At 40.3% G+C, this 101,622-nt stretch overlaps 2 protein-coding genes across 2 annotated transcripts; one reads left to right on the top strand and one right to left on the bottom strand.

Moving 5' to 3' along the window:
• Nucleotides 1-11,790: 11,790 nt before the first annotated feature.
• RDX (radixin) lies at nt 11,791-56,632 on the bottom strand. The gene is made up of 15 exons (XM_054651083.2): nt 56,354-56,632; nt 48,152-48,222; nt 39,360-39,443; nt 34,353-34,448; nt 32,763-33,037; nt 31,445-31,528; nt 30,845-30,991; nt 29,289-29,385; nt 28,519-28,682; nt 27,773-27,903; nt 25,513-25,673; nt 24,461-24,553; nt 23,375-23,617; nt 22,237-22,397; nt 11,791-12,487 (listed from the first exon to the last, which is right to left on the bottom strand). Exons 2-15 carry the CDS (start codon nt 48,161-48,163, stop codon nt 12,451-12,453), a joined length of 1,785 nt encoding a protein of 594 aa, XP_054507058.2. The 5' UTR covers nt 48,164-48,222; nt 56,354-56,632; the 3' UTR covers nt 11,791-12,450.
• Nucleotides 56,633-76,787: 20,155 nt separating this feature from the next.
• On the top strand, nt 76,788-92,941 carry FDX1 (ferredoxin 1). The gene is made up of 4 exons (XM_054655115.2): nt 76,788-77,090; nt 83,112-83,236; nt 86,020-86,149; nt 89,718-92,941. The coding sequence occupies exons 1-4, from the start codon at nt 76,921-76,923 to the stop codon at nt 89,830-89,832; spliced, it is 540 nt and encodes a 179-aa protein (XP_054511090.2). The 5' UTR covers nt 76,788-76,920; the 3' UTR covers nt 89,833-92,941.
• Nucleotides 92,942-101,622: the final 8,681 nt, after the last annotated feature.

Below are 101,622 nucleotides of genomic sequence, written 5' to 3'. Positions count from 1 at the left end.
GAGATTTCAGACATAGAATAGATTTAGGCAAGTAAAAGTAGGTATTTATTTAGGTGTCTGTCTCAATTTCACATACTAAAACAAAAAATAGACTATTGGCATCTTCTTCCTTCTAAAATCTTTGTAGTGGGAACTCACTAAAATAAAGGTAAAATGCTGCCTGAAAATGATGTCCAAGCACCTTTGAATACGAAGACATTTTCACTACTTGTGTGACACCATGTGTTGCAGCAAGTAGGGTTTGGGTATACAGTAAATGCTTCTAAAGAGCATTGTGCTATAGACATATCCAATAATCTGAACCATGTTCAGCAAACCAATTCAGGACGTGGTGCTCCTGCAGCTTCCACTGCTGGAGTGCTGCAGGTTCTGCCATTGCCTGTCCCCATGGCATGGCCAGAGGGGCTCTACACCATCTGTCCTGCGTTGTCTGTTCAGGGAGAAGACCTCTTCACCTGTGGCAACAGTTTTTCCCTGGATTTGGTTGGTCACCATCTGTAGAGCATGTTTTAATGTAGAGATTGATGCAGCGCTGACGCTGAGGTTTGGACTGGGAAATGGGTCTCATCTTAGTTGTATGCTAAGATTTGGTTAAACTGAATTACACTGAAGTACTACACCATAGTGTAGATGCAGCTGTTTTAATAATGCAGTTATTGTGTTTGTGGTTTTAATGGATTTCTACGTTTATTTTTTATGTAGGTATTTACTTCTGCCAAAAGTTCAATTCCTTTAAGCATGAACTGAAAGGTGCATATGTAATAGAAGTGTTTTGTGGCTTTTCCTGTGGTGTGGGCACAGACTGCTCCTGCCATGCACATGTCACAGTCTGGCCTAGAGCAGGGGCTCAGCAGGCTTAGCCACTGGGATATCCATGTGAGGAGCTGCCCAGGCCTGCGTTACCAGTGTCCATTGCCTCTGCACACAGCCAGGGCACACACCACCCAAAGGGTGGTGATCCCTAGGGAATTCTTGTGATATGTTCTGTGCTTTGCACCCAAGCACTGAAAATGCTTTAAAAATACAAGAGCAGGAGTAATTTGGTGGATTTTAATGTTGTGCAATGATGTGCTAGTTCCCCTTAGACTCGCTTATGTTGGGTAAAGAAAATTTACTGTGGACAAAATGTTTGCCTTGATACTTCCTTTTGTTTTGCTGTGGTAACAGATGGAGGAATTGTGTGTGAACATCTCCTTAATGAGATCAGTCTGTATATGTAACAACTTCTGAAAAGTACACCAGTAACAAACATGGATGCAGTGATTGATACTGGTCAAATACTACCTTTGTCTATGTAATTGCATTGATGCAAATAACTGAGCTGTAACCTCCCATGATCCTTAAATAGCAGAGGTAATTCAGTGATGCTGTCTTGGCCCCAGCTGAGTGCCAGAGATGCAATGAAGGATTTAGTACCTTCAAGTTAGAGCTGTCCCTCAGCTAAGAAGAGGGCAAAAGTTCCCTTTGTCTTCAGTACTTGAGAGTTGTTTTGATACTTAGCAGAAACTCTGTATTTTTAGATAAAATCCCAAGCTGTTACAACTGCATCAGTAATAGTATGTTGATATACAGTATTTTTAATGCACATACATTAGGCATCTCCTCACAACTGTTTTCAATACAACAACATGTTGCAAATACTTAAGAGTTTTTAAGTATGTCCTGTAGGTAACTAACTTGGAGCTAAATATACCCAGGCTATGACAGTATTAATCACTTTGTTGTTTTTTATTTTTTCAAATATGTGTAATATATATATATATTTGTATATATACACACATATATTTGGCAGGTGGGTTTAAGATACTGCTAATGGTCTGAGGTAAGATCATACCTTTCCAGGTGTCCCATTTTCTTTGGTATGTCTGAATTGTAGCTTGGTCCTGCATTGCGGAGTAGCTCTGGGGAGAGCCAAAAGCCTGATGTGTCCATGTGACACCGAAAAGAGACGGCGAGGGGGGCTGGGGAAGCCCTCGAAGGAGACTCCTGCAGCCTCGGCAGGTGCGGATGTAGCTGAGATGTTGATGAACTTCTGCTGTGAAAGTTGTAGCTAATGGGGAACACCTTCCCAAAAATATCCAAGCTGCCAGTGTAAACCAGAGTACCTCACTTGGAAGGGGGCCCGGGGGGCGTTTGCCCCAGCAGGGAGAGCACGGAGGACTGAGTGCCTTGGGGGAGAGATACTGCAGCATCTTGCCACAGTAAGAGACTACCAAAACATTTACCAGCTTTATCAGTTGATGGTTTGACCAAGGTATTTTCAATGTGTAGAGCTTGAAAAATGAGACACAATGCTTTCCTACTCTCTGGGGCATTTAGAAAAATACCCAACTGACTTTTCATCGCTACTGAAAATTTAAAATACTGTGCAATTAAAAAGACCGTTAAAAAAAAAAAAACCTTAGAAATTATTTATTTTTATTTACAGTGTGACTCGCTAATTTATTCCTTGCATTATAAGGCCATGGCGGAATGCTGTTTGTTGAAGTTTTTTTATCATAGGAACTAAAACTGCTGAGAAGAAAAACCAATAGATTTAAACTTAAAATTCTATGGCCTTGTTTTGTTTTCTGTAAAAGGGCTGAGGTTTTATAAATGTCAAATCACATGTTTTGTATACTTTGTAAATTTTAGAGAGGCATAGTTTAAGAATATTGTTCAAATTAAATATGTTTGGGCACATTGTTTAGGCTAATCATGTAACTGAACCTAGAATCACTTGTATTAAATGGTTTTTCCAGCTAACCTTTTGCTCGGTAACACGAGAGATGTTCAAATTTCATCTTCAGATTTTCTAGAATACATTTCTTAAGGCTTCATCAGAAGCTGCTGACCTAGGCACCCAATCACCTAGGAAATGCACACTTGCATGGGAAGCATCCTGCAGAGTGCTGGGTTTTCCTTGCTGTGCAGTACAGGGAGATGTGCTGGTGCATATCAAGTCTCACAGATGTTTATAGAGGCACTACCAAATACCATGTGTGGTTCATAGTTATCAGTGTGCTTGAAATAATTTTCCACCTTCCATTTTCAGGTCTTAAAGGGTTGTCATAACTTGTGCTTGGAGTGTTCATCGCTCTGTCTACCCTTTAAGCTAAATGATTGCAATAGTTCTCATTGCCTCACACACATGGGAGGGCCCAGTCTCCCAAACACCAACACCTACACCTGACTTCAGCAGAAGCAGAGGTGTGGGCTGGTTCAGTGGTGTGAGAGAACCTGAGTCAGACCCGTGTGTGTAAGTGCATCTGGGCTGGACCTTGAGCTGGAGAGCCGCCTCCTCCCAAGCACAGGGGAGACCTCACTGGTGCTGACAGGTCATTCAGCCAGGATTGCCCTTTGCAGGCTTTGGGAACACCTACAAACCACATTTACTTAGATGTTTAAGCACATCCATCCTCTCTTTTTCGAAGTATAACAATCTACTCTTTGCCTTATAAAACAAAACCTCTCTGCTTTTTTTTGTAGAACAACCCATTTTCTTTTGGGTTTTTCTAAGAAAATTAAATTAACCATGTGAGATTTTCTCTCAGATAAATTAACCATGTGAGATTGGCTGGTTCATTACTTTTTATTTATCTAAATGACATTCTTAATGAAACTGAAATTTAAGAACTGCTTTCCCAGCATACAGTAGAGTATCCTGTGAGGAAGCAATGCAGGTACAGCAGCAATAATTGTATTTTGTAGCTCTTTTCCAGGTCGTTATCTCTGTATTTGTGTTGAGTAGGTGAGATTTTAATATTGTCCTGAAGTCCACTGTGGCAAAACCATTAGCTAAAAATAATGTTTGGGCTACTTGATAAAGCAATTGTCAAACTGGCTCTTCATTCCCTCACTGGTTGTTCTGTATTGTTTCTGTGATGTGACTGTTCACATCTTAAAACCACCTCTAAACCATACAAATAACCATGTACATGGATTCTGCTTTTAGAGAAAAAAATAAAGATTCATTTTCCTCATTGATGGGCTGGTTTTGTTTCATAAGAAATCTCTAGAGCAGTTAGCAGTGAGTTATAGACAGCTTTGTGTTCCTACGTGCACAAAACCTGCAACAAAACTGCTCACTTTGAGTAAACTGGAACAGTTTCAGAAATGGAATCATAGAAAGGTTTGGTTTAGAAGGGACCTCAGAGATCATCCAGTCCCAACCCCTTTGCCATGGGCAGAGACACCTTTCACTGGACTTGGTCAGCCTGGCCTTGGACATCACCAGGGATGGGGCATCCACAGCTTCCCTGGGCAACCTGTTCTAGTGCCTCACCACTGTCACAGTGAAGAATTCCTTCCTAACATCTAATCTAAACCTATTTTATTTTAGTTCAAAACTGTTGCCCTTTGTCCTGTCTGCCCATACAAAGAGACCAACTCCCTCCTTTCTGTAATACTTAAGATCCTAGAAGGTGCTGTAAGGCCTCCTGGGAGCCTCTCTTCTCCAGGCTGAACAAACCCAACTCTCTGGGCTGTCTTCACAGGGGAGGTGCTCCAGCCCTCTGATCATCTCTGTGCCCCTCTGCACCTGCTCATACAGGTGAGCAGAGGACCCAGAGCTGGATGCAGCAGCACTGCAGGTGGGCTCTCACAAGGGCAGGATCCTCTCCCTTGCCCTGCTGCCCACAGGCAGGATACAAGTGGCTTTCTGGCCTATGAGGCCATGTTGTTGACTTGTGTCCAGCTTTTCATCCACAAGCAACCCCAGATCTCCACAGGGCTTCTTTCAATAAGTTCTCCTGGTCTGTACTCGTGTCTAAGGTTGCTCTGACTTACCTTGCACCTGGACTTGTTGAACTTCCCTCTGGATGGCCTCCTATCTTCCAGGTATATCAGCTGTACCAGCCGGTGTGGTGCCACATGCAAACTTGCTGAGGGTGCTGTCAAGATCTTAAAGAGCCATGAGGGACACCACCCATCACCAGCCTCCACCTGGACATTGACCACAAACCTCCGGCTGCACCAATCCAGCCAATTCCTTATCCTCTGAACAGACCAGCCATCAAATACACATCTCTCTAATTGAGAGAGAAGGGTGTCACATGGGACCATACATAAACATGTATGATTATAGATTATCAGTTCACTTTTAATGTAGTAATTTGTACTTACTAGGCTCTTTCCCTTCATTCTGCTTACCAAGAAAAAAGGCTCTGGCGTTAAGAAGACACATCACTCATTTATAGTGGCAAATTTTGGACTTAGACATTGTGCCAGTGTGTAGAGAGTTTTTTGGATAATTGGTTAGCTGAGAAAGGACATTTCGATGTGATACCAATGGATAAGGATAGGGGAAACAAGCTGGGAACTGAGCAACCAGTGTCCAATCACTGACAAAGGTCACAGTGACCTTCCCTGAAACGGGAAGACGGGGGAGAAAATCGCTTGCCAGAAAATGTGGATATCTTAGGTAGAGAAGTTAGAAGAATGCAAACATAGAAGCAAAATAATTGTTAGAAGATAGAAGTAGGTGTGGTTGATCTAAGTGTGCTTTAACCAATAATGAGCTCAGCTTTTGCAATATGTATAAGCTTCATTAACACCAATATAAATATGTGTGAGGTTTTAATAAACTTCGGGATTTGCTATTCACGCATATGGTGTGTCGCATCTCTCCCGCCGTTCACGACACCAGTGGACCTACTCTTGTCTTAGGTACTCCTCCATATTTATTTGTCTTCCATTGCATAATTGTTAGTGTGGCCTAACTCTGGATAGTGCAGGGGTAAATAGAGCAGAATAGAATTTAGAATAGAATGGTTAAGATCCATTCTAGTGAGTGCAAAGATTGCATTTTTCTGATCTGCTGCTGGACACTGAGTACCTCTGTTGCCTTCTTGTCAGAACTCAGGCTGGGGCAGTGCTGGGCCTGGTGCTCTCATTGCCTCCAGCTCAGCTGAGCCCTTATAGTCTCCACATGGAAACACATAATTTTTTCTGAATTACACAGTTTGAATTGTCACAGCTACTTTTCATTAAATCAGTGCTTGGAGCTTCAGCAGATAGGAATCTGAGTGGATGATCACACCTCTGGTGGAAAGAGATGGATTGATGGTCTGAGGTAGGTTTCCTTGGCTGCTGATCTGCACAGCCCAGAGCTGCTGGTTCCTTTGGCCAGGTGCTTAAAGTCTCTAAAGTATTTTTGTTGTGCCTCCACATGATGGATCCAGAAACCTTCTATTTGCAGTAGATGATAAAATCAAATAACGTCTCCTTTAATTCCTTATTACTTTTAAAAGTCATATTATTCACCTGGCAAGAAAATGCAATTTCAGAGGGCAAAAATTCCTCAAAGCACAAGTAAAGGATGGGTTCACTTTATGGGATTAGAGCTATGAATTGCTTCTTCTGCATTTCCAGGCTAAGCAGAGCTGTCCCAAGGCCCTGTCTCCCAATGTCTCATGATGCTCTGTCCTGCTTCACTTGCTCTGCAGCCTCCACTCCAGCAAGTTAAGAAGATGTGTTACTTTCCCTGCAAGTCCCTATTCTCTCGAAGGCATTGCTTAGGGCAAAAGAAAAGGAAAAGCCACATCATCAGTTTCAGATGCAGAAGAAACTGACAGTGCTGCTGACACTGTGCTGTTGCAAAGCTCAGAGCTGTAACTCCTGAGAGCTGAGGAGCAGATGGTGGGGTTGGGTGGATAACCAAAAACAGCCATCAGCTCATGGTTCCTGCAAAGAGTGAGGGGTAGCGGGGCCTGGGGCATGTCCAGAGTTTGGACTGTAAGACCAGTATAAAATGGAATGGACAGATTATCACCTGATATATTCTCTGTTACTAAGTTTTTTGGCACACTGAAGCTATTTTCTAAAAAATAGCTGCTCACTTTCCTGACTCTCAGCTGTAGGAGGCTCCAGTTCTTGAGCTGTGGGATGCTGGCTGACCATCATGCTTCTCTCTCCTGCAAGGGGGCCAAGCATCCCCAGAGCCCAGCTTCCAGCCACAAGTGGTTGTAAAGATCACCCACTCTGTTCCACACAGGGTGTTCAGCAGCAGCAGCAGTGTTAAACCCTGAGGGAAGGGCAGTAGAAGTGCTGTGGCTGATCTTGACCAATGAACTGCTTTAAACATCCGTATTCCAGCTGTAACTCTTGTCTTCAGTGAGACCTCACAGCCACTACCACGCTTACACTCATTCCTCATTTGGGAAGAAACTGGTGTGCTGGATAATTAGGAGTTACAAAGCCACAATTGTGATTTGCCATGTCCCTAAACTTGCTGGTGTCTTCATAGGTGATTTGCTGGCACAGGATGGATTTCAGTTTTTCAGATTGTTTGAAGAATACCAGCTAAACTAGTCTTTTTTTTTTTCCCTCAAAACATCAAGCTGCTGGTGTTTGTATAATCTGGTATGGTCTCTTTGGATGGTGCTTCTACCACCACCTGAGGCTTCTCATCTGTAGCTCTGCTTTCTCCCTTGGGCTGATCAAGGACCGTGAGTTTCCCCAATTCAGTCAATTCTCTAAATCCCATGAGATCTGCCCACATCACCTGCAGGGCAGGCCTAGAGACTCTGTCACCAGTTTACAAATTTCTCTTGCAAAAGCTGTAACAAAATGCCCCGTGAGCCTGGCAGGCATCACAGCAGCCCCTGATGCAGGTTGAAGTGTTGTGACACTGGAGATGAAAGGGCTCTGTCACTCATCCTGGAGCTGAAACCTGAACTTGGCAACCTGCATGACCTTGCCTGGAGAAGCTAGGGAGAGGCTGCTGCACAAACACACAGGGATGCTCCCTGAAAGACCATTTCCAAGCAGGACAAAATGTCACTGAGCTGCTCTGGGCAGCATCCTCCAGCCTCACAGGACCTTTGAGCTCATTCTGTGCTGAAGAAATGGAAAGAAATGGAAAGGACATTTAGAGATTTGGTGTCCCGCTGCATAAAGTGCCCCCTTTGCTGTAACTGTGAAGAAAAAGCTGGCACAGAACTGGGCCCATTCCGAGCACGTGCATTAAACACCAGCATCACCCTGCTCCTCAGTGTCACAGCAGAGGACCTGTGCTCAGTAACCTCAGCACCCACTCCTGGGACACCTGGCCTGGCAGAGCCAGCAGCACAAGTGTTGGAAAGGCTTGAAGCTGCCTCCACCAACCAGCTTTGTCACACACCCTGTCTCACTCAGCCTTCCCAGCAGGCTCCCACAGTCCTACAATCAGCACCAGGAAGGAGCTGCTGCTGTGCATTTCCCTGCACATCCCTGGGGACATGTCCAACCCAAAAGCCTGTTCAAGGAGAGCTTGGGAGAAGCTTCATGCTGAGGAAGACCTGCATAAATCCAGCTTGTAGGAGACCCAGAGATCAGTCCTCCCTGGGGTTCTGCAGGGCAGGACAGGGGTGGCTTGAGGAGCAGGGGTGTCCCACTCCCAGCATGGTCACCAGCCGGGTGCTGGGACACAGGTGAGCACTCGGTGGCAGTGGTGCAGAAGATGTTCTGGTGCCACTCCATCTGATGGTCTCTATAGCAACAGTCAGGCTTTTTCTTTCCCAGCTGATCTGCCAGGAGCAGCAGGTAGATATGACAGAAATTCAACGCTGCTATTAATTTACATGAGATGGGTGAAGCGTAAGCAAGAGGAGTGTGGGGGATAAGGAGCTGGCAATGTTCTCCAGGCAGGTTCCTTACACCAGCCAGGCTCACCTTACAGAGATCCCCAACTGCACCCTGGAACAAGAACTGCAGCAGTGCTTTGGGTGACCCAACATTCCAGCCCTTGGGAAGTGGCCTGAAAGGGGGAAAATTGCTTTGGGGTCTGGCCAGGGTGCCTGGGAGAAGGAATTTTTGGGTTTCATGTAGCTCTACAAAACTTTCAGGCATGCACAAACCTGGATTTTAACTTATGTTTTACCAGTTTCAGGAATAGAAAGTCTATTTTCCCTGGTGGGGGAAAAAGAAAGTGAACTGAATTCAGTGACAGAACTGCCTGTCTCAGGCAGTGTTTTGCTAGCTGCTCTCCCACTGCAGTCACCTCCAGCAGTTGTTGGGGACTCTGGCATCAGTCACATGTTTGCAGAGTGCCTGTAAGCACAGAGCTGCTGGGACTCAAACCCAGTTAAACATTTTGGGCTTTTTGGGAGGTGCAGACCATGGTAATCCTAAGTACTGAGCTGCCCCCAATGTTCTGCCCTGGTCTCATCATGGTCATGATGGCAAGGAGCACTCCAGGAACTGCAGAGAGGGATGATGTTATGTTTGTTTGTTCATTTATTTAATACCTGATTAAATGAGCTCCCCTTGGTTCCTCTGCGACAAAGCGATTTAATTAATGCTGAAACTGCGCACACGGGATGCGGCAAAGCTGCTCACGGTTGGCACGGGCTACATCTATAGAATGATTTGGGAAAAAGGAAAACGTCAGCATGATAAAAATGGAAAGTGTTAGTGTGCTGTGTGCTGCCTGGAAATGGGGCTGCTACCCTATTCTAAACCTGGATCAGACTTCTAATGAAAGTTAACTTGTTCACCCCAGCTTTTAACATTTAAAACGAATTGAATGGAACACCCGCCCCCAGCTGCGGGCCAGCAAGTGCTGCCATAGGAGGCAGGCAGGCTACCACTCTCCTCAGTGCACGTCAACCACGGAAAGCCAGGCGGCAGCAGAACTTCAGTCAGACCACGACAAAAACTGGGAAGAAACCCTCAAATGGTTGCAGGTTTACAACGTTGCCCTCTGCAGTCAGGGGAGTGAGGTGGCTCAGCTGTGAGACTCAGGGTGCCTGCACTCCATCGACTGCTTGCCCACCTGGCCAGGGCCACCTGCAGCCCGGCTGCTTCCAAATCCACACCCTGCTGCAGGCACAGATGCAAAGATCACTGGTGAATTTAGAGGAAAGACCCAGGATGAACTACAAGGAGAAGCAAAGCTGCTGGCCAGCCATCAAGTGTGGAAATAGCATGGAGGAGAGAGGGACAAAGAAGGACACCACCGTTTCAAATGGCAATCAAGTTGCTTCCTGCCTTACAGACCAGGCACCGCTCTTTGATGCAAGACATTCACAGGCACGATTGAATTCACTCTCTCCTGCTCTGCTGGATAGCATTTTTCATCGTACAACTCTGCTACAACATTTCAGACAGACCTTTACCTACAGGTAAATACCAATCTGCAATTCCAACAACATCCTCACCAGGGCAAAATCCCGACTGCCGCGGAGGTGACTGAGAAAGCTCCTGCCCAGAGGCAGGACCGCGCCCCGGTCCCCAGCCCTCGCAGGGCAGACTGCGGCCATTCCCGGCCATTCAGGCTCATCCGAAGCGGCTGCTGCAGCAGGGCAGGCACTGTTCCCGGGCTGGCTCCTCCTGCAGCTGCTGGGGGGAGCTGCCATCCCTTCCCAGATCAGCTCCTGCTGGCTGCTAGCAGCAGATGTGAACATGTACGCTCCAGCTAATGAGCTGCCAATCCCACCTGTCAGAGCCAGACCAGGCCAGCTTGAGCAACGCTACAATCAACAGTGAGAGGAGCCCAGAGCTTTCCTTGTATCAGAAACTCTATTTTCATGCCTCTGGTTTTAAACCTGCTGCTGCTAAGGTACACTTCATCTTGCCCAATTCCCCCTCTGCAGGGCATCCACCAGAGAACTTCAGCACTGACCAGAGAAGCTAAAAAGCATCCTAGGCAGCCAGGGCAGCACTAGACAAAATCCTCAGGAACATTTTGTGATGGTACTAAAGAAATATTTGCACAAAAGGGTTTTACTGCTTTAACTCTTGGTACCTGAAGCAAGCACAGTCCTAACAAAGGCTCCTCTAAGCAGTGGTGTTGCAGAAACAATTGCTAGACATGAAACTCATGGAGGCCACTGTGCCTTGGTCCCCTGAGCAGCAGGAACATCTCTAAGCGCCTACATGGGTCATGCAGGGAGAGGGAGGCTGCAGAAACAATTTTAAATAATCACTCATATGCTGAGCAAGCCAGTCCCAAGACCCCAGTGCTGGCCTATGTGTGTAAATCAGATCCTGAAAACGCCACAGCTTTGGATTTTATGTTCCTCTTGGCATCTTAAACCTGAACTTTGTCTTCCAAGGGCTGAGCCAGGGCCTTGTTTCAGCTGGTGGTGTGCTGGTGTCCCAGTGAGAGGCAGGGGAGGCTTCCTTCTCGACAGCCCCTGTCTCTGCAAGGGTTTCAGCAGGAGCCTGGCCACAACCCACTGCCCCCCCTACCCACCTGCAGCCCTGAGGTGTGGGGGATGTGGCTCCCAACCCTGGCAGGATGGAGGGCCCAGGACACACAGCCCCTCCTCCCTCAGCCAAGCTGGAGGTCTCTGCCAGAGGTGCTGCCTACAGGAGGCACAGCAGCAGCTCCAAGGCAGGTCCCAGCTCCATGGGATGCTTGCAGAGCCCCGGGGCAGCTTCCTCCTTGGGCAGTTATCATCCAATGATTTTGGGCACATGCCAGAGGCTTTGGCAGCTGCTGCTTCTGATCTACGTCCTCCGAGGGATCTACTGGCACTGTTCCCAATACAGGAGGCCACTGTGCAAGAGGGCACTGCAAGGAACACGAAGTTCACTCTGAGGAATACACCAAGGTTTGGTATATTCCCGGTGCTGCTAGCTGGATTTGAGAATAATTTGGGTGTCCATCTACTCATTTAACAGCTCCTTAATTACCAGCTGTCTTTTCCTTCATCAAGAGTAATCTTTGTAAATAAAGCCTCTCATTGGCTTACCTGGTCATAGCACCAGATATTTACCTGGAAACTCCACTTTGGATTGGTGCTACAAAATGAATTAAACCTTCTCCAAGAAGTAAAGAAAATCCACTAGCACCACTGATCATCAAATGAATAGTGATTCTTTGGATGAATGTTAAAACCCATTTATTCAGGCTCTTGTGCAGGGTGCACAGTCCAGCAGATATGTATACACAGTATGCACATCCTGACAGCATACAAAAAGGCAAGGAGCAACGGGGTGCTTACACTGGGAATGTATATACAGACATATTAAACTGGGATTTTTACATTAGAAAATTATCTGACACTGTTCAGGTATCATCAAGGCTATTAGAAACTGTGTAGAAAACCAATAAAACTTGGAAAGTATCTACTGTCATTTCACTTTACCCAGGCTGGATATAAGTCAGGCTTCCCACACTACATCACTTGTGGACAAAGCCTACAGGATGCCCCAAGCACTCTGGAGGGTCACATTACTCTAGCACATCCCATTACAAGGTAAAGATTAACACATTAGTCTTATTTCCTGTTTTCCTGGAAATAACAACAGCTTAAATATTTCAAATAGCTAATTTTCTCCTGGGAAAAGACAACAAAGGAAAGATTTAGAGACCATGAGAGAATCAAACACTAATGAAATGTTGTAACAGCATTTCCTGGTCCTTCCAAAAACTCTTCACAGACCAGGTACCTAAGTTAAAGCACTGTACACTGTCCAGATTTACAGAAGTGCAATAGCAGGCCTTGGCAGACCCCAGGTCCTCTGCAGATCTTTACCTTGCTCCTATCCTAAGGGTTGCAAGAGATCGCACTTTTGTAACCTGCACAGAAAGACACAGAGAGATCAAATAGATTTAGCAAAAGGATACTAAACAATAGACAGAAATATGCAGCAACATCATATGAGCCATACTTCACTTCCTGCAGCTATTCCATATATAACTTCTGACTGAAGCTTTTTCCTAAGGTGTCAGCACAACAAGGGAGCATCAGAAACACAGTGATTTCAGAAACACACAATTCTTATGGCCAAGGCACCCAGGGACACCCAGAACCCAACTTCACAGGCTTTCAGCTTGAAGAGCAGGTCCAACTCTCCACGTACTCTTCTACGCCAAATTTTTGCACATGGCAGTTCAGTTTTGCTATCAAATTTTAGCATTACAAAGAACCTAACTGAAAATCCACCCAGGGGGTAGTTTTTAAGGACCAATCCGCTCTTGCAGGTAACACAAACCCCACGTGAGTGCAACACAGATTCTGTTAAAACTGCTCCCAAAGATGGCTGAAATGAAATGCCTTGTGCACAAATACACCAAATATAGGACATATTTGTAGAACATTCAATCACAGCCAGTATGATTTCAGACATATTTTTGTTTTAGCACAGCACACGTGCTGTTTTGCTGTGTAAGCTCTGGCATTTAGTTTATTCGGTTTGCTCCTTTGCATGAGCCTTTTGGAGAAAAAGGTAAGGAGGACAGCATAAAGAATCTCTCTCAAATTTATTTCTCTCCTAAAGTTTAAAGTTTTCTGCTGGAAATCTTCACAATGAGTCAAAACTTACTTGAGTGGAGACACATTTCAAAAATTTATATTTTCCATGTAGAGAAAAACATTGTTAAAGTGGCTTGAAAATTGTTTTCCTTTCAGAGAATGATTCCCTTAAATATATTATGACTAGGCAAAGAATAACCAGTATTTTATATTCAACCTTCCTATGTGAACCTTCGTTGTGAACATCTCATTCTGATTGTTTTAGAGCAAGAAACACTTCAGCTGTAAGTAGCAATATATCATAATACTTTTCAAAATTAATCAGGAAAAACAGAAAATAACCAAATTTTCTTTGATATTAGTAAGCATGGGGAATAAGCATCTATTCAAAACAAAGAAGCCTTCAATAGGATTTTTTTTTTCATTTATAAGTGCAGGTACAGCATGTAACATGTAGGAACATCAAAATTCTATACCACAGCCTGTTTCCCTCACAAATCCTTTTCTGGCACAGAAAGTCAGCAAGAACTTCCAGGGCTTGACCATAAGCAAATAAGGCATGTGGTTAAGAGTGGTGCTTTAAAAGTCTGAGAGCAATTCCTGGACATGGGTGGGGAGAAGAAACAGGTTTCTGTCAGTGAGTGAAACCGTAAGCTGGGAAGGCACCACTGAAACCAGTGAAATGTTTCCTGGTACCAAGAGATCCCCAGGAACAGCTGGCCTTCACAGGTGGCTAAAATCAAACATGCAGATAAGTAGATTTGATTCTGAGATCAAGAACAAAACTGAACCATATTCACTCTGTCTGCTGTGATATTTTTTAAATTGTACTTTAAACACAGTTTTAAAAAGTTTCATTTTTAAAGCTATTGAAGACCAAACTATTCAAGACCAAACTTCCTATAAGTAGCAACTTGTACATTTCACTTTAATACAGCCATTACAAGGCCTGATGCCACATGCTCTATTAGAAATCTCCAGTTTAACCATGCTATCTATACATTTTTAATATATATGTGCATATATATACATACATATAAATTATCAAGCTCAGTTAAACACAAAACAAATCATGATACCTCTCCCTCAGAAAATAGTTTCTACCATTAAGCTCCAGATTGCAAAGATAATTTCAGTGTCATAGGTGAAAGATAATTTTACAAAATTGCTGGAGAGGAAAAAAAAGCATTTTTACTCTTAAATTGGTAGAATAAGACACAACAGAAGTAATTAAGGAAAATATGACTGAAGAATGATTCAATATTTTCTTCTCCAGTGCTCTCAAAATAATCCAGCAAGTGCAAATAAATAAAAAGCCACATGAGTTTTACCAAAGTACTTTTCTATTGTGAATTTAGTTTGAGAATTCTACCTTGTCATACCTAGCTGTCTGCCTCCATTTTTCACCTTAGGTCTAATTAGTTAGCTAAGTGCACCCTATTTTTTTGCTGGGACTGCAAGCTTAAACTTACCCTCACAATGTTTTTGAACTAATAATTATGCAACATCTTCCTTCCCTATCTTAATTTGCATTCTCATATTGAAACAAAGTTATTTAATTGCATTGAAACTGTCAGTGCTGTAAACTGAAATCTGTTCTTCAGATGAAATAAAAGACATGACACGTTAGCAAGAAGAAAAAGAAAACAACATAACAAAGACAAGCCCAAACCAAAACCAAAACCAAGCAGTAAAGCAGCAAAGAGAAGTAAGATGCAAGAACCAGTTCAAAGAAGACAGGGAGAAGCACATATGAAAGGACCATCCCAAAGCATACAGAAGCCACTGCTAGAAAGAAGTAGAATTCCAGAATTTCTTTTTTCATGGCCCTCTATTACAAGGAATAGAGACAGGTATTTTTCCCCCACTCCTGTCACTGTTTTTTACAGAGAGGTGTCCTGGGGTGACTTTATGATGCTCGTATTCCCACTTGTCTGTTTAGCCCAGGAATAAGTTGTGCACCTTCAAGACTGTTCTGAGAATGAAGCGGGGGGAGAGAAGAAGTGTGCAGTTTGTTTGCAGAAGCTGCACTCACTCCACATTCCTGCTCCTGGACTGGGTTGTCTGCAGACAGATGGACAGACAGCAAGACAGAGCTCTCCTTCTGCTTTTTAGTTAGTTTTAGCTAGTTAGTGAGCTACAGCCCACAAAGGGGACTTTCTGAGTTTGTCATCTCTTTGGAGTGGCAAGAGGTTTTATTGTTTAATACTGTTTTGGTTTTTTGGGTTTTTTTTTGTGCTGGTCAGTGCTTTGCCTGTTAAATAAACAGTTTTTTCCACTTTTTTCCAAGGAAATATTTCCCCAAACAAGCTGGGGGAGGGGCCACTTGAATTTGCTTTCTAGAGGAACCCCTTTGGAGGTTTTCTCCCAAATTTGCCCTAAATCAGGACAACAGGGCAGGCTGAAGAACCATGGGATCCCTGACTCCTGCTCTCAGGTATCTGTGCTTATGCTATAGAGGAGTTCAGCTTTTACAAGAGTGACCTGCAGAGAAGGTTCAAGCCAGACAGGAATATAATACTAAATAAGCCTTATTTAGGACTCCACAGGAAAAGCCAACTATTTCATGGCCACTTCTTTTTTTTTTTTTTTTAATTTTTACATCCAGGACAACTGCTGTGCAGAAAAGCAAAGCTGCAGCACCATGCAGTTGTGCCTGACAGCTCTGCTGTTTGAGCAGGAATAACCATCCTGCTCCAATGCCTTCTCCTGCCTAGTCCAGACAGCGAGATGAGCTACACAGTGAAAGCACAGAACTTCTCTCTCCCACACACTCCCTTGTGCATGTGAGCAGAGCTAGGCTCAAAGCTGAACCTCATGGGTATAAACACATGATTCAGATTCTACATTAACATATTTGTTTTCTGACATTTTCTCCAGAAAGCTACCAGCAATTATTAACTAGTCAATACAATTATTTATGCTATAAGGTGGCATATGCCATGCATGTCTGGTAAGAGAACATGCACACAAAATTAATCAAAATACTATTTTGAGAAGCAGCAGTAATAGTTCTAAATTTGAAGATGATGAGTTCACTGGCTTTGCTGAAAACAACACTAAGATCCCAAATGCAAAAGAAGAAAGAGCTGCATTTCCAAATGGTATGGAAAAGTACAACTGGCACTGAGCAGTGAGACAGATGTCCAAAACACTGTTCTCAAGAGAAGAGATCCAAGAATTCAAAAGGTGAATTAAACTGAAGAAACACTATCAAGGACATGAAACAAAACAGTGGAGTGCTGATTAATGGTGTGAAGATTTCTTAAATTTTTTAGAGTTTTTTCTGATGTGTGAACAAGGTTACCTGAATCTCAAACACTGAATCACTTGGATATAAATGAATTTGTTCCCAGCAATAAAGGTAGTCGGGATCAGGATCCACTCATCTGTGTATTCTGGATGCTATTTCTCAACTTTGCTGAAGACTGAAACGCACTCAGCAGAAGAGTTCTGTGCCTCGGTCTCAATGCAAATGAATCTCTTTCTGGCAACACAACTGCAATTACCATATTCACAGAGATTATTAATTAATCAGAAGCACTATTTGAATAAAAGTGCGGCTCATTGATATATTTTAAGAAAGTATTTGACACAGTATTCAACCATTCACCATAAGCTTAGTTCAGCAGAACGTTACTGAAGCCACAGATGAAGAAGTTAAATACTGTATCAAGTTTAAAGAAGAAATGGAGGGTGAATAAGAGGTGTGAAAGCTGAGGCTGTAGGGAGCTGTGGATATAAGATCCCACTGAGCTGAGTGTAGGCAGCCGCAGGGCTGTGGAGCGATTACTGTTTCACAGGGGCACACATGGGTTTCGTGTTGCTGCAACAAGCAGTGGGGCAGCAGAACCCTGCATGTGCACAGCTCCTGGCCCTGCAGAAACGTGCTGGGGCAAAATTACCACACTGCAGAGGGAGTTACAACTATAACACAGAGGCCAGGCTGGGAGCACATGGCCTTAAGAACTCCAAGACCTTTTAGTGCTGAGCAGCAGGCTTTATAAAAGCCTTCAAATAATGGCAACTCCTCCTCTGTAAATAAGGTACCTTAAAAGCAAACCAAGAAACAAAAAAAAAAACCACAAAAGAAAAACAAATAAGCACAAAAAGCAGTGCAATTATCCTACCTCTGAGCTTGATCTCTTTTCACCTGATCCACTTATCCAGAGCACAGGAAACATTAACTCTTATGCACACGTGCATTAGGAACCTTTGAACCAAGCAGGCCGCCTCCTTTGATGTGCATTTCCATCTCCCCTCGTTTCTTCTGCTGCCTAAAGCCTACTGCTGTGAACAGAAACACTCTTGACATATTATTTACAAAAGCCAATATAAACACCTCATGGAATACCAACAATTCAAAATGCTCTGTTTCCTCCTGCTAACTTTGTCATTCCCTAAACTGTGAGCTATGTGGGCATAATCTGTCCCTTCCTGAGGCACTGCTGCAAGTGTTGTGGTCTCTTCTGAAGAAATTTGATAGCTTGGTGAGAAAGTCTTTTGGGCTTGGTGAGTCCACTTCATTCACATTGAACAAAACATATACATTTGATATGGCAGCAATCTCTTGGGTGGGAAAAAAAAAAAAAAAGCAAAGCAAAGCTTATTTAATAGCACTCCAAGTGGCAGATCATCAACTCAGACAGTAAAGCGAACACAAGTGACAAACTCCATGAATCAAAATAAAATCAGGCAACTGGCCTATGCCTATGGATCAAGACTCAGCTCAGTGAAATGAAAACTACAACTTGCTCCAGGAAATTGGCTACTAAAATTGTTAAACAGATTACTGGTCACACACCTGCCATCAGACTACACTGAAAAGGAGTCCTCACACAAGTAAATAAACGAGCCAGTAAGGGCATGTAGTGCACATTTGCTTATGGGGTTTTCTCCCCTCACTGAGCCCTCTATCATCACACCAGCCCTTCAGCTTTAAGTTGCCCCTTGCTGCTGACTGGGTCCCCAAAGTAGGAAAAGGAGCAGCCAGGCAGAACTCCCCTGCCTGCAGACCAATTTGTGGGGAGGAAAGGCACTGGACTGTGCTGCTTGGGAATGGAACAGTGGGACACAGTGCTTGGCAGGTGCCCATGGCCACCAGCCAGAAGCATTTCCTCAGCCAGCCAGGCAGCAGAGCATTCCCACTGGGAAGCAGGTACTCTCCACCTACAAGCACAAACAGCAGAACGTGCCCCAGGGGGGTCAAAGAAATAACCAGTTTGTATGCTGATACATTGACACGTATTAAGATTCTCTTTAAAAATGTATCTCCCAGCCAAGAGAAATTGAATTATGTGTATGAGACAACTCCTATTAATAAGTGAACTTTGTTTTTTCATAAGGAAGCTTTCAATTTCATGTTGCCACTTTTAGTATATTTACAAACACCAGGATCAAATACTTCAGCCCACTTGGATACATCATCGTTGTTAAAACCCCTGATGTCTTGGGCAGAACAACTTTTTAGATTATCCATAAATAAACAGACATGGAAAATGCTTGCATAAAAGTTCCTCTTCAAAAGCAAAAGGTTTTAATTAATTATTTTAATCTCTATATTAATCTTTATATTTTAAAAATTTAGAGAAAATATTTGTGGTACTTTTTATTCAGAAGTTTGAAATACCTCATTTAGAACAAACCTCCTTTTTCCTCAGAGGTGCTCAAATTGGCAATTTGAAAATAGGTAATTTGAAAAACCCTAAAGAACATGTCTTAAGAAAAATGCAAAAGTACTATAATGCTTTCCAAACTGGTACAAGTCACAGAAAATGTAGGTTTGGATTTGTAGAACACACTACCTCAAGAAGACAGAACATCTTCTTGCACAATGAGGCATTCTGTTTGATTGTAATAGTCTGCAAATAGTGGCTCTATTTTGCATCTTTTTTTCTCCAATTCAAGAGCATATTTTTGAAAAAATAATCTTTCAAAGCACTTGCCTCCCCTTTCAACCACACTACTGGGAAGCTACATACCTACGCAGAAGCTCTCTAACCTCGCTAACAAGTGAGAAACCTCAGAGCTAAGGCTTCAGCAGAGGGAAATATCAAACTAGAAATGTGCATGTTTACAAGCACCAAGTTTTAATTCCTCATGGCAATTCTGCCCTATGGAGCACTAGATAGGGTCAACGTGCTTGTACTGAGTGCAAGGCCAAACAAATTCGAGAGAATGGAACGGCACCTGAGACAAGGTCTAATTCATGTGAGAACATTTTAGCAGATTATTTGTACACCTATTTAGATGGGACTATTCCTGTCTTTATCAAGTGTATTAGAGAAATGAAAAAGCCCATTAACTTGCCATTGTTTAAAGCACATGGCCATGCATGTGTTTGACAGCACTGTATACTATAAGGTACAGTATCAAAAGGAAAAAAAAAACAACAAAAAACAAAGAGATCAAGGTTTAACAATAATTAAGATATTGACACATTAAAATAAATTTCACTTAACCTGGGGCTAAGCAATATGTAGGCAGTGATTGAAAGTTCTTACATTACCCACAGAGCTCTTCTATGGCCAAATTACCCTCTGTTCTCAAGAGAGCAAATTTGCTGTGATGATTCACATCCTGTTTTGAACTGCAAACACCAGTGCTTCCTCCTAACTGTATGTGGTAATTTCTTAAGCAAAATACAATTCTCTAGGGGTACAATTTGATTTTTTTAAATTTCATTCTGACCAGAGTGTGAAACAAAAAGATCAAGATTTCGACACTGCTCTGGAAAGAGAGGCTATTGGACTGTGCTCAGTAAAGCGGTCAGAAAAAAAAGGGCATTAAATAACAACAATGGACCTCAGAGAAATTAACTGTATCTCTTTATTGTTAACCAATGAATGTTATCCAAAATAGTAGATGTAATTGTAGCTTAATTGTACAACACAAAACATGATGCTAAAGGAAAAAGCATGTGGAAAATTACTTCACTGAGTAATCATTAGATGTATTCTTAGTATTCCTGCACCAGTAAGTGTTCCCAACTGCTGGTGACAGCAGCTATTACCACTTTGTTCATTGTGAAAACCTGTATTACAAATGGTTGTTCCTGGTTGTTTGAATTTAAAAAAAAAAAAAAATCACACAGCTTTATAAATGGATCGAATCCATTCAGTCCTACTCTACATGTTGTAGATTTATGAACAACAATCTTTACTGGTGTTTTTCCAAACACTGAAACTGATGGATCAGTCTTAGTGCACACTTTTCAGGGAAAAATGAAAACTCACTGGAAGCACAGTATTTCACCTGCCATGCCAAACTGTTTAAATACTTCAGAAATTTGCTTAAGCTTCGGTGTATGAAGCCTGTGAAACAAAAACTGTTCTTACAATGCACTGCAAGTTGAAACACCAACTTCCACCAAGCAGCATTTTAAAGCATGTGCACAGCATCTGCACATCAGTCTTCAAGGTCAAGCAGATATGTTTAGCCCCACAAACCAAAAATATATTAATGTATCTTTATTTAATTTTCATGATGTCACCCCACATAGCCAAACTTTTACCGCAAAATAAAAAAACAAACTTAGTCAGACTGTTCATGAGAAATTTAGACCTATTGTGCATGAAAAAAAAAAGTTTAATAAAATGGCAAATTTTAATAGATGAGTGTAAATTTATGAGTGCATAATACCAAACAGAAAAAAAGCTGAACCATCCTCAGAGAAACCTAGGTTCTTCCACGTCAATATTTACTAGGGTACTCTAACATAGGGAGCAACTGAAGTCCACATTAACTGTAAAGTTATTACTAAAGTTCAATTTCTAAGCAAATTTCTTAAAAGAGCAGGTTTCCTTTTCAAGAGGGAAAGGACTTAATAATCTGACATCAGATATGACAATTACAATACTAGCTTCACTGAAAACTGAAGCTACAAACACTTTTACTCCAATTCTGGGAAGTTTCATTTTGTATTTGAAACCCAAACTGACTGACACACACATTCTACACCCCTCCCAGAATATAGTATACCAGTGACAGGTTACAGCTTTAAAATACACCAGATGCTTTTACAATTTCAACTCAACAGAAGGCAGTTAGACAGTACTCAGCATTATAAATCCATAATAAAGTAAAATAAAATTATAGGAGTAAGGTCTCCTAGCAATCTTTGATGTTACTGTGTAGTGACAATCAATTTAAACAGTTATTTTCATGGTGTTTGAAGGACCAGTCATCATGTACATAGTAGTGAGGTAGGATACTGTCCCCTCCCTGGGACTGATGTTTTCATATGCTCCCTTGCCAGAAAGGTCCAGGTCTCCCTACTGCAAATAAAATAATTACAAGCAAATAGCAAATTAAGCTTTGTTTATTTTTTTCCCTCTTTGCTGCATTGGAACATTTTGCACATCTAAAAGAATCAGCTAGGAAAAGCAATACTTACTCAAGCCTATCAGCAGCCATGCGCTGCCCACAGGTAGTGTTCCATTTAAAAACATTTCCTGGAACTACCACCTGCCATCCAGACCTTTGTGAACAGGTAGGCAAAGAAAACCATCAATGATGACAGGACATGAAACACCAAAGAATTTCACTTGGGGAAAAAAAAAAACCAAAAAACCAAACACAAAAACCCCCAAAACAAAACAAGAAAAAAACAACCAAAACTGAAAGTGGGCAGTATTAAACTCTTAATGGAGTAGCTACATTGAAAACCAATTTCAAACTTCATACTGAAACAGTACCTATCCAGTTTAGGTACAGTTCCATTCTTCTTTTTTTTAATGTTTAAGCAATATATACACTTGTAAGTCATTAAATACTTCACACCTATTTCCAAAGGGGGGTAAAAAACCCAAACAAACAATGAAACTGAAAACACAATGGGGAAAACCCTGCTCTTAACCTCCACACCCTCCCCCCACCCAAAACCTAGAGTTAACAGACTGCCTTACTGTTGAATAGCTTCCCCTAAATTTGTCTTCTAGTCACTGTAGTCAACCTGGTATTAAGTGCTTTGGCAAAGTGGGGTGCAATCCATCAAATCTGCAAAGGCCTGCTTTTTTTCTCTGTTGGTGGTTCAGCTTTACGAGGAACATATATGCAAAATACCAGCTCTCACATTGCTTCAAACTCATCAATACGCTGCTTTGTATTGCCTTGTCGGATTTGCCGGAGAGTCTTGTACTTATCGCGGCCTGCTTTAACATTCTCAGCATGAAGGACATCATTTTGTGTTTTCTTGGTTTCATCTCTGGCTTGAGCCAACTCTGAACTTAAAGCCTGTTGAATAAAATATTTGAATTTAAGTGCTTTGACTAATCCTTTAACAGTTCTGGAGTTTCTGATAATAACTATTCTGCAATCTGGATAAGAATTTCTTGAATGCCAACCTATGGAATGCTTGTTGTGCTCCTCAGTAACTCAAGTTGTGAGGTCTATCAGAAGGAATGCAGAAGGACAGATAAGGAGAGCATAGGATTCTTTCCTTACATGAGTGTAAACATCAAACTGTATTAAAAAAAGCCTCATACACTATAAAATCCAAGCAGAAAGGGACCAGCAGGATAAAGCAGGAAAACCACCTTATTTTTCAATGTTTCTGTAACTAAAGACTTATCTCCCTCATCTGGTCAGTGACTGACCAAGCAAGAATACTACACATGCATGCTACTAAGACAATGCTGCCAGACAAAGTAGCAGCTTTCCTTTTCTTCTGTTTTCTTCCCAAATAAACATCTTGTAACCAGGAAAAGGGCTACCAGTACTAGAGATTATTATGCTTCGAGGGATAAGACTTAGCCTGGGAGGAATTGCTCAGTTTTAGGGAAATAAGAATAACCCAAAATGGGTGTAATTTGAGTTTTTGCATCTACAACACCTATGAGTGACTACAAACAAACATAAATACTACCAAGCAAGTTCATACCACTTAATTAGTTTTGGTATTGAAAAAGGAAAGCATTATGCTTTAACATGCAGACTTCTGGAAATGATATAATTATTAGAAACATTTACTGGCTAATGCAACAGCATACTTACACTTTAAAGCTATAAAGCACAATCTTACATCCAATCTTGCTATATACTCCATTTCTAGAACACTGTGAATGATATTGGTTGGTAAACTGGTAATAAACCTATTAAATGATAAAGAAGCTGTTTCCTTGGCAGACCATAACATCAGTGAAATTTCTCACAAAAGAAGGATGAAACCCCAAAGCCTGAACTGTGCTGATACAACTATGAATCTTCATTACCTGGAGCTGTTTCTTAACACGTTCATTTTTCTGTGTTTCTGTTACCCGTTCTTCCTCACTCCTGTGATTCATGACACCATCAGAAGACAGTTCTGCACTGGCTTCAGCATTGTTCTCATCATGTTCATCGTGTTCATTCTCTGTTGGAGGAATAACTGGTGGGGGTGGAGGTGGAGGAGGAGCGGACATCACAGATTTCAGTTCTTCTTTGGTCTTTTCCAAGTCCTCTTGGGCTGCAAAAGCCTGAATACAGTAAACAGTACTTAGCATCTTTTTAAATGATTTATCAAGAGTCAGAAAAATAAAAATTTGAGATGTTCTCAGACACATGGAACTGTTCTTTATAACTGACATGACTAGCTTACACACTGAAAACTTTCAAATAGAGACACAGAGAAAAAACCAGACATGGCTCAAAATAAGCTGTACTAGGGGGTCCAGCTATTTCCAGCAGTAGACAAGAGAAGAGCAAAGGAATAGAGCAATCATACCAATTGTTTTCCAACTTTCCTAGCCTCCTGAAATTTAAGACTTAGGAATTTCCTAGATCAAAGGTGATGACTTCAAATTTCATACTTAACCAGGACTTATGAAAATTTGTTCAAACCCTCTTGGAACCCACGCACAGCAACTACTCACATTCCATAGCTAATTATAGATTTTATGAAGAGATACTATTTTGCTTTAAATTTTTGCCCAGCTGCATTTCACGTGCCTTTGTTAACTGATTTTGTTCAGCCTTCCATCAAATCTCATGATTTTATACACCTTACTCCTGAGGTTTTCCTCTCTAACACAAAGCTCCAACCTATTTCACCATCACACAAAAGGAAGCAATTTCTAATCTTTGACCATACCTTTGTGACGAGTCTGCCCCCCCTTCTTGATTACGTAATATCAAGAAATGAGTTAAACAGAAACATGGGCAGGCTTCAGTAGACTGGAGGACAAAAACCTTTAAGAAAGACTCTTCTGAAGCCTAACAGAAAGGGAGAGATTTGACCCCATGGACTTCTAGTGAGATTTCCGCACTCATTTCCCTTAGCCCTTTTGAAGTTCTGACTTCACACAGCATGGGTTCATTACTTTGTGCTGCCATTCTGATGCTTCCTCTTCTTTCTTTTTCTTGGCCTCCTCTAGAAGTGCAATCTTGGCTGTGAATTCAGCAATTTCTGCTGCCTGAAACAAACAAAAGAACAAAGAAGAAGTTTTAATTTGGTATCAGTCTGGCTTTGCAGTAGAAGAAAGTAGAGCCTTTGCTATGATCCAGCTTGAAAAGTTAAGTTATCATCCACCACTTCTCTGTGAAAAATAGAAATTTTAAGCGTACATGACAGAGGGAATGAATCAGAGTACTCTTGCCTAACAGAGATACGTCCAGGAAAAAAAATATTTCTCTTCTGCACTTCCAAAGCTTGCTGGGAAACAGCAAGCTGTCATTACAAACTAGCATTTCAGGCTGTTTCAGTCTAATACAACTTTAATGGTCCCACCATTAAGACTATGAATCTGAATCATAATCTCAGTACTATTAAGCTAAATCTCACCATCAGAATTATGTGCCAAGTTTACAGAAGATCAAGAGCTCATTTATAGTTGAGAAATAATTTCTTCTATTTTCATGCCTTTCTTGATTATTATGCACAAATCTTGAATTAGAAGTAGTCTAACACAGTGTGAGAAGACACTGCAAACACTGGCAAGAGGAGAGGAAAAGCAACAAAAATACCCCAACAAATCCCAGTGTCACCAACTCTCCACCATCACCATCAAGCTTCAGAACAAACCTGCCTCAGAGAACAAGCTTCCCAAAGGGCTGCAGAAGGAAGCTACTCTGGTTCTCAGCTGGATAAGCCTGAGACTATTAGAAAGAGAGTGTAATAAGTGTTGTCAGTCTGAAAGGTGGTGGTCATCTTTTAATCTCCTAGAGATCCAGAGTTTTATTTTTGCCTTGCAAAGTAGTGGCAAGTCTAATGCAGTTTTCTAAAACAGTTCCCACAACACTCTGTAACAGTATCTCAAGTACTTTTGTGTTTCAATGTACTTCTTCATTTGACATAATCAAAGGTAAAGGCAAAATTTTCAACTGTCTTTTCCAATTTTAATCCTATTTTGAAGAAAAAAATAAAGTTTCTTACTAGCTGCTCCTGGTTCTTCATTTGATCAGCTGCCTGCTTGGCTAGAGCAGCTTTGGCTACTTCAGCTGCTCGACGCTCTTTTTCCAGGCGTTCTGCTTCCTCTTTTGCACGCTTCCGTTCTTGATCCAGTTCTAGAGCTCTTCGAGTCTGCTCCTCTAGCTCTGCCAAGAGGAAGGTTTGCAGACAAGGTATCACTACCCAGCTCTTCCTCAAATGTATCACAGATACCAGCTGTAACATGCCCAAAATAAAGTAACCTAGAACACTAACCAAGATTTACAAGACCACCTCAAGCTAAGAAAAGCTGTTGAGCACGTCACTCAGAGCTCCGTTCCATGTCTGGTTTCTCCCCCACTTTAAGATATTCTTTGGATATACTTCATCTCACCTGACATTTCTGACAGCCTAGTGTTTCAGAAAAGTGTCACTCCACTGATAAAAGTAAAAACCCAAATACAGGTACATATACATGCACATGCTCCTACCGTGAGGATACTTCATGTACATTTAATCATTCTCTTAAAGAAAGCAAAAAACCAAAAAAACTCTTCATATTGAAATGCCTGACAGATTCCTTAATCGCAGCTGAAAATTTAACCACATGCCTCCAGCAAAATGACTTAAGACCCACTGGAAGGGTCAAAAAAATTCTTTGTATATCAGAGGAGGAAAATTTTAAATCAAGGGAGAGATAATAGCTGTCCAGCTGCCTGTGTAGCAAAATATTGAAATCTAAAGGACAGAACCCTTAAGTGAAATAGGAAGAAGTAATAATCTAGAAGTACTGCAAGGTTAGGTTTACACAGACAAAATTATACTCCTCCCCAATGAGAAAAACTAGATGACTATGAAAAAAAGTCTTTCTAAAGTTCTTTGCTGGTTCTAGTGATAAGATTTCTGCTATGATCTTGGCTAGGCAGAGCTTTCATAGACTCCTCCAACAGAAAACCTAAACAACTATTCTTTTTTTCCAACAATCCATTTGCCTTCACCACAAGCTTTAATACTATAAAAGCACCTCCCCAGATATGCTGACACATGCTTCATCTTTGTACTTCTAGTGTTATGTAGTAATGTGACCATTATTCTTCAGTTGGTTTCCCAGGCCTACTACTACAGTTATAAAATTAAAATTAACAGCATCACAAGTATGTGGCGTTCTACAAATCCAGTACCTAGAAATTAAAAATAAAATTATTTAAAAACACTACTCAAACAAATCTTCATATGAAGATGGAGAACACAAAACTAACACAGACCATTTATATAAAGACTTTTCCATGTGCGCAAAGAAAGCTAAAAAGACCAGCAACACATTAACATTTTGTATTGCATCAGAAATTATGCTATATTGCTCACAATGTTATGAGAAAATGCATATTGTCAAACCTTCAGAATTACTCTGACACTGTTCTGTCCTGGGCAAAATAGCTCTTCCTAAACAATTCCACAGCACAATTAGAGTGTTACTTGTCTGGATGTGTCCAACCTGTTCTGCATTGAAAGACTGAAAAACGCAGGGGTAGAGCTGGAGAGCAGTGCCAGGCATATGCAATTTATTTGCATAGAGTTAATCAGAGATTGTCTCTATGATGCTTGAAGCCAAGGGTTAAGAAAAGAAAGGAGCAACAAAACTTTTATGAATGTGAACCACACCTGAAGTAGGGAAAAAAAAAAAAAAGAACATGGAGAGGAGGGACTGGGAAATCATGGAGGCAGGGACTCTACAGGGTGAATAAACACAAAGAACTGTGATTGGTGAAACCTACATGTTTTGTCACTCATGTCTGACAATTTCTCAAATCTTACAAGGGAATAGGAAAGGAGGAAGGAACAAGGAATTTCCAAATTAAAAGCTAAATTCAACAAAATCCTAGAGAAAGTACTTTGAATCTTCCCCTCTAATTTCCCTGCTCCCTTCAACTCCAGGTGTTCAGCACTTTGAGCATTTCATAATTCCGAGTTGAAGTGTGTATGCATTAATTTTCTTTTTACTAAATCAAAACTTTTGCTACACTAGAAATTGGTTTTATATTAGAAAGATACAGACAAAAGCACACACACTGTCATTTAAACACTGAAAAAGAATATCTCTCATATCAAATAGAACACCACTAAATTCTTGCCACTATTAGTAAAATAAACTTAGCCCCCCCCCAAAGTACCAAAACACACTTTTGACATAGAAAAAGAATTGTGGAATTGAAGAACCCAGCTAAACTAAACACTGTCACTAGATTTAAGAAATCTATGACCTCACCTTTCTGAGCTTTCATTGTTTGCTCCTCAATTTGTCTTAAGCGCTCCATTAATTCCTCCTTTTCACGCTCTATTCTTTCCTTTTCCTTTTCTGCTATCTCCCTTTTTTTCTTCTCATTTTCTAATTGTGCTCTGAAAAAAAATAGTGAAAAGGTTTTTTCTTTACTCTCCAACATATTAAATTATACTCTTTGGGTGCAGGTAGCCAGTTTATAAGTTTACTCAGCTAGCAGGAAGGACAATTTTAAATAGTTCTAATCCTTTTCTGCTTCAAAATACTGTAGAGAAGAACAATTTATGAAGAGGACTGATAATCAACCTTGGTTATGGCTCACCATGTAAATCTAGAATTATATCTGCATTTTAGGCATTATGTTTCATCTGGGCTAGAAATAGCAACAGTATTTTTTAAATACATTCAAGGTAAGCCAGGACATTCTTCACTGAACTTGCTTAAAGGGTTCACTCATAGAGTATAAAATTCCCTACGAATCAAGCAACAGAGAGGTAAGAATTGCACAAAATACATAACAGGAACAACAGTACAACTACTATTACTGTGCTGGAAGCTTAAGAAAGATACGCTTTTATATTAAGACAGGGGAGCCATGCCAATTCACAAACCTGCTTACATAGTGCAGAAAGAAAAGCAGTTCTCTTTTCTAGAATTCTAAGATATACTATATTCTATGACTTCTTAATAAAGGTAGAATTTTTTTTTTTGTTTCATGGAAGTTTTTTAATTACCTTTCCAATTGTTTCTGATGTTTCTCTTCTCTAGCTTGGGCCTTCATCTGTTGCACTTCAATTGTATCAGGTTTCCTCCTCCTCATGTACAATTCATGATTTCCCATACACAGTGCCAAAATTCGCTTGTTAATTCTCAGACGGGGTGCATAAAAAACAAAATCCTAGGAAAAAAGTTATTCCAGTGTATCCATTAGCCTAAAAAAACACACTTAGACAGGATTCAAAGCATTACTGCATTCTTGCATTGGTTAAATGAAAACTTACAAGTATTTTGATATTTTGAGCAAGTGAACACCATAATCTATAAACCTAGTTACTGTCAGAGACTTAAATTCAAAATTGTGCCTTGAATACTCCAGGAATTAGCTGGTTTATATAAAATATTAATTTCTTTTTTTAATGATACTATTTTCTACTCTATTCTGAAGTCATTTGACCTAGAAAGTCTCATGAAATTTGCTGTTGTAATTTAAAAAAAGCAAAAAGAAAAGGTAGAGAATTTACCATCTTATGCTGTCTTTTCAATGCATCACAGAGTATTAGTTGACATAAAACCCCATAACAATTTAGGAGTATCAATGAGAAGGAAAAGAGAGAAAATAAACATACCATATTTCAAAATGAACATTTTCTTTTGATTACTGACTATTCTATCAGTGGAAGTAGTAAATGTCACCAATATTTACTCATGCCTTAATGCCAGAGCAAGTGCCTGCAGACTTAAATCTCTTCATACAGCAAGTGATGCTATTGTACACACTACTTACAGGGGCCTTTTTGTCAATTGGCTTTATGACAAATTTTTTGTCGTTAAATGAGATGTTTCTTATTTCGCTCCAAGGAAAACCAATCTTGGGTGTTAGCCTTCAGAGAGAAGAAGTTCTCATTAGAAGCAGCAAGGATGTGCACTCTATATACACAGGAATTCAATAAGGCTTCTGTCTGTACCATTCTCACTACTACACGTAGCTACATTTAGAATATTACATTTACAACACTATGTTTTAATGTGAACATTAACAACAGTTCAAGCATATTTTGGTAGATTTTTCTTTTTACAAATATTCCATCAAATTAATTACATTTTAATAAATTACATGGCATCGTAACAATAGAAATTTTGATTTGACTTATTCTACTACTGTTACCTAGATGCTAAACATCATGATCATGTACTCATTCCTTATATGGCATTGGTAACTGTATTTTCACTTGAAATCGAGTAACTACTGAAATGTGAGAAATTGCCATTCCAAATACTGAAATTAAAGTAACTTTCAGCCATGCTGTACTTCCGTTTAGCTCAGATTTGTGATCTTTCATTTTCAGAATTCAAGTTAAATTTATTTCCCTTGCATCTTAAGTAAAACGCATTAAATTCAGAAATTGTTACAATGTTATGCATCAACTGCATAACAGTAAATATTTTTCTGTCAGCACAGACTTTTTTTTCATATTATCTTAATTATAAATATCAGAAAATATTTTTAAGTATTTGATTGCTAACATCAGGAGACAGGAAATACCAAAAAATTGCCTCATAGCTCAATCTGATCAGAACATTTTGAATATTTCCTGCTTTCAGGAGTTATATTGCCATCTAATGGCAATTAAGGCTTACAGAATTTTGTTACAGAGTATATACATCTAAAGTTGACTGCTCCCATCTGGAATTTGACCTATCATGTGTAACTTCAAATCACTGTGAACGGTCTGTTGACATGAGATACTACTAACAAGTGCTTGTAAAGAAAGAAAAGAGCAAGTCTGTTGTTCTATTTCCAAATTCTTCATATTTCCCACATTTCAGCTCTTCCCTCTTCAAGTAGAAGAGATGATTTGATCTCTTTATCAGGACACATGATGACCTATTTTCTTTGGTGTCTAAAAGGTTTCACTTTTAAATATCTAAGTTTTTCATGCTCCAACATCTATACTCCCTGTTATGGCTCTTACAAATGTTTCTCATTAAATACATTGCTTAGCTTTAAAATGTCCTTTTCATCCTGACCCAAGGGAATGTTTTGAGTGAAAAGTACAGGAAGAAACCATATACAGATGGTCTAGCGTAGTAATTCACATAAAGCAATGTAAATTTAAACTTCCATAGAACTGCTCTTCCTTTCCCTCCTTTTACTTCCCTAATCTTTAAAATTCAAACATTCTGGCAGTTAACTTCTCTCTCTCTTTTTCTATCTCTTACATAGATTAGAAGGAGAACCTGTTTTGCCAGATCTTACTGAACACACAGTAAGGTGGGGGTTGTACAATCTCAGATAGCAACTCCCAGTACAGAACTGCAAAATGAGTATTTCCCACTTACTTATCATCGTGCTCATAAATATTCAGACCCAAAGCATCAACTCCTAGCCACAATTCAGTTCCTTTTTTATTCTTTATTTCAAAATAGTTGACTCCATACATTTCCAAGTCTTGTGCTATCTTAAGGTATTCCATCATAGAATCTTCCCTGATGAAGAAGAAAAATCGGGATAGTTTAGACAACAAATCATAAGTACAATGTAAGAATAAGGCAACTACAGAAAAAACAGCTGGGGTAAAATTAGTTATGAATTAAATCTCTCTCTAAAATAGTTTGACTCATCTACCTTTAAGAGCTCTACATTCCAATATCAAAGTAGAGTCCAATCATTGCACTTTGTCTTTCTGCCCCATGAGTTAAGCAAATACTAAATGTATTTTAGAGGCAGGCAACTGTGGATAAAGGCAGCCTTACCAGTTGACAGCCTTACCAGAAATCATGTAGGTAAACCAACAACCTAGCTGGAAACTCAACTCTCATGGAAGTCCTTCATAACTACCTACCTTGGTCAGTATAAAAGAAACATTTGCCAAACAAATACCTCCCAAAATACACCCTAATAATAATGAAAGGTGTCGTGAACATTTTTTACATCATTACCTTAACATTCCCCTGTGCTCTTCATGCCAGTTCTGTATTCTTTCTTCCCACTGTTCTTTTGTCAGTTTGTGCTGTTCTAACACACTGTGAATAGAAATTGTTGCTCTTAAACGACACTGACAACAAGCTTAACCTCTTTTGTTGCATCGCACAATATATGCTTTAACTGAAAAAACTTAAAAGATGACTTCCTATATACGGCTCATATTTTCAGCACAGAAACAGAGACTTTGTATTTCAACAAATTCCCTTTAATTTCTATTTCCAAATTAGAAGGGAATTTGTATTTCCAAATTCCCACACTAAAATACTGAGAAAGTCACCTCTTTTTTCTTGGTATTCTATATTCTTTGTAATATAAAAGTCACACCATTGCATACCTCAGCTAAGTCATAAAATGCAATGTTTACAACAGCTGAAAATGCACACCTATAGAATCTTCTGGCAACAATGCTGCAAATTAATCTCTAGGTGTACAAAGATACAACCAAGCTTTCATTCTGCTGTCATTTGAAAGAAAAGGTAAGACATTACAACAAATCAGCAGACAACCTTGTTGAGAGTTTCTTTTTTGTGGTTTTGGGTCCTTTTTATTTTTCCTTTATGAATAAAATCAATAGGGAAGCAGCTTCAAAAAGCTATGTAATGTTAAATCTACAAGAGCCTGCAATGATGGAATTATATTTTGGCCTACTGGAACTTTCTGCATAGTAGTGCAGTAAGAAATCAAATGCATATGATAACTTTATTATGCTTTCCAAATTCCATGCACCCAGCATTTCAGGTGTTTGTGGAGAAGCTGTTTTAAAGGACAATTAAAAGATCATCTGAGCATTTGTCTACTGAAAAGGAGCACCTTAAGTATACAAATTTGTGTTGTACTCAAGCACTGCAATATATTTTATTTGCAGTACACTTACTTTCAGGAAATTATTGTCATTTAAGTGTGTAGAAACATGAAAACTGAAGAAAAGGAGAGAGTATCAAATTAATTTCAGTTACTTCTGAATTGGAGTATTTTGATTTTAATTTGGCAGAAGCAGGCCTCCACTAACATTAAATTATTTTGGAATACTTTGGAAATGTGTAAAATTAAATCTGTGCAGATGTTTGTGGACAGGACAGGAAATACATGTCAAGAAACATGCGGCTGTGATGCTTCTTCATTGAAGTCTAAATCAGGATCTCTAAATTTTACTAGCAAAAAGAGGAACTCTAAGAAAGCCACTATTAAATGCATGTTATCACTTAATATTTTATTTATAAAAAATGTGCTTTAGTTATGTGCACCATTTGGTGCAAAACCCATCTCACTCACCGCTGGGGGAGAAGCCGGTCATTGGCTAGGTAGCCCAGCTTATGGATCTCCTTACTGTAATCTCCATACTTGGACTGGACAGCATAGGAAGCCAGAAGAACTGCAGTTTCTGGTGGGCAATATATTTCATCATTTAAGATTGACTCTTTGACTTGCAGGAAGAAAAGTCTCTGAGTTATTTCCTGAATTAATTCTTCAGATACATCCTCTGGAAAAAACTTGGCCCTGAACTTAAACTGCAAAGGATTTTCTTTCCGTACATCTTGCTGTGTTACCTGAGGGAAGAGGAATAAAGAGAAAAATAAACAGAGCACTAAATGGTAAATTAAATGTGATTTAATAGTACTTAAGTCTTTAGCTTCTCTACACTGAACCCCACAGTTTCCATGCAAGCCCACTGCAAAACTCACTGAAAGGTTCACATGGCGCAAACAAGTTTGTCAATTTGAATAAACCAGACTATTCTGAAATACTGCTTACAGGCTGATTAAGTTGTTTTTTGGGTGGTTTTTTTTTTTGGTTTTTTTTTTGTAGGCTTGTGTGAATTTTTATTTATCACAATAAAGATCTGGAAACTAAGAAGCTGCAAGAAATTAAAAAGATCAAAACTATATCCAAGGATGATTTGCAGGAAGGAATAAATTAGGGTCTAACAATAGTTCTTCAGCAAGAACTACAGCACATTTCTTCAACGTGAGTATGGAGTTGGATTCTTTTAAAAGTGTTTCAACTATTGATATAAATATATCTGCTTTGTTCCTGTCTCTGTGTATCTGTAGCACTACAATGTTTATTGTGCATGAAACAAGACACATATGAAATTCTAGGAGACAGATTTGGTGGTTGGCAGGCTTAACTGACTGGATTTTCCACAGAGGAGAAGCAAAGATTACATAAGTGCAGACAGTGGGACTTGCTCCTAAAAACCACCCAATTTGCCTCTTAATACTGAAGATAAAAAAGGTATTCTTGATTAGTTTGAAATAAAAAACAAGTATCTCCATTCTAAACAGTGGCATTAACAAATAATCTGACAGCCAATATTAAAATAAGAAGTGACTATTCAAATTCACAAATACAATTTAAAGTAAAATGAACCAGTTCCCAGTAACTGGGAGATACAAGGTACTCAATGCCACTTGGGAAAAAAAATATTATCCTACAGTCTACCTATCAGATACCTAAATTTTAGAAGCAGATTATTTTGCCTTATTTAATGATTCATAGCTGTATGCATACAAATTCCTGAAGCTCAAATACTTTCATACACACGCCCAAACTGTACAACAATAATTCTATTATGTTCTGCTACATGAAAATGGGACAATCATATGAATTCAACTTTTCTTAATGCATGCATGCATGCATTCCACAGTACTGGAAACTATCTCCTCAAATTAAATAATGATGCAGCTTTGCATATTCTTTATAACTAATCTAACTTAACACTATTTTGTCATTTAAAGCACACAAAAAGCAATTTTTCAACTAAATTTGAAGCCAGCCATACCTCACTTAAGATATTAAATCAGCAAAGCTTACACAGTATATTCAAACTGTACACTTGGCTAAATATGAGGGAATTGTTACCTTTTTATTTAGCTTCAGCCAAGTTGAGTAGCCTTTGCTGTCCACGTACTGCAGCCCAAAAAACCAGACTTCACGAAGACCAACAGTTTTCACCACCTAAAGATAAATGAGCCATAATCATCAGTCATCACTACAATACATTTTTTTAACTGGCATTGTGTAGCTTAATAAAGCTACGTGAACAAACTGAAATGTAATCAAGTCTTACAAGAACAAAAAAAGATGGAATAGTAGCAAAACATCAAGTTCAGAGAACCCCAGAGTTCTAAATAAACTCAAACGCTCCAAGCTATCAGCTGGAGCGTGCAGCCCATGTGTAGATCAGCACCTGAGGAACAGAAGGTAGTAACAGGACCCTGAGGTTATAAAGCACATCTGGGAAGTGACCTGCAGCCCTACGGGGAAGTGAGTAAACTTCAGCAGAAGACAACTGGTAAAATGATAATAAAGAGTAACATTTGTGAACAAGTATGATGTAATGAGGATGAACTGCTTCCTTCAAATAGTTCTGCCATCTTCTAAGAGTTAATGATAAAAGGGGTAAGGATGATCTCCTAATTTAACATACATGACTTTCATGTAAGATTTCAGATCAGGTCTACCACCAAAAACTACTAAAAAACAAAATTGTCCTTGACTAGAGGAAAGGCTGTTTTAGGGATGCACCACTTAAAAAGATGGACAAAAATCACAAGCTGTTTTCAATTTCACAAGAATTGTAGTGCAACCACAAGGGAAGTCTCCCAGGACTTCAAAAAAGGATGAAAATGATGTGACAAAAATCTGCTGTAAAAAACCTTACAGAAAGATCTGTGAATAACAGTAAAAGGATGAACCTCAATAAAAGATCATATTCAATAAAAGCAAAACACTGTACATAAAAGATAACAATTTAAATTATGTGAACAAAGTTCTAGTTGTAGAGCAAAAAGGCAAGAAAGCTATTACATTACTATACACATGTATGGTATTCACAAATCTCTAATTCTACATAAGGACTGATCACATCAACTTATAAAAAAGGATGCTGCAGCAATGGAAATGTGTCAGACATGTTGAAAAGAATGACCAGTGACTTGGAACATTTTTGGCATAGCTAAGACGAACTAGGGCTACTGACAGAGAAATAAGGAAGGCTATGATAAAGGTCTATAAAATTTGCATGGCATGTAGAAGGAAAATAGGGAATGATTGTTCATAATTTCTTATAACGTAAGAATCAAGAGAATCAACAGAAATCATGACATAGCAGGCTCAAAGCAAACAAAAAGAAGTACTTTTACTACAGAGTATAATGAAACTGTGGAACTGTTTACAAGTCTTTTGCACAGCAAAAGCATATGTGGATTTAATAAGCAATTAATCAGAAGGGTCCAGCAAAGATTATTAAATGACTGTAAACTCTGGCTCCAAAGATCACGTATGGTAGTACTTACATATGTCCTCAGGTTGGACCATGGTGCCAAGCTGCTTTACTGAAGGCTGTTTTATGGAAGCATTCAGATGCATGTGAAGTAAATAGAATTTTACACATAGATCCTCCTCCATTTTAAAGTAGTACTATCGGGTTGCAAAATTAAGATTTTGAAAATTAGAAAATGTCATAAAGTAACTATGCAAACTTACTTCTGCTGCCTTGCATATTTGAATAATCACTTAACAACCATTTGAGTGTGCACCTTTTTTCCTCCTTTATCATTTCACCATCAAACTCCAAAGCACAAAACGCACAATGTTTGTGGATCCAACCTGTTTGATGCCTTGACTGAGTATGGTTATTTCCTCTAGAATTTCCACATCATTTACTTTAGATCATAAGAAATGCTTAGAACAGGTCTATATTACTAGTATGGTCCCAAGCAGCATTAAATTTGATGCCCCCACTCAGGAATTTCAGACCTGCTGTTTCTTTTGGCACAGATCTCCTATACAACACTGATCAAACTACTTATGGCTTTATCAGATGACTGAGAATGCTCTTTACCCAGCAGCTGTCCAAGCTGAGCCCTTGTACCTTATCAGCTCTCTGAGCTGCACAGAACTGCAGATGCTCAACAGCTCTGCCCATAAGGCATAAGGAGACATGAGCATAAGTGCTTATGCTCACGTCAAAACATTTTGCTCTCAACCCACTAACTATGGCCCTGAGATGCACATGATTTAAATACATACAACCTGGGTACAGCAATGCACAGCTACACAAGTTTGCAAAATCAACACTAAAACCAGCAGAACCCACAAATAAGGAAAAAGCATTGCCTACACTGCCTCTCAGCTCAAAGGAAAGAAATAACCTTTCTGAAACTTTATACCGAGATAATACATGCATTTCTGCACTGCAGTAGCATGTTAATGAAAAGTAAGTAAAGAATGAAAAACTTAGGAGTTTGATTCTGGCCCAAAATGCTATTAAGTAGCTTCAGGCAAGTGTTCATCCCATCTGTAAAACAGATTTATCCACCATCACATCCTACAACTTGACTATTAATAGGCAATAAAAACTTCTCGGAGAAGAAAAGCAACCTGAACATCGTATGTTTGGGCAAATCACAACATACACATTAGACAACAAGGATTTCATATCGTCACCTTCCACAAGATTGTAAAGAAGGCTTTGGAGACATCTGGAAAGGACAATGGAAAAAGGATAAAGGAAAATTACAACATTAAATAAAGGAGACAACCCTCACATTCCTTCTGAATGGCAGCTACAGTCAACGAAAAGCCACTAATGCACAGTGCTAACGAAACAAAACAGCTCCCCCACAACTACCACCAGTGTGTGGAAACATCCTCACAGGGTTCTTCCTCTCTCAGGGAAGCTACAGATGCTTAACTGGTTGACTAGAGGAGGACAGATCCCCTCTTGCATGTTCTGACCAGAGACAGGATAGACAGAGGGACCAATGATAAGTATGTTAGTACACCTTCTGAAATGCAAGTAATTAGGAAAAAAAAAGCTTGTGCAATAAAGAAGAAGTTTACTGACTTTGACAATGGAAGAGAAAAGAGATAGCCACAGATTTCAAATGCTGCATTCTTGCCTGCTAGCAGATGAAGATGATGAGAACATACATATGGAATGGGAAACAAATGAACAACTCCAGAAAATGCCAATTAAAAGCCTAAAAGAACACTGGCTGGTAAAAGATTGAAAGGTCATTCACCAAAAATGTAGGGGAGCACTAAATAACAGCTGAATCCATGGAGAGGTTATTTTCTGCAAACAATAACCAACTTGCTTGTCATATTCACCACTTCTGCATAAACCTTGAGGGCCAATCCTTTCAGTAACAGTGCTATTCAATTCTCTTTCTATAGAGAAACAAGGTAACTTTTTGTCTGGAAATTTCATGCTGGTTTCATAATACAGTTCAGCTCTTGATGTTACATGGTGGAATTCACACATGAATTTAAGATCAGACTAAAAAGTGTTTCTCACACACAACTACCCTGGTTGATTTTTCTTGACCTAATTTTTTTTTTCAGTTTAAAGCTCCAGAGGTACGAATTGGTGTGATGTCAAACACCACACAGAGAACTGAGGAACAAAGAAGACAGCATGACAACAAATTCAAAACTGTATCTTTGTTTGCTGTTTGCAAATGCTCCAATTTGGATGAGCCTGATTACCTGGGCACAAGACATTACACAGCAGAATGTCACCCCACCCAACAGTGAATGGCATAAGATAGCAAAGACTGGCAAAAGACAAGTAACAGCTTGAGCCTTCTATGCCACAGAATACCATACTTTTATTTGATGATGGTGATGCTGGTTAGACAAAAAGCAAGACAGCCTCTTTTTTCAAGAAGTGTTTTTAAGAGTCATGAAGTTTATTCTTATGTAGGGGCTGAAGACCTACTTCATAGGTATACCCATATACTGCTACTGATGCTAGAGAAAAGGGCAGGCTGTAAGTGTTAAGAGTCAGTCATTTCAAACAAAAACTGCAAAGGCGATTTCATTCATCTAAAAGTTCAGTATTAAAACAATAAACATTCTCTTCTTTTCAATTTATATAATAAGACATTTAATTGACTCTAAAAGGTCAACTAAAAGTTTAAAGAACTTTTTTGATGTGTTACTTTCTGTTAGTACTCATCATTGCATATTTCAAGTATCTATAGTGGAATGGACAGAAACAACTACTAGACAGACCTGTTGATCTACTTAAACTATTTTTGAAGGGTAATTTCAGATATTTCCAGATTTCCTAAATAAAGGCATACATTTTGGATCTAGATAATAAAACATATTTATTGGTATCTTGTTGGAAAACAACATAACACATTGACAGGTCGTGACTATTTTTAAGGTTTCCTCAAACACCCCACAACACAGCTCAAAAAACTTGTTTCAAGATTCTGAAGACTAACATCACATGAGTGCAAGAACAGCCCTGTTTAAGAAATTGTTCACTTGGTCCATTTGACTGATGTATAACACACCATCAAGTGACAGTGTGTAGCTGTGATAGAATAGTTGAAAATGATGACCTTAATGTGCTTGTGGTCTGCAAACCTTTCTTCCTTTTCTTTTTGTTTTAAACATAAAGTCCAAACTGGTTCACAGGACAACAGTATTTAGTTCTATCATTTGGGAAGTGAAAAACCATCTTACAGTATTTATTGCTGGAAAGCAATTGTGTTAGCTTTCATTAATGAACTTACTGTTACATACATATTTCTAAAATACGCAATTCTAACAACTATATTGCCGTAGCAATTATAATATTATTAGACATAAAAACCACAATTAACTTCAAAGCAGTCCCATACGCAATTTATCCGAAGGCTCACTGGTACCGTATTTAGAGAGTTGTCTTTGAATTCAATGTGTTCCAGGAGAAGTAATGAGGAAATTCACACTAACTCAGAGCCTAGCTTAGATAACATAAGGAAAGCAGTCTGTACATGAGAACACTACCACTTTTTCAGACTATGCCTTAATAACCACAATACTCTTATGTGCTTGCACTTACATACATAGAGACATGTAAGTTACCTGGTCAAAGAGCTGCTTGCCTGTTGTATTGGGCTGGATGGCAAATTCCAACTCTGCATCCATTGTGGTTACTCTGACATTGATCTACAGAATAAAAGGAAACATTTAAATCATATTGTAACAGTGTAATGCTTCCATAGCCTTCAAGTTCAACATTTTAATGGTCTTGTGTACACACAGAACATAGCAGTAAGAAAAACAGAAAATTTCAATCTAAAAACTTTCTCATCGTTATTTAGTCTACAAGCATAATCAGCATAGTATTTACCCATAGATTGGAAGGTTAAATTAGAGAACAAAGCTCAAAATTAATTTTATGGGAAAGCTGACATCACTACTAAACAGCTGAAGAACATTGGGATATTGAGCTACTGGCACTATCTTTCAGAGGGCTTCTCAAATGCATGCAAAAGAAAAAGTTCTTGGTCACATATATGTCATTTTAAGGTATTTATGCCTAGCAATATAAAAAGACAAGCAGCCTCCTGCTTACTATTTCTAAAATCAAGCAGTTTGGTGGTCAAAGTAGGCACTTTGACCAAGCTCTAGGACTAGACCTTGTTGTACATCTCAGGACAGATAAGAAGCAGGTTTTCACCAATGGAAAGAAAAACTACAGCAGTTAGCTCTCCTTAGTGCCAACCTCCTTCAACTCCCTTACTACAAGACTAAAAAATCGCCACCATTCAATGAACCTCCTTCTCCTGAAAGGGAGGACCATTTTCCAGATGACTCCTGACAATCACTGGGTTTATTTGTTATAAAACAAGAAGTCAAATACTGCAGGAGATAACTGGAAGCCTTACTTGGAAGTACAACAGTCTTTGCCAATTTCTCTTCAGCTGGTACATACAGAAGTGAGAATTTCCATGAAACAGAACAAAGTATTAAATGCACAGCATGGTCTTCTCAGTGTTAGAACAGTCCTCCAACTCCTACTGCCAGGGTATCAATCACATTTTATTCATCTTTAGTGCATAAGAATATAAGTATTAAAAGGTCAAATATATCCTCCTATAAATGCAGAAAAACCAAACTCACACAGATATATTCTAATTTCTCTCTACTGTAAAAAAGGGCAGAGGAATAAATTAGGACTTGTATTACAGGTTCTTACACTACTTGATCTATGCATGTGGAAACCATTTCCATTAACTATTTCCCTAATTTTGCCACCAGGTGGAATACTTTGAGAAGTGATTGTCTGGAAAAGAAGGAAAGACAACACATGGAAGGGAGATCTAAGGTAAGGAAAATAAAACTGCAGAGCAGTTTGTCTTCATGCAACAGATGAAGCTTGATCACTGCTCCCTTCATTGTCAAGGTAAACACGAGGGGGATATACAAGACAAGAATAGCAGGAGCCTGAGGACATCGAGGTTACAGACTTGCAAACAAGAATGATAGAGGGGGCTTAGCCAACTTTACTCTGTGTGCAAGCACTGATAAAGAACAAGAGTTGAAGACTTTGGAGTAAAAGATAGTTTAGTTTTATTGCAAAAAAAAATTCAAAAAAATAGAGGGTGTGTGTCAGGAAGAGGGAAAAAGATGTTTTCTGTAAATTCTCAGTCTCTCTATTTCAAGAGAAGAAAAAAAGCCCTTATGGAATATAATTCATCTAACAAAATAACTAATTTTAAATGGTAGTTCTAACTCACTGCCAGTTACACTAGTTTAAGCATGAGGGATTGCCCCTTAATTACAAAAAATTAACTTTTAAAGCCAGTTTTTTACTGAAAAAAATGAAACCTTCTTTAGGGCAGTCACAAGTAAGCAAGGTACAAAGAATAAGGCCAAAAAATAATTTTATTAAATGCCAAAGTGCTCTGTTATATAACAGCACCATTGCCAAAACAAGAAGCATCACAGATCTATAAAGCACAGCAAGTTCAAAACTAATTGCAGCAGCAAAAACTTCTTATATAAATATCCTTACTACAAATGTCATCTACAAATGCAAGAAATATTACCTGAGAGTTTATCCTTCACAAGAACTAGGATACGCAAACAGTAAAATAATAGCTGTAATACAGAGACAAACTCAATACAGCTCTAAATTCTGTTTGCTTCTGGATATTACTGCCCCAAAAAAATCTGAGTGCTCTAAGAGTACAGAGCTTCTACACCTCCAACAGGTACAAAGAGGCATTAAGAGTACCTAGCCACTTCTACACATTACAGTAACTGCTTAAGCCTGCAGCATTTCTGTTTATCTTTGTACTTCCAATTAACAGATCACTCAGCTGCTAATCAATATTTACACATTCAGTTCTAATAAAAAAGTTGCAAATTAAATGATGGTAATGTTAAAAAATTACCTTTTGTGGTATGAATTATTGAAGAAGAGACAAAAGTTAACACTACAGTTCATTTTCTTTCTGAAGGAATTTGAACTGACTTTGATTTTTGGCATACAAATACCAGGCTTCTACAAACTTGTAACATTGTTTCACACCTTCAATTGTTTCTGGGCATGGAACATAAAGTTACTTTTGTCAAAACCTGAAGAGCCCTGAAGGTCTACTTATGCAATTCAAACCTTGATAACAGAGCACCCTCTCAACAAAAATCAAACCTCTGGTACCAGTTGCATTGTCTGTAAAATAAAGTTGGCAAACTACATTAACAAGAGTCATTGGGGAAGTTTCCACATCATAAATACGGCAGGGAATTGAAAAAACACAGGCAGAGAAAGAAGGTCCAGGAGCTTCAGCAATGATCTGTCACTCACACAACCTCTGCTGCATCTCTGGCTACTTTGACACAATGCTCTTTCCGTGGGGAAATTATCTGAACCACAAATTACGAGGACAGTCACTAATCTGAACCAACTTTACCACACAAATACAGAAACAGGAAGGAGCTCTTGCAATGGTGACAAGAGAAATGCATGAAGGCTTCCTGTAGCAAGTATTGGAAGGTTACCACTACACATACCACAAGATTCATTCAGTGCCTGCTTTTCAAACTTACTCTCACCAGGATCCCACATCTTTGTTACAGAATCTGACAGGTCCCTTCCTCACACAGTTCAGCCAATTACCATCTCAAGTTTGCATATTAAATAGAATCACAGAATAGTTTGGCTTGGAAGGGAAACTATTTAGGTCATCTTTAAAGGTCATCTAGCTCAACCCCCCTGCAACGAGCACAGACACCTTCCCCTACATCAGGTTGCACAGAGACCCATCCAACTTGACCTTGAACCTTTCCAAAGATGGGACAGGACATCTATCACCTCTCTAGGCAATTTTTAGAGTTTCACCTCCTGCATCATAAAAATTTACTTACTTTTATGTAGTTTGATTCTTTTATATCCTTTTAGCTTGAAACCATTAGCCTTGTCCTATTACAACAGGCCCTGATAAAATGTTTGTCTCCACCTTTCTTATAAGCTCCCTTTAAGTACTGAAAGGTCACAATAAGGTCTCCCTGCACCTTTCTCTCCCCCAGGCAGAACAACCCCAAATTCTCTCAGCCTTTCCTCATAAAGAGGGATGCTCCATTCGGCAAACTATTTTTGTGATCCTCCTCTAGACGTGTTTCATCAGCATGATGTCCTCCCCGTGCTGGTGCCCCAGAGCTGGTGCAGCCCTGCAGGTGGGCTCTGAGCAGAGCAGAGGGGCAGAATCCCCTCCCTGGCCCTGCTGCCCACCATTGGATGCAGCCCAGGACACGTTTGGCTCTCTGGGCTGTGGGAGCACACTGACAGCTCATGGCCAGCCTCTCATCCTCCAGCACCCCCAAGTCCTTCTCAGCAGGGCTGCTCTCCATCTGTTCATCCCCAGCCTGTGTTGGGGATGCCCAACCCAGGTGCAGCACCTTGTACTTGGCCTTGTTGAACCTCAGGAGGTTCACACTGTCCCACTTCTCGAGCTTGTCCAGGTCCTTGGCATCAGCAGCAGACTGAGTTTATCTGTATTTTACCAGACTTGTTTCAGAATGAATAAACATGGCCAAAGGAAAGGGAAAACATACACTTAAGAATTACACGTTGATTATTCTTTGCCAAGGGAGCAACTGATGTTTTGATAACAAATATTGCTAATGGGTTATGAGGATATTTGCCACAGCTCACAAAATACCATTTATAGAAAATATTCCACAGCAAATTATCTATTAAATAATTTATCAAAACCAATAAAGAGTACAGTCATTGAAAATATCTGGAATAACAAACACAGATGTGCTTAATAAAAGCCAGCACTTCATAAGGGAATTATATTTTTATTGCATGCATTCTTTCACCTTTAAGGACTTGAAAAAGTATGTCTACATTTTCTTTTAGTACCTAACTTCAACCCTTCACAATTTATGGGACTATTACACCGTCACTGCATTAAGCTTTGAACCTCTCCTCAAACTGATACAGTCCATGAAAAACGCACAAAACCTGGTTGTAAGCTTAATAATCTAAAACTTTATCTTACTGTACTTCAGCCATCCTTTGCAAATATTAGTTATGGCACTTCATCATGAACTCCAAAACTGAGTCAATACCAATACTGAGAAAAAAAGGCCATTTAAAATAACATGGAAATGGTTTCCAGAGGTTTTGCTTTGGCTTAATGAATGCAATACAAATTAGTCATTTGTAAAAGCCACAAAAACCAGTCTGATTTGTAAGAAAATTGCATATGGCAAAAAAAGTTTGTTCAAAGAGCTCCCTCACACCGGTTCAGCCATTTACAATCTCAAGTTTGCATATTAAATTGTGTTAAGAGTAGCAGTGTATTAGTCCCACTGCTTCACAGACTGCACAGCACTCTCTCAATACTAACATCAAAGTAGATATAGGAAGAGATGAAAGAAAAAAACTTTATGAAGAAGGTAAGGTAAAAAGGTAAGGATTAAACAGCATTAAGAACAGAAGGCTACAGAATAATGCCAAACAGATTTTACTAATAGACGAATCAAGAAAGCAGTCCTCCAAGCTGACATCAGTTGTCTATTTATACTACAGAAATAAATCATAAATTCAAGCCATAATTCAAATACTGCATTACACAGACTCAAAGATTTTCCTGTGTAACAACAGCACTGTAGTAAAAAAAATGTATACACTATTTCAGTTCAACCACCTTACAGAAATTAGTTTGAGCTTGCAAATATTAGAATTTTAAACCACAACATTATTCCAGAATTTGTTATTTATTCCTTATGAATACACAATATCATAAAATGTTGAATAAACCTAAAAAAAATCCTTTTTAGTCTTAGTAACTTTGACATCTATCTGTGTTATTCCCCAGTGTAATGCTTGCTTGCTTTCATGCCTTGCAGTCTTGAACAAAAGTGCTGCAAATTATCACCAAAACCAGATGATAATTTAACTCTTTCTACACCCTATAAATACAATATTTCAGTCAATTAAATCTAATCTTCTTAGCATATGAAATGATTAACAGTTATGTAACCCGTGATGTCTAATTTTAGCTTCTATGTTTCTATTTTCAGTGCTGATCTGTGAGAATGCCGTAGAGCTGAGAAGCATTTTGTATCTGTTCTTTTAGGAAGAAAGCACTGAAAATAAGAGTCAACAAATATTCTGTTCTTCAGCAAGCTGAGAACTAAGCAGACTGAGAACAGCACTTGCAATAGCTCAAATTTTGATTACAGCAACAAAGACGTAATTAAACAAAGAAGTCATCAGTTTTATTCAGATGGATCACATCATGCTACATGCAACTAAAATTCACACTGCTAGGTAGAACTGAGAACACTAAGTCTCTTTTAGAAACAAACTATTTGGTTGTAAAATCAGAGTAGATGCTGAGTAACAGTTGAAAAACTGGAAAGCCACTTTGTCACAAACGCAGGCAAAAAGAAGGAGCAGACTTTCTACTGAAGCAATCAAAAATGAAAATGTTTCAATTATGTATACTTTTCAGTCACATATTACCTTAGTATTCCAGGACAATGTACTAAAGTTGCTTTTACCCTTTCAAAACCGCCTTTTCACCCAAACTATTTAACCTACTATCCTCTAAAAAAGAAAATCCAAAACCTATGCCCTTTTACTGCAATGTATAAGAATCATTCACAGTGGCATGAAACTTATTTCAGACTGAGACTTCCAAGAAAAATGAAAGATGTTTGCTATAAAATTCCAATACTCTAAGACTTTCTACTGGTCTTCATTTACTTTATTTTGTCTGGAATAATACATAACTTTACGATGTGAAACCAGAAAAAGTGAAACCAAAATCTATTTAATTGCCTTTTCTGTGGGTACTGATTTCATTTAAATTGATTTATGGCTTATTTATTTGTTATTTTCTCAACAAAAAAATTAATCCCAGAAACCCAGGAAGAGTTTATAGTTGTACTGCACAGGTTTACATATTTACAAGACTACCAGACGTTTCTGAAAACTATCAATTGGATCATCACAGCAGAGTGTGAAAAAAGAAAACCTAAATAGGTCACAGTAATACAGAAGAGATAAAATAACATTGTCAAAAATCTCACCACTTATGTTAACTGGGTTTTCTTAGCTTTTACCTATGATATTTCGTTAGTTTTCAGGTTAAATGATTTCCAGCAATAAAGCTACAGAACACTGACTGTCTTATTGCAACAACTGTCAAAAATAAGCAACAAGGAGTTAGGGCATAAATAGTTTCTGGACTAGAAGTGCATTTGGTTATTGTGGATTGTCCATAAAGACAGCTCCCAAGAGCTCCAGTAAATATCCATAGCAAGAGACCTCCTACTGTCCAGTACTATCAAATCTGAGCAGAACAGCAAGACTCTTCAAAGAACAACGTCAGATTCATTAAACATAACCATGGCTAGGCTCTTACAGTCTCCAAAGAAGAAAGAAGGGGGAAAAAAAAAAAGAGAGGAGGGGGGAGGAAGAGAGCTCCAATGCCACCTATCATTTAAGAAGCAACCAGAACAAAATCTGAGGTTTGATTTTTATAGGTAATACTATTTAACCTTTGGCAAGTGTGCTATTTCTTCATTCACTGATTACCAAATATAATTACAGCAACCTGCAGTTTACAGGAAGACACTGAGAAATGTAATCAATTTCATTTCATTTATAATGGCTCCTTTCACTTGGCTTCCTTCTAGGATTTCACATGCACCCACATCATCAAGAGACACATGAACTCTTCATAAAAAGTCCCTTATAAAAAAAAAAATATCTTTGGCACAAGGCCAGCTTCTTTGCCAAGATCTGGTAGCTAATATCCATTATTAGGGTGGACTGTACACTCTTTCAACACCACTGCAATCTCAGTTCTAAGGATATTGCTCTCCTCGTGAGCAACCCTAAAATTCTTATTTCCTTCAATTTTCTCTGGTCCTTAAAATAGCAAGAACCCTGCCTGCCTAAATTTCATGGTTCCAGTCCCAGAATTTAAAAAGAAGTTACCTCACCCAGGCTTTTTTTTTTCCCTAGTCACGACCTCTGTGGCTCCATGGGTCTCCAGCTGCATGGAGCTGAAGGCCTCACAAACTGCATGAGCTCACAATGACTTTTTGCCTCATTCTTAAAACAAAGTTTTCCAGTTGAGAAGCTCCATCAAAGGCAGCATACTCAATTCTCATAGCCAGCATTCAAACAGGCCAGAAAATAGTATGCTGCTAATTCATTTTCCTGTCCTTTATAGTGCAGCTTTCTCCCACCAATGAGCAGGATAGACAGCTACTTCCAGCTCGAAAAAGTGCCAAGAAACTGCCCCTACACTGGCAGGAAAAGAAGAAATTACAGAAACAAGGTATGACCAGTTGGTCATCAGATCAACTGCCAAGCTCAGAACAGAACTTTGAGCCCTTAGTCCCATGCTCACATTATTCATCGAGCTGTACTAGTTCCAAATACTGGCACACAAAACTGATTATTTACAGGGGTAATTTCTTATTAATAGCAAAAACCTTTTATGCATCTACATATCGGGATATACGTGTATGCACATGCACATAGACACATTTATTCTTAGCAACAGACCTGCCCTGCTCCTAATCTGCTACCAAAATGAAACATCAGTAAACAAAGAAAGCCCAAAGGCTATTACATAAATCAGCCGAGTTGAGTAGAAACAACCTGACAATTCAGTTCCCTTTCTGAATGCTTTTCTCACTGGATACAAGTGGAAGAGACAAGCAAAAGTCATTTAACACATGGCAGATGAAACCCTAAGGTAGCAATATAACATTACCAGAAAAAGAATCAACCTACTGACTAATAATCTCCTCAAACACTTCTAGAATTATTATCAAAACAGAAGATGAAGATCTTTTTTTCCCCCAGGTAGAAAGTGGATGAATCCTTAGCTGAAATGAGCAGAACAGGAGAGCAGAAACTCTGCTTATTTCCTCCATTCAAACTTACTTTCTATGTGATACCCTCTACCATGGTAAAATCATTAACTTAGTGCAGACACTTTACACATGTTCTGTCTTCCCCTGCCAAATCCTGCACCAAACCCTTCCACTGATTCTCACAGATACTGAGTCAGGCTCAAATTATACCTCAAATAACTACTGTAAGTAGCTCATTGCAAAGTCAACAATTCCTGAAAAGTCATTCCTCCTGCCAGCCAAGAGGGCTTCAGGTACTGCTCCCATTTCCAATTGTCCTCCATGCAATTTACAGTACCAAGCTTTCTTGACCTTTTTTTCCACATGTTGGTACTAAACTGTCTCAGCTTCAATTGTACAAGATCAAATCTTACGAAATCTAGAAAGGGCAGAGTCAAAACAATTAGAACAGTTAAGATTATCTCGCTAAAACATAAAAACCGTCCTAGATTTTAGATGAATATAAATCTGCTACTTACTGGTTTCGGCATTTTTCTTGTTTTCTGTAGTCTCCTGTTCACTTAAATCTTCCAAAAACTCTTTGCCCCTTCTGCCAAAAATAAAATTAAGAGGGTTGTTTTTAAATGAATCAATGATCACAGTAAATAGTACAAATTCCTATACAAGAGCTCTACATGTACAAAACACACTTCTCAGTAGGTGACATCTAGAAAGAGCAACTAATTTAGCCAGAGCCAGAATCTACACGTCTCTAAGCAGTAACATCCTTCCTAGTTTCTGTAGAACATTTATGCAGTAATGTTACCATAAAGAGACAACAGTTTCCCCAAAGTGCTACAAATTCTTTTAAAGGTTCTGTTATCATACATCATTGACTATTAAAAACCTCTAACATTATTTACAAGAAACATCATAAAGACAAAAAACCCGCTCTAATAATTTTAAAGCATCAAAACTTTTATTTCCTACCTATAAAATAATTTGCTTCTCTCAGCAAAAGAACAACAGTAATTTTTTCCAAATTAAAATAAATGCAAATACACCAACAGTAAAAAAAGGAAGAAATTCTGCTGTGCTTAAAATAACACTGATTTTTTCTTTTTAAGCAGAAGGCTATAAGTTATATCTATGTGGTGATGAAAGTATTCACTATTATTTTTCGTTCCAAAAAAAGTTTTTATGCCTTGAAAAAATATGCTTGCAAAGTTATTGGGAGGTATCATCCTACCTCCTTTTCAACTCCTAACTTAGAGCAAGCAGCTAGTCACCTTCCGGCACACATTTACAGTAATGACTTCCACAAATCAGACTGTTGCTGGTTTGCAAGGAGCATCACAGACTGCACTGTTTTCAAAAGTAATATTAACTGGAATTACTCTTATACGAAGAAAAATGACTGTGACATGCTAGTCAGAATAATCCGAGATTTCAGTATTATAACTCCACAGCTACAACAGATGAATAAAATCTTTAGAAGTGCTTAAAAGAAAGCAAGAGAAAAACAGAATACTTGAGAGCGATCCAGTTATCAAAACCAAGCTTTTGTATAACTGATCTTTCATTCATAAGGAAAAATGAAAAATAAAGTATTTTTACAAAAAAAAATAAAGAACAAAAATTTCTCTGCTTCTTGGCAATAAAAATACAGTAAATATTAGAAACATTTGCACAGCAATTTAAGGTGCATTAGCACTTTATTTTTTATTTCTTCTTCTAATCTGTAGAGATATGTTTGAAAATGGGCTAAAAAAACAGATAAAGGATGAAAACAGAACTTAAGAAGCATAATTGTTGTTGGCTGGTAAAGAAAACAAATGTTAAGACTAAAGATTACAGAAACAGAGATCTAATGGCATAATTCAGATATGGAACAAAACTGGTGTTTAACAAAAAATCAGCCTGGAAACATTAAAACACTGTCCTAAAGTTACATTAACTATGCTATAACTAATCCAGCCCAACTCTAAAGGTATAATAATACTCTGTTTGCCTAGCGTAAAGACAATTACATTCCAGCAGATTTTTTTAATTACAGAAGATACTCTAGAGAACTGGACAGTATCAGTCATGTCCCAAATGCAGGCTCGCTGCCTGATGTGCTGTGCCAATTCACACACTGAGCCAAGGCATTTCCATTTCTTTATTCTGATCTGCTCAGAGCAGGGAGCTGGGCAGGAACCCACCAAAGGCTGGCACCCCCATCATCCAAACTTCACACCTTTCATACATTTTAGCAAGCAAAGAAGTCATGCTTTATTGGCTACAGGTCACATGGCTCTCTTCTTGATCAACATTTTACCTTCTACTGGTTCAATGATTCTCTCATTTCTGCCAATCACTCCACATGCTCAGCCATTCCCCTCTGGAGTCATGGGCTTAGGGAGCCAGCAGGCCCTGAGTTGTGGCCACAGTCACCCCTGCCAGAATTACTTTTTCTCCACTTGGAGCTGATTCAGCACAGTTGCCGAGTTGGCTTTGTTTGTTTTTCCCTTATCTTGGAAGTTCTGCCAAACGCCCTTGTGGCTCGTGAATTCTGCATTCCCTGTGCCCACTATCAATGGAACATCTTTCTTCCAAACTTTGCTAACTTTCCCCTGGGTCTAAGATGGCTGAAGAGTGTCAAGCCCCAAACTTTAACAAGGCAATTCTACTGGCAAGTCATTTATCTTTCTAACACCTGGACATCAGCAGTAAGACTACTGTTCTAAGATACCGTTAAATATATCCTTGAACATTATGAATACACTTTTCCTCTATTCCCCCCCTCTGCTTTTAACCACAAAAGCTTCCCGGGGAGGAAGAAAAAATTGGCTTTTGATAAACTCTGGCTTTTGTTAAAAATTTAACAGCATGTTTCCCTTTCAGAGAAGAGACTGCCTCCTCTTCTCCCTTCTTTCCCTAATGTATACCTTGGAAAAATTCAAGAGAATAACAGAAACCAAAACAAGCTTGGCTCCAATATCTGCTAACAGTTAGCAGGATTCCAAGCTGTAGTAATCCCTGTGCTCACCTCTGACAGCAGAGGCTCAATGCTTGAAAAACTGAAGGCAGATTGAAGCCCTAGAGTTACACTCAGCTAATTAAGGATGCAAAAGCTAAATTAGATTCTCATCCACCATTTTGTGAGCGTGCCAACTCAACAGTGCCAAAAGGAACAGAAAGTAGCACAGCTACCTTCCTGTGCCTTTAGTTACAGAGCACTGAAAAGAAGGGGTATGGTAAGATGACTGATAAGGGAGTCCAGTCTCCAGGAGAGCAATGACAGCACATGGCACAGGACCAAGATCTGTGTTATCAAACTATTCCTTTCTGAGGTCTTTCTAAGAGACAACGTGTCTAGCAATTTCTACAATGACTGTCATACCCTCATACATTTTATCACCACAAATTCATTCATAAACATGTCCCAGATTTTTGCTTTGGGATTTACTCAAACATTTTGCTATAATACTACCAACAAACCAAAAAGTATTTATTTGAAAACTTACTTTAAAACCTTAAGTTAACTTTTAAAATCAGAAATGTGACTACAAAGTTTTACAGGTTAATCCTATGTCATCAAACCACAATTGGGAGACATGTTTTCACATGCAAGAGAACAAAGATAACAGAAAAAAGCAAGAGTCCTCTTAAGTAAAACTCAATAAAAATGAAGTCTCACTGTTAGTCCCACAGACCTCACGGGCCTAAGAAATTATCACAGTATAAAAGAAACAGAAAAAAAATAAAATCTATGCAAAACAAACAGCATCCCATGTATTTTTTGTTGAAGTGTCTGCATGCAGTATATTTTATAAATGTAAAAAAAAATCTATTTCTTTTTTTAAAATTTAGCCAAGTATAAATTTATAGCCAACTGTGCTGAACTTATTTCTATTGTTTTCATTTTATATATAATACAAAAAACCAACCTATGTCAGTCTTACAATATATAGTACAAAAAAACAGCCTGTGTCAGCCTGAGTATGTTTTCATATTCAGTTTTCATAAGTTTTCATATTCACTGTGCAATTTTGAAACAGTACAGTCACACAAATGCATTGTAACTATTATATTTATATAGAAATCAAGAAGATCTTAAAATTGCAAACATTGACATCAAATAAGCACTGAATAGAAACCAAAAATCATCCTATCTTTCCCAATCATTGGCACCAGCTAACATTAAAAACAAAACATGAGAGAAACACTGGGCCAAAAGAAACCAAAAATTGCAGCCAGGCAAAATATTGTGTATCTCCACTGTTATTACTGGAGTGGCAGTTCGCTTTTGCTACTAATGCCAGTTCAGATAAATTTATATTTAGCAGATGCCAAATTCTTAACTTTGAAGCAACTAATTACTTACACTTACTTTAATCTTAACACTCATGGGAAATGGCATTGCAAATAGTGGGGAAAAAAAAAGCCCTAGCAAAAAAGACCCCAGCCAGCTGGGATTGGGAATGATATTCCTTTTGATTCCTGCATTCTGAAACCAGCTTGTGACCTACAAGGCATAAAGGCTCATCACTTCATTTAAAATCCTAAAGGTCCCTCTTCCAAGTCAGGATTAACAGGGCTGTGACTTTGCCAACTTCCTACTGCTATAACACTCAGGACCTTCAGAAGTATATGCAGTAATGTGGACTCTGGACCAAAGCAACAAAAGTATCAGCAGGCTCCACAGCACAAACAGCTAAAAAAAGTCATCCAGAACATCAAGAACTCTCTTGAAATGAAAAGCTGTGATTTCAATTAGTTTCACTACAAGGCAGTTGAAATTTTTAAATCAGTATCATCCAAGTTTTGAGTTATGCCACAGAAAGCAACAAATAAAGCAATTGTTGAAAGATGACAATGAAAGCTTTCTTCAGAAAATGATGGTGCATAAAATGCCTGATGCCAAAATTCTGTCAAATAATTTATGCAGCAGCTGTTTTCAAAAGAAACATTCATAGACACAGCCATGGGTCTGAGGTCAGGTGAGGATGGGATTGCAGGCAGAAAGCTTGAGCAGGATGCTTGGCTGGTAGAGAAGCAACACTCAAAAGCAGGATCCCTGTCTGATAGCTTAGGGCCTTCTCTCAGAAGCAGCCCCTCCAGCAGCATCCCTCCTAAGCTTGAGCAAGAGGTTTACCATCTGTTTCCCTAAATACAGATAGATGTCAGGGACCACAGAGCTTTACCCACAGCAACATGATTCACTCATTTATTAACAGAAACTTATTTAAAATTAATATACTACTTCTTTTCAAAGTCTTATCCCATTCCATTTTTTGTGGTACCTAAAAGTTTTAGATCTTTGCGGGGGAAGCAATAGGCAACTCACAGGCCATTGGACCTGACTAACTGGTCTCAGATTTCTACAAAAACCTCTCTCTACTCCCAAGCAGTCTGTGAATGTCTGCAGGGCAATCATCTTTCACACTAACAGCTCCCTAATGACACACTTGCTGCAATCCAATAAAGAAGTTCATTTGCCACAGACTTTACTTCTGCATACATCTTTTTCAGACGGACAGAGCGACCGCCTACACAGTTGTCTGCAATATAAGCAAACCAGGGCGGGAACTAAAACAAGACATTTATCTCACCAAAAAAAAAAAAAAACAAAAAACAAAAAAAAACAAAAAAAAAAAAAAACCAAACAAAAAAAAAACCCCAACCAAAAATCTAACCCTGAATTGTACACCTAATATGCAAAAATTGAGATTTGATCAGTGCTAGATACCACATGCAGAGTTTTACACGCTTTTTTTTATATACTGTATCTTTCCCTTCTTAAAACCACTATTTCCCCCAACCCTCCCCGAAACACCCAAAATAGGCTTGCTGTGTCTGAAAAATAACTGCAATAGAACTAGTACGACTTATGTATTCAATGTATCTATAGGAAAATACATTTTGAAGAGTTAGCATTTCTTCTAAACTGGACTTCCTGTCAACTTCAGAAGCAAAATGAAAACCTGGCAGTTGCCAATACAGTATTCAATTAAAAGCAACTTCATACCAGTCAAAGAATATTTCTGCACTACTTGCAGTTTTGCCAGTTCATAAACTGGTATGTTTTAGACATGCTACATGATTTACATACACTTAATATTTATTGAGTTTAGTAACCTTAACTTCAAGTACCCCCAAATGCACTATAGGAAATAATTCAAGGATTCTGAAGAGTCCTACAATGATAGGAAGGCCAATCTTACCATTGGATGCACCATCAAAAATGGAAATCATGAGTATAAACTGATAGAAGTACTGTAGCTTCCAAGTGCAATAATCCTCTCTCTAAACATACAGTTAGCAAAGAAATAGGACATGTACCCAGAATTTTGGGTATATCTCATCTCAAAGTCAAGTACTATATTTTATGAATGATGCTGTTAAGTCTCTTACAACCAGTTCCATAGAATAAAGGAAACCTATGAACTGGCCACTCACCATTCTCCATATGAACTAGCTAGAGTTCTTAAACTGCAATGTACTCGTGTAAAGATTAACTGCCTTTTTGGGCCAATGTCATATTTCTTTTTCTTTGTACTACATGACTTGAAGGTTTCACTTCACAGAGTGATTAATAAATATCTAAGGCAAAAGAAAGCAAAGAAACATTTTTTATATTCAAAGTACAGCTAAGTATTAGCCTATTGGTACAGTTAGCCAACAAATGCAGTTCTTTGGTGTTGAAAGGAAAGAGTTCACCTAGGCTCCTTCAGCTCTGGAGTAAACTTGCTGAGCATGCAGGATACACTGGGTGCTGCTTTAATGGATCAGTATCTTTCCACAATCAGTTCTTTCTCCAGAAGTTTGTATAAAAGCTTTGTTTACATTTACAAACTTGAAAATCCTCCCTCTCCTCTACTCCCACAGACTTATAATGCAATATAAAGCGATAGGACAGCTTTGATGTATTTAACACATCCAAGAGAAAGACATCATGCCTACAACAACTTTCCTCTTCACCTCTGGCAACAGAGGCAGCCCTTCTCAAATGTGGAGCGAGGCTGCTGAAGAAAAAAGGCCGTTCACCTATCCTGGCAAAGGCTAAAGGAACCCTGCCAGGAAATGCCTTCTCACGTCATAACATCTACATGTCTTACCCTCCTGGTTTTGCAGCTCGTAGGTGGATCTAAATCCTCACTCTCTTTACAGCTTTACCCAATTTTCTGTGAAACAACCTTTTTCTGGCAGGACTATTACCATAGCCCTGCAATGGCAGAAACAGAGCAGAACTCTTTTTGTCATCTCTACACACACTTTCACCCCTTTTCTTTGAGTCAGCATTCAACAAAAACTCTCTGGACAGCTTCAGACATGTCACACCATGTCATTATTTCATGCATTTTCTAAAGATGTTCCGCTTTTGCTCTCCCAATTTCCCAAGCTAGTAGAACAACTGTGTCACTTGAGTACAAAGCTTGGAAATACGCCACTGCCTTGCAATTGCCATTTGCTGGGAGGCTGCTTATCTGGGAACACTGCACTGACTCGCAGTTTATTTTTCTCACAGCCCCTCATGCTAAATCAATAGATCAATAGAGGCAAGTCCTATAATCCAACAAACAGTTGCTACTTGTGCCATCTTTAACGATTAAAAACCAACTTCATGGCAGCAGCCATAACGTTACCGTACAACAACTCCACATCTTCCCCGGGAGCACACGTTGCCCAGCAGCGCTGTGCCAACGCACCCAGGGCTGACAGCAACAACCGCATCTCCACAATCTTCTCCATGTGCGAGGCGCTGCGCAGGCACACGCGTCCCCAAAAACGCTCCCGTGGCACAGACACGGCGACAGGCATCGCCGATGGAAACAAACCAGAGAGACATGTAGCGATACATCTGAAGCCTGACCCGAACCGGCCACAGAGGCTGAACTACATAAAACTCAGAAAATGCCACTCCCGTAACTCAGTTTGAAAAACTGAATCTTTTTAAAAGCCTGTACTAGAAAGAGGAACACGAAATACTTGTCTAGGGTGTTAGACAGACTGGAAAAGACAGCTTAACAGCACCTTACAACCAAAGTGATTAGTTGTGCTGGCATGGAGTCCAAAGAGATTTTTTTTTTCGCGTTCAGATTAAGAAACTGACAAAAGACAAGTGAATTCCACAAAGTTGAAACTAAAACCCCTTATCTGCGCTAAACTTTAAGCGACAAGGTTAATTACAAATGCCCACGACTTCTACAAAACATTAATCCATTCAAAAAAACAATGCACAAAGGCTCATTCAGGGCCGCTGCGCCCATTACGTCGGTCAGTACTTAAGGACTCTTAAAAACGCGCATTTGTCGAAAACAATAGACAGCAACAGATGCTCCACAGCACTTGTTTATGAAGTAATTCCTTATTATTCTCCCACACGGCCGCACTCAGCTGGCCCGACCCGACTGCCACATGTCTACTACGGTGTAACCTGCCGAGCCGCGCCGCTCGGGGACATGAATAATGCAGCGGAGGCTGCGCGGGCACGCCGGGGGCGCGCTCCCGGGGCCCCCCGACAGAGCGGGGCGAGCGGGGGCTCGGCGAGCCGGGTCCCGCTCCCGGGCGGAGGCGGTGTCCCGCACACGAGCGGCGCGGTGCCGCGCTCCCGCCGCCGCAACAAGTCGCCCGGTGCCCCCCGCCCAGCGAGGGCTACGGGCGGGCTCACGCCTCGGGTTGCCGCCCCCGCGCTGCCCTCCCGGGGCCCCGCTGGCGGCCGCCCGCGCACCCCCCGCCTCAGCACCCCGCCTCACCTGGGACTCCGCTCCCTCCGCGGCGCCGAGCGGAGGGGGGCGCCGAGCCCCCGGGGCAGGGTGCTCGGGGCGCGGCGCTCTCCGCTCCTGGCGGGGCGGTGTGTCCCCCCCGCCGCCCCTCGCAGCGGGGCAGGAGGCGCTGCGGGGCCGCCCCGCGCTGCTCGCCGGAGATGCGGCGCGGAGCGCGGCGGGCGCTGTGACAGCTCCGCAATATGGCGGCCGCCGCCGCCGTTCGGATTTTCCCCCCTATCAGATGTGGCTCCTGCGCTCGCACTGCGCACGCGCGGCGCGGGCGGGCGGGCATGCGCGGCGCGCGGCGCGAAGCCGGTGCCCGGAGGGGCGCGGGGGCGGCGGCCGCGAGGGGCTCCCGTGAGGGACGGGGACAGCTCGGGGAGCGAGGCTCCTGGCGGTGGGGGACGGAGCTCCCGTGAGGGGACGGCGGGGTGAGCGCTTTCCTTCTGAGACCGCAGGCCCCTCCGTACGGGTTGCGCGCCCCTCCGCGCGCTCCGGCGGAGCCGGTGCTCGGGGACCCCGCGCAGCCCTGCCGGTGTCACGAGAGCCTGTGGCAGCTGCTGCAGCGGCAGAGCCGCCCGCCAGAAACCCCCTGCTCGCTTGAGTGAGGAGGGGATGAGGAGAAGCAGCTCTCCCGTTAGCGCGGGCGGGAAAGGACAATCTCAAAAAAGGCTTCAGCCAGCGAGGGGGAGTTGGCGGCGTGGTTTGGTTGGGTTTTTTTGGTTTGGTTTTTTTTTTTTTTTTCCGTCCAAAGCCCCGCCAGGCATCGTGCCGCCTTTTAGGCAGGCGTGTACTCCGGGTGCGGCGGGAGGCCGGGTGTCTCGGCAGATAGGGTGGCTCGGAGCTGGCGATGCCACCGCCCCGCGGTGCGGCGAGCAGCACCGGGGTGAGCGGTGAGCCAGGGCTGGGAAGGGTCGAGCTGTGATGGCTCATGAGAACAGGGATGCCTTCAGGGAAAGAGCATGGAATGCAGTCTGAGTGGAGAGCGCTGACCCTCTTCTTCGTATCATCGCAGTGATGGGCGTTCTCTCTTTTTTCCATCACTCAGTCGTGTGAAACAGTCACGCTGGTGGACGGGATCACACTTTTTTTTTTTGATATTTTTCTCCTTTTTTTGTATACAGTCACAATGGGAATGTAGAAGAAAATAGCAGTGAGGAGAATCCTTCTGAAGGACAGAGAGGTTGAGGCAATCCCAGCCCCCACTGTGCTTTCTCAGTTTATTTTTTTTGCAAGGAAGTGAAGGTGCTCCCGGAGCTCAGTGGCAACCCAAGCAGGGAGGCCAAGCAGCAAAGCTGAGTGCAAAGGGATCCACTCGAGCTACCAACTCTGAGTCATGCAGCTGCTATTAATACACCTCACCCTCTGGCTGTCTGATAAAGAGAGGTTGGGGGAAGGACTATGAGGAATTTTCAATTTAAAGCTGATTCAAAAAGAATAAAAAGAACATTCTGTGGTGAAGTTGAGATGTGGAAGAGAAGGAAAGCAGCCTGGCAAAGAGGGAATAATCTCCCAGAGAATTTGTGGGAGCCTCACTGACTAAATATTTTAAAATTGTTTTGACAAAATTTAAAGAACATTCTGATAACGTAAATGACCACATAATACAAACTATTATAATATTAAATATTGATAGAAACTTGAACATAATTACTTTTTTGGGAGACATTTATTTAATTTATTCATTTTGTTGTCTATTTCAAACTGGCATTTATCTTAAGTCATCATCACAGAATCTGAACATCTCAGTCTATTAAAGGTATGTTTAATTTCCTCACATGGGCTAAAATTTCACTTCCAGCTTTGTCTGTGCCGTTTTGCTCCAAGGAAGAAACGACAGTGGCTAATTCCTTCTTGTCTCTGTTGTTCTTCATTGTAAAGAACATCCTCGTGTCAAACAGTATTTTGCAGTACATTAAATTTCTAAGGCATCTTGCAGTGTCTGCAGATACACCGTTTCACGGATCAGCCACCATTAGTGTGCATTGTACTGTTCCCCGTTCAGATGGCCTTTACCTGCAGGTCAGAGCAAGGGAAATGCAACAAACAAACAAAATGCAGAAAAACAAACCCTGTTTCATTCAGCCACTTAAATAAATTGGCTATGATTCACTGCAGTGCACAGATAAAATGTGTTTACTTTAGTTGACCGAATTAAAGGCTTGCTTTCTTCTCAAATAGTCCGTTCTGAACTGGCTCAAATGTAGGATTGTTGCACTAGGGCTCAGTTTCATTACTGGTGTTGATAGCATGTGGAAGCCAGTTCCTTTCAGTTTGTGCATTATCACTGCAGGATATGCTTTATCTCTTATCCTGTTACATGAAGAATATTATTGCTCAGAAATGTCAAGGTAAATAATAGTCTTATCTTCCTTGTCAACAGTATAATGTGGTTTTCTTCTCACCTTGCTTCCTTAACAAGGTGTAAAATTGCAGTTTGTCTGATAAAACAGGGCAGTAAAAACAGAAGTGTAGTTAGAGATCATATTCTTTGTAGCCATGAAACTGAATCTACAGAAAGAACTACAGGCAATAAAGAGGGCTTTCAGATACCCCTATCAACTCACATTACACAGTTCTTTAAGAGGTAGGTTATAAAGATAAAGCTAATGATAAGAATGCCCTAAGTGCAAGACATAAAAGTTTGTCTTTCAGCAGTAATGCCAAAGCCCAGCTCTTCATTAAAAAACAGATTTTAAACTTCTATTGCCTGATCTGAGAAATCAATCCTAGAATCCTTTTAGAAAGTAATGTTTTTTGGGCCAAGGTTTCTCTTTTTCAGTGCACCTGCAAAAGCATAAAGCATCAGTCAGTGAATACCCAGTTGTGTGTTAGAATCTACTTTTATTAAAGCCAAATGTACAGTTCAAGGGGCATTTACTAGAAAAGGCATTTTGGAAAGGAGAACTAAAAAAAAAAAAACAGCGCCATGAGAAATTTCTGATTTTCTTTTTTTATTTTCAAATGGTATGCAAAGCACCTTGACCTTACCTAATTCAATTATGATTTATGCCAGCAGCCTGGATAGAAGTGTAGTGCTGCCCATACCATGCCCCTAACGTGAAGAGTTATACATGGACTCAGCCTCCATGCCTGGAAGGCAGCCATTCTGGGAATAATTATACATATGACTCAACACACACATACTCAGCTATTAATATGTTTACAGAAGCAGACCTGACATTGTCTAAAATTATTGCAGGGTAATTTTACTCTTACTAATTGCATGGTCTAAAACCAAATTGCTTTTTCTTTTGTTAGTTTTTGGATAACAATAAAAGGATACATTGTGATAATGGACATTAATAGTAATTATTTTTCAAAAAAGTATGTTAGATTACCCCTTAAAGTCCTTGCTAGAAACAAACGGAATTCAAAGTATTCTGTAGTCATCAGATTAATCCAGTTCACAGATACTTCAAATATTTGGTGAAATTACAATAAATGTCTGAAGTAATAGTTTTTATGTCTCTTGTTAAATTTGTCTGTCATTTAAAACTAAATGTATCTAATTCCAAAAAATATTTTTCATGCATGGTATTAACATACCAGATTTCAATAAAAATGAAAGGGTTCCAGTAGCAACACTGAGAATTCCAAGTTGCCTTTGTTGCATGCATATGTACAGTCTTAGCTTTGATCAAGTTCAAAAAGCAAAATATGGCATGATCCTGGGGAATTTGGATTTTCCCTTTCTGAAATACCATGGGTGTCTGAAGCTTATTTAGGTGTCCTCCAGGGCCAAGATCCTGCACTTGGGCAGCACCGCCAGAATCCTCAGCTCCAGTGAAGAAGTCCAGGAGTCCATGTCCAGGGTAATCCCCTGCATGAGTGTTGGAGTGAGGGAGGACAGACCTAGTGTACCAAAAGCCATATGGAAGGTGGACGCTCCCTCTTCAGAGACACACAGTGGACAGAAAGGATAAATCAGCACCTGAAAGCCTGGACAAAACACCTGGACAACAGTGGGCAGGGTAATCTGCTGAGCTGCAGTGTTGGCAGCTGGCTTTGTCTTTCACCCCTTGATTTGATCACCCGGCTGAGGAGACTTAGCCTCTATTATTGACTGTGAAGCCTGGCTGGCCAGCACACACCTTTCCCATTGAAAATCCAAAGAGTTGTTTGAAAAGCTTTGTCCAGCAGCCCAATCAATTCCTGCCAGTGTAAGATTTAAGAACATTGTTTCTCTTGCTGACTGTGCTCAGGGGAAGCCTAAGACCCGGGTGAGTAAGAAGCCCAAAGGCTTTATCACTGATGGTCTGTCACACGTGGTGACTTCTTCCACCAACAGATTTTTGGCTTTTCCCTGGTATTTAGTCCCTGGTACTACAGCAAAGATACCATAGTGGTGTCCACCTATTGCAGAGTCAAATCTTAATACACAGGGAGTAGCAGAATCACTTGTAGAAGACTGTTTATTTAAGTGCCAAATACGGATCTCAGCAATCAGCAATTCATTCTAAGTGAATCAGTATTCATATCACTTGGCAATAATTTGCTCATTACAAAGTGTGTATTATGCAGCACTTATATTCCATCTATTATTTCAATCACCTTTATAATGCTATGATTTTTTTTTTTTTTTAACTCGGTAATTGTACAAGAGACAGGTCAACAAATAAAGCTGCTTGCAGTTAAGGTTGGGGCAAGCTGTCTGATTTCTTGTGTCATGTCACCCAAGCATTCCTTCACTGATACATAAGGTTGTCATCTAACAGCTGACACTTAGCTGCACTTCCTGCTTGCGTCCACTTAATATTTTTATTTCATTCATAGTTATAATTATTCTGACAAGTACAAGTTGTTCTGTAGTGACAGCACTGTTTTTTTAGTGGTGGTGTTTATTTAGATAGATTGTGGCAGTAGCTGTGTCATGTCCATTGCACTGGAAATCAAAGTCATTGATAACCACATGCACTTCAGCAAAATAATGTTATAACAAAAATAAAATAGTATATAAGATATTAAGCACTTAAAGGCACCAATCCAGACAACTTTTTTGAAGAATCTATTTCTGTAGGCAAAAAAACCTAAAAAATTAATATGATTACCAGGGAATTGGATGCAAGTCTTTGAAAACTTGAAAAATGTATACACCTGTTCGAGCCAAAGCAAATGCTTTCGGGGGTTGTGTTATTGTTTGGTTTGTGTTTTGTGGGGTTTTTTTGTTTGTTTCTTCTAACGTGGATGTACACTTTTCTGAGAGACAGCCATAAACTTTGTGAATAAATAAAATCATAATAAAAAGTAGAGCTTTTTACTAGGAATCCATCAGTGGACTATTTTAAGGTCCTAGTCCCTTCTAATTTTACTGCATTTGCTTGCTTCTTTATTAAAAAGTAGAAATAAGCAAAACCATAGAAGGAGTGTTACAACTTTTCAGGTAAAATATATTCTCAATATTTTGTCATCTCCCAGTTTTACAAAAATATAGATGTCAAAACCTCAAAATAGAAGCACTTTTTTTTTTTTCTCCCCAAATCCAGCCTCTTTTAAGTATGGGAATTTTTTTGGAATACTTGTATGTATTGACGGGGAGGGAGGGGGAATAGTGAAAATTTAAATAGGTTTGTGTTTTCCGGATATGGGACATTTTTGATGGCATTCCAGTAGCATCACAAAAGATGCAAAAATGCCTGGAGGAAACACTCCATTGCTTCTTTGAAGGGGATGTTCCACAACAGTTTCCTCAAACCATTTTTGCCAAAGTTGTTTTCAGCTAAACCTTAATCATGAAACTGCTTTAAAAAATAGCAAAAACCCCAAAAAGTCTCAGCATTAACATTATGTAAAGAGATAGCAAGAGACTGAATACAATTCTTCTCTTATTTTAAATGTTCCATGCCTGCACCGAAATCACTGGCTTATTTCAGAGTTAATCTGCCAGTTCTGAGTACAAGGTTTTAACTGCACAGACATTCTACACTTCTGAGGGAATTCAGGAACAAGAAGGCTGAGCTGATATTAGCAAAAGCATGTGTCATTAAAACCAGCTACAGCTCTATTGCTGAAGCAGATATCCCCCAGATTTATTTTTTCCACCTCACAAGCATAAAAAGCAAGGAATGTATCAAGGCACTTCGTTTGCTGAACCAGAATACCACAGAACTTTATCATCAGCACACCTACAAAGATGTAATTTGGAGGCATGAAGGTAATTTAGCCTTAAGAGGGCACAAGCTTTTGCAGCAGCTATGTTGCAATCAAAACTTATCAGATCAAATCACCCCTCACTGGAGTTCATCAAAGAGAAACAAGGCAGGAAAAGGAGAAAGGTAAGATAATGCTAGGGTGCTCAGATCTTCAATGTGCTGTGTCTCCCAGTATATTTTTAAAGAATGCTTCTTTTTCATTTCACTATGTACGAAGAAGGTCTGAAAGATTTAAGAGTATTTATTTGTCTTAGGAAATAAAATTAAAAGATGCAGTCTTTGACTACCCTTAAGGATACCTCAAAGGCAGTTGAAGAACTTGTTATATTGGGCTACAATATAACAAGTACCAAAACTATGACATATGATTAAACAGAAACAGGAAATGAGTCCCCTTAATTTAAATTCTGCTAATGGTTTTCTGTTACCTGGTGAACAGAGATTGAAAGGATGGTACATAAGGGCAGACTTGATACTGCAGGTGCTGCTGAAGTTGAAATTACAAAATAGTGAAGTTTCTGCACGAAACTAGGTTTTGTTAGGTTGTGTGTGCTTGGAAACAGAGCCCTGTGACTGACTGACTTGGAGTAGCTGTGATTCTGTCCTGTGGCTGAGGCAAACTTGAGAGCTCTGCCTGGTGTGGAATTCCTCTGAGCCAAGTTACTAGATTGCTCAGTCAGTCCTTCCCAGCTGGCAACACCTCAGTTGTCTTTTTCTTCTTTCCCGATGTATATTTACATAACATTTCTAGGATATTATTTTTTTTTCCAGGGCTCCTACCTTTGTTGAATTTTATTTGTATTTGGCTAATAGGTTTTCGAGTTATCAAGTAAACTTGCAGAGAAGCCTACTTTGATGACAAAATCTGGGCTGAAAATAAAGTTATAAAACTGAGATCCCCTATGAAGGCAGAAGAAATACCAATCCCAGCTATTTTTACCTTGTTAAACAATGAACAGGTTTTTTTCCTATACCCTGAACTAACGGTCTGATTAGACTGTAGATAACACAATATTAAATCTGATATTTGGCATTAAATGCTACTTGCAGCCTACATTGTTTGGTTACAGCCTTTTCCATCTGAAAATTCAAAATTTTGTTACATCCCAAACTTGAATTCTGGGAATAAATTGAACATCTGTCTGGTGCACGCATCTCTGTAGCCCAACTGTTCATCTTTTGAGTTTAATTAGATGAGATGGAGCATTCCTCCTGCAAAGATGTCTGGTTTGCTCACTTTTTGTTTCTTTTAAAACAAAATATGTTCTTTGCACCCACTTAACAGATCAAGAGGAGAGTAACTCTGGTCGCCCTGCTGATTGCTCATCATCTTCTATATGGAGTTTATTCTACATGAAGCCAGTCAAAATCATTGAGGCTTTGCATGAAAATAAAGGTTTAGTACCTTGAAGATCTGCCCTTTCTTGTTTGTTTACATAATTCCTATGATTTAAGTACAGTTGAGATTTTTTTCCTTCATTGCTTCAGTGGTGCCAGCAAACTTAATTTATGTTGTCAATCTGCACACAAATGGGGAAATTACTTCAGTGTTTGTGTAGAGGGAGCACAGCGTCAAGTTAAGTTTGCACAAGGTAGAGAAGATAAAAAAATTAATTGTGCACATTATATATTAAAAATAGTTTCCAGAAAATGACAGAGCTATCAATGTAGACAGTGCAGTACTTGTTTATGATCAAGATATATGTTTAAGATTCATATATGTACAAATGATACAATCTCAGCTGATATCTGCACAGCTCTTGTTGTGGCAGTCTAGAAGGCTACAGAATTAGGAGACATTTGGATACAGAATTGGCATGGAAAAAAAGCCTGTGACTGAATTAGAACATTTTGCCTAAGAAATTATATAAATAAGAAGAGATTCAAATATGCAGGCCTGAGGCTTAGGAGAGGACAAAACAAACAAAAAAAAACCTTTGAAAAAACAAAGCCTTCTCTGAGCAATGTGGAGGAATGGAAAATCAGGAGGGGGTGAGTGCTCCATTTGCATTCTGTGGATACAATAGGAGCTAGGCAGAAAGGAGCAGGCTTGAAACCTTCTTTTGGAAGGATATGCTTTGTTGCATTTCTGTTAACAATTCAGACACTGCAAGAAAACATGGTATAAATTTGGAATTGTGGTGTAATTGCAGTAATGTGTGAAAAGCCTGGGCAAACTAAGTCAGTGTAAATGTGCTCAGGGCTAGCAGTCATCTAAAACCTAGCTTTAGGCCTGGGGTTGCAGCAGCTCCTAGAAAGGAAGACTAAAAAACAATCTTCCTGGAGCAACAAGGGTTATTTGTGTCTTTATATGTTATCTCCTATGAAAAAACCACAAAATTTCCAACAAGTGACTAACAGAAAGCAGCAGCCATCAGGATGGTAAGTAGTAAAGGACAGCAGAGGACTGGGATCAACCAACCCAAATCACATGGTGTTGCTTCAACACACAATCCAGCCTGGATTGAGGCTGGTGGTTGATACACTGGACTTGAGCTTTAGTGCCAATGAACAAAGTATTACCTAAGGGGGTAAGTAGCTGTCACCTGCCCTAAGAAATCAGGGGACCACTCTAAGTTACAACTGCTGTCTTTAAAGGAAAGTGTAATTGCTATCCTGTTTCCCTTCCTTTACTTTCCTCCTTTCTAAGTTCTGTTTTATTAAGCTGTTTGTGAATAGGAAATGCGGTACTTTAAGGTTACTTTTTAGTAAATATTCCCTTATAGATTCTTCTTCAAGGTCTAGCAGACAAATTGCAAACACAAAAATAGCATAGAGAACCTGGTCTGCAAGCTTTCATTTTCTCAGTCTTGTAGTACAAGAGGAGGCAGGCTACATAGCTGACAACTCTGAATGTTGTCTTTTCATCAAATAATGAAATAGACTGCAAAACTTGCTGCTCCAGGATGTTATTAAAGTCAAAACACACAGCAGGAGTCTAAGAGGGAGGACAATATTCTCTTGTCCCGGATTACTATACTTTTGGATATTCTTGTTATTTACATAAGAGGTACTAAAAAAAAAAAAGCAGCTTGAAACACAAAGTTTAAACAAGTTAGTAGTTAGGATGAAGTCTCCATCAGCCCAATTCTGTCGAAAATATGTTTGAGTTTGCTTCGGTTTTGCATCTTCTCAAAAGCACTGGGAATCGACAACAGTTACAGATATACAGCTGGGCTAAATGAACATAATGCAGTATGGCAAGTTATATGCTTCAGTGAGCTCAACATTTTCTTAGAAATGAAACTAGGTTTAGCCCACAGAGAGAGCATGTCAGTGATCAAACTATACATGCCTCAAGGAAAAGCAGAGGAAGGAATCTCTAAGGTTTAATTCTGTAAAGCAAAATTTCAAAGAGACTGCTGAAGAGCAAGTAATTGCTCCAAACTCTCTTTTTCTGAAAGGTCATTTTTCAGTTCCCTTTAGGAGCATGTACCCTTTAGGGGAATGTAAGAAATACTTGTTACAGAACTGTTCAGAAAATCCTTCATTACCGTAGGAAGTCAGTTCTTTTAGGCTACTTAGGCTTTTGGGAAATTCATTTATTCAGAGATCCATTTCAGATGTTACTATACAACTATTTGGGCTTGGAAAACCTTGTTCACAAATGCAACAGACCATGAAAATGGTGAGGTGGATTTCTGTTTACAGCTCTTCTAAGAAATTTAAACTTTTAAGTTAAACTGCAATAGCCAACTATAAGATCTTCGAAAGTGCTACCATTCCCTGTGGAAGGGTTTGTCGTGGTTCCACCCAAGATTCTTTATAGTTCACTGTATTTGCAAAGGCTCATTTTGATATTCATTCTCCCAGATATCCAAAACCTGATGGCAGTAGTCCTGCTTTACAACTGTATGGAAGAAGAGAGTCCAGCTCTCGCTGTAACCTGCTTATCTTTCAGTTAGCAGCATGGTCACAATATTACTGCCAATGGTAGCTGAGCAGAGCACAACATTTTTGCTTATGTGTCTTTTTCATTTGTAGTTATATGATAAAACTGAAACACCACATCCTGCAAAATATAGCAAGGAAGGCTGTATTGTTAAGGTGGTTTTACAAGCAAAATCAAGATATGCCTGAAGTCTGCATAAGGGCTTTTAATCCAGATATTGTGAGTAAAACCAGCAGCAGTACTGTCACATGCACATGTAGGCACATTCTCTGCCCACTTCTTCACTTCTGCTGAACGGCTGCTGAAATTTCTTCATCAAAGCTAAAGCCTTCAGAGCAATGCTTTACAGAAGGTTCAGGCCTTCTTCAAGATGTTAGTATAATGAGATGCTATTTGCTTTGCATTACATTTTCAAAATCCCTGGAAGAGATTTTTAATTGCTAACACTTTTGTTCATCAGTTTAAGATACTCAATGTGCTCATCTGCATCTTAATATATTCAGATATATCAGTTACAAAAATATTTGTGTAATAATGAATGTTATCTATTACTTAAAAGCCCACTATGTTCTATTGCAGTAAGATAAAATACAGAATAAAGTTAGTCTCAAAAGAGCTGTGAGTCTCATTAGTAGTACTGATCATTTTAGTCAAAGAACTGCTCATATGCATTTTGGTTTGCAGAACTCGTGATCTAAATTTTTCCATTTTTAGTGAAATCTAAACCACTGGACTGGTATTTTTCCTACAAAATAGGCAAAGCCAGAAAGAAATCTATGGGGGAAAAAAGATAATTCAGCAAGTCAAGGAAGATTAATTAAAAGATATTGCTTATCCTAAATTTAGCTGTGACTGTTATATTTCTTTACACAAGATATCAGAGCTATAGCAAAAGTCTGAGAAAAGAACACAGGATTTTCCCTAGATTTTTTTCCTTGTGAAGCTAGGCAAATAAACTTAAGACATTGATCCTGCAGGGAAAGATGTGGGTAATTCTGGTTTCATATTTTATCTGGGGGGCTATACCTCATCTGCCTTTTGAGGGATGCTCCACACTTGTCCTGTAGAAGAAATGTACTCTGTCATGCATAAACCTGGCCGTGCAGCATGAGAGAGAGCCTCAGAGAACCTCAGAGGCTGGCTCTGAGTAAGTACAGCTCAGCCTTGGCCACCACTCTGCCTCAGTAGAGAGACAGGATGCCCATGGGCTGCCTGTGAGCATTTCTGCAGGGGTCACATGGGCTGACATCTCCACGAGGGACAGGCACATCTTGATAGAGGTTGTGTTCCAGAGTGGCGCTGGAGGGTGAGCGCTGTTCTAACGCTAACTTCTGTTTACTCCCACTAAAATATGATACTCTCAAATAAAAGCATGGAACTCTGGGGCCGTGTGTTTGAATTGAAGTATTTTAGCTTCAGTAAAGTTTAAATGTTTGTAATAAAACAGATGTAAAAACAAAGGTATTTTTCCTGTAGCTGTTGTGCTACAACCTGGTCTTTCATGCAGTAAGACTAGTCTTTTGAAGGCAAGTGTTCATATGTTAACAGTGCCAGAAACTTCCATCTTTCAACACCTCTAAACTATTAACCTAGAATAGGTAGATACAAAAGGAAACAAATTCAGTCCAATTAATTGGATGTCCCAGCTAGAAAATAGTAGAGACACAAGCATGACTACAACAACGGGGCCCCAGGAAACAGCCCACGCACTCCTACCCTCCCTCAATAAACAAACAGTAATTTCTGGAAGAGCATTTGCTTTTACATTATATGATGGCATAGTTCAAATTTCTCCCACCTTAGCAAGACAGCGGTCTACAAATAAAAGCTGACAAGTGCAAAAAACACCCGTCCTGAAATCACAACTGCAAGCAACTCAGTGAGACCAAGATGTTACAAGGAAACTTTGACAGGCATTTGCTTTTAAGTTTACTAAAAAAAGTATCACGCTTAATTCCAGAGGGCATAAAAGCTGGAGCTAGACATTCATTTACTTGTCTTTGCACAGGCCTCCACAGCAGGACTGTAAGCCTAGCTACGAGCTGGTGCAGCACAGCAGGACCCTGCTAACTCCACAGCCGTGTCTGCTTAAATCACAGAATTTGGCCTGGTTTAAGACCTGAGAGCTGCATGGCTCTGTTACACTTGTTCCCACATAGAGAGCAGAAGTTTATAAAAGAGTGACAGGGTAGGGCACTCCCTCTGCAGTGTGGAACCACAGCAGTACCACAGCTATGGGTTGCTAACTCCAACCTTGTGCCCGCACTTTGGCTACTAGCCCTCGGAGCGGCGAGGGAGAAACCTACTGCATGCTGTGTATACGCCAGCACAGCACTCTGCCTTGAAATAAGAGCCGGCAGGCAAAGCCAGTGGAGTACATTGGAAGCATTGTTTTATTGCTGCTTTACTGCTGAGATTGCTGAACGGTCACGAAAGCGCCTGGCGCTGCTGCCGCACTGCTCCGGCAGGACGTGACCTGCTGCAGGAGATGGCTGCACACTGCGTCTCTTTGGAGTGCAGCAGCAGCTCGTGTGAATGCTGAAGAACTGGAAATATCAGCAGAGTTCTCTCTATGCATCCGAGTTCCCAGCAGCTGGACTAGTGCCAGCTAAACTAGCACAATTTAAAAGTCAAACAGAATTTCTACTCCAGACACAGTGTGTCAGCAGGACTGAATCCACATAGAAGCTGGTCCCATGGAAGCAGAGTGGCCCTTGGCTCCTCATCCCAGTCCCGCTGGCCCACACCACCAGCTGGGCCCCACGGCTTTGGATCATTTTATTCATTTCCTATGCTTAAAGGTTCTTGACTGCACACAGCAATCTTGGATTACAAAGGGGCATAGGCTACATCTCAACTGTTTTAAGTGTTGCCAAGAAAAAAGGGGACTTGGGTCAAGCCCAAGCTAGCCAAGCACAGAATTGTCAAACCAAGGCTTTCAATAAGTTGCTTCCCAGAAAGTCATGAAGCTGGCATTATAAAACCAAGACTCACGAGGACTTAATAATAGTTTGGGGTTCTCTTTATTTCTTTTCCATGTTCTTATATTCAAGTCTCTCTTCAAGCCTGGGAAGAGAACTTGCTTGGGTTCAGATTTTCAATTCCTAGCTAATGACCGGGTTTTGAAATACATAAAAGAATTTTACTACAGTACTTTAAAAATCACAAAACTTAGCAACTTTGAAAACACTACTGATCGTATTCCTGATGTGCTATACATGCTTCTAGGATCAGAGAGAAGGATCTTTGTTCGTAACTCCAGTTACACTGTCAGAGGAGAAGCATAACTGATAAGCTTATCATAGCCTGTTTACCCATGAAGTCCCAAATGCACAAGTACTTACTGGTGAACTTCCAGCTGGTTTTGCAACCTCTTTTATATTGTTAAGATGTAACAGATAAGACCACTCACATCCATAAATGTTTGGATCATCACATGGTGTGATTCCCGGAGCAGTCCTGTGGAGGGCCAGGATCAATGATCTTATGGGTCTCTTCTAACTCCAGATATTCTATGATTCAATAATTCTAACCCTGTCCTTCTCCACATGTACATTAGATACCTGGAAGTATCTAATTTGGCCTCTCACACAGCTGCTGGTGTATACTTCAAGAAGCTCAGCCCCAATATTGCCTTACACACTGATTAGCATTTTTATTTTTGTCAAATCGCTTATGACTTCCAATGACTGTGAACAGCAACAAAGTTTATTTGAAATTATAGCCTTTGACCAGACAAAATTTTTACATGTATGCATATCATTCAGCCTCTTGCCAGCTCTCCACATTTTCTACCTCCGTCTGTAAAAATCTGGTGAACACTTTTGCTCCTCTTTAAGGCTGGTAGGCGCTGCATGTCCAGGACTGCGAACGAGACGGAGCCCGAGCTCGCTGTGCCTCCTGGTGGACACACAATCCCCCATCTCAGTGCACTCGCCACCTTTGAGCAGCTCTCTTTCTCTAAGAATCTTATACTAAAGCCTCTCTCATATGTAATTGCGCAGTCCAAACCAACAGACTGCCACTAGGAGGAAATAATTTCCTTCATAGAGGTTTATACGAAGAGGTATTTTCCAAAGGTAGGAAAGATCAGCATGCAGGACCTTATACATCACTTACTCACTTGTTACCACCAGCGCAGCAGGACTTGCAGCATCTAGAGCAGTTGATATCCATGCTTGATGGAGAGATTTTACTAACACTTTGTTACACATGTTCTGACAAAACAACTGTATGGACTTCTGGGAAGAGAGTGGAAATGTGTAACTGAGAATTCATAGCAGCATTATCCTGAGAAAAAAAGCAGGTAGCAGCAGACAAGAGGAGTGAATGTCAGGCTGTAACTCATTGCCAACATTAAACTTAGGCAGCTGGAAAGGTTTTTTTATTTAATTGGAGACTCTAATTACTGTCCTGATCACAATTTATGACACTGGTAGTAGTGAAAAAGATTGACCCTGCCAAAACTTACCAGGGAAATTGTCATGGATTTTGGTCCTCAAGTCCTGTCCTCCAGTAAGAACAAGTTCAACTATTATACATATGAAAATTAGGAAAGCATCAGACCAAAAGAACAGTCTGTTTTATATTAGACCACAGGTCCTTCAAGCCCCATATTTTGTCTGCAGCAACTATAAAAGTTGCCACCTGAGAAAGAAACTAAGAATGAAGCAAGCATTGGTTTCCCCAGAATACCTTCCCATCTACCAACAATATGCAGGTGAAGGATTCCAGACATGAGCTGGACATGGTGCTCTTGTATTTCATAGTGGTTTTCCCTTCCATGACATTGTATGGTTGCATTTTGAACACACTTCAAGGTCCCCTATTGATGGAGACAAATAATCACAATGGAAATATGGCTCTAGCTCAGTGCTGACAAATTCTGGTTTGTTTTGAAAATTTCCCATTACACTGTCCATATACTTTTTCAGCTTATCATAGGAAGGAACTGTTGCTATGAAATGTTATACATAACACGAAGTTGAAGAATTTCAGAAATTCAAAAGCGTACAGAAAGTTTTCCTATGGAAAAACTCACACATCTTTCTATTAAAGAGTATCAAGACTTTCAAGCAACTAATTTTAAAATCGGAGATGCAAATTCTCACACAGATTTCACAGTCTATTATGTATGACAGAACCATGGCTTTGAAGCAATGGATTATTTACACTTTAGCAGAATTTCTTGGCAGTAATTCACCTTCCTGTCATAAAATAGACACACCTCCTTGGCTTTCCCCTCTGAGTGGATAACAAACAGCAGGCTCTCTGGCTTATTCCTGGAGTGCCACCTCTTTGAATGACAAAACTCCAAACATTTCTATCTGTTTCCAGCAGTATTTCAGGTGCTATAGAGAAACCAGCAAAGATAAAGCAATAGCAAACAGAACACGCTCCCACCCTCCTGCACCACAGTTACCAGATCCTCAACAACAAAGTGCCAAAATTCCCAGATCTCCCTTTAGCTCCAGAATCACTTGGCAGCTTCAGACACTTTCATGATCCTTGGACTACCTGCCCTTTACAGAAAGGCTTACAAGCCACAATAATTCTCAAATTAAGAACAACCACCCCTTAAGCATTTTGCTTGTGCATTAATCTTTCATTGGTTGATGATCTCTCCTTCACATTCCTGCCTTTCCTCAAGCATGGGTTACTTCAGACCTCACAGCTCAAGCCCTGTGCTCTTGGGCTGAGGGTAATAGAGCCTGTGTTCCACTCATTCAACTACAGATGGACACTCCACAGGTTTATGGCTGGATGGATTCTTTCCTTTCTCTGGATCTCCCTGAATATTTTAAGTGAAAGGAATAATTTGACACAATTTTACTTCCTTGTTGGCCTCCTATAAATAAAATCCTGGTTGAAACACATGTTCACAGAGAACTTGATAGCAACCAGAAAAGCTAATGGTATATAGAAGTCTGATTACTTATGGATTATTTTTTATTTTCAAAATCTCTAAAAAAAAAAAGTTGGATTTCTATTTTGTAAATATGCATTCATGCCATGTTTCTTTTAGATAGAAAAACAGCACTCAGAGAGACTCTCTGTTATAATTTATGCAAATTATCCACTGATAATGATACACATATTTAATGTTTGTATCATCCTGAATCTTGAAATTCTATGTCCAAAAAAAAAAAAAAAAAGAGTATGTGGTACCTTTGCTTAGCAGCATAAAACAACCCAAGCTGGGACTGCTTTTGTCCCAGGATACATCTTATTTAGTAGGTCTCCAGGCTGGTTGATGGAAGTGAAATGCCTGGAAACTGCTTGCTTTCTTCTTTTTCCTTCTTTTCCTAACATAGTGAGGAACTGTGAATTTCTCCATAGTCCTACCTGGACAGTTTTGGTTTTTTTTCTTTTTAGTCTCTGCAAAAATCACCTGTATGAATCCACCACACACCTGACTCATGAATCCTACAACAGCAAAAGAAAGGAACAGGCAGGGAGAAGAAGGACTATGTCAGTATCAACCCAGAATTCCCAGGTCCAAGTCACAAAGCTGGACAAGAAAAGGAATGATGAGCTGAGGACAGAACGTTGTATCAATACCCATGCATTAAATTCTCTTGCTGAAACTGTTTGCCATCTAGTGGCTTGTTGGCCTCCTATAAATACAATCTTAAAAATGGTGAAGACTTGGAGGATATAATTACAAATAAAAAAAGTTCCCCAATGTGCAAGAACCTATACAAAAACAAAAAAATTACAAGAAATGATGAAGTGCCTCTTGCAAAGTATTTGCCATTGGAATGAATACCCCACAGAGACAAGGAAAAGAGACTTGCACACAACTGAGATTCAGAGAGACAATAATTACACACGGTTTGTAATTTTCCTCTTTTATTTCACACTGCTACTCTTCTTTCATTGAAAAGTGCTGACCTAAATTACTCCACCATTTTCTTCAAGCTTGCCCACCCAAGATTGTACATTATATAGAAATTATGAGAAAATTTGGGGAGCTCTGTGATTAGGGGTGGTGGATGTCAGGGAGCAGCAAGATTTGGCTGCTTTGCAACAGAAGGTGTGCCAGCAACTAAGCTCAATACCAAGGCAGGTGAAAACAGTCATTCATCAATAAGGAGCCAGGATGTAGAGCAGCAACCCAGGGCCAAGATTAGGCCAAGAGACAGTGGTCAGGGGCAGACACAGCCCTTATGGTCACCCAGCAGGGCTGCAGTGGCAAGGCAGGTCTGATGCCAAGTCAGCAAGTCTGGATGGAGGCCAGACCCGTGGAGATGCGAGCTGGTGCAAACAGAGCTGCTGCACAGCTGCCCTGTGGCACAGGTGAGGGCTGGCACAAAGTCACAGGCTAAAAGTGGCTCTCGAGGGACAGACAGGCCCTGCGGCTGGCTTTTTTCACAGCTGCTCTTATCAGTGCAGGAACTGACCTTGGACTCTGCCAACTAAACTTCTGCAAAGGGGTAACGTGCTCGGGGCCATGGCAGTCAGAGGGCTAGAACAGAGCTGTGGAACATACCCAGAACAGGTTCATGGAATTGGCTTTTTTTGTTAAAATGGAACGTGAGTGAAAACCCCACATGAAAGTAGACCGAAGCAAAGTTCAAAGACCTTACTCTGTTCGGTTTGAGCAAGCCAAGGATTCTTGCTGTTAATGACGGCTTCATTAATGAGAAGCAGCAAAGGACATCTGGATTATTACTAATCACACTGATTTAAAGCTCACTGATTTGAGGCTACTAATTTAATTTGTACATGAAAAAAAAGATCAAACACAGTCCTAGGATGTATCAGGGTGATACTATTAGGGACACTCAGACTCATTATCTATTAGGGACTAACTAGTCACCTGTGGTTAACAGCAGGGAATTCAAACTAACATATGCACAGATGGCTCAGTGGGATAACCAGGAGAACAGTGAGAATTTCTTGAATTATGGAAGGAGACTAGTAACAACAGTGGCTAAAAAAAAGGGCTGGTGGAGGTACAATAAATGATAGGGTGAATGTCACAAAGAACAGAAAGTGTTTTAATTCATGAGCAGCCCTGGCTGGGGAAAATTTACATAAATATTTCTATACTCAGAACGAAATGAATAAATTATTCAAAAATTGATAAGTAACTAGGCTTTTTCCATTCATAAGGAATGAAATTTTGGGACTGTTTTTCAGTGCAATTAATGTGAGAAAGAAAATTTTAAGAACTTAATAAATACTTTATTTAGTTGCTTGAATTGAATGTGACAGCAAAGGTTTACATTAGAATGTACAGAGGGTCTTTCAGGCTTATTTCCTGCATTAACCAATAATTTACAATGAGCAGCTGTCTGGTTGAAGTCAAACTAGATTATGTGATGTGCTCTTTTGGCTTTACAATATTAGATGTTCAGCTGGAACTGTATGTCTTTAGCTGTATACTGCCTAAAGATTATGCATATATAACCCCATGCTGTAATGACAGTGTTAGGAATAAGAAGCTTGACTAGGCCAATATTCAAGCAGCAATCAATTTATTATTTAATATGGTAAAGTATGAGCAATACAGCGCTGGGTACAGTGGGGGAAGTTTTCCCTCCAACTGCACACCAATAATTGAGGGTTACAGGTATTTATAGGGGTACTCATCAGCTTTTTTCAGCAGTTTCTATTTCCAAATTATTACATCACAATTCTATACACTATTGTAATTTTAATTTCTCAGGATGTATTTTCAAAGGAGTATCCCCAGATGGTGATGGTCCAGTTTCCGAAAGAGGAAAGACGAATCCCATCTGGTGGAGTCCAGCTCCCCAGATGTGGGTCCACCTTTTAATTGCAGAGACTATAAATCTCATAACAGTGATGTCCAGCTTCCCTTTGGTCGAAACCATAAATCCTTGAGGTGATGGTCATCTTCCTTTCTCAAACTGTTTTTCTCTGCTTCCATAAGGTGTGAGATAAGCATATTTCCTATATATATATTCTAAAGCTATAGTTTCAAGGATACAAGTAATATTCTAAAATTATACTTCAAAAGGTTATATTGCAGAGCTTTTTTATGGATTAAATGCAAGCAAAAAGCAACATCCTTAACACCTTCATTCCAATGATCCTAAGTCAACCAGGGTTAATTGCAAACAAAAGATGGGTTCAAAGGCCTTTTTCCATGCTTTATTTTCATCAGTTATTATTAGAATTCGCAACTATCCCATTGTCGATGTCCACACATTTCGCATTTGCAAGTACACACTTCCCCTGTTTGTACCTGACATGAAACACAGCTTTGCATCTCACAACAGCATTGAAATAAACTGCATTATCCACAGCCACATTTTCTTGTAGTACAAAAGAGTGAAACCAAATGAAAATGAGATCAGTATGGTTTATGGATCACTTGGTTTATGGACAGACAGTTTGGAGGCTCTTGAAAATTGCAGCAGGACATTTCCACCAGAACCTACTATTCTCCTTAAAGAAAACACAGAAGTTCAAGTTATACAGTATATTATCTCCCTCTTCGATCTTATTCTGATGTAGCAAAATTATAAGGCATCAAGAATAATCTTTGCAACCTCAAGTGTATCAGAGGTATCATTCCCTCCTCCTTTTCCCTATTCATTTCCATTCCCATTTGAAAGAACTATTTCAAAGTAATTGTTGTATTTCCTCCTTATTCACTCAGAACTCTTCAGTCAGGGTGTGGTAGAATGAAGGGTATCTACACAACCATCTGATCAAAGATCAGAGACAAGTTGTGCCTGCCTGTGCAGTTCGTGATTGCTCAGGAAGTTTCAAAATTTCCTATGGCACATATTGGTACTTGAGCCATGCACCATGAATGTTCACCCCCTGCTAGACCCTCTGACAGCAGCACTGCTGCAAATGGACATTTGCTGATGCCTGTGTTTTAGAGGTTGGATCCTCTGTCAGAAGAAACATAATGAGGAACTGGGAACTTCTCCATGGTCCTGCCTGGACAGCAGAGGCGGCCGGCTGAGACTCCTGAGCTACCAGCTCCATTTCCCCGGGAGTTCCACATTATTATAAGCTGCTTCAGGGCAGTTCCAAGTAGCATCGACCACTTGCCCAGCCTGGAGCTGGAGCCCACTCCCTCATGGGCCGGGCCTCCCAAAGGAGCATTTGAGAAGTAGCGATGACCCTTTGGGTGACTCCAGCGCGTATCAGCGCCGAGTCCTTGCTGTGACAAGAAACCCCTCGCGGACCCAGCAGGGCAGAGGGTCAGCATATGTTAGGCTCCATGTCTCCGCTCTCCCGGGAAGGGGAGAGCCGGCGCCAGGATCTGAGGCGGGGGCGGTGAGGGACTGTGAGGGACGGCACGAGGGCACCTGAGGGCACCGGGGGGTGGGGCCTCGCGCCGGCCCCGCCCCTCCGCGCGCTGCCGCGCACTTTGCGTAACCCCGCGGTCACGCCGGGGCGGGGGCGGGCCGCGTGCTGCGTAAACGGTTGCGAGAATCGCCGCCGCGCGCGCTACGGGCGTAAGCGGCGGGACTTTGCCCCCGCCCCGCCGCCGCCGAGCTCAGCGTTCTCGTCCCGCCGCCATGGCCGCCCCGGGGCCGGTGCGGCTCTTCCGGGCCGCCGCCGCTTCCTCCCGCCGCTGGCTCTTCTCCTCCACCTCGCCGGCAGCCGGGCCGAGGTCGGGCTGCAGCGGCGCTGCCGCAGCCGGGAGGGCAGCGCGGCCGTTCAGCCTGTCTGCTCGGGCGGTGCTCAGGTAAGGGGGTCACGGCCGTGAGATCCGGGCGGGCTCCCCGGCGCGGCTGCCCGGAGGAGCCCGGCCGGGTCTCGGAGCTGCGGGCAGCCGGGGCCAGCGGCTGCCTGTGGCACGGGCCGGCGCGGGATGACCTTCCCGCCGTGCCCCGGCCCCTCCGCCCCTCTCCGGGTGCTTGGCGGTGGCACCGAAGCGCTCTCGGGGCCCCTCCACCGAGCTGTGCCCCGCAGGGCTGTGCCCGCGCTGCGGGTTGGCTCCGGCGAGGCCCCGCACCGGCCCCGGCGCGGGTGAGGCTCGGGGTCGGTGTGACCTGGAACCACGCTGACATGGCTTGTAACGTTATGGAACACTAAACCAGCCTGCCTGGTGCTTACACTGGTTTTCTGAGAGGTTATGACCTTACTGAAGTTGCACTCGTTTTTCTTTTTTTCTGTTGTTTGGTTTTGTTATGTTTTTTTTGTTTTTTTTTCTTGTGAAAGTCTGGCTGGGCTTGTGGTAGAAGTGCAGCACATATCTGAGCAATCCTAATACTTAGAGTGTCTTCTGCCTTTGGTATAGTTTTTCTGTGCTGAAGAGCACTTTTGCATCTTTCTTCGTGGAAGGATGGTGTGTGACACTTAGTGCCATGATTTAGGTGACATGGTCATATCTGGTGATAGCTTGGACTTGATGATCTCAGAGGTCTTCTCCAACCTAATTGATTCTGTGGTCCGATCTAAAGGTGCAGAGCTTCTCCTCTCCCCACCAGTATGTATGAGTAGGTATTTCAGAATGCATTACATCTGTGGGCATGTAATATTACACAGTCCACAGCTGTAGTTTTGATGCTTATTACAGGTAGTCACAGATTGTTTATGCACTGCCTTCTGGCTTGTTGTTTGTATATTCAAAGATCAGTCAGGTCTACAGCTAACTTTCAGTATTTAAAAAGCAGAAGTTTTAAAACCTGATGTACTTGGTTGCCAGAGAAGTTTCCTAGACTTGGAACAGGACTCACAATCAGCAGCCCAGCATCAGGGGTGTAGCCTGGCCTGTTTCCAGAAGATTGAGATTAAGTGCCCTCGACATCAAAGCTGTCTCAATAGTTTGCTTTTGAACTCTTTTGCAGGCGATCTTTGACTTTGTTGCAGCAGATACTTTTAATGTGGAGAGAGAGAGAGACTTAACTTTTCTAGCCTAGGACTACCATATGAGATGAATAAGTGACTAGTCAGATCTCCTCTCTGAGGGATCCTACTGGTGATCAGTTGATTTTGAGGTCCCTAATTTGCAGTTTTTAATTACAAAAATTAAAGATGTGACATGTTGACAAGTTTTTTTAAAAGGTATTAAAATAATTGAAAAAAGAAGCCTATAAAGGGAAGGAATTTCCTTACATAATAGTAATGTAAGACCTGTAATCCCCTCATGTCTTTCACGAACAGGCTGAATACAGAATGGCATTTATTTACATTCATTTTGCAAGCACACCAGCAAAAAAAGCTTATGCAAACAAGTGTTTCCAATGTTGTTTATATACTCAGTGTCATAACCTGGCTGAGTGAGTTGGGAGAAAAGGAAAGTTCTTGTATATTATTGTTTCCTCCATTTATGCATGAGTTACTTTCTCTGGGCACCATATTTGAGACCCAGTTCCTGACCTTTTTATAATCCACCAGTGTTATTTCAGTAAAAAACATACATCATTGTTTGGATGTGTGAAATTTGCTATATTTTTGTCTAGAGGATGAAGACGTCTCTATACAAAGCATTACCTCGGGTGGTTCCTGTGAGCAGAGGTTTCCATGGGTTTCAGTGGAGCATCAGGCATTATGTTTTCATTTACATTTCCTCCTTTCTCTTGCTCCTTTTTTATCCTTATCCTTCCTTTTCATGGTGAACAGTAGTTATTTCAGAATTCTTTTTATACCAGTCCAGTTATCTGTGCAATGTCTTTGGTCCACAGCATAATAATTGCATGCTTTAAAGATTAGTTCAGATTTACAACTTCTGTTGATTGAGGCCTGTATAATACTTTAATTAATGGAACTCCTCAGGCAATTAGGGCTGTTGGATTTGCTGTTTATTAAAAGATCTAAGAATAACAGAGCTGGTTTTACCATGTGCAATACCAGATTAAAGTTATGTTTTGTTTGGAGGAATGTAAGAAGTGATTCATGACTTGGAATTAATAGCTGAAGATTCAAAAGGCTAATTCTTTTAAGGGGTAAGAAGTAGTTCTTGAGACTTTTGCAGTATTTACTATTATTTGCACGAGAGGAACAACAAACAGCATTTACAGCTCTCTGGTGCTCCTCTGTGCCTTTGTAGTATGCCTGATTTAGGGTATCCTTGTCAAGCTTGATAGAAAATGTTGATAGGACTGTGGCAAACATGTGAAGAAATTAATTGTATTTTACATCTGGTGAAAAGTGTTTATCTGAGCATGGATTGGGATATTTATGCTTCATGTGGATAACACAAAATAAATTGTGTTTTTCCTGATAATCCTGAGGCTGTTCATACTTGCATGGACCTGGCTCATGTTTCGTGTTGATTGCCTGTGACTGGTTCCCAGCATGTGGGTATTTGAATTGTTGTTTATCTTGATGCAAACTATGTCTGAGTGGTCAACCCCATGTTTCTTGAAATTTGTAAAGCCTAAATATTGTTTCATGTGGGTGAGATTTTTATATTTTTAATGGTATCCCCCAGTCATTGAGAAGATTGGCTCAGTGTATGTTTTGATTGTCCAACTAGTCTGATTATTGCATACGCACGCTTCTGAAAGTATTTTCACCAAGTAAAGCACCAGAAATGTTTTGAATATTTTGGCTAAGTGAAGAGCGATAGAAGGTGGCTATAGCAAAAAACCAGATCTACTGAAAGACTTAAGAAGTCTATATCAAACTTTACACAAATAAATAAGTTTTAGTTTCAGTTATAAATCAGGGTGGATTAGGTCCTGTCAAAAGATTAAGGTCTGTGTCAGTTTTTACCAAAAGTCAGTGACCTGGTGGTTTCTATCTGTCCCCTTGCTGCATGCCACACCACGAGGCACGCACAGCCACAGTGCAGGTCCCAGCTGGCTGAAGCAGACACCAGATTGCCCCTATTGACAAGGGGATCCCACTGCTGCTGCTTTTTTTGCTGTGGGCAGTGGCACTTTTGTCAGTTTTGTTTTCTGGTCCAGTTGAGTCTTTGTTTTTGTGGTTGATTTTCATCCACATGAGCAAAAGGAGTTGACTTGTAATACTGGTGTAAGGATAATGGCAGGGTGATTTGGAGTGGGGATCACCCAAACCCACATTTTTATACTGTAAAAAGATTGGTTAATCTGATCATGAAACCCAGATTGTGCCATTGCAGCATAAAGTTGCAGTAACACAGCCATTGTAAACTGGTGTAAATTTCATCCAAGGGTCAGATCTGACTCTGCTGGTTCTGACATCTGTGGGGTTATTGACCTTGGCTTTCAGCCAGTGCATTCCCAAACGGAGGTTACTGCAGGACAGTGTGAGCGCTGGAGAGATGAGGAACAAAGGAGCGGGGCGGGACTGTTCCTCTTCTGGCGCCTGATGTTTTATCAGATTCAAGTGAAGACAGTTTCAAGTGTGTTTTGAAAACTGGGAGGGACTTCACTTGTCATTTACAGAAGTTGCAGGGATCTAATGGATGCCCAGACATCTCACTGTTTGGTCCATGGTACTTGTGAGTGCCTAATCCTAGAATAAAGCATATGTTTAGGATATTGGAATAAATATTTAGTACTTGCCATGTCTATACCTTGGCAGAGCATACACAGAAATGCAAGTACATATTGCATTGTGTCTCCTGTCAGCGTTGTTGTCATGTTGACAGAAATATTTCAGCAAAGGAGAGTGTACTTTGAGGTCTGGAAGGGCTTTTTGAGGCAGTTTAGAATTACACTGTCAGACGTTAGCTTAGGCTCTCAGAATGTGGATCTGTACCTTTCCAGATGCAGTCTAAACCCATCTGTGCTAAACTCCCAGAGGAGGTGGTGAATTTTGTACTAGTTTGTCTAAGTGGGTGCTTGTCTCCTTGGTTCTGCTGTGGGAGGTGTTAACATAGCCGAGGAACAAAATGAAAGCAGAGTGCTTTCTTAAACCCCCACAGAATGGTTTGCTGGTGATCCTTGGATATCACAGGTGACTGTGCAACATAAATCATAATTTGTAAAGATATATCTTTAAAATTTCTGAGTTTTTTTATAGTACATGCTTCAGTTGCATTCTGCAGGTCAGAAGGTCAACCTTTCATTATCAGTTATAGTTTTAGAATGAATTTATAGTTAATAGTAGCTTGTGGCTGCCTTCTGGAGGGTGGACTGAGGAATGATAGGAGAAGAATTGTGTGACTGTGTTTGCAGGGGTCCAAGGATGAGGGAAGAGATGAGGATCTGACTCTGTGTTTCAGAAGGCTTGATTTATTATTTTATGATATATATTATATTAAAACTATACTAAAAGAATAGAAGAAAGGATTTCATCAGAAGGCTAGCTAAGAATAGAAAAAAAGAGGAATGAGTAACAAAGGATAGTAACAAAGCTGACTGTGATTGGCCATTAATTAGAAACAATGGCATGAGACCAATCACAGATGCACCTGTTGCATTCCACAGCAGCAGATAACCATTGTTTACATTTTGTTCCTGAGGCCTCTCAGCTTCTCAGGAGAAAAAATCCTAAGGAAAGGATTTTTCGTAAAAGATGTCTGTGACAAAATTGAACATGACATCATAATAAATAATCACAGAGCACACTGGTGCCAATGGAACTTAAGAGTTGTGGGAAGTGCATGAAGTCTATAGCAACAAACATTTGTTGTTGTTTCATAACAAGCCAGGACTCAGATTGCTAAAAACACATTATTTTACAGCCAGTTACAAAAAAAATTCGTTCACTGATTTTTTTAGCATGGCCATTTTCAAAATTTTTCTTTAATATTCAGATATACAGGTTAGAGTTTTCCAGGGGGTGACTTGATTTTTGTCTTGTCTTATGTCATAAATCACTCAAGTCCCACAGTTAAGAAGACTATGGGTAATATGAAACGTGTGGTTCTTAAACATGGATTTCACATGGAAACATAAATTTTTGAATTGGCTTTTTAGTTGTTCTATTCTTATCAGTCGTCTCTTGGTAGATTTCTTCACTGTCTATCCAACAAGTTTTTGTTTTGCTTACTTACTGTAGGAAAGAAAATAATCTATTTAAAATTGAACATACTGTTTGTTATTAGTATATTTAAAGCTTTCCTATAATTTGTGTGTGAAATAAAATAATATGGAATAAAAAAATTTTTTTTCATGTTAAATGCTCTAATCTTAAGACATTTTTGAGCAGACTGAATTTTGTATTAAATAAACAATTGTCTGGAAAGAAAAGGCAAAAAAATGCAAAACCTTCTTTCCTTGAAACCAGCATAAAAACTTTGTACTTTGCTAGAATTAATATTTACAAGATGAACTCTTCAGAGAATCTGTGCCTAAAAACAGCAGAATGTTATTGGACTATTGCCATTTGTGGGAAGAGAGAAGAATTAAATTTTGGAATCAATAAAGCAAACTATCTAAAACTCTAAGCAGAAATGGCAAAATTTAGAATTTATTTTAAATTATAATTATGAGAACAACAGAAAATTCATAAATCCAAAGCAAGAGTTTACAGAAAGGTGGTGAGAGAAACATTTAAAAGAAGTTCATTTATTTGTTAAAAATACAAATATTGTGCCTAAAATAAACTGTCTGTCTTTGGTGAAAGGCAAAACATCTGGATCCCATATGTCTTGTAGTGACAAAACAAACACCAAGGTTGTTTTTTTTTTATTTCTCATGGTCTTTGTTCAATGTACAACAGTAAAAGCCTGTACATGTTAAAGCTTTTAAAAGCCAATAACTTAGATTTCTCTTTTCTTGGAGTTGATAGTAGTAGTATCAACTATTATTTTAGAAGTAGTCAATCAATTCCAAAGTGCTAAAGATTCTAGCATTCTTTAATTGTATTATATAATTTTATTTTTCAGCTCAGAAGATAAAATAACTGTTCACTTCATAAACCGTGATGGTGACAAACTGACAGCCAAGGGAAAACCTGGGGATTCACTGCTGGATGTTGTTGTTGACAATAATCTAGACATAGATGGTTTTGGTAAGTAGATTCACTGAGTATTTTATTCAGTGTCTAGAAATTGTTTCTCTTTTTTGCAATCTAAATTATACTGTAAATATTTATGCATAGACCCTCAACATCATTGAGTCCCACTGTAAATGAATATTTTATATATAAAACCTAGCTGTACTTCACTTGGGTTTTCTCCCCTTTTTTTCCTCCTGCAGGTGCATAGAATATTTTGGTTCAAGTTTTAAAGAATATTTGGGGTGATCTGGGCTTGAGTACTAAAGAGGGGAATATGCTCAGAGTGCCGTCAAAGTGGAGTCTGAAACTTGCCACCTGCAGACCTCTCCTGAGCTCAAAGGTTCTGTTCTGCAGGCAACACAGAGCTGGTGTATTTCTAACAGTGTCTGGTTACTTCTGTAGTGCCAGACTGTCTCAATTTATTATCAGGCTTTTTGTAGCACCTCCATATCTGTAGCAGAGGAGTGCAAAGTGAAAGAAACAGCCAAATCCGTGTCAGTTAGCAGGGAAGAGCAAGGAGTTTAATTCTTATTAAAGAACTGGGGTAAAGGAGACCTTGTGGAATTCTAACTTGGTACAAGTTCTGTTTAAAATCAAAACAGGAGGAAGTTACAACTTTTCTCTATTTCTGCAGAATTTTGCACTTTCCATAGTTAGACTTGTAGGATGGTTTGGGCTTGAAGGGACCTTGAAGATTGTTCAGTTCCAAACCCCCCTGCCATGTTCATCTTCCACCTGCCCTTGTTGCTCAAACCACAAGACCACATTGCTCAAAGGTATTAGATAATTGCAGTTAAATACCTTGGGAAGGTATTTATATGAACATGAGCTGAAAAATGAACAGACCTAAAGCAGAAAGTGGTAGTACAATTTTCAGAACTGAATGCATAATGTGGAGCAATTGGTAGGGAAAAAAAAAGGCAGCAGAGTACTGTAGCACAGTTTGAAATTTGATGTGTGTTTTCGTTAAGTGCAGATAAATTTTACTGCTAGTGATAAAATCTTTGGTAAGATTTAAAATTTTATACTTAATATCTGAGATATCTTTTATGTCTGGAGTTGCATATATCTGGGGAAGAAAAACTGTCTCAAAAATTTGTAATGCAACTGGCTTTATGTATCAATTATTACTCATTTAGGTTTATTGCATTCTACAGTAAGTGTTCTCTTGTCAATATCAGCTGTGTTAGAGCATTGTGGTAAAGTGGCAAAAAGCAATGCTGTCAATAAAAGGAAGTCAAACTGAAAATTCAGAATACTGTTACAGTCTTTAATTATAATATGAGCTATTCCCATTTCAATAACTGCTTGGTAATGAAACATTGTACTAGGGCAGAGGAATAATGTAGCAAAAATGTATGTTCTGTGTTTAAGAACAAAGTAATAAAGGAAAAGTAAAATGTAAATCCTGCTTATTTGCTTCTGTCACTAGGGGGCATCCCATGTGCATTAACAATAATAGATATATCTTTTTATAAAGGCTTACAGATTTTTTGAAAGATTCAGCTGTACTCAATTTGTTATTGCCAGTTTTATGGCTTTATGTTTGTGGAAAGACCTTCCACTGTTCAAAGAGACTGGTCAGTGTTCTTTCCTTCCCCCCTCACCCCTTCCCTTACTTCCCCAACATAAATGATCCTTAAGCTGCTGATAGGACAAATTTTATGTTTGGCATTTTAATTAAGCTCCGCTTTTTCATGTGTATTTGAAGACATGATATAATTTAAAAATCAAATGTTGTGTTACAGTGTCATGCTCACCTTGAATACATACTTTTGGTTCTGTAGCAGCATGGTGCTTTCTGTGTGGTTCTCAAGGTCTAATGATGAGTTCCACTATTTCTTTTCATAGCAATGGTTATACATACAGCCTTGCTTCTCTTATTTCCATGATTACAAAGGTGATGTGGTCACAGTAGATTTTGTCCTGCTCTCCCTAGAAATAAGTAAACAAGTGAAGATTGGCTAATGTGTTATCTGATTCTCTTCTATCAATTCAAATCAGAGCCTGAGGTTTGTAATCTCCACAGTATTTATCTGTCCCACTCTTCTTGATTTGCATATTTCTTTTTCAACTTGGTGCTAGCCCAAGACACAGACCAATACAGTGACAGAGACAAATTTGTTGCAGTTCAAACTTGTACTGTGCTGTGGTGTCCTAATTGCTGTAGCAGGTAGGTGGAGTTGGTGCTTGTGCTGCTCTGCCCAGCAACTTGTTAGGTCCTTGACTCCTACTGGAGCACTTCATAATCCATGTAGGCCATCTCTCTCTAGCCTGACTGCCTTTGTTGTTGTCATTTAGTGTTGTGGTGAGTGAGAAGAAATAAGTATAAAATCCCTCCTCCCTGTACTTCTAAAGAATTGTTTTTGTGTAGCAGGTGTCTGCTGTTGAACTTCTAGAGAAAACCTTGGGAAAGAGAGAGATAAGAAGGATCAGTATTGGAAATAAATGAAGTAGTGTTGATTGACAGCATTGTCTGCTTTTGCATTCTCATAGTAGAAAGCTATTCTTTCTTTAAATAATGGAAAGGAAATTAGTTAAGTATTTTAACTGATTACATAGCATTTTTTAACTGATTACTTAGCATTTAAGTAAATCTTAGTGCTATAGTAACTGTAGAAATGCTATTAATAGTTGAATGCAGAGTAGGTATATGAATGTGGGAATATACAGAACATTAATTTTGCTAATCAACTGAGACTTCTTGTATGAAAGAAACACATGTAGTATTTCTTCTGAAATTCAGCTGCAATCTGAAACTGGGTTTTCTATTATCTTGATTTATTTTTCTTTAGGTGCTTGTGAAGGAACGCTAGCCTGTTCAACTTGTCATTTAATATTTGAAGACCACATATTTGAGAAACTAGATGCAATTACTGATGAAGAGATGGACATGCTGGACCTGGCTTATGGCCTCACAGAAACGTAAGGCACCATAACACTTCCCTACATTACTTCTTCAAAGAATGGGAAGAAAGGTTTGCAGATGGGGCAATCCAATATTCTTGGAGCACCTTAATCAGCTTTTAATGAATAGATGGATTTTGTTACACAAATGGGACTGCCAAGTTTAAACGTTGTTTGTCTGAATTAGTATTAAGAAGATGTCAGTATTGTTCCTGTGACTGAAAAGGTCTTCAGAGGGGTCTGGTGCAGAAATGTTAGTGCTAAAGTATGATGGGAAACCCAGTTCCTTCCTTGAAAGCTTTGCCACTGCTGTCCTGTGTGTGGATTTTCTTACTCTTGTTTCTCCGCCCTTCTATTTCCTCTCCCTTGTTAGTCTGTAGCTAGTTAATATATTTTATTAATGTGTTTATGTCAGTGTTTTAGGTTTTGGTCAGATCTTCTTTTCAGAGTCACAGAACGTAGAGGTTGGAGGAGACCTCTTGAGGTCAACTGGTCCAACCCACTGCTCAAGCAGGACCACCTAGATCCGATGCCCAGCACCATGTCCAGACAACTTTTGAATATATCCAAGGATGGAGACCCCACCTTGTCCAACCTCTGTGGTATTTATGTACCAAGGTTTGCTAAGATCCTTCCTCCAAGCCTTCTCTAGGACAAACAGTGTAGAGATGTGTCAGTGTCCATACTTGTTATGCTTTGACTCCTATCATAGTGATCCTTGTGCACACAAACCACATTCCCTTTTGGGAGAAACTGATCCTGAAGTGTGCTCTGACTGCTCAGAGGCATTAGGATTAGACTAGTGGTGCTCCAAAGTAAGCCTCTGTTCTGCATCACCCCCACCATCACACATCTTGTAGTTAGGGTGTTAATCCTCATCACAGACCCATTCCTGGTGGGCTATTGTACTTGCTGGTGCACAAGTACATGGTACTGTGGTAAAGTACATGCTCATACTGTTTGTGTGAGCATGTTCTGTGGTAAAGTACATGCTCACGCTGTTTGTGTCAGCATGTTCTTTACCACAGAACAGGCTCACACAAACAGTAGGCAGCTGTGCCTTTTGAGGTTTCATAAGCCCATTCCTTCGTGTTTCAACAGAACTGCTTGTTGAAGTTTTTGAGAATCTTTCCAATGATGTCAGAGGCTTTATACCTGGTCTGTATAGCATAGAGTTTGTCTCTGCAAAGAAGTACTCTGAATTAACTTGTCTGTCCCCTTATATCAGTAAAAGGAATCCTCAACTCATCATTTCTACATGACACTTTCTCACTTAAGCCAAATTTTAGCATTTATGTGAGGTTGGAAGGGCAAAGAAGTCAAGCTATGAGAAACTTGTAGCTTCTTTTGTTTTATCATTTTTCCTGTCTCACAAAAACCCATTTTCAGTTTTGAAAAAAAATCCATAAGCCTATTAAGCCTGCCACCTACCATAATAAAAAGAGTAATTTTTAGGGTCAGGGCCAAAATAATTCCTGAATAGCTCTGGAGGCATATGATCTAATAAAAACCTTTTTTCTTTGGCTACCTTTTTAGTAAAGGTTTAAAGCAAGATTTTCCTGAGGAATTGGAAAACAGTAGCAAACCAGAGCTCTTTGTTTAAGTCTTTCTATTTTCTCCTCTAAGTTCTTCATATGAAATTAAGCTTTACACCTCTGAAGGTTTTTGGTACTTCTATTAGGTTTTCCTAGCATCACATGTTCTTTCTATGGCCAGGGACCTTCCATTTATATGGGAAGATGACTCCTCTGAAAGGTGGAGCTCTAAGTGGTTGGTATTTGCTGCAGGTTACCTGGACTCCTGTGCTGATGTAAATTTGTGTAATGGAGACGTACTTCTATGTTCTGTCACAGGTATAAGCATAGAAGCTTATTCTTGTCAGTGACTCTGTATTTGGGAAAGTTTCAGCCAGCAACTGCCATGAAAGTGCATGTTTTTTAAAATGAAGGATTAATTGGTTAAAATGAAGTTCTTTTGATCAACTGCGGAACAGTAAAAAGTAGTAAGATAGGGGAGTGCAAACCCTGGAAAGTTAAAATACTAAAGCAAAAAATAAGATGAGAAACAGCTTGCAAAAAGTAGGTAAATACTTTTGTTTCTAACCTATCAGCAACAGGGAACTTCGTCTACGTGCTGAGCCAAGGGGTGATGTAGAAGGTGAACATAAAATAGAAAGAGATAACATAATGCAAAAGAAACTTGGCTTTTATCTCTAGAGGTTTTATGGGCTGTCCATGTACTGGAAGGTTTCTTTGCAAAGGGTGTCCTGGTGTATTCTGTGATCTTCTTTCAAACTAATGTGTCCATAGATATAGTATTACTCATAATAATTAAAAAAATAAAAATTACTTATTCATATAAGTCACTGAGATGAAGAAAGATCTTGCAGTTCATGCAGTTTACTTAGGTCTAGAGATTGTTTACTAAATTTTGAGGTGTAACAGCATAAGAACAAAGGCCCTGTAAAGGCTAAGTAATTGGTTAAACTCCCCCCCCCCAGTCTTTTATTAAGAAGTATTAAGATGCCTGGTAGAAGTATGTGATCAACAGCATGATGTAAAAGTGATTGGTGCTAGGTTTTAATTAGTGTGAGCATCCTTGTGAAATACCTAGGAAAACACAGTGCAGAGTAAGGGTTGTTTACTTTGCTGTGGTAATGTCACTGGCCTGTGAAAACAAGCAAGAGGATTTTATGCTCTTGAGCAATAGGAAATGACATTTGGAGTTAAAAGGCAAGTGCAGATAAATGCATATGGAGAGGTGGATAAAAGACTGGGAACTCTACATTCTTGAGACAGGCTGTCAGCTAGTTAATGTCTTGCCAGGGACTGGTCCTACGGAACATTGCCCATCCTTGCTGATGTCTTTAGTATTCTATACTTAAATACTGACACATGGACATTGAATTAAAGTTATCCCAGCAATAAAAGTAGCTTGTGATGTCTGCAGAATTTTGTTGTAGTATTAAATCTTCTGGTTTTAATTGCCTGTGTGCAACATCTGGTTTTCTTGTGCTGAATGATGGGTATAGAAATGAAGGACGACATCTCCTCTGGTGCCTTGAGTGTTTTATCCTTCTTCCTATGTTTCTTGTCTTTTCACTCTTACTTTTCTGGCTTACACCCAGTCTTGAGTTTTTTAGTTTAAGAACATTGAATTCTGGATGGAGGGGCTAGGCTTTGTTTTTTCTGAGGCTTTCATTCAGAGTCATTGCCTTTATCTCGTCAGAGGTGCCAGATGTCCCTTGGGAGATCAAGCACCACTCCTTGCACTGGACTGACCTCTTAGTGACCCACTGAAAAGGGAAGGGTCACCCATATCCTGCATTGTCCAGTGAGCAGGAAGTATTCAGTTGTGGGACTTTCCAGTGTGCTGAGCTCTCTTCTGGCCATAAATCCTGGCTATTGCCACACAGATCCTTGTGCTGATGCACGTGGTTCACTCTGTGCTGGACTAAGGCCCTGCGCAAGAGTGGCTGTTCCTAGTTCATGGTCTGTTTGGGGTGGCTGAGTGTTGGAGATGTAAGGGGGTAAATGCTGTTAGATTGCTGGGCTAGAACTAACACTGATGTCCTGTTTCCCCACAGATCACGTTTAGGCTGCCAAATCTGCTTGAAGAAATCAATGAATGATATGACTGTTCGAGTACCAGAAGCTGTGGCTGATGCTAGACAATCAGTAGATATGAGTAAAAACTCCTAAAAGAAAATATCCTAGGGGTTTTAAAGAAGCTTAATTATTTTTATAACTTATTTTTAAATGTGTAATTAAATATGGAAACTTACATAATTGTGAGTTATTTTATATGACTATCAATATTAGATTAATGCTATTTTAATTTTCTTTATAGAACCTCTTATATTTTTACGCTTAAAATGCAATAATACTTCTTATAAGTAATCATTGGATTATAAACATTAGCAAGTGTATTACAGATTTCATACAACATTATTCTGCCAAAACATTTAATGACATTTAAAAACTGGATCACTTGTACAGGACTCTCCTAAAACAAACTCTGAGCATTTTTAGGTGTCAGACCTGAATGTGTAAGAGAAAAGAACTTGTAGGACTGCATGGGGTCTTTTTGAAGTGTTGCCATTAAAGATGTTGTGCTCAGAACTAGTTAAAATTCTCAGTAAATATGATACTTCCTCAGCAAATAGTAAATTATCAGGACAGGAATTTTCCAGACTTTGGAGTCTTAATGAGATATGGCAAATGTTGTCTTGTGAAAATACTGCTAAACCCATGAGTTTTAGGAGCTGTGTTACAGTTTAACCCAGTAGGCAGCTAAGTGCCACACAGCCATTCATTTCCACCCCACCACTGCCCAACCATCCCCCCCTTCCAAATGGGATGGAGGGGATAGACTTGGATGGAAACAGTAACATTGATATGTTGAGATAAAGACAGTTTAATAGGACAGAAACAGAAAGGAAAACAACAGTAATGATGACAAATAAAATACATAAAACTAGTGAGGCACAACACGATTGCCCACCACCTGATGACTGATGCCCAGCCAGTTTCTGGGCAGTGACCCCCAGCCAGCTTTTGCCCCATTTGATATTTTGAGCATGACACCACAGAGTGTGGGACCTCCCACTGGTCATTTGGGGTCAGCAGTCCAGGCTTTGTGCACCCCCACGAGCTGAGGTGAGAATCTCAAAAGGCTTTGACTGAGTTGTTGCTAAGCTGTGTTTACATTAAAACACCAGTGGGTTATCAACATTATTCTGATTCTACATCCAAAGCAGCACTGTACCAGCTACTGGGATGAAAATGAGCTCTCTCCCAGGTGAAACCAGGACAGGCTGATGCAGGATGTTGACACCTGCAGCTTAACCCTGGCCCAAATAAGATGTCAGTAAACCTCAGTAATATTTACAATTTGACTACACCACAAATACTGTGGTAGACCAGGCTAAGAATGAATCCTTGGAGCTGTGTAATGGGAGAACGTGCCCAGTGGAATTACAATTTACCCATCACAAACTCTTATTTTTCTCTGAATATAGCTGAGTTGGGATTGAACAGGGCAATGTTTGTCAATATCAGATTTGTTCTGAAATCTTTATTCCTTTTTAGTTTTTAACTTGTGCAGGAGGCAGTCTGACGTTAGCTAGGGTGTTCAGCTTGAAGAAATTGCTTGATTCTGGGCCTTGCTCACAGGATCATTTCAGTTATGGCTGATGTGAAATGACCAAGTTGATTTGTTTCATAAAAATGGCCTAGATTCCCCAGAACCTAGGTTACTTAGGAGGTGTTCCCTAGGTTATTTAGGAGGTGTTCCCTAGGTTATTTCCCTAGGTTTATTTGTTTCATAAAAATGGCCTAGGTTCCTCAGAACCTAGGGGAACCACCAGAAGGTGTAGGGAAACCCTCATGTTGAGATTTGTCTGCATTGATGATGAAGAACTTCCAGTTGAATATTGGTTTAGTCTTTCTAAAGTAGCCCAAATAAAATTAATGTTTCTAAGACTGCTATTATTGCCAACTTTGCATAAATACTGATGTGAACTGGTTATCACCAGGAGTTACTAACTTCTAATTTTTTGGGCATTTATATATATATATATATAAACAACCATGTTTGTTTACATTTGGATGATATAGTACATTCATTAATGGTTTGAACTGGTAACAATGCCATCTGGGCATCTTTTCTTGTATTATTGTATGTATGGAGGAGAGAAAAAATATTTTTCCAGTGTCAAATATTGGGATTATTTTGAGATTTGTAAAGAGGAAAAAAAGTTCCTCTTCATTATAAGAATGAATATTTTCTAGAACTGTATTGAAAATAGTTGTGAGTTAGATTCTTTTATTTCCTCTCTTAGTTGCCTTGTTTCCTTCTGTTACCTTTCAACTTTGTTCTAATGCAAGGTATACTAATTGTGGTCTGCTCGAAACTTAATCATGTAGGGGTTTCAGAATACAATTCTGATGTAATCTGATTCAAATGGAGAGTTCAGAATTAAAATTTCCAGGCTTTTATGAAGGACAGAGAGAGGAAGGTTAGGGAGAAGGGTGGGTGTAGGTTGAAGAAATGTTTCGAAGATGCTGCTGTCTTCTTTTTCTGCTGCTGTGACACTAACCATGACTGAGAGGTTGCCCTCACACAGTCAGACCTTAAGGTAAATCTCACCTTGTATTGCCTTTGTCCTGAGCTCATTTATATACAGTTATTACTATTAAATCTTGAGGTTTTGGGGTTTTTTACATGAGACAGCTCATCAGCTTCCAAGAGGGGGAACTGGATCATGACCAGATGTGTTGTGCATTTGTATATCAGAAAGAAATATGAGGTTTCAGTATACCTGTAAAGTTTAGGGGTAGATGTTGATATTTATTGAGTTTTGGGCTTGTCTTGTGTTTTTGGTTTGGTTTTAAGTTTTTGAATTTTTTTTTTCCATTGGATTATTTGGGTGGTTTTTTCATACAGCACCAGGTACTTCTTGTGGGTATCTTGAAGTGCTTAACACTGTGTTAAACAAATGTGGAACAGCTCCCAAGTGAGTTTTCTTTCTAAGCCAAGGTGGTTTCATTGTGTGTTTCCTGTGACAGTTTCTCATTACAAACACTTTGACTCTCCTACAGTGTGCCTGTGGAATAAACTCATCACAGCAAGGCAAAAAAAGGACACTTCAAAGTTCATTTTGAATTCTAGAGGTATCCCATACTGCATGCAAATGGAAATCTCAGAACACAAAGGAACTGATTGTAGTCCCCAAAATGCACAGCTCAGAGATACTAGTTTATTGTCAAAATTACTTGCAAATAAATCTTATTTTTAACCTCTTTCTGACACCTCTTGTTTTGTGGATTTTTCTTTCCTTCTTCTCTAAGCTATTGAATGTATTTCTGGGGGGAAAATGGAACTTACCCATTAATGGTGCACTTTAAAGTGTAAGTATGAAATTTTGTGTAGTGACACACAATTATAGCATCAAAATTAGTTGAATACATGTTTATTTCCCTGTTCAAATAAAGATTACAGGTAATTTGCTTTCTAAAACCATTTCCTTTGTTAAAAGATGGGGTCAGTGGGTTTCTTCTGTCTCTCCCCCCTCAAAAATGAGGAGCAAATCAAAACCGACTGTTTCCTTTGTGTTGTAAACTAAACTTTAGAAGCATACTCAAAGTCTAGGGCTGGCACAGATCTTTACTTCACAAGCTTTAGGGAGTGGTGAGTTGCAGTGTTGTCTGTTGCTGGTGGGTAAGTAGGTCCTTTGGCTTGGGTTGTGTTTGTGAGAAAGTCCAAAACCATCCCTCTGCCTTTTCAGGAGTGTGGGGGAACTTGTCTGTGGCTCTAGACTGTCCCTTCCCTCTACTGCCCTAATCAGCAGTCTGGCCCAAGCCAGCAGAGTCTGTGACGTTTTGTGGCATGTTTGTGTGGTGTCTGAAGGGGAAGAAGGGTGTGCCTTGCATCATTCCCACACCACCACATCTTCATCTGTCAGAAGTTCCCATTATCTGGACTGCAGGCTGTTGTGAGAGTGAAAAAGGCAAGTTCTGTAGGCAGTTTGTGACTTCTCAGACAAAAATTAAATCTTGAAAGCTCATTTTTTTGGCTGTGGGGCTCTGGAGGATTTAAGACAGCTGTGTTCAAACCTAATTCACATCCCAGTTGGGGGCAAGTTGAAAAGGCCATGTCCAAAAAAGTTGCAGCGAAGATGCGGCCCTTGCCCTTCTCACAGGTCCAGGCTAGAGTGTGGAGGAGATTTCCTACAGCCTATATTTTGCCCTTGCAATGAACAATATGGTATGCAAAGATAGGGCATACAAAAAAATCCTTATTTCTTGGGAGAAAAAAGGAGAAATAAATCTTTAAAGGAGGAGAAGAGATGCTCAAGCCGAGTCAGTGAGTTACCAAATAGTAGAAAACATTAGGAAGAGTGCAGCTGCTTGAGATGATTTCTCCTCAAGTGCCCTGAAAAGATGTGAGTGGGAATTTCCTGCATGCTGGCCGGGGCTGTGGCCTCCCAGGGTGGCCATGCAGCCCCATGTCCTGCTCTGGGCTGCAGTGCCCTAGTGCTTTCTCTCCCTGTTGTGCTGCCTGGACAGCGACAAGAGGCACGGTCCATCCATAAGCAAACAGGCATTAAAAGTATAAACAATGGCATTAAAAGTAACCCTGAGATTTACTTTCTAATCCACTGGCCACCACTTGCTTTTTATGGAGTTAAGCAGAGGTTTTTGATGTGCAGTAGTCCACATTTCAAAATGTCTTCAAAAAGGCATTTGTAGCCGGCAGTGGTTTAGCATTTGCAGCTTCAACTCTTCATCAAAAAGCTGTTGGCTTATTGTGCTCGGCCAAGCGTCTCTGGGGCTGCCCTTCATAGTTCTGGAAGGTTCCTTTGAAGTTCATTCCCTTGACTCCAGCTTGGCCAGGAAAAGGCTATTCCGTGCATTTACACTGCCCCTGTGCTTCCATGTGCCCAGGTCCAGCCGGCATCCCGTTCCCTGCGCCTACCCCCTTCCATAGCGCGGCGCCCCCTCCCCGAGCCGGCTCTAGGGCATCTGCAAGAGATGAGAAATTCTAGAATGGGCTCTGAACAGACTCGGTGCCGCTTTCTTTGGGTCCGCTCAGGTACAGCGGAGCCCTCCCGTCTGTGGCTCTTTCAGAGAGCGTGTGTTCCCGGCATTGCCTCGGCTGGTGCTGACCCCAGGCGGTACATCCCTGCAGCACAGCGCTCCAGGGATTAAAACTCCATATGGGAACAGAGCAGCCGTGCGGGACAGCCCCGCTCAGCTCCTCCCCAGCTCCCTCCTGGAGGGAGGTCCGGGCAGTGCCGGGAACGCGGGGATAGCACTGGAAAAGCGCCATTGCTGCTTCAGGCCGGGCTGCGGCAAGGCTTGGCCACAGCTGATAGGAGACATACGGCTGCACGGACACACAGCCATGGGTCACACAGCCATCGGTGACACGCACACGGAACGCGCGGCCCGCCCTGTGCCCCGTGAGCCCCAGCCCCGCAGGCAGCCGCCCCTTCGGCCGTGAGCTGCCGGGGAGCTGGTGTGGGACTGGTGTGTTATATTGCACTAAATAGTTTATTTAGTTGTTGTTTTGCACTGGGTGATCGGAGATTTGCACTGACTAGTCTTTATATTGCATGAATAGTTTATGTTGTATCACATGGCTTGTTCTTCCCCTCTCTTATCACATGGTTTTTCCCTCACCCACTCTTCTCCCCAATAGCCCCTGGTAGTCTGTTCCCTGGTCAGTCCCTCCCCCCCGTCTCTCCCCACATGTATCCCATTGCTTGTGATCCTCTTCCTCCGCCCCCCTTCCCCGGGTGTAAAGTCCCCCTAGAGGAAGCTAGCCGGCCTCTTTCCATGTGGGTTTTTCCCTGTGGTGGTTCTCAAGGCAATGAACGGAGGACATTCGTTCCCAACGTGGAGAAGAGTGCTTCTGGTCTTTTGCTTTCGTCCATGTAAAATCGTGTGGGCTAGGGTCCATAGCTAGCCGGACTGGACCTGAACAGCCCGCCCAGACACAGATCTTACACTGCTGCCTTCCCGGGACAGCCCCGGGAGCAGCCCCAGCACGGGCTCAGGCGGCCGCCATGGGGTTCCCCTGCTTGTCACAGTGTGTCTGCTTCCATGTCTTGGTGGCACTGATCCATCAATCACATAACCCAACACTGCTCAGCGTGGGACATTTGTGCTCCTGGTTTCTCCAGCACTATGTTGTTATTATTATTATTATTATTATTATTATTATTATTATTATTATTATTATTATTATTATTATTATTATTATTATTATTATTATATTACATGTGAGAAGTGGAAACAACCGGGGATGCTGGTGCCATGTCAAGTAATCCCTTCCAGATGCTCCAGAGCAGTCTGCAGGCACCTGTGGCAGCTGTACCTGCTGCCAGCTATGGCTGATCCGGTTCTCCTCCTGTTGGCAGCAAACTGCCACTGGCAGCTGGGGGGCTGAAATCCCTGGGTTTGGAGAAGTCACTGAAGGAGATACCAGGCCACAGACAGCATTCCTCCTTCAGGATGTGTTTGATGAAAAATGCCTCTTCTTAAGGCTCCAGTTGTAGCCCTGATTTTTTCAGATTTTCTAAGCCTTCTGATGTTTTCATTCTTGTAACTAAATTTCTCACACACTTTCTGTAAATAACTTACTGTTTTGCATTCTTTTATGGAGGAGGGGAAATTTGATGGACTGTTGGTTTGTCCAGTGTCATTGGAGAGGTGGCACTTTCACCCTCCAACCCACTGTCACTTTTGAAAAACTATAAATGTTGGAGTCAGAAAATAAACTTCCTTTTTCTTCACCTTGAGAGCAGCGGTGTGCGTGCGTTGTGTTGTTTCGTGTCCTGTAGCAACATCCAGTTTTGGATCAAACAAATATCCAGATGAGTTGGATGTTCTTACTCCATCCAAGTGCATCTGAGCAGACTCAGGGGCAGGTTAGCAGCTCCTTTTCATTTTACTCTTCTTCAAGGAGCAGCCCTGCTTTGCACAGGTAAGCTAGCACTAGCTTTTGATATGGGGAGTGCTCACAGGCTTTGTTGGGAATGGCTTGGAAGAAGAAGGGCATTCCCTTTCTAGAAAACTCTTGACTGGAGGGGAGAAAGAGAAAGAGACGGGACACAAGATCACAGTGATGCAGCTGCAGCTTCTCAGATCCAGGAGGGAGGCAGACATGTCCCACCCAGGGAGCAAGCAATGGGTTTTGGCTGCAGATTAAAGGAGAAGGTGTCATTTCAGAGGAATGTTTAGCAACAGATGAAAATAGCTATAAAAGAAAACAAACGGTGTCACAGAGACAAGGAATATGGTAGCTCAGAGTGACAGGGAAGCTTGTTCAGGCTGTGGTTCCATTCCAGGGACTGATGACTGTCAGGAGGGAGTGCAGCAGGGGATGGCTGGAGCAGGAGAGTCTCTGCTTCAGATTTCAGCACTTTTTGGTTTTTTCTTCCAGCCTAATTGAGTTGTTATGATCATCACAGCTTTTGGAATTTTGGAATCAGAAAACCAGGAAAAACATGTTTTGTCCTGGCATGGAGAAATAAAAGCAATCAGTGTCCCGTGTCTTGAAGTTTCCTGCCCTTCTGGGGCTTGAAACTTCAAGGAGGAGGGCAGCAACAGGAGTCTCTGAGGCAGAGGTCTGGGGAGCAGAGCAGAGCTGCCCTGGGGGTGAATGTTGTCCTGGTAGGGAAGCTCAGGAATCTGGGGTCTCCCTCTGCTGAGTGCTGTATACAAAAAATGTTTTTACAGCTTGAAGAGCTTGTGTCTGAGCATTCAATGTGAGCTTCACATTAAATATTACTTTCATTAGACACCTCATCACTGGTCTTTCATTCTCTACTATTTTGCCTTTTATCAAATATTTGGTTAAAAAGGTTGGGAGATACCTAGCTTCTGAGTTGTCTGTTATAGGACTTACTTTTGGAGGTAAAAATGCTTAAAGGGGGCACAAGACACTAGAGATTTTTACAGCAGCACACAGAAATGAAGGGGAAAGCCAATTACTGGGGAACAGGAGTTAATTCTTAGAGTAAAAGTACAGAGTAACCACCAGATATTTGCTGTGATGTTTCACTGCTTATATAACTGGTTAATCAGTGCTGCCAACTGCCCAGCACTGGGCTGCTCCTGGTTTACCATAAAGCCACCATATATAATACTTTTAATCCATTCCTACTTCCTTCCAGCTGAAGAGTCTCCATAATGGCTCTAATCACAGGAAATTTGTAACATTAGCATTCCCCTGAGGGACAGGTACTAGAAGTTCTTACTCTCTTGCAAAATAATTTCCCCAAATCTTTTAGCCAGTGAGTGAAAAATCAGCTCAGCTTGAGCTGCTGTGTAACCTGTGCAAGTGCAGCTGACCCAGGACCTGATGTACTGCTCAATGCAGGCACAGGCAGCAGTTTGTGTTTTCTGCAATGAGGTGCTGTTTACCAGACCAATAGGGATTTTTAGCTCCGTCAAGTCTGGAGTGCACTCAAAAATACACAGGGAGGTCCTTTTGCTGTAAACTGATGGTCACCTTCAAGCCCAGATGGAGACCCACGTTAATTAAGGAGCTCATTCCTGCCAGAAATTTGGGTGGATGCTGCTCTGACAGCATGTGTGAATCTGTAAACACTTGACCCAAATCCACTGAGGGAAGGAAAAGACCTTTTGCCAATCTTTGCCACTTGCTCCTCATCTCTCCAAAATAAACAGGCTGGTATATTTTGGTTTAGCAAAAGTGTTTAAACAAATTGCATTTGATACAAGTCACGGTACTATTTCAAGAGTGAAAACCACTATATTCCTTCAAGAGCCCACTGAATATTTAGATATCAAAAAAGCCCACCTGGCCAGGCCCCACTGGGCATGCACTGAGCTCCCAGCCCTCTCTGCTGTTCCTTCCTACACTGATTCTGCAGGAGAGCCTGTGATTTATTGATTGTTCCCTCCCACTCCACTGCCTGCAGCTTCTCGTGACTTCCACTCACTCAGAGGGTACATCTGTTAGGTTTTCCTTCTGCTCAATTTATGTCCTTTTTATGGTGTTCCTTTGTCAGAGAGACATCAGGTGTGCTGCAAAAATTTTCTTTATACCACACAAGTCAATATTTGCATTGAAAGTGAGCTCTGCTCATTCCAATAATGAAAATCTTCAGCTTTGTCTTACTTTCCAAGTAAGAGAACCCTGATGCCTGGAATCCCAGCGGGGTAAATGCTGGTAGATGTACAAGCTCTGCAGGAGCTGCCAGAGGAAACATGGAAGGGGTGCAGGAGCAGCTCCAGGCTGCAGTGCTGTATCACTGTCTGTGTCCCCTGTTCCATGCCCAGGAGCTGCAGGAGGAACCCAGGCTTTGACCCCAGCATGACACTGCTGCACAGCTCAGCATTGGAGGAGCTGCCCAAAGGAATTGTGGAGCAGACACTCCCAGAGCCATGCAAAGCCAGAAAACCTCAGGTCTCTGCTGCCTGGCTTCTGCCAAAGCTTCTGCTGGAAGTGCTGGAGCTGCATTGGGTGGCTGGGCAGAGAGCTGGAGACAATTTAATTGGTGATTGCACAAAAAAGCCACATCCAAACAGCTCCATCCAGCCCCACAGCCTCCATACACTGCCTCTGCCAGGCACAGCTCTCTGCTCATGCTGCTGGCTTGGATGTACTCCTTAGAAACATTACCATCATTTCTTCTGAAAAGATGAAGCAGCAGAAGTCTGGACCTACCTCTCTACTTTCTCCCGGGTTATCCATGGCTCTGAGGCCATCTATAATGTCAAAATGCTCTTTTTCTAATTTCATAGCCTTGGTAGTAGGGATTTTGAAAAAGACCCCTTTGCTAACAACCTCTGTAGGTCCTGTCTGGGAGCTTTTTTGCCTTCCAAACTGAATTTCAGGCTACAGTATTTTCACAATTACCATTTTTATCTTCTTGTGGAAAATGTAAATTAACTGCTGAAATTTTCTAATTCTTTTTTTCTAATTCTTTTTTTTTTTCCTTGGGGAAAAAAAAGTGTGGAATCTGAATATTTTTCTTTTTGTATTGCTCTTCACACATGCTCTTCAGTGAAGCAGTAAATTTAGAATGTGTGTGCAGAAAATCAATTCTGGCTAGCACATGATACCATTTAATTCTGGTAAGTGTATTCATAATGTTTTCCAAGTGTTGGTTTCTCTGGGTCTGGATTGAAGGCACTTGAGGCAGTAGTTCATGTTTGGACTCAGGTGTTTATTATTTCTTATCAGTGAAACAGCCTCACAACTATGAGTTCTGCACCCTTTCATTACAAAGGCCCAAAATGGCTCACTATCTCTTGTTACAAGGTCTTTAAGACTAAACTATCCAATTAAGAAATGACACCTGGATTATTTCCCTTTTAACCCAATAACTTATCCCTGGAAGCCTGCAATGAGGATTTTTCTGTCCAATTACAAAACATCACCCAAACCCATGAAGGAGAAGGAGGAAGAAGGTAAAGAAGAACCTGCCTCCACCCTAAAACCTCCATCTTGCTTCATGTTTATTTCTATATTCTAAAACCCCAAACTCTAAGTTTTCCACCCTGTGATTTTACACACTTCTAACCAACTACACACCCACAATTCCAGTGCTATTAATCAATTTTGGAGGATTTCTCCACAGCCTCAGGTCAAATGCAGCGCTCTCTCGTGGGTCTGTGCCTTTCAGCACAGAAAGTTTAAAATTCTCAGCATCCAGGATTCCAACATCCAAATCTGGTAAGTACTGAAATTATCTCTCTGCAGCACAGGATCTAACAGGTCTTTTCTAATGTTGCATTATTTCTCAAAATGATGGACAGAAGGGTGTAAACCCCTGCTATCTGTCTGGGGAGTCACACAATCTCAGAAGAGTTTGGGCTGGAAGGAATGTTCAGATATCTCCAATTTCAGACCCCAGTGCACTTGATTAGGCAACTGCATAAACTTTGTGCATCTGGTAAGTTTGTTGCATAAAATTTCCAGTGTATCTGATAAGTTTATTGCTGAACTTGTTCTGACTTTTTTGAGGAAATTGATTACTGAAATTTGGTACATTTTCACAGACTTTATTGGTTTAATATGTTAAATAATTTGTGGTACATTATAAAGCAGTTCTCCTTAACAATGTTTTTTACTCCAGAAGTAAAAAAAAATACTCCAGGATACCAGGAGTATTGCCCAAGACATTTTCTCAATGGGCTTTAAAAGCGGTTTTATTGCTGTTTTTCATAAATATAAATCCCAAAATATTTTCATAAATATAAATCCATAAATATAAATAAGAATAAGGATTAAGTTGAGAGTTAGTTCAAAGGTAATTCTTAGTGTAGAGCTTCTGGTGTGACATATGTGAACCCAATGTGTCCTACTCTGGCATGAGTTGAGTAACCACCATAGGAATAAGTGGCTTTAGAAGACAAAACTGTTCTCCTAGCAAAATAAAAAAAAAAAAAATCCAGAGAAAGCTCTTCAGAGATCAAGGCTGAGAAGGAAAAATGATAATTGTTAGGAAATCACTCAGCTGGAAAAATAGACATAATTTTTCATATCTGAAGTAATCACGAACTTCTCTTTGAAGTTTTACCTTTTGAAAGCAGCTGGATCCCTTGAGAATCAGAAGCTGAGAGCTTTTTCAGCACTCCCTGTAAGTCAGGTGTTGTGACTAATGGTCACTTAGTTTTTACCCAAAGAATTTCTAATCTTACATATCTCGCTTCTGGTGATGAGACTGGAGTGGGTGGGAGGTGCCTGGAGGGCCAGAGAGGTTGTGGGTAAAAAAACCCAACATAGGTCTAAGAAAAGTTATTTTTAAGTATGGTCTTCCAACTAGGTTGTAATTATTCAACATTTTTTGAGATATACCCAGAGGAAGGAGAAATCTCTGTGATCTTGGGTGGATTTTTTTGTTTTCCCGTCAGTCTGCACAGAGTATGTAAATACCCAGATGCTATCATTTCTCTTGGGAAATTAAGGAACTTAGAGTGGGAGGATTAGAGACAGTTTTAATCACCCCT

The sequence above is a fragment of the Agelaius phoeniceus genome, chromosome 2 (genome assembly GCF_051311805.1).
Source record: "Agelaius phoeniceus isolate bAgePho1 chromosome 2, bAgePho1.hap1, whole genome shotgun sequence".
NCBI lineage: Eukaryota > Metazoa > Chordata > Aves > Passeriformes > Icteridae > Agelaius > Agelaius phoeniceus.
The sequence above is the reverse complement of the archived record's forward strand: the minus strand, read 5'-3'. Positions and strand labels throughout refer to the sequence as shown.

Bases quoted from the DNA above. Each gene is read 5' to 3' on its own strand.
- FDX1 (XM_054655115.2), top strand. From the start codon at position 76,921: ATGGCCGCCCCGGGGCCGGTGCGGCTCTTCCGGGCCGCCGCCGCTTCC. The intron at 77,091-83,111 runs GTAAGGGGGTCA...TTTATTTTTCAG, and splicing joins TCTGCTCGGGCGGTGCTCAG to CTCAGAAGATAAAATAACTG. The intron at 86,150-89,717 runs GTAAGGCACCAT...GTTTCCCCACAG, and splicing joins GCTTATGGCCTCACAGAAAC to ATCACGTTTAGGCTGCCAAA.
- RDX (XM_054651083.2), bottom strand. The intron at 25,674-27,772 runs GTGAGGTCATAG...TCCTCTTGGCAG, and splicing joins AACAATGAAAGCTCAGAAAG to AGCTAGAGGAGCAGACTCGA. The intron at 23,618-24,460 runs GTAATGAACCCA...TACTGTATTCAG, and splicing joins CATCAGAATGGCAGCACAAA to GCTTTTGCAGCCCAAGAGGA.